We start from the raw sequence: 126,501 nt of genomic DNA on the forward strand, positions 1-126,501 counted from the left end.
GCTCTACCATTGAACTACAACCCCAGCCCTAAAAATTGCAGCTTTTTAAGCTATACTTTACATACAAATCATTTATCTATTTAAAGCCAACAATTCAGTGACTTTTAGTATATTCACAAATTGTACCGCCATCACCACATTTTAGAATATTTTCATTGGTTCCAAAAGAAACCCAATACATTAGTGGTCCTACCCATCTTCTTCCAATCCCTTCCACCCAAGGCATCCAGTAAGCCATATAAACGGAATCATGTAACACGTGGTCCTTTGGGACCAGCTATGCCCAGTCCCAATGTGTTCAAGATTCATCTGTTTTGTAGCATGTATCAGCTATTCATATATTTTTATGGCTGATACTATTCCATTGTATGACTGGACCCCATTTTGTCTACCCACTGATCAGTTGATGGATATCTGGGTCATTTTATCTTTTATTTTGGCTACACGATTGATGCTGCTGTGAACTTAGTGTACAAGTTTTACTGTGGGCTTCCTGATCATTACAGCAGCTCTTTAAGATTTCAAAACCTGGTTCCGAGATGGTAGGGCAGAATTCTGGATAGGCTGTTGGCTCCTGAGCCCAGCATTCTGTAATCCACGTGGGCAGAGCTGAAACAGTCGCTACGCCAGGACCCGCCATGGGCGTGCAAAGGAGCTGCCACCGTCGATGACTGACTTTGCGCGGTGAAACCTGGACCCTCTCCTCAACCCCTCCCTTCTCTTCGCCTTTTTCCTCTGTCCCACTCGGTGGTCAGGACAGACGTTACTCGTTGACAGTCTGTGGGAGCGGAACGCGGCGAATCTGACGCTTGAGGGAGCTGCGGGCGGAGGAGGTGCGGAGTACCTCTTGTTTAGCCCCGCGTCCTGCAGCCGGGGACATTCGGGCCTGCACGTGGGCGAGCAGGGCTACAGCCCTGCGGTTGGCCACGCGTGCTGCCGATCGGGTGACAGGCCGCTGGCAGGTGGCGGCCAGGGCCCTCGGGCGCGCACGCGCAGGACCTGGGACCCCGCCCCTTGGCGTTCCGACCCAAGCCCCGCCTCCAAGGGTGGTCCTCCAGAGCCAGCGAATCAGAGAGGCCCACACGGAGCGCGGCCGGGCCCCCGGCAGCCAATCGCGACGCGCGTGAGAGGCCGCTGCCTCCCGGCGCGCGCTGGGGCGACGACCTCGGGAGTCGCTGCTGAGGCGGCCGCGGTGCGGGTCGCGGCGGCACGTCTCCCGGGGCCGGCCCGGGTTGGCGGCGGCGGCGGCGGCGGCGGCGCTCGGCGGCGAGGGCGGGCTCCCGGGCCGACGCGATGGAGCCCACCTAAGGCGGTGGGGGAGGTGTCTGGGCTCAGCATGCCGGCGCGGTGGCGCGGCGGCTCCTCGCTGGTCGCAGGTAAGGGGGCTGCTGCTGCCGCCCGCCGCCCGCCGCGCCCCGGCCTGCCCCGGCCTGCCCCGATCTGCGCTGCCCTGCGCTGCCCTCCCTGCCTGCCCTTTTCCCCTCCTTCTCTTCCCCTGCCCTCCCCAAGCGCCGCGGCGTCCCAGCCCCGCATCCCTTCGGGGCTTCTCGCGTCCGCGCCCCGCAGGGAGCCGCGTTTGCGCGCCCCTCGCCGGGCTTCGCTGCCGCCGCCCTGCTCCCGTCCGTCCCGGCCTTCCTGCCGCGCCCCCTTGCATTTCAGTCGTCCCACCCCCACCCTAGCCTTCCCGCGAAGCTCCTCTGCCTTTCAGTCATCCCAGCACCGAGCTCCCTTTGCATTTGAGTCAGCCTCTTCCCCACACGCCCCATCCTAGCCTTCCTGCCTGCCCCTGCGTTTCAGCCGTACTCACCCAGGGCCCCATCCCTAGCCTTCATGTGTGCCTTCTGTCCCCTTCGTGTTTCAGTGGCTCCCACTCCATGCCTAGCCTTTATATCTTACACCTTTGCATTTCAGTCTCCCCGCGACCTAGTGTGTGTGTGGGTGCATTTCAGTTGCTGGTCCCCCACAAGGTGCTCCTGGGTCTTGCCTTTTGGCTCCCAGATGCCTTCCTTTTCCAACTTATCATCCACGTTTCTAACTTCTTCCTTCCTTTCCACTTAAATCACTTTCCTACTCTTCTCAGCATGCCAGATCCATAGACTCAGCAGGCAATTCGTCATTAAATTACCTGCACCCAGAATATGTAAGGTGCCCAGCTCTGGGCCTGCCACACAGTAAGTTTGGCACACGATGAATGTTCACACCATCAGCCTCTGCCTCTTTCTAGGCCTTTTTGTGCTCTCCGGATAGTGCCAGAAATCCAGTAACCAGAGGGATTTTTGACTCTTCTACCATAAGAGAGGTATGGGAGATGGAAGGATGAATGAAGGGATTTCACTGTCAACTACATACTGCATTTTATTATTCAAAACAAACTCAGTTCTGCTATCTTTGTGGCTTATATTATTTTATGTTAATTCCCTTTGTAAAAAATTCTTAGATTGCTGTTCAGGGAGCTTTGTGATATAATTCCATCCTCCCCCCTCATCTAAACAGTTTAGCAAACCTTTGTTTTAGGGAAGAAAGAGCCCCTACCTCCTGGCTGAAGCAGTATTTTTCTGTAATCCTGTTGACTTGTTTATTTATTAGTTGGCTAATTCAGGGAGCTGCAGTGAATTTTCACCCCTTAAAAGCCAGAGGAGGAATGGTAGTAGAATGAATCAGACATCAGTACCCTGTGTGCATGTATGATTACATGACCTATGTAACTAGATGAACAACCAGATGAATGAGAAGTTATACTCAATTTATGTATGAAGTGTCAAAATGCATTCTACCGTCATGTATAACAATTGAAACAAATTTTTAAAAAGCCAGATGAACTCAGGCTTGGAATCAGCTGCTGAAGGGATCAGATAGGCTTAAGAGTGAAAGTTGTCACAAGTTCTGTAAGGGTTAAGAGGAACCTTCCAGGTGTCTCTCTCCTACTTTCCCAATACTGTCTGTCGGAGAATAACAGTTTTTCAAAAGAGCAAAATAAATTTGACTTTAAAATTATCAAAGCATTGTTTTGGGCCTTGTGCTGTTCTCACCACATTTGCTGTGATGGTGTCAAGCCTGAATCAACTTTTCCTGCTTCTGGGCTCCCCAGGGTAGACTGGAGAAAATCATGTAACAGTGCTCTAGGTGCCGATCTAAACTTCCCAATCCAACTTCACTTGCACTGGAGACCCTTTGAATCATCTCTTGGGTCCCTCTGATGTACTAAAGCCTGCATTGCTACTCTTCTCTCACCCTTGCTTTCTTACTGCTTGTTTGACCTTCTGCTTCATGGAAGAGGTAGTGGGTATTAGTCTGGCCTCTCAAGGATCTGTTGGTGCCTGTACTCATCTCATTTCTGTTCTATTTTCTTCAAGGCTGATCTCTTTGGTCTTTGCCCATGTAGTCCTTTTTCTCAGCATGTATACATGCTCAGGTTTCCACCTTCCAAAACAAAACAAACCTTCCCTTGCTGCTTCCCTCTTTTTGTCTTCTTCCTTTCTTCGTCGTCCTCCTCCTCCTCCTCTTCTTCTTCTTCTTCCTCCTCCCCTTCTCCTCATCTTCCTCCTCCTTCTTCTTGTCCTTCTTCCAACTCCTCCTTCCTCCTCCTCCTCCTCCTTCCTCCTCCTCCTCTTCCTTCCTACTCCTCCTCCTCTTCCTTCCTTCTCCTCCTCCTCCCTCCTCCTTCTCCTCCTCCTCCTCTTCTTCTTCCTCCTCCTCCTCTTCCTCCTCCTACCTCCTCTTCCTTCCTTCTCCTCCTCCTACCTCCTCTTCCTTCCTTCTCCTCCTCCTTCCTCCTCCTCCTCCTCCTTTCTTCTCCTCCTCCTCCTTCCTCCTCCTCCTCCTCTTCCTTCCTCCTCCTCCTCTTCCTTCCTCCTCCTCCTCCTTCCTCCTCCTCCTCCCTCTCTTCCTCCCTCCTCCTCTTTCTCCTCCTTCTTCTTCCTCCTCCTCCTCTTTCTCCTCCTCCTTCCTCCTCCTCCTCCTTCCTCCTCCTCCTCCTCCTCCTTCCTCCTCCTCCTCCCTCTCTTCCTCTTCCTTCCTCCTCTTCCTCCTCCCTCCTCTTCCTCCTCCTCCTCTCTCTCTTTTTTTTTGGTACTGGGGATTGAACTCAGGGGCACTCGACCAGTGAGCCCCATCCCCAGCCCTATTTTGTATTTTATTTAGAGACAGGGTCTCACTGAGTTGCTCAGTGCCTCGATTTTGCTGAGGCTGGCTTTGAACTTGTGATCCTCCTACCTCATGGCTAGTGTTTCATTTTTGCCCATTTCTGTTTTCTCTGGCTTCCTTGTGAGATCACACATTTGTGACTTTAAATTGCACTTGTGTTTAAGGTTTTAAAAGATATTTGTGCAGTCCCCATTTTCCTTGAAGTTCAGGGCCCAGTTTTCATCCCTCTACTGGATCGCCATACATGGATGATTGGTTTTTCATACATGGTCATCTTTTCCTTCCTTAACTCTACCCATGGGCCTCTTAAGCACACACCGAAGCTTTCCTCCTGTTTAAGGCCTTCATCTTGTAATCTCATGGCCATCCTCCATACTCCGAAGGTTATGTCTGTCCTACTTCCTCTTGCTGCTACCTTACATCGTTCTCTCATTGGCAGAGATTAGTTCAGGTCTTGGTTATATGCTTCCTGAGCAGTTAGCTGCTGGGTCCTGAACTCTGGTTCATCCTTCACACTACTCTTAGGACTTGTTCCATTTTTAAAGAGTGATCTGATTGTGCTGCTCGTTTTTATTTTATTTTTAGTTGTAGATGGACACAATACCTTTATTCATTCATTTATTTATTTTTTAAAAATATTTATTTTTTAGTTGTAGTTGGACATAGTATCTTTATTTATTTATTTATATGTGGTGTTGAGGATCAAACCCAGGGCCTTGCACGTGCTAGGCAAGTGCTCTACTGCTGAGCCACAACTCCAGCCCTATTTATTTATCTTTATGTGGTGCTGAGGAACTCAGTGTCTCACAAGTGCTTGGCAAGTGCTCTGCCACTGAACCACAACCCAGCCCCTCAATTTCTTTTTCTTTCTTTCTTTTTTTTTTTTTGGTGGTACTGGGAATTGGACCCAGGGATACTTAACCTCAGCCTCCTGAGCTGCTGGGATTGATTATAGGCATGTGTTATTGCGCCTGGCAAATATACCATATACTTCTTAACCATCATCTTCAGTGCTCCCACCCATCTCTTCTGTCCTTAGGAAATCACTAATCTATTTTATGTCTCTTTAGATTTATATTATAGAATAGAAATAACTAAGGCTGGGGATATAGCTCAGTTGGTAGAGTGCTTGCCTTATGTGCCCAAGGCCCTGGGTTCAATCCCCAGCAACACACACACACACACACACACACACACACACGAGAAAAAAAAAAAAGAAAAATAACTATTCTGGATATGTCATTAATGGAATCATACAATGTGTTGTCTTTTGTTACTGGCTTCTTTCACTCAGCATAATGTCTACAACTTTCTTCCCTAGCGTAGCATATGTCAGTATTTAATTTCTTTCTCCCTAAATCAAGAAATCTATTTAGGCACTATGATTGATGAGACAGTGGTGAAAAGGAAAAGTTACTTGCTCATATGTAAGAGAAAAGCATTGCAGGTAAGCCCTCTGATAAAAATAGACACTTTTTCTCCTTGGTGCTGAAGATCAAACCCAGGACCTCCCTAATGCTAGTCACATCTCTACCACTGAGCCAAACCTTCATCCTCCCTCTCAGAGAAAAAAATAGAACAGTTGATAAGTGATTGGCTAAATAGTTTGGATAGACGACTGGGGAGACTTGTTTTGAGAGGTGACACATGGTTGAAGATCAGAAAGACACGAAAGAGCGAGCCATACAGTGATGAATCAGCTAGAAGAGTTTTTCAAGCAGAAAGAATAGTGCAGAGAGTCAGGAACAAGCCTCATGTTTACAAGAACATCAGAACATCAGTGCTGGAAAAGAATAGGAAAAGAACCAGAAGAGCAGAAGTATTTATCAGCGAATAACAGAACAGTTTGTGGATAGGCTGCATTTTGTTTATCCATTAATCAGTTGCTGGGTATTTGGTTTTTTCCCACTCTGCTGTGGAGAGCGCTGCTGTGAATGCACATGCCCAAGTCTTTCTGTGGGTGTGCTTTCTGCAGTAGCCTCATTGTTGAGTCATGGGATGGCTCTAGAACCCAAAGGTTTACACTGGGAGGGACTGCAGGTCAGCGTGACTAGACTATTTCACATTTCCACTAACAGTGTATGAGGGTCCATTTTCTCCACTACTCACCAAAGCTTATTACTATCTGGCATTTTGATTCTAGCCATCCTTGTGGGTGTGAAGCTGAATCTTATTGTGGTTTTGATTTGAACATCCCAGATGGCTAATGTTTGAGCAAATTTTCATGTGTTTTTTGACCATTTGTTTATTTTCTCTGGAGAACTGTTCCGATATTAAGATTTCGTTGTCTTTATATTGTAATATATTCATATGCAATTATAATATATACATATATAAGACTATGCAATCTCTGTACTTTTAAAAAATTTCTTTGTAGTTATAGATGGGCACAATACCTTTATTTATTTATTTTTATGTGGGGCTGAGAATTGAACCCAGAGCCACACATTTGCCAGGCAAATGCTCTCCCAATGAGTCACAACTGCAGCCCCTCTGATCATACTTCTTCATTCCAAACTGAGTGCCTTTTAATTTATTTTTCATGCCTTTTTGCCCTGGCTAGAACCTCCTATGCAATGTTGAATAGCAGAGTTGTGAATGGATATTTTCTCTTGTTCCAGGGAGGTCATTAAGTGTGAAATTACTATGTACTTTTTTTTTTTTTTTGGTACCAAGGATTGAACCCAGAGGCACTTAACTACTGAGCCACATCCCCTGCCCCCCTTTTTATTTTGAGACAGGTCTCCCTAAGGCTTAGGGCCTTGCTAAGTTGCTGAGTCTGGCTTTGAACTTGGGGTCCTCCTGCCTCAGCAGGAGGGATTACAGACGTGAACCACTACACCCAGCTTGTGCACTTTCTTAAATGTCCATTTTACTAGGCTGATGAGGTTTTCTTCTGTTTCTATTTTACTCCATGTTTATTATGAAAGGGTGTGTTGAATTTTATCAAGTGCCTTTTCTGTGCCTGTAGGTAGGATCATGTGTTTTCTGTCAATGTGTATTTTGTTGGTTTTCTTACGTTGGACCAACCTTGCATTTTCAGGATAAAACACCCTCATGATATGTAATGTTTATATATGTTGTTAGGGCAGTTTGCTGATATTTAATTGAGGATTTTTCATTTATTTTTTATAAATATTGGTCTGGGGGTCTTTGGGGTCATGGCTCAGCAGTAGAGCGCTCACCTAGCACATGTAAGAGCCCTAGGTTTAATCCTCAGCACCACATGGAAATAAATAAAGGTACACTACAACTAAAAAATAAATATTAAAAAAATACTGGTCTGTAGTTTATTTTGGTACTGGGGATTGAACTCAGGAGCATTCAACCACTGAGCCACATCCTCTAAATAAATTTGTCATTTATTTAGGGACAGGGTCTCACTGAGTTGCTTAGTGCCTCACTTTTGCTGAGGCTGACTTTGAAATTGCAATCCTCCTGCCTCAGCCTCCTGAGCCACTGGAATTGCAGGCATGTGTCACTGCACCCAGCATGTAGTTTAGTTTTTGTAGTGTTTGTTTAGTTTTGAAATCAGGGTAAAATAGTCCTCATATAATGAGTTCAGAAGTGTTTCTTCCTCTTCTGTATTTTTTTTTTTTTAATATTTGTTTTTTAGGTGTAGATGGACACAACATAGTGCCTTTTATTTTTATGTGTTGCTGAGGACAGAACCCGGGTCCTGCCCTTGCTAGGCAAGCATTCTACCGCTGAGCCACAATCCCAGTCCCCCTCTAATGTATTTTAGCAGAGCTCTTTTTTTTTTTTTTTTTAAAAAAAAGGTTTTTAAAGTAGCTTTTTTTTTTTTTTTTTTTTTTTTAAGTTAACATTTGTATTACAGGAAAAAAAAAAAAAAAAAAAAAAACCAAGTCATCTAGTCATGAGCAGCTTAATTGGATGTGTCCCTGCAGGTCTAGAAGAGCTTGTTAAGAATTTGTGTTGGGGGTGCTGGGGTTGTGGCTCAGCAGTAGACTTGCCTGACATGTGTGAGGCACTTGGGTGGATCCTCAGTACCACATATAAATAAATGAATAAAATAAAGGTCTATCAACAACTAAAAAAAATATTAAAAAAGAATTAGTGTTAATTCCTTACCATTGGGAATTCAGCAGTGGAGCCTTCCGTTCTGGGCTTTTCTTTGTGGGAAGGTTTTTTGTTTGTTTGTTTGTTTGGCACCAGGTATTGGCTTTGGTTTGGTTCAGGGTCTCACTAAGTTGCTGAGGCTGGCTTTGAACTCAAAATCCTCCTGCCTCAGCCTCCCAAGTTGCTGGGTTTACAGGTGTGTGCCAATATGCCCAGCTGTGGGAAGCTTTTAATTACTTAATTCTTTCTCTTCTTATAGGTATATTCATATTTTTAAAAATTTCTTTGCGACTTGATTTCGGTAGTTTGTGTCTTTTAGGAATTTGTCCATTTCATCTAGTTTATGTCACTTGTTGAATTACAATTGTTTTTCATCATTTTTATTTCTGTTAAGATTGATAGTGTTTTAGTCAGCTTTTTCACTGCTGTGACTAAATGACCCGACCGGCACAACTGTAAAGGAGGAAGAGTTTATTTGGGGGCTCACAGTTTCAGAGGTCTTAATCCACAGACAGTTCCTTGCCGCAGTCTGGCTGGGCACAAATCACGAGCCACTTACAGCTTTGTAGATTCAAACAGCAATTCTTTTTTCCGGATCTCACACCGGCCTTCTATAAACACGTTCTGGGGAAATCCACGTTCTCTGCCCAAATCCACACCCACTGGGCTTCTGTCTCCCAAATATACTGTCTGACCCTAAGAACTCAAGAGGAACTCAGGCAGCAGGATACGCCCTATTCTAAACGGGGACCGCCCTAAACTCAGATTATGCTAAACTGGGAACACCCTAAACACGCATCCGCCCTGGTCCTTGAGCAAGGTCACCTTACATGCAATGTCGCTGCAAAATGTCCTATTTCCACGAGTCCTTCCACTAAAGAAACATGGGGGTACGCTGGCAAGGAAATTGTCATACCTACTTGGCTGATGGCTCCCAGCATCTCCCCCCTTCTGATTAATTAAACAACAAGTAATGTGGCTTAAGGACCGTGCCTGGTAGGTTGTCCAATTCAACATATGGTTCTTACCCGTCATCGGAAAACTGACCTTTAGGCGTCAGCCTCCTGTCTTAGGTTGATACCACTGCAATTGGATCATACCCGTCACTGACTACCGGTCCAGCATATAGCCATTGGCCCCCAAATTTTAGACCATCACTAGCAGAAGGGAGGAGGATACAGAAATGCCACAACACCAAGCCAATTGACAGCTCCTTTGGAAAAATTGCATCACTGGTGACACCATCAGCAAAGATATGCCAGCACTACCACAGTTCCTTTCCTTAGGGCTGGAGGTGAGACTGGAACAACATGGCAGCAGAGTGTGGCAGAGGGAAGCAGCTTCCGCAATCAGAAAGCATAGGGACTCCACAAATATATACCCAAAGCCTCGCCCCAGTTCCCCCCTCCTCCAGCCACACCCGTCATTTCATTACCACCTTGGTAATCCCTGTCAGGGGTTAAATCACTGATTGATCAAGGCTCTCACAACCCAATCATTTCTCCTCTGAACCTTCTTGGATTGTCTCACATGTGAGCTTTTGGGGGGTCACTGCACATCCAAACCATAACAGTTTTGTCTGCCTTTTATTTGTTACAGGTTTTAGTAATTTGAGTCTTCTCTCTCATTGTCATCAGTCTTGCTAAAGGATTGTCAATATTCCTGATCCTTTCAAAGAACCAACTTTTGTTTTGTTGATGTTCTCATGTTATATTCTGTGTTTCATTAATTTTACTTTAGTATTTATTATTTCCTTCCTTCTGGCTTTGGTTTGGTTTCTTCTTTTTCAGGTTTCCTAGGGGAATAATCATGTTGTTGGTTTGTGATCTTTTTTAGTATAAGTATTTACCACTGTAGATTTCACTCATAGCCCTGCTTTTGTTGCATCCTATAAGTTTTATAGGATGTCATTTCATTGTGTTTTGTAACTTTCTTATGTTATCTTTTAGGCTCAATGGTTGTTTTGGAAGGGTGATGTTTAATCCATATTTGTGAATTTTCTAAACTTTTTTGGGTAATGTTTTCTAATTTTCATAAAATAATACTTTGTATGATTTCTGTCATTTAAATACATTAAGAATTGTTGTAGTTGGCTTTTTGTTGCTGTCACTGAAAGATCTGAGAATAGTAATTTTAGAGGAGGAAAAGTTTATTTGGGGGCTCTGAAAGGAAAGTGACCACAACACTCGGAGCAACCAAAAGATCTTTATTGCAGCAGTGCAACAGAGAGAAAAGAAAGAAGGAAAGAGAGAGAGAGTGAGAAAGAGAGAGAGGAAGCACATGCAAGAGAGACAGAGAAAGCAAGAGAGAGAGCAAGAGAGAGGGAGCAAGAGAGAGAGAGAGAGAGAGAGAGAGCAAGAGAGAGAGCAAGAGAGAGGGGGGCCTGGCAGGAGGGAGTTTTTATAGCCCAAATCTAATGGGGCCTCTGGGTCTGCAAGCTGCCTTGTTGGCCCAAGGGGGTTGAGTGCTCAGCCTTGAGCGGGACTTGACACAAACAGGTGATGAAGGACCAGATAGAGGGGGGTTTGAGTGTGTGGGCTATCTTGCAGCCAACATCTGTTCAGCCTGCCCTGCAGACAACACAGTTCAGCCTGCTCTGCACCCAACAGGCTCAAAGTTTCAGAGGTCTCAGTCCTGTTGACGGCTTGCTCCATTCCTTGGGGCTTGAGGCAGGATATCATGGAAGAGAGTGTTGTGGAGGAGAGCAGCTCAGGACATCCACCACAGAGCAGAGAGACTCTACTCACCAGATACAGACTTTCTACCCCTAAAGGGTGCCTCCTGCGACCCACCTCCAGCCACATCCTACCTGCCTTCAGTTACCACTCAGTCACTTCCTGTTAGGGGATTAATTCACTGATTGGGTCAAGGCTCTCATAACCCAATTATTTTACCTCTAAGCCTTCTTGCACTGCTCACATGAGCTTTTGGGGGACACCTGGTATCCAAACCATAATAGACTCATTCTGTGCCTTCACACAGGATTTATCCTAGAAACATACATTTACAAGTAATGTACAGGCTGCACTTGTTGCCTGGAGGGTTTTATAGATGTTAGGTCTAGTTGCTTTGTAGCTGTTCATCTCTTCCATTTCTCAGTAATATTTTGTCTAGTTATTGAAGTGGAATATTGAAGTCTCTGACTATTAATGCTGAATTCTCTATTTCTCATTTCAATTATGTCAGTTTTCACAGTGCATTTTAGGGCTCTAATGTTAGTTGCATGCGTATTTATGATTATTTTGCGGTTTTGTCAGTTATTAGATTCACCTCTTATAAGATGTACCTTTTTAGTCTCTAGTGACAATTTTGTTTTCAAGTGTATCATATCCAGTGTGTTATAGACAGTGCAGGGTCTCTTGGTTGCGGTTTGCATGACATACCTTTGCCTCTCTGTGGCTTTCAGCCTGTCTGGTTTGGTCTTTGAGTCTAAAGTGTGTCTTGTAGAAAGCATATATTTGGATCATGTTTTTCATTTTTCGTTTTTGGCCCATTCTCAATCACTGCCTGTTGAAAGTTTTTAATCCATTTACATTTAATGTAATTACTAGTATATTAGGATTTGCATCTACTATTTTACTATTTGTTTTATTATATATGTTTGTTAGGTCTAGTTGTATGTTCTTTTTTGCTTTTCTTTTTCCATTACTATTGTTTGTATTAATTAATTTCCTGTATATGTTTTAGTTATCATTTCTTTTACTTGCAGTCATGTATTACTTAGAGACAAAGAATTTTTTTTTTTTTTTTTTTTTTTTTTTTTTTTTTTTTGGTACTGGGGATTTAACCCAGGGTTGTTTAACCACTGAGCCATGTCCCCAACCCTTTTAAAAAATGTATTATTTAGAGACAGGGTCTTGCTAAGTTCTTAGGGCCTCACTAACTTGCTGAGGCTGGTCTTGAATTTGCAATCCTCCTACCTCAGCCTCCTGTGTCACTGGGGTTACAGGCACGTGCCATCATGCTCTGTGACAAAGATATAGTCTGAGAAATGCTTCTTTAGGTGATTTTGTCCTTGTGCACATATCACAATGTATTTACACAGACAGGACATAATAGGGCAGTCACTCAATGTAGCCTGGTGTCGTGGTCAAGAGACATGGCAAGCATGGCATGCAGGAGGCTGTGCTGGTGTAACAGTGAGCACTGTTCTGAGGTACCTTATATTTTTAAGTTAATGTAGTTGTTATTGAATTTTGTGTATTGTACATAATTGTATATGCCATACTTTCACATTGACTGGCAATACGATAGGTCTCTTTACAGATGCCTCACGTCACACGCATGGGCAGTGCATTGAACCATATGCTGTGATGACTGTGGTGTCACTAGTGATGGGATCTTTCAGCTGCATTATAGTCTCATGGGGCCACTGTCGTCATTTGTGGCCTGCTGTTGACCAGAGTGGTTTTATGTGGCCCTTGACTGTACTTTTCAATTTTACTGGTGATTAGAATTGATAATCTAAAACAATATAGTTTGGAGTAATACCAACTTAATTTCAATAGTGTACAAAAAGTTGGCTTTAATAGAGCCCTGCTCATTTCTTTCTACTTCCTCTTTGAAATTACACCTTCTACATTATAAACTCGTCAACAGTTCTGTAACTATTGCTTTATACAGATTTCTTTTAATTCAGCTCAGAAGAATTATAAACAAAAATATACTTTACTATCTTTGGTGTTTTTCTGTGTAGTTACCTTGGTGCTGCTTATTTCTTAATGTGGATTTGAATTACTGTTTAGTGCTTTTTCATTTTAGCCCTGAAGACACCTTTTGTTATTTCTCATAGGCAGCTCTCCTTGTGACAAATCTCAGTTTTTGTTTACTTGGAATGTCTGATCCCTTTATTTTCAAAGGACAGTCTCATTGAACATATGGTTCTTGGTTGAGGGGCCTTTCTTCACTGGGAACACACCATGACACTACCTTCTGACCACTCTGATTGTGGATGAGCAGTCAGCTGTGTATCTTATTAGGAATTTTGTATGCTCGAGTTTCATTTCTCTTGCTCCTCACAGTTTTAGTATTGTGTGTCTAAGTGTAGATCACTTTGTCTTTCCTACTTAATATGTGGAGATGAGTGCTTATGTTGCATTTGGGATGTTTTCAGCCATTACTTCCACAACTCTTGTTGTTTCCTTCTCCTCTTCTGAAACTTCCTTTCTGCATGCATTGGCATGTGTGGTGTATTAGTTTTTCTTCATTCTTTTTCTTTCTCTTCTTCAGTGTGGATAATTGGTCTTTGTTTCCTGCCTCTTCCTCCTCCTAGCCTAAGTTTGTCGTTAAGACCCTTTAGTGAATTTTTCTCTTCTAGTTCTTTCAGTTTTGTTTAAAAAAATAATTTCTGTTTGTTTCGTAATTTCCTTTAATTCATTGTAAGTGGTCTCATTTAGTTCTTTGAATATATTTACAATGAAGTCTTTGTCCAGTAAACGCAGGGTTTGGGCTCCTCAGGGATAGATTCTATGTATTGCCTTCCTCTCTCCACTCCCCTGTACTTTCCTATCACTTTATGCGTCTAATCATTTTTTTTTTTTGTTGAAAGGCAAGTGTTTTAAATAGTATAAAATATGGGTACTTTGGAAATTAAACACTCACCCTCTCAGGATTTGTTTTTGCTCTTTGTTTTGTGACTTTCTGGGACAAATTCTGTAAAATCTGTGTTTTTTTCCCTGTGTAACTACTGAAGTCTCTGCTTTATTAGCCCAGTGGCCCACTGAAGTAGGACAGATTCCCTTACGTATCTGGAGACAGCAGGTCATGCGACCTTTGCTGAGTGTGCATGTGTAGAGTGGCTCCCTTACTGTACTGGCTCAGCCTTCATTTCTTGCTGGTTTAGAACGTGGATGTCAGCCAGTGGCAAGACAGGGCCTTTCCAAGTCTCTCCTGGGGACACGTATGCCTTCTAGATTCTCAGGAATATGTTGAGGTTTTCTCCACTGTCTGAACATCTTTTTCCCAAAATTCTCCTGTTAATTTAAAAATAATTTTTTTATTTTTAATTTACATCGTTTGCTCCATTTGTTACTGCTGCTGCCTGAGCTGTGAAGCTGAACAGTTGTCTCTGGTTGTTTTTAACAAATGCCCTGGGAATAGGACTGTTGCCATCTAGGGAGCTCTGAGCCTGTCAGATGGTCAAAGCCTGGAGTGTAGTCTTCTGGAGAGCGGCTGGGTAGGTTAGATAGTGACAGGTCTTGGGAATGCTTTTTGTGGAGTGCTCTTTTTTTTTTTTTTTCTGAGAGAGAGAGAGAGAGAGAGAGAGAGAGAGAGAGAGAATTTTTTTTTAATATTTATTTTTTAGTCTCAGCGTACACAACATCTTTGTTTGTATGTGGTGCTGAGGATTGAACTCGGGCCGCACGCATGCCAGGCGAGTGCGCTACCGCTTGAGCCACATCCCCAGCCCTGTGGAGTGCTCTTGATCTGTTCTGCCACCAAGCGTGGCCACTGGGCTGTGGTGTTCCTAAGGTGTTTGCAAGGTTGCTGGAAAGTTTTCAAGGCTTCTTCAGAGCTGAGGAGAGGAGTCCAAGGCAAATTAAAATGCCACAAACTCGCTCTGCTCACTAAGAGTCAGCCGCTTTCCTTGTATAAACATTCCTTGGATTCCTGTAAGCCTTCAATTTTCAGAGTTCTGACAAAGTTGGTCTTGACCGTTTTTGCCAGTGTTCTTGTTGCTCTATGGAGGAGTGACTTGTGGAAGTCCTTCCTTTGCATCCTGGAAGTGCCTTCCACTTTACTTACCTCTGTGTGGCTGAGGGGCTTCACACACAGCATTTTAGCCTGTTTATCGAAGGGTCACAGCTCTGAGGTCTGTGATTCTGCTTGTTTCTGTTTTGTTCTCTTACTTCCTACATCCAGAGTAAGCTATTACTTATTAGTTTTACTTAATATTTCCTCAGTGTGTGCTGTTCTCTTCCACTTTGAGAGTTCTTGTTACACTGTTTTTTTTTTAATTGTCCCTTTATTTTATTTAATTGTTCGAGGTGCTGAGGATTGAACCCAGTGCCTCACACATGCGAGGTGAGCGCTCTACCCTGAGCCCCAACCCCAGCCCGTTACACTGTTTTCTTTGCTCAAAACACTGCCCCCTGTGGTGGAACTGCTGCTCACTCTCATAGACTCATTCTGATCTGTGGCCATGCCCCTTCCTGGAGACCCCCCTGTGTCTTTGTGCATCCCTTTTGTTTGACCTTGTTTTTCCATCATGGCATGTGTGCATAGTGTGTTTTCTCTCCCTGCTGGTTTTTTGAAGTCAGATGATGAATCACACTTGTCTACATGCTCGGTAAGTGCTCAATTGAAATGTGGAGTAAGGCTACATAGGAGAACATTCCACACTCAGGTACTGTTGCCAGGGATTTCACCCAGTTCATTATTGAACCGAAGGAAGTTTCCACCTTAGAAAAGTTAAATGACAATATATGATTATATGCTAAATCCTCAGTAATGTGCAAGAAGGTAAAATAGTAAGGCAATTAGATTTTTCCCATAGAAATTACTATAGAGTGGTTTCTTTTTTTTTTCCTTTTAGTTGTACACTATCATGGTATCTTTATTTTTTTTATTTTTTAATGTGGTGCAAAGAATCGAACCCAGTGCCTCACACATGCTAGGCAAGTGATCTACCACTGAGTCCCAGCCCCCTATAATAGTGGTTTCTGATGAAAGACTTCCTGTTCAGTTTTTTATAGAAAAGGTCATAGAAGTTAAGCTATGAGTAATTTTGGGTCAGAGGTTTAATCTCCCACAACAGAAGTGGGAACCTCTTTACCTAGGAGTGAGTGGGCTCCAGTGAAACCACACTGATAAAAACACAAATTACAGAGCCACTTGTCTTCCGCTTAGACCTTTATCTCTTTTTCTATTTTGGTACCAGGGATTGAACTCAGGGGCACATGGCCACCAAGCCACATCCCCAGCCCTATTTCGATTTATTTATTTATTTATTTTAAATATTTTCTTTTTAGTTGTAGTTAGACACAATACATTTATTTATTTACTTATTTGGTGCTGAGGATGGAATCCAGCGCCTCACACGTGCTAGGCAAGTGCTGTACCACTGAGCCACAACCCCAGCCCCCCCCAGCCCTATTTTGTAAATACAAAAATTTAGAGATAGGGTCTCAGTGAGTTGCTTAGAGCCTCACTTTACTGAGGCTGACTATGAACTCACGGTCCTCCTGTCTCAGCCTCTGGGATTACAGGCGAAGGCCACCATGCCCAGCTAGTCCTTTATCTCTCTCTTTTTTAAAATTTATTTATTTTTTCAATTTTCACTTTTTAGTGGTACTGGAGATCGAACCCAGGGCTTTGTGCTTGTGAGGCAAGCACTACCAACTGAGCTACATCCCCAGCCTAGACCTTTATCTCTTAAGACCAAATCTTGCCCTCATTCTTGGTCTTATCCACATGAAGTGGTCAGAGACTTGCAGAAAGTATGCAGATATGCATGCTGCTTATTTATGGGAGTAAATCATTCTAATTAGGTGGTTATTATAGAGAAAATATCGTTCAAAAGCTGACATTTTTAACCCATATGCTAATAGTAGGTGGTCTCAAGTTTACCTCATTTGTATCCTGAGTGTTAACACACCTAGCTTTACATTCACCCCAAGCCTGATCTGGGGATCATCACTGTGTAGAGTCAGACATGGGCTCCTGCATGGCCAATAGTTTCCTAAGAATCAAACCAGTAAGCAAGTTGTTTATCCTCTTTGAGTTGTTTATTGCCTTTTCCTCATAGGTAAAGTTACTCTAGGACAGAAGGGCTCTTTTACTTTTTTTTTTTTTTTTTTAAAGAATTTTGTTTATTTATTTATTTATTTAAGTTTTTGGTGGGCACAACATCTTTGTATGTGGTGCTGAGAATTGAACCCAGGCCGCACGCATGCCAGGTGAGCGCGCTACCACTTGAGCCACATCCCCAGCAGGGCTCTTTTACTTATGTTTCTTACAGCAAGCCTAAGTGATTGCAAAAAAATAAGATTCTGATTCATTTATCATTGGACATCTGAATTGGTAGAGGCAGATGAAATTGACTGATAGAGTGCATTACAAGAATCATTTAAAGGTTTCCACTTTTAATCCAGAGGTCACAGTTTACTGGAAAAAATAGGTAAATTAACCATAAAATGTAAGAAGTAGCATGAAGCTGGGCATGGTAGTGCACACCTGTAATCCCAGTGACTTGGGAGATTGAGGAAGGAGGATCTCAAGTTTAAGGCAACATAGTGAAACCCTGTCTCGAAATAAAAAAGGGGTTGGAGATGTAGCTCAGTGTAAAGCACTCCTGGGTTCAATCCCTAGTTACTTCCCCCCCCAAAAAAAAAAACAAAGAAAAACTATAAATGAAGAGGATTGAAGAGGGATGAGTGGAGTGAAGGGAGGGGAGTGGGGCGAGGGCTACTGACTGGATGGAGCGGGTTGTGTTCCATGCTTTTATGATTATATATCCTGATGTTGTACATTCCTGAAAAGGAAAAAAGACTCCTGTGTCATATTGGGGGGAGAGGTGTTAGCAGGGCTTCCCAGAAGTGGTGGCAGAGATGGCAGACGTGCAGTGAGTGTGGAGATGCGGGCAGGTCAGGGAAGTTTCAGGTTGGTGAGGGAGCATCAGGTGAGAGTGGGAGGAAGAGGCTGGATCCTGAAGGGTCTTACAGGTTAGAGTGAGGATTTTTTGTTGTTTTTTCTGGGAGAAGTAGAAAGCTATTGAAGGCTTTTAAGCAGGGTATGGCCAAATTTATTTGCATTTTTGAAAGATCATAAATGAACTCAGATCACTTCTGAAACAGGGAAGTTAGACTCAGTTAGGGAGAGCAGTTGGGAGTCACACTTTGAGAATGCAGGAAGGTGAGGATTAATGCCATGCTGGTAGGGAAAGCAGGGAGGACTGAGGAGGCAGGGGGAGTGCAGCACTACTAGTTGACTATGCAGAGGGTTCAGGCTCTTAGCTTGGGAATTCAAGAGGAAGTGGTTCATTGACAGTGGAGGAAAGAGAAGAGCAGGAGAGACTTTGTAGGAAGGGATCTGCATTGTAGGGTTGGTTGAGGTTGACTTACCATAGAACTTGCAGGTAGAGTTGTTCCTTTGCCTCTGGTCAGGTCTGAGATTTGGGATAAGCAGTCTTGATTGCTGATGGATTTGAGGGTGGTCAGACAAGAGGGAGGTTGGCTGTAGATAAAGCAGGGTACTGTGGGTGTGTGGTGAGGGAATGTGGTACCATAATCTTTTGTCACTGTTTTGTGGTATTTGTTTTTGAAGCATTGTGACTTTGTATACATAATTGCATGTTTTTCTGGATTTTGTATTTTTTTTTCCACTGATTACTGTTAGCATCTCCACAGTTAAAATATTTTTGTAAAAACCTTATTATCTTTTGGACTTTTTTTCAAATACTTAGAGAAACTATTTCTCCCTGCTATGAATTTTATGATTATTTTGTTGATTCAAAACAAATTCTGTTGGGATAATGATTGGAATTGCAAAATGGTTTCATTGCTTCCAGATTACTATGCTTCTGCTTACTTTTGTAGTTCCTTGTTTCATTTTCAGTATTTATTTGTTGAGCATTTGCTTTGTTTCAGATGACTGTGTACGTATTTCAGGGAGGTTTAGGAAAAGGTTTCGCTGGTTATTCATCTGTAATTTCCTTGCTTTATATTTTATCCAGAATGCAGATATCCATTGCATAGGTGAGGAAAGGGTTTTAATTGGTGCTTTAAAGGGTCTTGTAGTCTGTGGAGTAAACTAGTAAGGTGGGTGAATGTGCCACGAAAATGTTGTTACCAAGTGACTGTAGGTTACAGAAGAGGGAGCAACTGATGGCAGCGAAAGGAAAGGCGGGGCAGGGGGCAGGAAGAGGGAGCAGGACTGGAGCCCTGGGGAGACCTGTGTGGAGGGGAGAAAGGGTGTGGCACTGGAGCAGCAGAGGCGGGCCGGGCGCCTGGTGTGGGTGCAGTGGTCCTGAAGAGGGCAGGCCACTTGTGCAAGTGCTGGGTGACCAGAAAAAGGAGAAGGAGCCATAGCTCCATCCTTTACAGGTCCTTCTCATGTGACCCACATCATTGTCATGCAGTGAAAAAGGACTTGCAGGTTTTCCTTTTCCTTTTGTAACATCCCCTAGTCTGTCTTCTTCCTCTTGTGATTTATGTTCTAATTACTTGTAAAAGAGTTTGATTATTATCTAACCCATTTGTCAGCTTTTTGTCACTGTGACAAATACCTGAGAAAAACAACTTTTTAAAGGAGGAAAGAATTATTTTGGTTCATGAGATTTTAGTCCATGGTCAGTTGGCTTCAAAGCAGAATCATCACGGTGAAAGGGTGACAGAGGAATGCTGTTCAGTTCAAGCATCTGGGGAGCAGAGGGTCAGCGAGGGGCCGGCAACAAGAAATACCCTTCCAGTGCACATCCCCAGTGACCTGCTTCTTCCAGCCGTGTCCCACCTCAAGCAGTTTCCACCCTCGCCCCTGTAGTTCCTCAGCTGTCAGTGGATTAACCCACTGGTGGGGTCCAAGCTCTCATGATCAGTCACTTTCCGAAGGCCCCACCTCTGAACATGCTGCCCTGAGACCAAGCCTTCACACAGGAGACCTGGAGGACAGTCCAGATCCAGCTGTAGCAAGGATGCTGCTCGACACTTTATGTAATGTGCCTGTGACTAAGAAAAACCTGCATCCAGCCCAGAACTCAGGTCTTACTCTAGTAGGTTTCTTTTAAGTTAATTCAATGCCATCTTTTTTCCCTTTTCTAGTTGCTTTTGATTCTCAAAGGAAGTTGGTAGAGAAATGGCATAAACTTGAGTTACTGAAGGAGATTATAATTTGAGTAGTTAGCGTTCTTTGTATTCTTTGTCATGGGCAGTTTAAAACAAATGATAAATATGAGCTTGGAGAATCTACAAGAGGAACAGAGTGGCCAACCATGATCTTATTTACAGGCTTAGAACTTATTTTTAAGTTATAATAATATAATTATAACTTATTATTATAAGTTAAAATAAACTCTGATAATAATCAAACTCTTTTACAGGCTTATAACTTATTATTACTTAGAACTTAGTAACTTAAACGTCTTGTTTTGTTGTATTTTAACTATTTATTATGAAAAAATTGAAATGTTTCCACAAACAGATGGTGCTGTTGAGCACTTCAGCTTTTGTCATCTAGCTTCCAAGTTGACTCGGCAGTCTCGTCTTACAGAACCTCCCCCTCACTCCTGCCCTCTGATCATGTTGAAGCAATCCAGTTATTATTTCATTTAACTTAAACTTCTAAAACTCTTATATTGAGTTCATCCTGTGCCCTATTTGTTTCCTAGACATTAGGTCCTCCTAGAAGTAGTATTCCACTAGGTCTTCCTTGCCCAGTGAAGTTTATTGACAGGTTCTTTTCCTCTAGGAAGATGAGTCCAGATGACTTTCAGAGAGTGTCAGTGTGTAGATCGTGTTCTTCTTGCCATTTACCACTTCTCGGCAGTGGCTCCAGCTCCAGTCCCAGCCCCTAGAGTGCTGGGGAAAAGTGCCCCGTGTTGGTGCTATGATCCTGAGCAGACTATGGAGAGACCTTGCAACATGGGTTCATTTGTCTCAGGTTTGGTGTCTGCTGAATGGCATAGTTGTCACTCCAAATTAACCTGTGGGTACTCACGGGCAGGCTCAGTTGTGATGCATTTATTTTTACTTTTATTTACAAGCTAGAAGTAGAGGGACAAACCAGCAACAGACTGGACTTTAGACAAAGCCAAAGCTGATGCCATATTGATTGGCATCATGAATAGGCACAAGAAGCTCACGATTGCTGTGGGAAGTAGCTAATCATCAACCAGGAAAGAATGGCTGTGGGCCACTGCATTTTGTAATTTGTCTTTTTTGGGGACATTTCCCCAGCATCTTTTTGTACCTGGAATAGGCAGCCAGCAGGGTGAAGTAAGTGTGCTCATGAGTCCATGTGTCTGGGCCAAGATGTATAGGGGGTATTGGGTCTTGCTGACCACTGACCTCTGTATCCCTGTATTTGTTTACCAATGCTAGTGTTCTCTCTCTCTCTCTCTCTCTCTCTCTCTCTCTCTCTCTCCTTCTCATTACTGGGGATTGATCCCAAGGGTGAGCTATTTCCCAGCCCTTTTTATTTTTTACTTTTTATTTTAGGATGGGATCTTGCAAAGTTGCCCCTGGCCTCAAATTTATGATCCTCCTATCTCAGCTTCCTCAATAGCTGCAATTACAAGTTTGTACCATGACACCTGGCCCAATGGTATTTTACAGTTGCAATCTACTTTATAAAAATTATAAAGATTGAGGGGTTAGGATTGTAGCTTAGTGGTAGAGTGCTCGCCTAACATGCTGGGGCACTGAGTTCGATCCTCAGTACCACATAAAGCAAAATATAGACATTGTGTCCACCTATAACTAAAAAGTAAATATTTTTTAAAAATTACAAAGATTGGGATCTGGAGGTGTAATTCAGTGGTGGAGTTCTTGCTTAGTATTTGTGAGACCTTGGGTTCAATCTTCAGTACTGCAGTGAATGAATGAATAGAAAAAGAAAAATGTTTGTAATGATCTAAGTATAGAAATATAATGTCAGCACTCTCCTCTAAAGCATTGTTTTTGGGTGTCTATTTCATGTGGCCTCCTGGGAAAGAGCAGTCCTATTAATAGTGATTTCTCAGATTGTTTGTTATGATTTCAAATCCTTTTTCTTTCCCCTAAAAATAGAAATGAAACCAAACATTCTGTTGTTCTTCTCTAGCTCAGCCTCAACCCTGTGAATATTCCAGGAGGGAAACGATTGGTACTGCTTGTCTGGAAATACAGTGAGAGACACTTACATGCACACAGTGGTTGAATGAGTAAAGGTTTGACTTTCTTCTTGAATCAAAGGGCTTCTTAAATCATGGACGTGGTGGTACATGGCTATAATCCCAGTGACTCAAGAGGTTGTTGTAGGCCAGCCTCAGCAACTTAGACTCTGTTTCAAAATAAAAATTAAAAGGGGGTTGGACGTGGCTCTGTGCATGCCTAGCATTTGTGAGGACCTGGGTTCAATCCTTAGTACTGCTCAAAGGAAAAGGAAAAAGATCTGCTTTTTAAGAGTCTGAGAAGAGCCAGTAGGACAGTGTAAGCAGCTCTGCAGTGTCACCTGGAGAGAGAAGCTTTGCAGCCCCGTTGGCACTGTTGCCTCTAGGAGCTCGGTGTGCACACTGCTGGTGTCTGCTCATCGTGCCTGGTGGAGGTAGACCAGGTTTCTGTGTTTCAGGCACCTAGAACCCTCGTGGCCTGCGTCCCATCTGTAGGACAGAGTCTACGTGGCATGTTTATTGCTCAAGTTGGTTTTTATGCATTGATTGGAGTAAGTAAAATACATGAGATAAAATAAAAAGTGACCTTTGACAAACAGGTAAGGTTTAGAAAAGAGGTGAAGAAAACTTGTTGGGTCTCAGCTTATACATCTGAAAATGAGAGCACTGACTCTGGATGACGTGAGGCCTCTTTTAGCACTGGTGCCACATGCTTCTGTGATTCTCCAAGTCCAAGAATCGTCCAAAGCAAGACAATCGGGCTCCATGAACTTAGTGTAAGTAATGGGAATGTTTTGGGGAAAGCAGAGTCCTCCTCTGTTCCTTTTCGGTATCCCTTACAAAGCCTTTTGAAGGGATATAGAACACACCCCCTAATATTATAGGGGAGACAGTATTTGTTTGTTTAATGCCACAGAAATAAAAACTTGATGTGTCACTTGACAGCTGCACATGGGCTGGAAACATGACAGCATTTTCTTTTCCCTATATTATTCCTTAGATACGATGGAATTGCCCTCATCTGAACCCTATGAAAACTTCCAAGGTTAGGAGTGCATCCTCAGTTACTTCACTGTGAACAAGAAACTGCCAGCTTGGGTGATGACCTGTCAACCTGATCTCAGTCAGTCCTGCTTTGTAGATGCCTATAGATAGGTAGATAGGGATTTCTTATTTCCTTCCTCCCTCCCTCCCATCCTTCCTTTCTTTCCCATACTGAGTACTCGGTCATATCCCTGGCCCTAGGGATTTCTTGACAGGTGGAGAAACAACACAGATTTAGTGTTGCATGTCTTTGAATAAATAATCCTTTTAAAGACTATTTTCAAGAAAGAGCCCCCCCCTCCCAGGCTTTGAGCTGATGATTGACATAATCCTTATGTTTTAAAAGGATTCCTCTGGCTGTGGAGTTGAGAATAGGCTGTAAGGGATAGGAGTAGAGTGGAGGATACCTGCTGGTGGTCCTGGTTGAAGACACCAAATTCTGATGGATTTTGAAGGAAAAACCAATAGCATTTTTTTTTTTTTGGGGGGTGTCAGATTTGGATGAGGAAGATGACTCAAATATGTATTGAGTGCTTTAAAATCTATATATTCCCACCCTCCTTGACCCAGCAGTTCCTTTTCTAAAATTTTAAGAAAATAATTCTGTATGAAAGTTCTTTGTATATACAAGAATATTTATCAAAGTATAATTTAGAGTAATGCATTCTTTTTTCAGTTTTGATGTTTTAAAGAAAATGTCCAATGATTTTTTTAATCCATAATCCCTCCAGTGCCTTTAGGACTTGAGAAAATTTCCATTCTGCTTCTTTGCTTTGCTTGTTGTTTCTATCTCATCAGCTTTCTCCATGGCCTTCACTGTTCACTTAAAAAAATATATATATATGATTATTAACCCATATTAGTTGTACAAGTTACCAGGTCTCATTGTGACATTTCCACACTCTCATATGTCATCCTGCCTCCCTGCTATCCTTGCTCTTCTCTTAGTGCCCTTTTCCTGGTAGGTCCTCTAGTACTTTCTGATTGTCTTTTTAAAATTATTTTAAGTTCAAGATTCCACAAATGAGAGAAAATGTGATATTTGTTCATGTCTGGCTTATTTTACTGACACGATGATCCCTAGTCCCATCCATGAGATGACATGATTTTATTTTTTATGGCTGAATAATGCTCCGTTGTGTATATAATATGTACAATATATATACACACACATATATTTTTTAATTCATCTGTTTGACACGTATTGTTACCAAACCCACATTTGGAGGCTTATCCCATAAAAAACCCTGTGTCTGAGATTCAAGTGTTGGGGAGAAAGAAAGGCTTTTTTCAGGGGTTGAAGCATAGAGAGAGCAACTTTCTTGCAAACCAGCTTGTCCACTCCAGTGGGTTGAGGGGTACAGATAGAAGAGAAGAGCTATGTGGAAGAGAGAGGTATAGAAAAGGAATGTCCCTGTCTCTTCTGGAAACAGGCAGAGCTCCTCCCAGGACTTGGGTACCATCTCTTCACTCTTCTCTGGTCTCGTGCCTCCAGTCATGGTGCCTGGGAGGAAGGAGGCATGGTTAGCCTTAAGGGAGGGGTGGGAGAGATCATGCAAGTCCAGGTCAAGCTATCCCTATATTATAGTTGTGGACAAAACATTTCTCAAGCGTGCAGAGCTGAGTAGAATCTGACCCTGAAGTTAATACAACAAAGAAGACCCAACAGGAAGACAGGGATACCAAGCCTTTCCCCTCATTCTGGTCACCCATGGGACATCGCAGGCCCAAGTGAAGAGTTGGTGTTTTCAACAAAATTGGCTTTCAGATCCCTGATACCTAGACAACTGCTGTCGACATAACCCACACATCAGAGGCGTTACCCTTAGCAAAGCTAGTGGGAAGCTGCTGATCTGTTGCCCAGCTCTGTGGTCACTGCTTTGTAAGTCAGTTAACAACAGGTGATGCTGGAGGGTTTGCTTGGTGTTTCTGGGCCATAGTTCCCCCCTTATCTTTGTTCATTGCTCCTCCTGAGGGGGTAAGGTCTATTAGACGTGGTTCAGGAGGCCACCCTGGACCCCACTGATTTTAGCTGGTCTGTTCTAAGGGGCTGTTAATCTTTAAACCCTCTGTCCTTGGGGATGAGCAGAATTAGAGGTTATTCAGGCAAGTTCAGTAAGGTAATATGGCAGTGCCGTTGGTTAATGAGTTCCCCTTTTTTTCCTTTTGCTTCTCCTTTTTAGCGGGTGCTGATGGGCAAAAGTCCATTTATCCTCTATAACTTCTTCCAGCTGAATTTGGGTATCATTAAGGGGCCTGATAGAGCAGTGAAATGTCCCTCTTGTTAACTTAAGTAGGTCTAGTTAGTGCCTAGTTGTAGGCCTGTTTATAACATGGAGTGACTACCATTTGTGATTTCATGGCTTTCAATCTTCAGCTACAGATGAAACCAGACAGTCGAGAATGCATAGCCAAAAAAGTAGGGTAGCTGTCCAGGGGCCCCGGAGACAGAAACCAGGCGATGTCTGGTACCATGTTTTGAACATCCTGGGCCAAGCTGTCTATAAGAGCCTGTGTTTCCCAGTATCACAGGAGTTTACATAAAACAGTAGGATGTGTTGGATGTACGTCCTGCTGCCTGGGCAGTCCAAACAGATGTTAAGTATCACCTTATGCCAGGTACTTAAGCCTAAAAGTAAAAGAACCATGTGAACTGTGAGAACACAAGGGAAGTCAAAGCCAGAGAGTATCCAATTGGACCCCTTGCATAGGGGCTTTTTTCTCTTTTAAGTGGTTCCACAGGCATGGGCCACTGGAGAAAACCATACCTGGGCTCAGTGAACGCAGTCATTTTCTTGTCTTGACCTGAACAGAGATCCCTTTTCAGAGCTGTGAACTCTGTCTTCACTGTGGAGGTGCCTAATGTTGAAAGGCTTCTGTTTTTCATCTCCTTTTTTCCTGGGTTACCATCACATACCCAGATTTGTGGTGTTCTTGGTCCATAAAACTATTTCCATATGTGTACATCCCAAGGTCTGAATTTTCCAGTAGTAGGTCTGTTAGATGAGGCTCAGACAGACAGTTCTGGCAGAGCCTTTTGTGATGGTTCTTATCAGGCTCCTTTTTTACCTCCTGGCTTTATATACCTTTTGGTGGGACTGACCCAAGTGACTCCCTCTTGATTCTGATCTTTTATATTCCCTCTTGTCTTTGTGAGAGTTTCCTTGAAGATAATGCTAATCAGCCATCCTGTTTGTCCCTTTGTTGGTCTAATCTGGTCCTATGTTAGAGGATAATGATTGACAATTGGGAGTCAGTGTCACAACCCTTTTAGCTACATTTGAACAGTGGAGTTGAGGAGGAGTGGCTTGTAGGCCAAGCTTGCCTGGATTCCATTAAGTTTAATTTTATTCTTGTAGGCAGTGGCTTCCATTTCACAACACTGGGAAAGATCATTGTTAGAAGCAGTACTTCTGCATAATTTTTAAAAGACACTAATTACAGAGTTTTAAAGGAAAACATAAAACAGAACCAAAAGAACAAAACAAATTCAGTTGTGTAGTGGTTTTGAACCACTACAGAATGAAGAGAATCAAAGGAAAACCAATTTGTATAGTAATTTAAATTTTTTTTAAATTTTTTTTTTTTTTGAGAGAGAGAGAGAGAGAATTTTAATATTTATTTTTTAGTTTTCGGCAGACACAACATCTTTTGTTTGTATGTGGTGCTGAGGATCGAACCCGGGCCGCACGCATGCCAGGCGAGCGCGCTACCGCTTGAGCCACATCCCCAGCCCAGTAATTTAAATTTCTATCAGAAAGCTATATTTAAGAGTACTTGTTAGAGGCTGTTCCATGAATCTGGTAAATGCTTTGGAGAAGAATCAAAACTGTAGCTCATTGGTAGAGTGCTTGTCTCACATGTGTGAGGCACTGGGTTCCATCCTTGGCACCACATAAAAATAAAGGAATAAATAAAGATATTGTGTCCATATATATTTTTAAAAAATAACTGGGTGATACAGAGTTGGAGGAGTTGTGGCTACAATTTGACCAGCGCTTAGCAATTGACAAGACAATTCAGTTATTTCATGCACAGCATTTTAAAATTACAATCATGACTAATGCCAGGACCATCAGACTTCTAAAGTTTATATAATAAGGGCTGGGGGTATAGCTCAGTGGCAAAGCGCTTGCCTTGCACATGTGAGGCACTGGGTTTGATCCTAAGCATCACATAAAAATAAACAAATATAATAAAGACATGCTCTCCATCTACAACTACAAAAAAAAAAAAAACTTAAAAAAGATTATATAATAGCTTTAGAATATTGACATAAAATTCATACCATATATCACATATATTGTAAAATAATAGGTGTGTGTTCAGAGTTATAAACCATATTTAGCCAGAGTTTAAAGTGACAATTCAGAAGATTAAAAAACAGATGTTTAAATAAACCTTAATTCTTTTAAATTTTCAGTTTTCCTAGCAATCAGAAACCTAATAAGGATTGGAAAAAAAAAACAAAACACCCATAGTTATCTTGAAAAAAACCAAATTTTGTTTCCTAGGCCAGTTCTGTAAAATTTTACTAAAAACAGCTCAAAACTTAAGAAAACTCTATTGCTTTAAACATAGGGATTTTTATGAGAGCTGGATAGTTATGCACAATAGTAGGCAAACTCACACGCGCCTGGAATTTGGTTGTGGCTCTTGATTCTCCTTTCCCCTCATCTTTTCACCCTCCCCCGTTCTCCTTCCTCCTCTCTGCCAGGCTTCCTTTTTTTACATTTGCCTGGTTCGTTTTACTTATGCCAAAGGTGACATTCCCTGTGGTACATTTACATACATGTATTTTTAAAATACATCTGCGTGGCTTCCTCTTCCTGTCTCTTCACTCTGCTTCTAGATCTCCTTCTGCATTACCATCTTCCCATTATTATACCCTCTTCTTCTCTCCCCCTTTCTTTTATTTTACTCTAGCTTCTGCATATAATGGAAAACCTTCAACCTTTGAATTTCTGAGTTTGGCTGTTTTCACTTAGAATGATGTTCTCCACTTACTGGCAGATGCCATGATTTGATTCTTCTTTATGACTGAGTAAAATTCCATTGTGTATGTATGCCACAGTTTCTTAATCCACTCATCTATTGGTGAACACCTGGGTTGATTCCATAATTTAGCTACTGTGAATTGTGCTCCTGTAAACATTGAGGTGGCTGAATCACTATATTATGCTGATTTTAAGTCTTTTGGGAAAAAACTAAGAAATAGGGTAATTGGTTCATGTGGTGGTTCCATCCCTAGTTTTTTGAGGAATCTCCATACTGCTTTCCGTTGTGTGATTAAACTAGTCTTTAGTCCCTCCAGTAAAGTTCAAGTGTACCTTTTCCCCCACATCCTTGCCAGCATTTATTTTTTGCTTCGTTTCCTTCCTTAAATTTGCATTTTGAAACAGATTCATAAAAAATTTCTGAATTTGTGCTCTCCTTTAGCTTTCCCACCCCTGTTGGAGTCTCAGCCTCAGTGCCACCTTAAGAAGACTTTCCTATTGATTGATCACTTTTAAAAAAAAATTTTTTTTTAGATGTATGGACCTTTATTTTATTCATTTATTTATATATGGTGCTGAGAATCAAACCCAGTGCCTCACACAGGCTAAGCAAGTGCTCAACCATTGAGCCACCGCCTCAGCCCCTTGATTGATCACTTTTGAAAAATAGACATGTATGCTCTGTGTGTGTGTGCTGTGTATGTGTGGGTGTGTGTGCATCTGCGTGCCATGTATGCATGAGTATGTGCATGCATGTATGTGTGTGCATGCGTGTGCAGTGTGTGTGCCATGTGCATGAGTGGGTGCATGTGCTGTGTGCGTGTCTGTTGTGTGCGTGCGTATGCTGTGTGTGCGTGTGCGTGTGTGTGTGTGTGTGTGTGTGTGTGTGAGAGAGAGAGAGAATCGGAAGAGGAGGGACAGCTTGGTCCTTGTTTTCTGTTTGGGAGCCTGCATAATCATTTCCTACATACTTAAACTTGGTAGGATAGGTCCTGATGGGATTTGTTGTCATTTGTTTTGCTTGAAATGTAGACCCTTCCTTGCCTCTAGAGACAGTTGTCTTTTTGTAGTTCAGGAAGGTTTTATTTTTGAACTTGTAATGTAGTTTTAGTTTCTTCAACCAAAATGTTGTTATTATAGTGTTGAATTTTAATTCTCCTTTTTGTATATTACTCTCTTTTTTTGCCATTCTCTTTTCTTCCCACATATTTCGTTTTACATTGAACACTGGGAAAGCACCTTAATTGTATATCCATGTCATGGAAGTTTTCTGTGTAGACATTTCAGTGCTTATCTTAATTAATGCTTCTTCCTTTGCAGTTTTTTCTTAATTAAGCCAGCCTTTTAATCTCTACCTATTTGTGGTTCTTTGTTGAAGCTTTATGCTTGGCACAATAATGTGTCATAGACATATCTCAGGTGGATTGAATACTTGCATAAACAAAAACCAGATCTTGGTTGATGTGTGCAACTGAGAGTGTTAAAATGTTTTTCTATTAATGTGTTCTTTTTTAAAAGAAAGCTATATTGAGATGCAGGTGTATATACCACAAAACTCATCCATTGTGAGAGTATAGTACCATGATTTTTAGGTTTCATAGAGTTGTATAACTGTGATAATATCCTGCTTTTAGAATATTCCAGTTCTTACAAGGCGTCCCTTCGTGCCTGTTTGTAGTTAAGTCCTTGCTTCTGTACTCTGTCTGTAAATCTGCCTCATGTGGATGTTTGTATAGATGCATGCAAAGTTACTGCTCATTTACACACAGATACACTTTTGCAGTTGTTTATATGTAAACAGCTGTTAAGTAAGGTGTGTAATGGACACACACACATACATACACTGTGTGGTTGCTTTCATCTCCACGTGTGGCTTTCTGGGGTCGCCTGCTTTCCAAGTGGTTCTGTGGGCTTGAACCAATTTATCGAACATTTGCTGAAAATTTATAATGCTGTGAGGCTAAAGAAATACTATAACGAAATATTTCCCCCAAGCACTGTGATGAATCCCATAGCACTGGATTCCAAATTAAATTGTTAATAACTCTGACTCTGGTGTGGGGTCCAGAAGCTGCATTTTAAAGAATTGTATTACTTTAAAAAAATTTTTTTTGTTGCCAATGGACTATTTATTTATTTATTTTTATTTACATGGTGCTGAGATCAAACCCAGAGCTTCACACATGCTAGGCAAGAGCTCTGCCACTGAGCCACAGCCCCACCCCAGAAGCTGCAGTTTTTAAAGGAAATAAGAATGGATGTGGACCCGAGCGTCTCCAGCAGCCAGGCTTTGGTCCCCTGTCAGTAGCAGCGTGTGGGGCAGGAGCAGCTGTACACATGGCCCTGGCTTGTGCTTTGGCAGCGTACTTTCATGACTCCCCTGATGTCCACATGCAGGCTTGGGTTGACCCACCTGCCCTGACTCTGGCTGAGCCTCAGCCTGCCACAGTGCCATCCTCTTGCTCACTGACCACCTGGTCCACCACTTATGTGACGGTGCACCTGAACATGTGTATTACTTACCACTCCAAATGCGGCACCCACTCCAGCAATAAAGCGGCCGCTCCTCCTGGCTTGCCCTGCCTGCCCTGCTCTGCAGAGCCTCTGTGCCTACTAAGCAGCAAGGAGCTTTACCCAGCATTCACAGTTCAAACATAAATGTTTTTTAGGTTGTTGTACCCTTTGATTGATTTCCAGAGCACCAAATGTTTTATTTTTTGTTTGTGGGGATTTTTTTGTTTTTGTTTTGTTCCTGGATAAGTCTCATCCAGCTTTTCCCTTGGTTTGGGTAGAAGAATTGCTGGAAGTGCTCCTTTCAGAGTGTATTCTTTTTCTAGAGTAGTCATTTCCCCAGTCACACTTACTGTGTTAATCAGGGTCAGAGAAGCAGAACTAAGAGAATCTGTGGGGGGATGCAGACACGGACAGAATAGATGGTTTTTTGTTTGTTTGTTTGTTTTAGGTATTTTGTTTTTATTTATAGGTGGACACAATATCTTTATTTTTATGTGGTGCTGAGGATTGAACCCAGTGCCTTATGCATGATAGGCAAGTGCTCTACCTCTGCGCCACATCCCCAGCCCAGAAGAGATGAATTTTAAGGAATCAGCTGATGCTGTCATGGGGCTGGCAGGTCTGCAATCCACAGGGCAGTCTGGCAGGTGTAGCAGTCTGGAAGCTCTGGCAGTGGTTCTGTGCTGTTTTGGGATTTTCTACTTTTTTGAAAAAAAATTGTCTGTTAAAGTCTTTAACAGTTAAGGCCCTCCTGTGTTGTGGAGAGTGACTTACTTGACTCAGAATCTGTCAATTTAAATGTTAGTCACATCTGAAAATTCTTCCAACAACATTTTTGTTGGTGTTTGACCAAACAGATGCTCACCGTGGCCTGGCCAGGTTGACACGTGGAACTAACGTCATGCTGTCCTCTGAAGATGCAGGTCCTTGTCTTAGTGCGAGTGTGGTCTGATTGCTCTCTGCTTCTCAGGGTGGACCCTTGCTCCCACTGGACCGGCAGTTCTAGCTGTTTACATATTTGACCACGGGGCACCTGCAGCTTTGGAGTGCCCTGCGTCCAAACCTCACCCCTTCCTCCAGGGCTCAGTCACAGGCCTGTGTGCCAGCAAGCATGTGAACACTAGCTCTCCTTAAGGGGTTGTGTCCTGTCAAGCCCTTGGGCTCTGCCTGCACAGTCTTTTCAGTTGGCCTGTGTGCCCCTTTTCCTATTGCTGCCTTATCCCTCTGTGCATTTCTTTGAGTGCTGATCACATTTTATTGTCACTGTTTGCATATCTGTTTGAAGACTTTGTCTTCTGAGAGCAAAGCTCCTACACTGCCCTCCTTCTCATGGTCTATCCTGGTCAGATGTGGACTTCTGGTCTGCATTGCCTGAATGAACACTGAAACTCTGTTGAGGATTTGGAAGCTACATTCATACTTCTTTTATAATAGTTTCTCATCATTCTGGAATGTGGAGATGGTGACTATTTGGGGATGAAGCAAACTTGAGTGCAAGTTGTCAGCCTTGGGTCAGATGCCAGGCATGCTTGGGTGTCTTTAATACTTGCTTGACTCCTTGGTGCAGACGCTTTTATTTTTTCTCCTGTCCTATGCCTGCTATGTAGACGTTTTGAAGCAGAATTTACTGCTGGCATGTCAGACCTGTTCCACTAAGAAAAGTTCTTTCTGATAATTTATTTATTCACGCATGTTGTTTTGAGGATCAAAAAAGGGCCTCATGCATGCTGGGCAAGTGCTGGACCACTGAGCGAAGCCCAGCGAGGAGTTCCTGCTCACTTTTGTATTTACTGTGTTCTGAGAATGCCAGGGATGCTTTGGCTTCTTCACACCTGGAACTCAGTGGTTGGTAGCTGGTGACTGTAAACAATCAAATAATGTGATGATAAATAAACTTTTTCCTTGTCTTACCAGATATTAATCATCTTTCTGAAGTAGAATCTCCATGGCCTGAACATTTTTTGAAAATCATTTTGAGCAAAGTACTTGTTTAATAACAAGATAGCCACATCAAGATGGTTGGAAAACTGAAGCAGAATTTACTATTGGCGTGCCTGGTGATCAGTTCTGTGACAGTATTTTACTTGGGCCAGCATGCCATGGAATGCCACCACCGAATAGAGGAACGTAGCCAGCCAGCCAAATTGGAGAGCACAAAAGCCACCGTGCGAACCAGCCTGGACCCTAAAGCCAATAAAACCTTTGCCTATCACAAAGATATGCCTTTGATATTCATTGGCGGTGTGCCTCGGAGTGGGACCACACTCATGAGGGCCATGCTGGACGCACACCCTGACATTCGCTGTGGAGAGGAGACCAGGGTCATTCCTCGGATCCTGGCCCTGAAGCAGATGTGGTCGCGGTCCAGTAAAGAGAAGATCCGCTTGGACGAGGCTGGTGTCACTGATGAAGTGCTGGACTCTGCCATGCAAGCCTTCTTACTAGAAATCATTGTGAAGCATGGGGAGCCAGCCCCATACTTATGTAACAAAGATCCCTTTGCCCTGAAATCCTTAACTTACCTTGCCAGGTTGTTCCCCAATGCCAAATTTCTCCTGATGGTTCGAGATGGCCGGGCATCAGTGCATTCAATGATTTCTCGGAAAGTTACTATAGCTGGGTTTGACCTGAACAGCTACAGGGACTGTTTGGCCAAGTGGAATCGTGCCATAGAGACGATGTACAATCAGTGCATGGAGGTCGGTTACAAGAAGTGCATGTTGGTTCATTACGAGCAGCTCGTCCTCCATCCTGAGCGGTGGATGAGGACCCTGTTGAAGTTTCTCCACGTCCCATGGAACTACTCAGTGCTGCACCATGAGGAGATGATCGGGAAGGCCGGGGGAGTGTCGCTGTCAAAGTGAGTCCAGGGCACGCTCTTCCTTCTCACCCCATATCCCCCTGATGAGTTTGTGTGTGTGTGCGCACAGATGTGGGAGTGGGCATGTATGCATGTTTGTGGGTGTGCGTGTTTGTGGGGGTATGTGTGCATATGTGCGTATGTTTGTGGGAGGGTTGCGCACAGATGTGTGTGCATGTGTACATGTGTACATGTTTGTGGGTATGTGCGTGCGTGGATGTGGGTGTGAGCATGTGGGGAGGGTATGTGTGCACATATGGGTGTGGGTGTGCGTGGGTGTGTGTGCGTGTGAGAATATGTGCACATGTGGGTATGGGTTGCACATGTGTGGGTGTGGGGTTACGTGTGGGTGCATGTGTGGGCGTGGATATAGTTAATCTCTGTGCATTTATAGTATCATGGTCTTTTGTGTCTGTGTGCTGGATGCCAACCAGCTAACAGGCAATGAAGGGCCTTTCCACTGACCTCAGCCTCAGAGTCTGGGTTCAGTGTTACTGGCTTGTGACTTCTGACTTCTAGGTGTGCTTGTAAACGGCAGTTTGGCTTCTAGGTAGAGTTAGGGTAATACAGGGAATGCATCTACTATGTTAGTGAGCACTTAGGGAATGTCAAGCATTTTAAAATTTTAGTTATAACAATAATGAAGGCACTATGACCTTTTACAGATAAGACAAAGTCATGGAAAGGTTAAGGGGAGTGCTCATATTGAGATGCAAAGCTGTCATTCAGAATGTGCCAGATCCACTGAGCTCTGCTGTTTTCTAGCATCTTGCCACAGGCAGCGCCCTGTCGTCAGGCGGTAGATCCCCTTCTGGCTGTTTCCAGAAGGCGAGAGCCACCGTGGTTGGAAAGCCTCATCCACACAGAGGTCCTTAGGGGTGAGCGCTTAGAACAGCGACTAAGCCTCTTGCTGACTCTTGCACTCTGCCGCCTTTCCATGAAGGGGTGTCTGCAGTGGACCAGTTGGTGTGTGGCCTGAGCAGTAACTGTGTGCGGAGAATGAGATGACAGTGGAAAGTGCTGTTAAATTCAGGTGGTGCCTTCTCATTGAAGAGAATTTGGGTAAAATTTTATTTTATTTTTTTGGTCTTTTTTCATTTATCAAAGTAATGTATATCCCTGTAAAAAAGAGAAAGCAGTGTGCAGCGTGAACCACTCCTTCCACTGAGCATGTCTCCTCATTTTCCCATGTCTGTGACTTTCCATGCAGACTATCTCCGAGGAATGTCTGCCTGCCGGCGCCTCGCTCTCAGTTACTGGTGGTTTACACATTATCAGCCATCACCATCACAGCAACTGTAGATCATTTGTATTGATTGAAAGAAAATTACAGTCCTAGTCACTGTCACTGCACTTTATTGTTCTTTCCAGATAATAATCTATAGTTGATTTTTAATGACCTGTATTCCTAGGTAAGTACAGCAGGAGTTCTGCCTCTGAATTCAGCCAATCATGCATCAAAAGTATTTGCAAGAAATTGCACTGAAGATGTATATACTCCCCTCATCATCATTCTTACACATGCAGCATGACAACTGTCTATACAGCTTTGGCCCTGTTGTAGGTCTCAAAAGTGATCTAGAGGTGATGTTAGCTATAAGGGAGGGTGTGAGCAGGTTGTGTGCAGGTGCTGCTCCATTTGTGTGAGGCTCTTGAGCATTTACACAGTTTGCATCTCTGGGGTTCTGGAGTCCGTCCCCTGCTGATACCAAGGGCTGTGGTGTACACTGGCCGGGAGACTCTGGTGCTAGTTCTGCTTGTCAGTGCAAAGAAGCTGACGACACCTCCAGACTCTCCCAGTGGGGACTGAAGAGATATGTGAAGTTAAATCCTGAGGATAGGAAGGGAGAGACCGTTCTGCATGTGTACCTGCTGTGCTTAAGGGACACAGATGGAGGCCATCCATAGAATCTTTGAGTCAGTGGATTTCATCAGGGAACAAGCCTTGGCATCTAGTCTGTTGGTTGGAGACCCAGCCGAGCTCTGGGCTTTGTCACAGACCCTTGGCCACGTTGCAGGTGTCTGTGTGAGATGCTCAGTGTTCTGCTGGGTGAGCGCTTAGTTCATGTGCATGCCTATATTCACCACCCACACCAAGGAATAGGGAACCCTAGCAGCATCCAGGAGGCTGTGCTTGCTCCTTCCTGTCAGTGCTCCACCACCCAGAGCTGCCCCTGTGCCACCCCAGTTTCCACAGGTTGTCTTGCTTGTTTTTAAACTTTATTTACATGCAGTTGTGCATATTTTTTGTGGTTGGCTTCTCTTATTCAGTGTTGTGTTTGAAATTCATTCATACAGTTGTAAATAGCAGTGGTTGCTCCATTGTTATTCCTGTGAAGTGTGCCACAGTTGATCCGTTCTTCTATGGACAGACAATTTGAGTTGTTTCTGATTTGGGGCCATTGTGGATAAAGTTGCCAAGAACATGCTTGTATGATAGTTTTGTGGAACATGAGCATTCTTTTTGAGTGTATTTCTTTCTTTTTGAGTATATACCAATGAGAATTTTTGGATCATACCCATGTGCTTGTAGACACATGCGCGCGCGCACACACACACACACACACACACACACACACATACTATAAAATATATACTTCCTTAAGATTTTCTAAACTGTATTATTTGTGGGTGTTTATACTGTAATTGTCTCTCATCTTTGCCAGCACTTGAACCTTTTAATTTTAAACTTTCTGATAGGGTACATGTGTTTTTTGTAAATTTAAAGACAAAATTAAAAAATGGCATATGAACCTCTTTTTGAAACAATCTTACCCAGAATTCCAATATAAAGCCAAAAACCACGAATTCAGGGATAGGGCAGAAGCAGTTATTCCTTTAGGACCAAGTTGTAAATTTTTGGTGTTCATTGTTATGTCGATTTATACCTCAGAGTCAGTCATCCGGTGTGCCTATTCCTGTGTACAAACATTGCTTTCTTTTGGAAAAATTGTTTAAAATCAGTTTCTTTTTTTTAATTTAATTTTTAGCTTTAGGTGGGCACAATATCTTTATTTTATTTTTATGTGGTGCTGAGGATTGAACCCAGTGCCTCACGCATGCCAGATGAGCACGCTACCCCCTGAGCCACATCCCCAGTCCCTAAAATCAGTTTCTTAATACTTGTTTTAATGTTATGTAGTATGACAGTACTTAAAAATATTTGGGAAGCCTGAAGGTTTGCAGATGTCACCAGGTAGCCCAGGAACCTAGGACCTGGCTGTTGAAGACTTTGATGTGGGACAGGCTCACAGCTCTGCCTGCCTTCGCTCGTCAACTGTGAAGGTTAGCTTTGCCTCTGCTGGGGCTGGCGTGGAGATGCCCCACTTTTTCCAGTCAGGGTGGTGCCTCTTCCTTCCTCTGGTCAGTTCCAGTCTCAGAGACAGAGCAGGTGGGGGTGAAGCCCAGTGGTGAAGCACTTGCCTGTTACGTGAAGCCTGGCTTGGGTCCCAGCACTTGGGGGGCAGTTGACCACTGAGCCTCATCCCCAGCCCTATTTTGTATTTTATTTAGAGACGGGGGTCTTACTGAGTTGCTTAGCACCTTGATTTTACTGAGGCTGGCTCCTGCCTCAGCCTCCTGAGCCGCTGAGATTATAGGCGTGTGCCACTGTGCCCAGCTTACAGGTCTATCTTTTTTTTTTTTTTTTTTTTTTTAGTTGTAGATGGTCACAATAACTTTATTTTTTTAAGTGCCTCACACATGCTAGGCAAGCACTTTACCACTGAGCTACAACCCAGCCCTGAGTCTTATCTTTTTTTTTTTTTTTTTTTACTTGTTCTCTTCAGTTATACATGACAGTAAAATGTATTTTGGCATATCATGTAAACATGGAGCATAACTTCTCATTCTTGTGGTTGTACAGGATGTGGAGTTACACTGGTTGTGTATTCATATATGAACATAGAAAAGTTATGTCCGATTCATTCTACTATCTTTCCCATTCTCATTCCTGCCCCCGCCCCCAATCTGGTGAAACTCCATTCCCCCTAACCCCCATTGAGAGTAAGCATCTGCATGTCAGAGAGAACATTCAGCCTTTGGTTTTTTGGGACTGGCTTTTTTCAATTACCATGATAGTCTCTAGATCTATCCATTTACCAGCAAACACTATAATTCCATTTTTCTTTATGGCTGAGTAATATCCCATTGTATGTATATATCACATTTTCTTTATCCGTACTTCTGTTGAAGAGCACCTAGGTTTGTTCCATAGCTTAGCTATTGTGAATTGAGCTGCTATGGACATTGATGGCCACTATAGTATGCTGATTTTTAAGTCCTTTAGGTATATACCAAGGAGTGGGATAACTGGGTCAAATGTTGGTTCCATTCCAAGTTTTCTGAGAAATCTCCATACTGCTTTGCAGAGTGGTTGCACCAACTTGCATTCCCATCAGCAATGTATGAATGTACCTTTCCCCCACATCTTTGCCAACATTTGTTGTTATTTGTATTATTGATAATTGCCATTCTGACTGGAGTGAGAGATGAAATCTCAGTTTAGTTTTAATTTGCATTTCTCTAATTGCTAGAGATGTTGAATATTTTTTCATCCATCTGTTGACTGTTTCTTCTTATGTGAAGTGCCTTTTCAGTTCCTTTGCCCATTTATTGATTGGGTTGTTGTTGTTGTTGTTGTTATTATTATTATTATTATTTTGGTGTTAAGTTTTTTGAGTTCTTGAGGAATAGTTGGCAAAGATTTCCTCCCATTCTGTAGGCTCTCTCTTCACGTTCTTGATTGTTTCTTTTTCTGTAAAGCTTTTTAATTTGATACCACCCCATTTATTGATTCCTGATTTTACTTTTTGTGCTTTAAGAGTCTTGTTGAAGAAGTTGGTTCCTAAGTTGACAGGATGGAGAGCGGGGCCTACTTTTTCATGTCTGTTTTGGTGCCAGTTCTATGCTGTTTGTATTACTATAGCTTTGTAGTATACTTTAAGGTCTGGTATTCTGAGGCCTCCTGCTTTACTTTTCTCACTGAGAATTGCTTTGGCTATTCTGGGCCTCTTATTTTTCCAAATGATTTTCATGACTGCTTTTTCTATTTTTTTTTTTAATATTTATTTTTTGGTTGGACATGATGTCTTTATTTATTTATTTTTATATGGTGTTGAGAATCGAACCCAGGGCCTCGCACGTGCTAGGTAAGTGGTCAACCCATAAGCCACAACCCCATCCCTGCTTTTTCTATTTCTATGAAGAACATAATTGGAAACCTCAGTAAGAATTGCATTAAATCTGGGGCTGTGGCTGTGGCTCAGTGATAGCGCACTTGCCTGGCATGTGTGAGGCACTGGGTTCGATTCTCAGCACCGCGTATAAATAAACAAAATAATTAAAAGTCTATCAACAACTAAAAAAGTTTAAAAAAAAATCTGTATAGTACTTTTGGTTGTATGGCCATTTTGACAATGTTAATTCTGCCTATTCAAGAACATGTGAGGTCTTTGCATCTTTGAGGTCTTCTTCAATTTCTTTCTTTAGAGTTCTGTAGTTTTCATTGTAGAAGCCTTTCCACCTGTCTTGTTAGATTTATTCTCAAATATTTTATTTGGCTATTGTGAATGGGATAGTTTTCCTAATATCTCTTTCCATTGTTTCCTCACTGATATATAGGAATTTTTTTGATTTATGGGTGTTGATTTTATATCCTGCTGCTTTGTTGAATTCATTTATGCAGGAAATAGAAGTAAGTTTGGTCTATTGACAGTGCCCTCTTCTTATGCCTTGTGGTTATTGTTTCCATCAGAAAACTCAGGAAGTTCCTGGAGTGTGGAGGTGTTTCTGCTGTTCAGCTCATTATAGTAGTAGAAAATGACCTGGGATAAATAGGTCAAAGGGCAAAACTAGAAAAGAAGAATAATGCAATAAAACAAGTATGGGAATCACAGCTACAATTCAGAGAAGAGTGGCTGTCAGCTCTTGGAGCAGAAAAGGATACAGCAAAATTTAAGCCAAATAAGTTTAGACTGAAAAGATAGAGCAGTGGTAAGAACAAGAGACGGATCAAGGACAGGACAACTGACACCCTATTGCTTCTAGGATGAAAGGCAGAGAAAAAACTAGGAATCCAACCTGGGGCAAAGAAAGTCTGCCCTTGCCTAGCATCTCCGAGATTGGGCTTAGCATAAAAACCAGGTGTAGCAGCACCCCTGGTTTGGCTTCCACTGGACAGGTGCTAGTAGCTCACACTGCCTTGCCCCAATCACACAGCCCAATGTGCCCCTGGGGGTCAAAACACTGCCCTAGGCCCAATTGAGAGCAGTGACCTAAAGGAAGGAGAGTTCAATAGATGAAAGAAGAGCATCTGGCTTCGACTTGGGGAATGTTGTGCTCCTTCATTGACCGGGCACAGGTGCTGTAACTCCTTCCCGACTTCCAGGATGTGTTTCCCTTTCCTTAGTCAAAAAGCTGTGCTGGAGATGTTACTTGCTGGAGATGTTACTCCTGGCAGCTGCCTGTGTATCTAACTCTGTTCTGCCATGTTCCAAAGGAAGAAGTGAGTTGGGGACTTCTGTGGCCCGACTCCTGGGCCAGCCTCTGTCCAGACCTACCTATGGAACAGCTGCGCCTAGCTGTGCCTGATGGTGCTCTGCAGGGGAGCCACCCAAGCATAGTCCCACCGGGGCCCAGAATGCGGCACTCCTTTCTCATAGGTTAAAATGAATTTTAAAAAATTGGTACAAACTAAGCCAAACAATTCTAATTGGGAAACTACAGTATGGCCAGATTAATGAAGATGAGGAATGATGTGGTGTTTTGAGGAAAAAGAGGAGAGTTCATTTCCAGGCAGGAAGCAGAGGGAAATAAGACTTAAGTTGATGGAGTCCAGCTTTGGGGGGCCTTAACCTCTATGCTAAAGATCTTGAATTTTTTCCTATAAATCGTTTGCTTTCAAACTTCTTTTTTCAGCAGGTCAAATGAAATATCATAAGGAATCTTGGTACATAAAGTATTTAAAACAAAGTAGCTCTGGTTGATGCAAAATTTAATTTTGCTTGGATTTAATTGCAAAGCTTCAATTTTATTTTCAAAAGAAAAATAGATTATAATGTTTTATAAAATTTATAAAATGATAAAAATTAAAGACCTTGGGACTGTAGTGGTTTCTAAAAGCAATCTTAATAGGCACAAGAATTTGAGGGTATATCTTAGTTCATTCAGGCTGCAATTGCCAAGTAACATAAACTGAGTATGCACAGTGGAGGATTGACTTCCCAGTTTTGGAGGCTGGGAAGTCTAAGATCAGGCACTGGCTGTTGAGTGTCTCGGGAGGGCCTGCTGTCTGCTTCATAGATGGTACCTTCTTGTGCCCTCACGGATGGCAAAATTCACAGAGAACTTTCAAACTTTGGTTCTTTAGGATTGGCTTATTTTGCTTAGCATAATAGTCTCCAGATTCATCCATTTTTCAGCAAATGCCATAAAGTCATTCTTTTTATGGCTAAGTAATATTCCATTGTGTATATATACCACACTTTCTTTTTTAAAAAATTTTTTTGTAGATGGACATAATACCTTTATTTATGTGTTTATTTTTACAAGGTGCTGAGGAACGAACCCAGTACCTCACGCATGCTAGGCAAGTGCTCTACCACTGAGCCACAACCCCAGCCCCACAATTTTCTATCCATTCATCTGTTAAAAGGCACCTTATTGGTGCCATAGCTTAGCTATTTTGAATTGATCTGCTATAAACATTGATGTGGCTGTGTCAGTGTAATATGCTGATTTTAAGTCCTTTGGGTATAAATCCACTGGTTGAATGACTCAGTCAAATGGTGGTTCCATTCCAAGTTTTCTGAGGAATCTTTCTACTGTTTTCCAGAGTGACTGCACCAATTTGCAGAATCAAGTAACAATGAGTATTGGCAAGGACGTAGGGAAAATCGGATACTTATACATTGCTGGTGGGGCTGCAGATCGGTGCAGCTACTCTGGGCTTTGTTTTATAGAGCAGGATGAGGTTTACAGCAAAATTCAGCAGAAAGTAAGTTCTTGCCTCAGACCTGCAGAGCCTACCCTGATACCAAAACTCAGACCAAACAGGTGCACTTCTTAAAATCAGTGAGCCTGTGATGTACCACCATCATCCCTGAAGTTCGTAGTTTACCTTAGGGTTCACGTGTGGTATTGTGCATTCCATGGGTGTTGCCAGGTGTGTGTGGACATGTATCCACAATTGCAGTTCCGTGCAGAGAGTTTTAACTAGCTAAAACCCCTGTGTGCTCACCAGATCGCCCTCTCCCCTCTGTGCTCATCTGCTTACCCTCTCCCCTCTGTGCTCACCTGATCACCCCCTCCCCTCCGTGCTCACCAGCTCACCCTCTTCCCTCTGTGCTCACCTGATTGCCCTCTTCCCTCTGTGCTCACCTGATTGCCCCCTTCCCTCCGCACTCACCTGCTCACCCTCTCCCCTGTGTGCTCACCTGCTCAGCCTCTCCCTTGCTCACCTTCTCCCCTCCGTGCTCACCTGCTCACCCTCTCCTCTCCGTGCTCACCTGCTCACCCTCTCCCCTCCGTGCTCCCCTGCTCACCCTCTCCCCTCTGTGCTCACCTGCTCACTCTCTCCTCCTGATCTCTGGTGACCACTGTTTTTACTATAGCCGTAGGTTTTCCAGAGCATTGTAGAGTCAGACTCTCATGGTGTGTAGCATTTTAGCTTGGCCTTTTCACTTAATAATATGCACTTAAGATTCCTCTTTGTCTTTTCAAGGCCTGGTGGGGTTTTTTTTCTTTTGAGGCATTGTATGATATTCCATCTCTTTATGCATTTCAATTTTATTTATCCATTCCTCCACTGAAGGACATCTTGGATGCTTCTGAAATTTGGTAGTTATGAATAAATTGTTAAAATATCCATTCAGGGGTGTATGTGTGTCAATTCCAAGGAAGATGACTGGCGGATCCTGTGGTAAGGGTATGTTTAGTAAGCAGCTGCCCGGCCATCTCCAGGAACACCTGTATTGTGTGCTTCCCACTCACCGTGGTGAAGCCCTTGCCCCCAGGTCCTGGTCAGCATTTGCTCTTGTTGGTGTTTGGATTTTGGCTATTTTTATAGGTGTATGGTGGTTTCTCCTTGTTTTAATTTGCATTTCCTTGATGACGTGTGATATAGAGTAGCTCTTCGTGGGCTTGTCACCGTCTGTATATTCTGCATCCATGTCCTCCAGGGATATTGGTCTGTGGTTTTCTTTTCCTGACATGCCCTTATCTGGTTGGTTGGTTGGTTGGTTGGTTAAGTTGCAGATGGACACAACACCTTTGGTTTTTTATTTTTCTGTGGTGTTGAGGATCCCACAGTGCCTCGCACATGCTAGCAAGCGCTCCGCCACTGAGCCCCAGCCCGGGACCTCTTGTCTGGTTTTAGTATCAGGGTGATACTGCCTTTACAGACGAAACTGTTCCATGGGATAGTTTGAGGAGGAGTGGCATTAGTCCTCCTTAGAGTTCCAGGGAGCTCCCTGGGCATCCGTCTGCTGTGAGTTTTTCTTTGCTGGAGCTTTTTACCCCTGCTTCAGTTTCACTGCCTGTTACTGGCCTGTGTAGGGCTTCTGTGTCCTTTTGGTTTGATTTTGGAAGGTCATATATGTCTAGAAATTTGTTCATTTCTTCTAGATTTTCCAATTTATTGGAATGTAAATTTTCAAAACAGGCACGAATGATCTCTGGATACCAGTAATATCTGTGGTTATTTTCCTTCTTTTTATATATAATTTTTTTTTAAATTTACTTTTTAGGTGTAGATGGACACAACACAATGCCTTTATTTTTATGTGGTGCTGAGGATCCAACCCGGGTCCCGCCCGTGCAAGGCGAGCGCTCTACCGCTGAGCCACAATCTCAGCCCTTATTTTCCTTCTTTTGCATCTCTAATTTTATTAATTTGGTCTTATCTCTCTTTCTTTTGACTTATCAGTCATGTTTATCTTTTCAAAGAACCAAATCTATTTCATTGATCCTTGTCTTGTTTTTTATTCTCAATTTCATTGATTTTTGGCTCTGATTTTAATTATTCTAAAACCCTCCTTTTGCTGGCTTTGGAATTGGTTCATTTTTCTCCAGGGCCTTGAGAGGCATCTTGTCTGTTTGGGATCTTTCTGGCTTTTCTGTGCAGGAATCACAGCTGTGACTCCTACAATGGCCTTCGCAGTGTCCCAGAGTGTCTGGTGTGCCGGCTTACTAGTCTCATAAGAATCTTTCACTTTCTCTTCCAATTTCTTCTATTACCCAATCATAATTCAAAAGTGTGTTGTTCAGTCTCCAACTGTTTCTGTAATTTTTCTTGCTATTGATTTATAATTTCATCCCATTATGATCTGATAGGATGCAAGGAATTGTGTTCTAAGTCCTGAAAGGCCTTGTGGTTTTCTCCTGAAAGCCAGAGCTGATGTACTGGGGAGAGGAGAGTCTGCAGTCCTGTGAGGAGGCTCAGCCTCCTGGTGAGTCGGGCCTCTAGGCTGTGAGGAGGCTCAGCCTCCTGGTGAGCTGGGTGCTCCACAGACAGCTTTCCAGCACCTCCCCCTTCAGGGACAGATGCTGCTGGACTTGAGGCGCTCCCATCCCCTAACTTGGTGAGGCTCTGATAAAGCTGCAGTTGGTAGGCAGTCTTCTTCTTTTAGGTTGCTTGTTGATTTATGGTGTGGGCTGGACCCCAGGTCTCCTGCCTGCTGGACATGTACTCTGCTGCTGAGCCCTGCTGGTGGCTTCTGAGAGCAGGCCTTGGCAGGAGCAGAGTGCTCTTCAGGGTGTTTCTAAGTGTCATGTTCCCTGTCCTACCAGAAGCACGTGATTGCATTTGGTCATCAGGGAGGACCGGTAACTTCCACCAGGGCAGGCTCTCCTTTTCCTCAGGCATTGTCCTTAGGGGGTGATGGCCAGTATGACATTTCTCTGTGGAGGAAGCACAAGTCAGGAGGAGGTCTTGGAAGACCCGTGATCTTTGTTAAATGGGGTGAAGGGAAAAGGAGTGAGGCTCCAGTTCAGGGCTCAGGGAAGGTCTCTGAAGAGAGGGCATCTGCGTGGGTTCAAGGCTCTTCTGGTGGTGGCAGGATTCAGGAGTGGATCGAGTCTGTGCATGGGGGAAGGCAGGCTCCCCTTGCCCTCTTCTCCCCGTCCCAAAGCTGGGCCTTCTGTCTCTCGGCTGTGGTCCCTCTCCTGCCCCGTGTGCCCAGGTTTCTGCCCCCGCCTCTGTCCTACTGGTGCTGCTCCTCAGTGCACAGCCCTGGTGTAGGCAGGAGAAGACCCCGGCGTCTTTGCTCTAAGCAGTCGCCTGCATCAGGACCATCCCAGGCACATGTTAAAACTGCAGCCTCTGTGTGTCTGTGCTGAGGACCCTGCAGTGGCCCCCTGGGCTGAGTACACATAGTGACCGTGGGGCGGCCGTCAGCCGGGTGCCATGGCCCACGCCTGCCATCCCAGCAACTCAGGAGGCTAAGGCAGGAGGATCACAAGTTCCAGGCCGGACTGGGCGACTTAACAAGGCCCTGCTCAAAATAAAAAATGAAAAGGGCCAGACGTGGTGGCGCACACCTGTCATCCCAATGGCTTGGGAGACTGAGGCAGAAGGATGGAGGGTTCAAAGCCAGCCTCAGCAACTCAGTGAGATGCTGAACAACTCGGGGAGATGCTTTCTCTAAATAAAATATAACAAGGGCTGGGAATGTAGTCAGTGGCAGAGTGCCCTGGGTTTATTTCACAGTATCTTTCCCCACCAAAAAAAAATTATTTTGGGCTTAAACTCTTTAGTGGCCATTTGCCTTAACTTTTGTAACAGACCTAACATTTCCATGATTAATAGACAAATTTCTCAGAATGTGTCACTTAGCTTAGCAGATCTTTAGCCTCCACCCATCCTAAAGCAAAGAGTGACCTCTGGGCCTAGGGAGATTTCCCACTCTGCTGTAACCTGCCTGCCTGCCTTATGTGCCCACGAGTGTACTTGGCAAATATGACGATTTGTGACTGTTTTTTGTTCTGTGACTATAAAAGTTTATGTAAACTCTTCCACAGTGGAACATTTCTCTCAGGGCAAGTTGAATGGTCACTTATTTTTGACTTACAATATAATATTTTCTTATTTCTTTTAAAAAATGCAGCCTCTGGGGCTGGGGTTGTAGCTCAGCAGTAGAATGCTCGCCTAGCATGTGTAAGGCCCTGGGTTCGATCCTCAGCACCACAAAATAATAAATAAATGGTCCATTAGCAGCTTAAATTTTTTTTAAAAAGTAATATAATTTTTTAAAATGCAGTTTCTGGACCCCACACCAGTGTCACAGTTATTAACAATTTAATCTGGAATCCAGTGCTGTTGGGTTCATCACAGTGCTTGGGGGAAATATTTCATCACAGTATTTCTTTAGCCTCACAGAATTATAAATTTTCAGCAAATGTTTGATTAATTGGTTTACTGGGGAGCTGGGAGAGAGGGATTTTCAAGTGGTTTAAAAAGTTTTGCAATTTGGGAGTGCCATCCATAAAAATGATGCAGGAAAGAACTGGCAAAAACTGTTCAAATTCACTTTTTCAGAACTGCAGAAGTCTTGAAGCAATTAGCCAAGTGAATGCTGAGTCTCAGTGAGAGCAGTGAGTGTGGAGGCACTGTTGCTTCCCCAGCCCCTTGCCCATGGCCATGGGAGCAGACAGTACTGTGCTGCTGATGCTGCAGGGAGAAGGCAGACTTGGTTCTCAAGAGAACTCCAGTGCCGCACTGGCAGCTCTGCAAAGGCTGGTTCAAGTCCATGTCCTTATTTCTCCTGACTCTCCTGGCCCAGACCGACCTGCTGGGAGTGGAGGGCTGCAGTTCAAATCTTTATACAGAAACGATTCTGTCCTTGCTACCTGAGGCGTATGTGACAGTTGGCCAGAGTAGGCTAACTGAAAAGCCTAGTGGCACTGTCTGGGAGCACAGCACTGGCCAGGACTGCTGTAGTCCATCCCTGTGCCTGGGCAGGACGGCATGCGTGCTCAAGGAAGGCTTCAGGCCCATCTCCAGGCTCCACAGAGGCAGGACTGGAACTTACCCCAGACCTCCACAGCCCTTGTGGAAAGACTGAGTTTTTTCAAATTCAGACATTTGAGGAAATCTGTCCAGCCACTAGCTGGCCTCGATCTAGCAGAACAGAGACTTAAGTCCCCACACACAACAGACTGAGTATCGAAGAGTCTCTAGACAGACAAACTGCTTCACTGAGCAGCAATAGACGGAGAGGGGAGAGAGTCTGGTTCCCAGAGGTGCTTCTTCATGGTATCTAATATGCCCGTTTACAACAGAACATTATTAGGCATGGAATGAAATGAGAGAAAAAGAAAAGTCACCTGTAAAGATTGTCCCTGAAGAAGTCCAGAGACTGAACCTGCTTAGAGAAGGGTTTTATTAAATTTTAAATTTTTTTGGTTGTAGATGAACATAGTATCTTTATTTTATTTATTTATTTTTATGTGGTCCTGAGGATGGAATCCAGTGCCCCATGCATGCTAGGCAAGTGCTCTACCACAGAGCCACAACCCCAGCCCCTTAGAGAAGGACTTTAGATCTACTATTCTGATCAGTTCTTCAGAGAGCTAACCATGTCTAAAGAACTAAGAGAAAGTAGGAGAACCATGTCTTGCCACAGAGACAATGTTTATGAAACTGAACATGATAGAGGTTCCAAAGTCATAGACAGTTAAACCAGATGGAAGATTCATTCCACAGGAGACTGAGGAGGAGGAAGAAGAAAGAATAGGTTAATTTGAAGATAACGTCAGTTAGCTTTATCCAGTCTGAGCAGCAGAAAAAAATAATTAAGAAAAATGAACAGCCCAAGAGACCTGTGAGCCACCCTCCAGTGCCCCAACATGCACATCAGGGAAGCTCCAAGTTGAAGGTCAGCCTCAGCAACTTGGAGGAGCCGGAGAAGGGAAGTGCTTGAAGAAACAGTGCAGAACCCAAATTTGATTAAATGTCTATCTGCACAGCCTTGAAGCTCAATGAACTCCTCGTGCAATAGAACCAAAGCAATGCTCCCACAGGCCTCTTGGTGAAGCCATTGGAAGAGAATCTTTAAAGCAGCCAGAGAAAAGCAGCACCACATATAGGAGTTCTTCAAAAACCTACAGCTGACCTGTCACCAGAAACTATGGTCCAGAGGGCAGCAGGACAATGCTCACACTGTTGAGGGAACTCAGCTGGACCTTCTGGGTCTGGCCAATTCCTTTTCGGGAAAGAAGGAGAAACCATATGGAGGGCTTACGAAAGTGGCCTCGAACAAACACTAAGGGGGTCCTTGTGGCTGACATGGAGGGGCATCAGGTGCTGACTCAACCCAGACAGAAGGACAGAGGACAGGGCTGGCGATGACTCCTGAGGCCTGGAGCAGCAGGGTAGAGCACACTGCTCTCTCCGCCTCAGGAAACTGCTCCCTCCTCACGCCACATGTAGTCTTTGAATAAATTAGTGAGGCCAGGTCTTCTCACCATTGCTTTTTTCAAAAAGTAGGTTTAATATTATTAGTTAACATGGAATGCAGTCAGATGCCCACAGTCAGATGCCCCTATGTGTGCACTGGAAGGGTCCATATTAAAGGAATGGAAGCCCAGTGCTGGCAAGCCTGGGTGGGATGTGGGCTGCTAGGCCACTAAGCACACTGCCTACGCGCAGCAGGCCCACTCACCACGTCTTCCCAGTGTGAAGCTGGTTCACACTTTAAAAATCACATTGATCTGTGGCAGCACTGTGCATTGTGACAGCCAAAAGCCGGAAATGAACCCAAGTACCTAGCAATGTGGGAGTGTATAAATAAAACCTGATATAGCCACTGGGCATTGTGGTGCACGCTGCCATAATCCCAGCTGCTAGGGAGCTGAGGCAGAAGGATTCCAAGTTCAAGGTCAGCCTCAGCAACTTGGTGAGGTCCTGTCTCAGAAAATAAAAAGGGCTGGGGTATGGCTCAGTGGTCACGCACCCCAGGTTTAATCCCCAGTACAAAAAAAAAAAAAAAAAAGTATTAACAAAGTGAGATGTTACTGAGCAATAAAAGGAGAAGCTCCGCAATGTGTGAGCCTGGTTCATTCAGTCTCATAGATACAGAGTATGAAAAGCCATCGTGCACCACAATTTCCACTTATGTGACGCTTAAAAACAGGTTAAGCATTCTTTGTGGTAGAATAGTTAACTCTAGAGAGTCCTGACGGGCAGGTTATACAAAGGAGACTACTGGGCTGGAACCTTCTCTGCGTTTGGTGGTTATGTGGCAGTATATACCAAAAAGTTTGAGTTAACACTGTTTAAAAAGTAACTTTTCTTTATCATGTGTGTTCTCCATATTGAGAAAGATCATTTAAAATCTTTTTAAAAATCTTGATGGCTCTGTCAGTGTTGTTCAAATCAGGGATATGTAATATAAAATTCATGATGATTAAAGAAGACTCAATTATATTTTCATTATTTATAACTACTGAAAGCCTTAATTAAATTACAAACATGGGAACTAATTCAATTTTGAGATAAGTACATAATCCTAAGTCTAATAATGAGTCTATTGATCACCTATTGGGTTTTAGCCATACTTTAAATATTTGGTCACATTTCTTACTCTTGAAACCCAGAACAGGCTTAGGGTAATTACTGACAGTGTTTAACAAGATTGGGTCTGTCATTTCATGTCACAAGACCAAAGCAGGAGTGTAGGGAACTTCTGAGAAATGAAATACCAGTATTTTTACAGCTACTTGTAGGCCATAAAAAAAGAAATCAGATTTGTTCTTTTCAAAAAATGCAGGACTGGCCACCCATCAAGATATTGCTACACTGAGAAAATAAAGCCACCAGAGACAAACCACACCACCACTGAAGAACAAAGTCAGAGACCAGGAAACGGGTTTGGTGGGGTGGTAAGCAAAGGAAGAGAGACTTTTTCCCCTTGACTTTGCCTTCATTAATCTAAACCCAGGGTGCTGATTTTTTGAATAGTCAGGAGAAGACCTCCCTGGTTCCCCCTGTTATTCAGTAGATGTGTGTCAGCCCTCGTTGGGTACCTTGTGCCATTCTAGGCACCTGAAATGGTGAATAGGACACAGGCTGTAGTCTTCAGGGGACTTACACTGTGGCAGGTGTCCCCCCACGAGAGTGGCAGGCCGGATGGGAGGGGCTGATGAGGAGCAGTTTCCTCTGGACCTGCTGATGGGAGCCCTGCTGTGCGCTGCCCCTGAGGTCCCCGTGGCCTTCCTAAGGAAGCCCCAGGCTTAGTCATCAAGTCTCCCTGGCCCTGGCTCAAGACCATGTCTGTCTTCATCAGTGGCAGAGAACAAAGAAGAAGTAGATACAAATCAGAGAATTCAAGACAGTGGCACGATACCTCAGACAAAGGGTTTGAGGTATTGAGTCCTGAAGTCAGTGTTTAAAAGCTGATATTAATAACATGGAGACAAATAGAAAGGATAATTAAAAAACAGAATTGATTCTGATAACAGCAAAAAAAGTAAACCCTTTGCAATATTGATAAAGATAGAGACTGAGGTCCGGGTGTGACTCCTTGGTAGAGGGCTCAGCTAGCATGTCTAAGGCACCACATAAAAATAAATAAATAAAATATTTATTTTATTATGTAATGTGTCCATCTACAACTAAAAAATATATTTAAAAAAGATAAAGAGACTGAACATATAAAAGATAAGGAAAGATACTCATAGATAAAAGAAATGTAAAAGAATTGAAAAATACTACATGAAGTATATTTGTAATAAATTTGAGTGTCTAGAGGCAAAAACTAATTTTGCAAAATAGATGGAGAATTTAAATAGGTTGATTAGCATCAAAGAGATTAAAAGGTGAAGAGATAATGTTTAAAAGGAATAGATTGATTATTCACAAGTGAATTATCTCTAACCTTTAAATAATACATTATCCCAGGTTTACTTAAACTATTTTGGATCCTAGAAAAAGATGGAAACCCGCCAGCTGTTTATGAAGCCATGATTTAATGACAGAACCCAATAGAAATTACAGTAAAGAAAATTGCAGATCAATTTTCTTATACATTTTAGGTGGCAAAATCGTAAGTAAAATACTAGTAGATAAGATTCAGCGGTGTATCAAAGATCATAAGCTATTTTGACCAAACAGCTTTTATTTTAGAAAAGAAAGAATGGTTTACTATTAGAAAAATCTGTCAACAAACTAAAAGAGAAAACCAGATGATCCTTCTGGGCACATGGCTCATGCTTGTGATCCCAGCTCCTTGGGAAACTGAGGCAGGATTGTGTGCTCCAGGCCAGCTTGGATCCCCTCTTGGGAAAAAAGAAAGAAAGAAAACTGCATGATCATATAATTCAGTGCTAGAAGGACTCTTAGTTAAAATTCAGGTGTCACTCCTGCTGAAAGCTCTTCAGGAGAAATAGAAACTTAACTTTGATTCAGACTGTTTGTTCACGAAGCACATTTTTATTGAGCACTCCATCACATGCCGGCAGTGTTCTCCCTGTGGGGTGAAAGCAGTTCACTAAGCAGACAGAAGAAACCCTGTGCTTCGTGGAATTTCCATTAGCATCTGGGTGTCTTCCCATTATAGAAGACAGTGAAATGTCTGGCTAGTCCAATGGTAGTGGCTATGATGAAGTAAGAAATAGAGGGGTACCACGTAGACACAAATAAATAAATAAATAAAATGAGAGTGTTGTGTCCATCTACAACTAAAATATTTAAAGAGACAGAGAGAGAGAGAGAGAAAGAAAGAACAGGCATTAGGAAGTTGCCAGGAGGGTGGGAATAGGATTGCCTGTGCGACCTTGAGGGACTTTGGATGGCAGGAGAGAAAAACAGACAGAAATTCTTTTCCTCCCCGGAGGAGACAAGAAAACAAACCACATAATATGACAAACATATAATACATTGGGGGATTTAATGAAAAAAGAAACCAAGGGGAATAAAGGGTTAGTACCCAGGGAATTAGGAGGTTTGGATTGTTCCCATCTACTCTCCTTCCTTGAGAAGGTGGGGTCTGAGAGTCTCTAGCAGGTGAGGGTTACCCAAGTGGGTATCCAGGTAAGAATGCTCTGGACATAAGGAGGTCACTGTGAAGATGACGGCGGGGATAGGGGACCAGTCTGGCCTAGTCAAGGAACTGCAGAGACAGCCTGGTGGGACTGGAACAGTGAATGGAGGTGAAGGTCTTATGGATTGACTGTGGCTTATTGGCTTGCCTTCTGCCTTGTCGATCCCTGTAAGGACGGACTACTTCAATTAGCTTAATGAATCTTGTTGAGGCAGATGCCTCTGTCACTCCCACCCATGTCAAGACAGAATTGGACTGGCTAATGTGGAAGCCTTCCTATGAACCTATTCCCAACTAAATCCCCTGTGCTCTGTCCTGGCTCTCTTAGAAACCATTTATATGTCTCTTTATCATTTTATCACCCAAATGTGCATCCCTAGATGCTCTAGTTTAGTCTTACCCATTAAAAACAATTTGGCATGTCTTATAAATTTGTATCTTTGAATCCCAAAGTTTCCAAATTTCCTCCCACCAGTGCTGGTGACTGAATCCAGGGCATTGCTTATACTAGGGAAGTGCTCAACCACAGGGTCTTGCTATACTGCCCAAGCTGGCCTTAACCTTCCAAACCTCTTGCCTCAGCCTTTCAAGTTGCTGGGATTACAAGGGTGCAACACTGTGCCTGACTCTCTGTTCCTTTCTTTAGCATATATTTTATTTTTGAAGAATTCAGGCCAAATAGCCAGTAATGTTATTCATAAATTAAGTCTTATTGATTGCAGTTTTGCAAATGAACTGCTGACTGTCCAACAGGTTCTTCATACTGATTGGCAGTTGAATCCAGAGGCTGTCAGACTCAGGATCTGATTGGGCAGTATTATCCATTATGTGTGGTTGTCTATCTCCATGTGATTTTTTAGCAGCCATTGATCCTTGGTACCAGAGTCATCAGTTTCTTGGATCTTGCAAAATTTTAATATTCTAATTCTCTTCTCTTGTGCAGATAATGGAAAATTTTTCTGAAGAGATGCATCATTACACCTACTATGTTGTTACCCAGTGTAACAGTTCGTATAGGAAAGATGTGATAAATACTTCTCTTAATTTGCCAGTTTTCAAGTTAATGTATTAGTTATTTATCACTTTCCCAAGAGACCAATTTAATAGATTTCTAAATTTGTATGTGTTCATGTGGTGCTGGGGATGAACCCAGGGCCTTGTGCATGCAAGGCAAGCACTCTACCAACTGAGCTAAATACCCAGCCCTCTGGTTAGTTTTATCATCTGGCCACTCACAGCCTTTCCTGGTTGGTTCCTGAGTACTTCTGCCATGACCCTAGTGGTATCTGAAAGCACCTTGCTGTTTAGTTCTTCCAAATGCCCTCATTTCTTTTAATGGATGATGATACTTCAGTACCATTGTCTGGACAGAATTGATGCCAGTGAGCTCCACTGGCAATCCACAGAATCTGTCTCATATTCTCCTTTTAAATCCACTCCATGGGGCTGGGGATGTGGTTCAAGCGGTAGCGCGCTTGCCTGGCATGCGTTCGGCCCGGGTTCGATCCTCAGCACCACATGCAAACAAAGATGTTGTGTCCACCAAAAACTAAATAAATAAATAAATAAATATTTTTTAAAATAAATAAATAAATCCACTCCGTGGGCACAGCTGGGTGTGGGTGTCTGTGAACATGAACATGCCTCTTCAGTTCATACTGAGTCAGAAGCATCATTGAACATTGGATCTTTATCACCACCTTCACGTTGAGGCTCTGCTGGAAAGGCACAGGAAGACAGACCTAACTGTATGCAACTGGTCACTTGTCGCAGCCATCATTGAGAGTGGTGAGAACAGCCACAGAAAGACACTTCTGTATGTGCTGCCTCCTGGGTTTTTAACATCAGTCTGTACAGCCCACAAGTTTATCACTTCTTCTAACTCCCTTAGTCTTGGTCTTTATGGAGAGTTACTCCTGCAGCTTGGATGTGCTTGTCCCCCAGGGGCTCACAAGGCATTGGGGTGTGTCCTTGGAAGGGACTTGGGTCATTTTCTTGGGATCCCTGAGTTGGTTCCCTTAGAAGGCTGTTCTACAAGGGCAAGACTGGCCTCTCCCAGCCTCTCTGGCTTCCTGTCTGATGATGTGACCTCTGCTTTCACAAATTCGCTCTTACCACTGTGATGCCATCAGTCCTTACCAGAGGCCAGCTGGTGCCAGAATCACAGTCCTTATTTTCCCCCGAGATAAAGTAAATTACAGGACAATATGCCTGTTGAATATAGGTTAAAAAAAAAAAAAAACTCTCAACAAAATATTAGCAAGCTGAATTTTAGGAACATTCTACATCATGGTCAAGTGGAACTTCTCTCTGGGGTGCGTGGGTTGGTCAACATGAAGATCAGCATAATATGCCCCAGTAGCAGGATGATGGGCAAGAGAAACAGATGATGCAGCTGACGCAGATAGGGTTTAAGAAGGCCCAGCAGCCTTGCAGGATGAGAGCAGAAGTACACTCGGCATAGCAAGGCCTGGGTAACAGGCCGCCTGACGTCATGTTCAGGGTTGGAGAGCCCAGCCTTCTTCCACCTCCAGGAGCAGACAAGCACTAGTGCTCACCACTTTCTATCTAACACAGTCCTGTTCAGAGGAACTGGGCAAGAGAAGGAGATGGAAGGCATCCAGATTGGAAGACATTGAAGTATGTTTGCTGACAATATGCTGCTAAGCATAGAAAACCCTACCTTCCAGGCAAAAACTGTTAAAACTAGTAAATGAATTCAGTGACGTTTTAGGATATAAAATTAGCATACAAAAATCAGTCACGTTTCTATGTACTAACAACCTATCCAAAAAAATAAATGAAGCAAACTATCATTTTTTAAGATGATAGTTTAAGACAGAATCCCAAAACTTAGGAATAGTTTTAACAAAAGAGTTAAAAGATTTATACATTAGAAACTATAGAGCACTGATGAAAGAAATTGAAGAAGACAAATAAATAGAAAGATCTGATGTTCATTAATTGAAAAAAGGAATAGTTAAAATGTCCATATGACTAAAACTGATCTGCAAATTCAACATAATGCCTATCAAAATTCCAGTGAGCCGAGCACGGGGGTGCACTCCTATAATCCCAGTGGCTTGGGCTGAGGCAGGGGGATCTCTCAAGTTCAAAGGCAGGCGCAGCAAAAGAAAGGCCCTAAGCAACTCAGTGAGACCCTTTCTCTAAATAAAATATAAAATAGGGCTGGGTATGTGGCTCAGTGGTTGAATGCCACTGGGTGCCAGGTTTCTGTTCTCGAGACTAAAAGGCTCAGGGGTCACTCCAGTTGAACTGAGCTAACTGGGCTGTGCAAAATAACCACACAAGAGACACAAATACCTTTTTCTTTGGGGTACCTGTGACAGCTCCTCTGACCTTAAGGGTCCGCTGAAAGAGAGCGAGAGCACGCGCTGACCCTTTTATTGAGGAGAAGTTATTTAAATGAGGCAAGGAGTCAGGTTTCAGGGGACTGAGTCTATCTTCATGATGTCCACTGTCAGCAGGTTGACTGACACCTGGGTAGGCCACACCCAAGGGCACAGTAAGAGAAGGGGACACACACAAGGCACTTCCATGGAAGATTCTATCCTAAACAGGGCAAGGGGTTATATTACAAAGGAACAGGTGAGCATAGCTTTACCCATGGGGCTGTAGCAAGACACACCCATGCATGAGACACTGACCCTCAAACCCAAGAAGGGTGGGGAAATTCTGCCACATTTCTGTGACTGAGCACCTCAGCACCCAGCCAGGGAGTGTGACCCAGTCACGTGCAAGGTTGGTCTCCCACATATTCCCCCTTTCTTAATATATTTTTTAAAAAAATGTAACTGGGATATTTTATCTTTCAGTCACTTGACTCTTGGTCCAAGGTCATCACGATCTGCTATTGAAACAAAAAAAGAATTAGTAGAAAACATATCATCTTCATAATACAATCAACTTGGAAGATCCAGGTTATTATTATTATTTCGCCAAACACTCATCAGAAGATTTTTAATCTTTTCCCAATTTTATTGGGAGGTATTGTGTTTGACCATAGTAATATGGACATTTTCATTGCCATGGCATTTAGGCCTCTCCATAAACCATAGAGCAAAGGGCTCACTCACATTATTTATTTGCCTCTCCCAAAACCATAGAGCAAAGGGCTCACTCGCATTATTTATTTGCCTCTCCACAAACCATAGAGTAAAGACCTCACTCACATTATTTATTACATTGTCTTCTAGAGCATCATTACTTAGTTCTCATCCTTCCATCAGCACTTATCTGACCATGAAGGATTTTGGAATTAATTTAAGCATTAAGAAAATCCATACATTGTAAGTTTTAAGACATAGCCACAAAGGCTGTAATTGAATAAGCAAGGAATAATATTTAAAGTAGTCACTTTAGGGATTATGAGATCAGGAGTTCGCCTAGGTCTGGTTAATTAATTGACATACACCTGTTTCAAAGCCTGAATATTAACTTCAGCATATTATAGCTCTGAAATATTAGCTGGCAATAACTAATGATACAATAAGTTGTATTCTTACAGGCTACAGGATATTTATCATCCTTTCTCTTAACTCTCAAATTTAGGGAGTTAATTAGGTCTGTTAGTAATATAAATACTCTTGGAAAAAACTATTTTAATAATATTTCCAACAATTGTCCATATAGGTAAATGTAGTCTTAGTCACTAAGTCCAGCATAATTGGCTGGCTTGGGTTTCTCATCTGCTGTCTCGCATATGTTCCTGTCACTGGTGTGTTCAATTAGTTGTTCAGCTACCTCAGTCACAGGAGCTGGTGATAACTAGCTGGTGACAAACCTCAAGTTGACGTCCAGTAGCTCGGTTTCTTTTTGGAATGCACACAACTGTTATAGGGTTTGAGTGGGGCATGCCCGTCAATCATACATAAGCAAGATAATATCCCTAAGCCAATCATTTTCTGCCTAATGAAACCACATTGTGAGGAAACACTAAATGGTCGTAGCTGTTGCAACTAAAGGCTATTCCAACATGTCCTCCCCTTTTATTAAATTTGTTTCCAAAGGAGAACCATGATGAGAGAAGAAAGGAAAAAGGGAAAAGCATAGAAAGAAAAGTAGAAGAACCAAGAAAGAGAAAAGCCTTCAGACGTGGCCCATTCCTGTAGCTGCAGTTGTTTCCTGCTGTGTAAGCAAGCAGTCGCTGTTGACTAGGTCTCTGTCACTTGGGTTCTGATCAGAGCTGGATGTGGGGAGTAAAGCAGCCATGGGGCAGGAGACCTCTCTCAGAAGGGGAGAAGAATTAAGACTTTGCACAGGTGGGAGAGGTGAGATTCTGTGCCTCACCTCTGTTGGCCCCCAAGTTTTCTGATTGTAACTGTGCCTGTCTTAGGTTGTCCGTCCTTGAGGAATCTTACCCGTCATTGACTAACCAGCCATCCTCCGGGGCCAAACAGGGTGATGTGGAGTGTGCAAGGCATTGTCCCTGAGAGGGCTCTCTGTCTCCTTGGTAGATAATGCCACCGTGGCCTCCACACCAGCATTTACCTTAGGATCAGCAAACTCAGGTTTCTTCTCCATGGAGGGCCAGCTCACAGCACTGGGCTGGTGAGGCTGGGTTCAGGAAGGAAGGAGAAAGGCCACAGACAAACAGTAATATTGTGACAAAGCCAAGAGAGACAGATAGATGAAGAGGAGAGCAGTGCTAAGACTCAACACAGATCCCTCATACAGAACTGGCCCTTAGTTGGTGTTACTTACATCTGGTCCATAGCCGCCATCCATACGGATGCAGAACAATCCGTTATTTCAACACTTTTTCTCAAAAGATAATTCAGACAGTCTGTTTACCACAGAATCAATATATAGGTAAACTGACCATTACAGTCAGGATAATTAATCTAGTTTCATGGGTGGACTTTCCAGTTTACACAGCAAGCCACATTAAAGGTGGACCTGGGTATTGGGTCCATACAAGTCTTTTCATAATTTTTACTTACTTGACAAGCTCATGAAGCTGCATGGCTGTAAACTCTGTAGCTGGAAATCAACCTTCCTGTGCCAAGTTTCTCAGTCATTATCATGATGACTTGTTTAAACTCTCCTTTGATATCTGATTTAATTCACTGAATCATGTTCAGTAACATTAAGACTCTCGATATTACAATTTAAGAAAAAACTTTAAAATATTTGTGAAATCTAGTGTGCATCTCTGGGATCCTGTAATCCCCCTTTTTTTAATTTAATAAAATTGAGTAAAGGCTTGGCATAAGTCATAGTATCATTAGTTTAAGTTATAGATAGTAGTACAAGTATTTAAATGATAAGAATAGATGTACCTTTTATTGAAATTGAAACATTTCTTTCCAGGTAAACATCACAACATTTTAGTCTCCCTTTTGTCACTCTCCTAGTGCAAACTTGTAAAACATAAAGGCCAAAAAAATTTTTTTATATTTATTTTTTAGGTGTAGTTGTATAACCCAATGCCTTTATTTTTATGTGGCGCTGAGGATCCAATCCCGGTCCCGCCCGCCCTAGGCGAGCACTCTACCACTGAGCCACAATCCCAGCCCCCAAAAAATCTTTTATAAAGATTTATAAAAACAAATTTTAAAAATCCACAAAAGTGCTCTTTCCATGGAGAGGACTTAACAACACAGCCCACTAATCATCTATTTTTATTTAGAATCTTTAGATTATACCCCAATATTAAAAATTTTAACGTCACAGATTTTCCTTACTTTCTACAATTCACTCCACAATACTCTGCAGTCCTAAGCATACTTAACTTCTGGAGAGAATTACCAAACTCACTAACTTTCTTTAATATTTAAATTGGAGTTCCCTTAGGAGCCAGCATTTGTCACTTTTGTCCCCAGGGCTTAAAGACTCAGATCTTTTGCCCCATGTTGGGCGCCAATTTCCGGGTTTCTGTTCTCACGCCTAAAAGGCTCAGGGGTCACCCCAGTTGAACTGGGCTAACTGGGCTGCGCAAAATAACCACACAAGAGACACAAATACCTTTTTCTTTGGGGTAGCTGTGACGGCTCCTCTGACCTTAAGGGTCCGCTGAAAGAGAGAAAGTGAGAGCACGCGCTGACCCCTTTTATCGAGGAGAAGATATTCAAATGAGGCAAGGGGTCAGGTTTCAGGGGGCTGAGTCTAACTTCATGATGTCCACTGTCAGCAGGTTGACTGACACCTGGGTAGGCCACACCCAGGGGCATAGGAAGAGAAGGGGACACATACACAAGGCACTTCCATGGAAGATTCTATCCTAAACAGGCAAGGGGTTATATTACAAAGGAACAGGTGAGCATAGCTTTACCCATGGGGCTGTAGCAAGACACACCCATGCACGAGACACTGACCCTCAAACCCAAGAAGGGTGGGGAAAGCTCTGCCACATTTCTGTGACTGAGCACCTCAGCACCCAGCCAGGGAGTGTGACCCAGTCACATGCAAGGTTGAATTGCACTGGAAGCTGGGTGTTGGTGGCACATGCCTATAGTTCCAGTGCTCCCCCTGCTGAGCGGGGCTGGGGCAGGAAGACTGCACAGATTTGACAACTTAATGAGACTCTGTCTCAAATGAAAAATTACAGGGGCTGGGGATGTGGCTCGATGGTAGAGCACCCCTGGGTTCAATCTCCACGTACAAAAATGAACACACCAATAAAAACTCAAAAGCAGTCCAAAAACTCATGTGGAACCACAAAGACTAAATAAAGACAGCAATCATGAGCACCAGCTAACATCAGCATGTTCTGCAAAGCTCAGGTAGCCAGGACAGAATAGGCTGGCATAAAAACAGACACACTGCCAGCAGGATGGGGCGGGCATCCAGATGTAGACCTTGTATTATGTCAGTGGATCTTCAGCACAGGTGCAAAGAGCCACACTGGGGACAGGACAGTCTCTTGAACAACTGTCACTGGCAAACCTGGATTCTTAGCTGCACAGGATGAAATCAGACTGGTGCCTCATGCCATGCACCAAGGGCAACTCGAAACAGAGAAAGATCCAAGGTAGGAACTGAAACTGTGGAGTTGCCGAAAGGGAACGGGAACATTTCATGCTGTTGGTCTGCTTTACGACTTTTTGAATTTGACACCAGATTCACAGGTAGCAAAAGCAAAAACTGGTCAGTGGGTGACTTGAAACCTAAGAGGTTAGGAAACAAAGCCACATGTAGCCACTGCCCTGTCAGCAGTCTGTGGTTCTGTGCGCACATGCAGTGCATGTGTAACACGTTCTTTTTTTTTTATTTTTTAACACGTTCTTATAAAGTGGAAGTGCCATCACATTTTAAAGTCCTGTTTCCCGGGACAGAGTCTGAGCGTTTTCCAAGGTGGGAGCTCTGCAGAGGAGACTTTGGAGAGCCTTCCTCCTGAGCGTCGCTGGGCTGGGCTCGCCATGCCTCATGCCTCGTGCATTCCTTCTCATTCCTGTTGCTTTTCCGTCCCTGTGGATGCTTTAGTGCAGAGGATGTGGTTTCCTGTGGTGGTTTCTGTGTGGTTTGACTCACACCTGTGGTTCGGCAGAGAGCCTGGCTATCATGTTCAATTATGCTTAAAGTAAATGTCATGGAGGATGTGGTCACCATGGCTATTCTAGGCCATGGCACTGTCCCTGATCCTTGTGGGAGAGCAGCAGAGCCTGGACACCTGCAGTGGGAGACCTGCTGAGTCAGATGCCTGGCCGTGCTGGATGGGGCCCTGGTTTTGAAGTACACCAGTCACTCACAGTGATGTGAGGCTCCAGGGAAGTGGAGGGTGCCAGAATCCTAACTAGTTCATCTCTAGGGCACTTGAGGCCTAAGGATTGGTTCATTTCTGGAAGGGCTGAAGGAGCTGAGGAGATCTGATGAGCTCTGTTTGCAGATCATTGTCTAGAGAAGCAAATTATGATGTCTGAAACCAGGACCCTTCTCCTCTGATAACTGTTTTCTTCTGAACAAGGTGGACACCCTGGCCTATAAAGGGCCAGGTGCTCTTGGCTTTTCAGCCGTATAATTTCCCATGATCTATTGTAGAGCAGGCTCTTCCATAGACAGTGCAGACACAAACAGACTGCCTATTGTGGTAGAATTTCACCTACACAGTGTTGGCAGAAGGACAGACTTGGGGCTTAGTTAGTTTATCCTGCTTTTGAAAATTTTTTGAAACTGTCCCTGTTAGTGATCTTTATCCCCAATCTCTGAGGATCAGTGTTTCTTAGGTAACAAAGCTGGATTCTACAGGTCCAATTTCTAGGTCTGCACTCTACTCACTACACTTTGAAAAAAGTAAACTAAGTACCTAGAACTTGTGAAAAGATAAGCAGGGTTAGTCCAGAGATCAGATATAGACAAAAAAGCCACTCTTAAAGTTTTTTGTTTTTGGTTTGGTTTTGGTTTTGGTGTTGAGGATTTTAAACCCAGGGCTGCTTAACCACTGAGCCACATCCCCAGTCCTTTTTATTTTATTTTATTTTTTAATTTTTTTAAGTTGTCAATGGACCTTTATTTTATTTATTTATATGCAGTCCTCCACACTGGCCAGGTTCTTCCCAGAGAGTTGATGTGAGCCTTGTGCCAAGAATACACCCCCACATAGAAACCCTGAATTCCCTTGTGATGCAGCTTTAGATCAGGGTGGACAAAACTGTCTGTAGTGGGCTAGTCAGTATTTCAGATTTGTACACTGTGTGGTCTTCACCTCAGCTACTCAGCTCTGCCCTTGCCTCAGAAGAGCACCATAGACAATATGTAAATGGCAGGTCTTGCTGTGTTGTAATGAAATTTTACAAGTGTTAAAATTGGAATTCCATGAGATTGTCATGTGTTATGAAATAGTACCTTGATTTTTAAAAAACTGTTTAGAATATAAATGTCATCCTCAGCCTGCAGGCCATGGAACTGGGTTTGGCCCAGGACCTGGCCTGCTAGTCGCACCTTAGCTGTTGGGGGCTTGCCTGACTGAAGCAGAAGGCCTGTCCCACAGGCTGCACTTTGATCTTGTGTGCTTGGTAGTCTCTCTGGATTCTGAGCTGCTGCTTTTTGATTCTGAGCTTCTTGAGAGGAGGCCCATGGGCTGCAGTCATCTTTGGGTGCTTATTACCTTAACATCCAGACACACGATGAGTCTTCAGAACATGCTGGGCTTGATTCATGCTTAGAAATGTGCACTGCCATTTCTGCTGCTCCAATGACAGGCAGCAGGTCTTGCCTTGTGCCTCCCGGGGGCGTTCACAGTGGCACCTTTCCTGACTCGGTGCTATGTAGCAGAAGCCTTTCCAGGGTCACTCATTCTGATGTCCTGTGTGTCTCAGACAAGGGGGCTGGGCTTCGACATCTGATCTGCAGAGTGAGCCGTGCTGCGTTGGTGTGGAGTTGTAGCAGGTGGTGTTTGCTGGGCCCGTGCTGCTGCGTTCCAGGCAACTCCAGTTTTCCCCAGACTTCTGGTAACTTTCTGGTCATTTTCTTTGTTCTGTATAGCTCAAACAGAATGAAGCAGCAACATAAAAACACTCCTGTGCTTTCCTCCACAAGCTCTGTCCTAATGCCCATCAACACCGTCCACCCAGGCCTCCAGGCCAGAAAGCAAGCTCACCAGAGCCTCCTCTTTGCACTGCCATATCCACTTGGTGGCTAAGGCTTATCAGTTTTTAAAATAATCTTTGGAATTTAATTTCTATTTCTTTTGGTCTGGTGGAAGCCTTAAGTGTTTCTTGACTCTTTCCAAATATAAATGAATCAGACACAGCATTGTTACCGTTTTCCTGAACCGGCCGGCCTCCTCCTTCAGTCTTCTTGCAGTTGTCTGCCGCAGTCTGGCTGGGCACAATTCAGGAGCCATTTGTCAAAAGAAACTAACTTTATTTTTAGAACCACACAAGCCAAACAAAGCAGCTCCTCAGGAAAAAACCCTCAGAGCCCAACTGCTACCACCGGCTTCCCACAAGCCACACTCCCCCACCACCAGCCTCCACACCTCCCACAATCCTCTTCCTCTTGAGGCCGATTGGCTGGGTCGCATGGGTGGAGCCAAAAAGTCCCCCAATGAGCAGCTCCGTGGCCTGAAAGGGCAGGGAAACAGCCCAATGAGCTTCACCGCAGAGGAGCCAATCAGCTAGATGTTGCTGGGGACGCTGTGAGCCAATCATCAGCTGGCAGTCTGAAAGTTTGCTGGGGCCCCTTCAGCTCATCAGCTGGCAGTCTGAAAGTTTGCTGGGGCCCCTTTGGCTGTGGCTCTCAACAGTTGTCAGCGCTGAATGGTGATCGATCGTCATCATGCAATCAGACCCGCCCTCAGTTAGGACCCTCGGTTTTCCCACCATTGTCTAGGTACAGCCACCTTCCAGTCAAGGCACACCAGACTGTGTGGGACCTTGGTGCCTTCATAGATGCATCTCAGACTTCAGAAGTTGTTTGGATCTTAAAAGGTATATGTAATACATCATCCACTTACCATGCCAGCCCTCCATGGCAAACACATCCCAGGGTGTGTGTGTCCAGTGGAACAGACTGTGATCCTTTTGGTTTGTTTACATTTTGCTGTCAAACGAGTTATAGGAAGATGTTTTCGGAGCTTTTTGGATTCAGAGTTTGGACTCAAGAGATTGTGGCCTTAGCTATCCAAGGGTCTACCTGATGGAGATCAGCTCTTCCCAGTTCTGAGGCCCATTTTGTACATCTCTTACCAGTTCTGCAGTGAGCAAGGTCATATTAGCAGCTGACATCAGTCATGGTAGGAATTACCCGTGGACCTCAGTAAATGCCCCACGACATGCTTTGGTGAGTGTGTTGTCAAACCTCCAGTGCAGCGCTGTATGTACCTGTTGTATCTACAGTGCACTGGAATGGTCAAGCCCTGTCTATCTGTGCTGCATCAGGTGGAGGGCAGGGCTTTCAGGAAGGCACAGGAGGTGAGCGTGCAAGTGATGAGGAGGTGGCAGTGAGAGACACTGGAGAGGCAGACACTGTGGGCTCACCCAGCTCCTTTATTCCCAGAGCAGGTGACCCTGGGCAAATCACTTGCTTACCCATTGAAAAGTAAAGATTGGTCACCTCCCTCTCCTGGGTGGTTGTAAGGATTAAATTAGATATATACCCCATGCCTGACTTAGATGGACAGAAAATGTCACTCTTTGTGTCCTACAAGCCTTTCTTTTCCTTCTGGAGTATTTTTGTTTGTTTGTTCTTTAAGTCTCTGCAGACATGACCCCCTTTCTCTAAAGCCCATGTGCACACAGAGGTCAGCACTGGATGCTCTTAGTGTCTCTCTTACTCATCCTTAGCCGTGGTCTTACCAAGGCGTGATACTTGAATCTCTTGTGCCCATTTGTATAAGCTGCTATAACATGCTTTTTTCTATGAAAAGCTTCAGTCATTTACTTACCAAGGCGTGATACTTGAATCTCTTGTGCCCATTTGTATAAGCTGCTATAACATGCTTTTTTCTATGAAAAGCTTCAGTCATTTACTTGATACAGATTTATTGAACAGCCATCATATGTTAATGTGCTAGGTGTGGGTGATGGTGAGATTACTAAGACACAGACCCTCCTGTATCCTGTGGGGTGATGGATAAATGTGGGAGACCAACCTTGCACATGACTGAGTCACACTCCCCGGCTGGGTGCTGAGGCGCTCAGTCACAGAAATGTGTTAGAGCTTTCCCCACTCTTTTTGGGTTCAAGGGTCAGTGTCTCGTGCATGCGTGTGTCTTGCTACAGCCCCATGGGTGAAGCTATGCTCACCTGTTTCTTTGTAATATAAACCCTGCCCTGTTTAGGATAGAATCTTCCATGGAAGTGCCTGTGTGTGTCCCCTTCTCTTACTGTGCCCTTGGGTGTGGCCTACCCAGGTGTCAGTCAACCTGCTGACAGTGGACATCATGAAGATAGACTCAGCCCCCTGAAACCTGACCCCTTGCCTCATTTGAATAGCTTCTCCTTGATAAAAGGGGTCAGCGCATGCTCTCACTCTCTCTCTTTCAGCGGACCCTTAAGGTCAGAGGAGCCGTCACAGCTACCCCAAAGAAAAAGGTATTTGTGTCTCTTGTGTGGTTATTTTGCGCAGCCCAGTTAGCCCAGTTTACCTGGAGTGACCCCTGAGCCCTTTTGAGAGAACAGAAACCCGGCAGATAAGCCAAAAGGAAACTACTATTGATGTGCAAGCAGAGGGCTTTTTCAGTGGTAGAGGGGAACTCAGGTCATGGCAGCAGGCAGGAGAAAGTGGTCCTCTCCATGAGGAGGGTACGGCATGTGAACTGGAGGTAGTTGGGGAGTGGCCCTGCTCTCCTCATCCCATCGCAGTCTCTGGTGTGGTTGTTTATCAAGACTGAACCGGCCTGCTGCTGAGCCACAGGAAGCCCACATGGGCAGGACAGTATACTTTACCACAGTGCTGCTCATGATGAGGCTGGGCAGTTGTTACCAATTGCATCTGTCCTGGAAAACCAGGTACTCTTTACCTGGGTTAAGAATGTCCAGTAATGATGATACTGTGGGGGGCGGGGGGCGGGGGCGTGTACAGAGTGAAAGTGCGTAAGTTGAATCCTTGAGAAAACTTGAGGAGAAAGAATGTGGTGTAGAGGCAGCAGGCAAGTTTGAGTGGTGGTGCCAGACCCCCAGGGAGGAGCCACCCTGCTGCACATCTGTCCTGAGCAGAGCCTTTGAAAGACCCTCATCCAGTGATGAGCTCTGCAGTGAGGAGTCAGATGCCTCAAGGAAAAGAGCGTTTACCTTTGCAAGATTTGAGTGGCTTCTGTGTGTTAGGGTATAAAACTCCTGAGCACTTCCGTAGGACCCCAGATGTCATTTCATTTATGTCATATCTTTTTTTTCTTAAATATTTATTTATTTATTTATTTTTTAGTTTTTTTAGGTGGACACAATATCTTTATTTTTATGTGGTGTTGAGGATCGAACCCAGCACCCGCGCATGCCAGGCGAGCGCACTACCGCTTGAGCCACATCCCCAGCCCCTATGTCATATCTTAAGGTCATTAGGCATTTGGTCAAAGGTGGCATAATCTCCAGGTTGAGATTCAGAACACATTGTCCTGTAGTCTTAATTCTGTGATACTGAAAATCATAAGCAGCACTTTTTCTGTAGAAAATAGATGTCTTTGGGAAGTCAACAGAAAGATAGAACAAGTGGGTATTTAGAGTTCTTAATGGTTTATGCTTCATGGTCCCCCCCTCCCAGTGTTCTATTAAGAAAATTTCAGACATGCAGAAGAAATCAAAAGAATCATGCCCACCAGCAATTTTCTACAGTTAACGTTTTACTGTTTGCTTTATTACATACCATCTCTGTCCCTCTCTCTAGTCGTCCATCAGTCCCATTTTTTAATGCATTTCAAGTAAGTTGACAGTTTTTCTGAGAGGACTTACCTTTGTTACCCCCCCCCCATGCTGTGATCAATGTGTCAACACATTTTATACAGATATTTTCAGCCTGACCCTTTTCCCTGCTTCTAGAAAACTGAGGTTGCCAGTAATCACTGTCCAACTTAAATTATTTTTTAAAAAGTCTGGTAAATAGGTTTAAACCTTATTAGTGCCCTCCTTTGCAATTGCTTTATAATCCATTTATAATTTTTATCAAAAATAATTCAGAGTTTTAAGTTATAAGTCATCAAAAATAATTTAGTGTTTTTTAACATTTTAAAAATTTAAAGCAAGTATTTATTGCATTGTTTTCAGAGTGGAGAGATCTACAGACCAAGTCATCAAGCCAGTCAATGTGGGAGCTCTGTCAAAATGGGTGGGGAAGATCCCTCCAGATGTCTTACAAGACATGGCAGCGATTGCACCCATGCTTGCCAAACTGGGGTATGACCCTTACGCCAACCCGCCCAACTACGGGAAGCCGGACCCCCGGATCCTCGAGAACACCAGAAGGGTGAGTGAGTGCCCCAGGGCAACTGGACACGCAGTCGGACTCCAAGTGGCTTTTTCCTTATTTTAGTTCTAGCTTTTTTATGATCAAAAAAATTGTTCTAAATTAGAGTGATTCTGCGCATGAGTGTTTTAATATCAGAAGTCTGCATTTTAAAGACAATTGCGGCTGTTCCTGTGAACCATGGGGACAGCTCTTCAATGAGTGCCGCCCCCTTCTAGGAGTAGTGCTCACATTGGAGAGATTCATCCATAGCTAGTTCCCACAACTTTGCATAAAACCAGAATCTGTAAGACTTACTTTTCAAGCCTTTTTTCTCTAAATCTAGTGGATACGTTCCTCTTAAGTGTTTGTATAGAGGAGGCACCACCTCTCGGGACCCAGTATGTGGGAAGAGTGGCTGAACAGGCGGACACACCAGCCTTCCAGCTCAGGGACGGCTGCTGCCGCGGGCAGTTAGCTGTTCTTTGTACAGGTCAGGTTGGTGTTTTTACAAGCACTCTTCCAGAAAGGGCTCGTCTGGGTGAATGCTGCTGCCATCTCGAGGCAGACCTTCCGCATTCTTTCCAACAGCTGTTGTAGACATCCCTGACTTCACTGTGCCATTTCAGCTATCTTCCAGGGTGTGGTGCCACAGCACTGAGCCCCTCACGCTGGTTCCTGTCACCATCCACCTCCAGAGCTTTTTCCATGTTCTCTTGTGTGTGTCGGTGTCCTCCCCCATAGCCTTGTGATAGGTCATCTCTTTATTCTCTTCCTTTTGGTACTCTTAGTTGGAAACCTGGTGACAGTGAAGTGTGTTTCCTGAGGCCATTCACGTGTGGATCCCCTGCTCTTAGTCACTTTCAGTTCCTCCTTCGGTTCTTCACTTGTGGCAATGTGGGAAGGGCTGTCTATTGTAAACCATTGAATATGAAAATAAGCTTATTTTTAAGTAATCTTTATCCTTTTTATACTTACATATAAACATTTTTAATATAAAAATTTAAGTTCAAACTGGCAGTGGTGGCACATGCTTGTAATCCCAACTACCCAGGAGACTGAGGCAGGAAGATTGCAATTTTGAGGCAGACCTGGGCAACTTAGTAAGACCCTCTCTCAAAAAATAAAACAGGGCTGGTGATATGGTGTGGCTGTGAGGTGTCCCCCAAAAGCTCACGTGTGAGACAATGTAAGAAGGTGCAGGGGAGAAATGACAGGGTCAGTGAATTAACCTCTGATGGGATGAACTGGGTGGTAGCTGAAGGCAGATGGGGTGTGGCTGGAGGAGGTGGCTCACTGGGAGCATGGCTGTGGGGTAGATATTTTGTATCTAGAAAGTGGAGTCTCTCTCTCTGCTTCCTGATCACATTGTGAGCTGCTTCCCTCTTGCCATGCTCTCCCACCATGATGGTCAGCCTCACCTTGGGCCCTGAGGAGATAGAGTGAACTTCCATGGACCAAGACCTCTGATACCATGAACCTGCAGTTGTTCTGCTCAGATATTTTAGTCACAGCAGTGAAATAGCTGACTAAAACAGCTGGGGTTGTGGCTCAGTGGTAAAGTGCCCCTGACTCAATCCCCAGTACCTCCCTAAGTATATATATTTATAATAAAAAGTATTTTTTCCTATATAAAATTAAAATGGTAGAAGAATGAAAAATATTTATAATATTACCTAGATACATACAATTCTTAATATTTTAGTATATTCCCTGCCCTCTGCATTTTATTAAACAAAGGTAAGATCATAAGTTATATTTCTTCCTTTATGTATGCAGTTTCTGTCTGACCTTTTCCTATTAGTACTGATGAACATTTCCCATCGTGTGCCTGCTTTTTTATGCATAATACAGTATACCATCACAGGAGCCATCACCAGTCCTTCCTGAAACATAGCAGTGAATGAATGAATAGATGAGCAAACAGAATACATCTCCCTAGTAAATGCCCCTAGTCCATCTTGCCGTTTTTCTCTTGTGTTTCTCTTTGACAGACGATGCTGTATAAAACATCTTTGAAATACTAAATTTTAGGTTTTTATTTACATTTAGACGAATAAAAGTGGGAGTAAGCCAGGTCCAACAATCTGGGATTTTTTTAAGATGCTCAATATATCTTGATAAGATTTTTTTAAAATATTTATTTTTTTGTTATAGTTGGGCACACACCTTTATTTTATTTATTTATTTTAACGTGGTGCTGAGGATCAAATCCAGGGCCTCGCATGTGCTAGGCAAGTGCTCTACTGCTGAGCCACAACCCCAGCCCAAGATTTTTTTTAAAAAATACTTTCAAGCTGGAGTTGTGGCTCAGTGTTACAGCGTGTGGTACCTGGCATGTGTGAGACCCTGGGTTCAATCCTCAGCACTTCATATTAATAAATAAAATAAAAAGATTCATTGACAACTAAAAAATATTTTTTAAAAAAATACTTTCAAATTACCAGCATAATAGAAGTGATTCCATTTTCGATTTTTGCTAATTTTAATAGGTTCCATTGACTAACATAATTGAACATTTTCCAGTTATTAGCTCTGTGTATATATTCTTTCATGTACCGCCTCTTGACTTTTAAAATGCTTTATGTGATTTAAAGTTTTGTGAACTACAGCTTGCTAAAAATGAAGCAGAAATCAGTCTAGCATCCTGCCTTTGTAGTCTTGATTGCCTTTCTGTAACTGGTAATTTATAGCTTTCCTCTGCTGGGGGACTTTATGAACCAGGATACATGACTACATGGCATTGCAAAGGTTTCCCAGAGCAGTAGCCAGTGTGGGTTCCCCACTACCATTGGCTTGGCGATGCTGCTTTCCGTGCTCCTAAGGGGCAGGTCAGGAAGCTGTTCTGGTTTGAGTCTGTGTGACTAAAGAATGGGTTTCACATTGGTGACTGGAAGGGTTTCAGAGCACACTGCAATACAGCTTTTCTTTCCTTCTTTTTTGTCTTTGCCTATCTCTTAACTGACAGTAATTTTGAGGAAGAAAAGATAAAATGTGAACTATAATTGCATTTTGAGTCCTTTGTAATGATGCGCAACAGAGGCCATTGTGTGTCTTGAAATTGGGTTTCATAGATGTTCTTATGTGATAGCTCATGGAATGGAATTACAAAAATTGGTAAGAAACCAGTGCCTGGGGAAGGGGTTAGTTTGCTCCCCTCTCTTTCTTTCTTTTTCCTAATTAACCATGGGTTCCTACTTTTTGGATTGTAAATTACTGCCCCAGGAGTCTGACCACTCCCTCTTGAAGTGTAACACCTGTGAACAGAGTTACCTGTTTCTGTGAGCATGCTTCATGTTAGAGACTCTGCATAAGGCCCTCAGCCACATAGGTTAGGAATTTTTTTTAAAAAGATGGAAAAGCCCTAATGTTAGAATAGGTCTAAGATGATGCCAAATAACCTGTAAATATTATGAGAAACTGTAGATCAGGGCTCAGAATTTGGAGTGTTTGTTTTCCTCTGTCCCCACCCCTGCATGTCCTCCTTGTGGTGTCCCCACCTCCCCACCCTCCACGTAAACTAAAGCTTGGAGCTCTCCTCCTGCCCCAGAGTGCTGCTTGCCGCCTCTCCAAGTCTGTTTTTTTTTTTTAATTGTTTTTGTAAATCTTTTTTTTTTTTTTATTGGTTGTTCAAAACATTACAAAGCTCATGACATATCATCTTTCATACATTTGATTCAAGTGGGTTATGAACTCCCATTTTTGCTGCAACATTTACAGTTAGGCATCACCTGTATCACTCAAGTCTAGACTCTTCAGAGCTTTCTTCTGCCTGTGGTAACTCAAATGCTAATGTAGCCAGCATTGGTGGCCCTGGGTTTCAGCAAGTCCTGCTTGCAAAGAGACTTAATTGTCAGAGGTGGGCTCCAGAAAAGGAAGGTGGCTGGGGAAATGGTCCCTGATTTATGGGGTGAGGGGAGGAGAAAACTCACATTTGGATTAGGAATACAGAATCTCAGTCTCTAGGTTACAAAGACGGTTTTCATACCATTGTGGGGAGTCCAACAGTAATAATGTCTGAGTTAGCTCATTTCAGGGACAATTTGCCCAGTTTTGAATGGAAAGTCATGTGTTTTGTGGCTGCGTGACTCACATGGCAAGCTGGAAGTGAGCTGCTAACATGTTCCGAGCCCTTTCCCACTGTGGTCTAATTCCAGAGTTGCTGCACAGTTAAATACATAGTGCCCTCTAGGTTCTCCTCAGCCTCTCCCTCCTCCATTGGTTCTTAAGCTTTTTAGATTTAGGAATTTATTTTAGAACCTAATGAAACCTGTGAATGCCTACCTCAAAAATGCAGACACATCCTGCACAGAATTTTACCTATGGTTCCAGTGGATTCATAGATGCCCCAGAAGCCCATCAGGTTAGGACTTCTGCATTGTGTCGTCTCCTGAATCCCTCTTATCTACTCTGTGGCTCTTATCACTGTGATGGGGACTCTGTTTCCTATTAGGCCCCAGGTTCACATTCCAGCTGCTTCTGTGAAACTTCCTGGATTTTCTAAGGGGCCTCATGTGAGATTCACTGTCCCAGATCAAACTTACTGTTCAGACTTGTTCCCTCACAGGCACAGCTAGATGGAATTGTCTTTGTGTGCACGTGAATGGCCTATTTCCCCAGTAAGCCTTCATATTTCAGGTGTGTTGCTGATACACTGGTAACCCTGGTATTGTTAAATTAGTTTCACAGCCTGCATTTTAAGTGGAGTATGGAATCCCTTACACTTAATGTCATCACTCAACTGGCTGGGCCTGAACTGCCACTTGCTATTTGTTTTGTTTTTTAAAATATTTATTTTTATTTTGACACAATATCATCTTTATTTTATTTATTTTTGTATGTGGTGCTCACACGCTAGGTGAGCGCTCTACCGCTGAGCCACAACCTCAGCCCTGCTATTTGTTTTTAATTGGGACCATTTGTCTTTGTTCCTTTGTTCTCTTTTCCTGAATTCTGTTGGGTTAATCTAAGATTTTTTAGATTATTTCCTTTTATCTTTTCTTGGATATTATCTCCTTCTTTTAGCTGTAATTTCTTGTTTTAATTAAGGTTGCTGTAGAACAAAACAACTGCAAATCTTTCTATAAAAAGCCAGATAGTATCTTATGCTTTGTGGGCCACAATTTGTCTCTGTTCTTTTCTGAAGATGCAGATTTCACCTGGGACATTTCCTCTTTGGCCTGATAACTTCCTTGAGCATACTCACAGTGAGCATATGAAGGCTAGTAACTCTTTGGGGTGTTTTTTTGGTTTTGTTTTTTTAAAGCTGAAAATGCCTTTTTTCTTCATTATTTGAGAATATCTTTGCTGGACATAGAATTCTATGTAGACAGGGTTTTTTTTATTATTATTATTTTACTTGTAACATTTGTTATTTTATTGTCTTCCACAATGTTTTTGATGGGAGGTCAGCTGACATTCTTATGAATGAAGAGTTGTTTTGCTTTGCTTTGCTTTGCTTTGCTTTGACTGCTATCTTTCGCTTGGGATAAGAATGTCCCCCAAAGCCTTATGTGTTGCAGGCTTGGTCCCCAGGGCAGCAAGTGTTCAGAGCTGGGGCTCCTGGGAGTGAGAGTACTAACCTCATCAAGGGGTTGATCTATCAGTGAACTGATAGCTGGATGGACTGTTGGGAGGTGTTCCTAGTTGAAGGGAGTGAGTCCTTGGGGTTGTATCTCGTTCCTGGCCCCCTTCTCTTTCCCCAGTCCTTCCTGGGTGCCGTGAGCCAAGCAGCTTTCCCCTGCATGCTCTGCCATGATGCTTCTGCCTTGCTGCAGGTCTAAAAGCAGTGGAGCCAGCTGACTCTGGACTACTAAGACTTCTGAAACCACGAGCAGAACAGGTCCTTCCTCCTCCATGTGGATTTTCTCAGGTGTTTTGTCCTGCAACAAAAAGCTGCCAAACACATACTGTAAGATTTTCCCTTTATATTTGGTTTCCAGCAGTTTAACAGTAATGTACCAATTTGACTGATTCTTGCTTCTTCTGTTTCAGGTCAGGCCATCAGCTTTGATTAGTTCTTAATTAACCTGTCTTTGAATTCCCTGGGTCTGCCTTCTGTGTCTAGTCTGCTGTTCATCTCCTCTGGTGACTTCTTCATTTCAGATTATTTTCCTGTCTCTTCCCTCATTCTTTCTTCTTCCTGCATTCTTTAACATAGTCATGAAAACAGTCTTAGAGTCTTCATGCATGGCTCTCTGCTGATTTTTCCCTTAGTTATGGGTTTTACTTACTTGCTTCTTCATGTCTTAGAAGTTTTGCTTTCATGCTGGACTTTTTGTTTTAAATAGATAGCAAATGAACTAAACAATATTGTTTGTTTTATTTTCCCCAGAGAGCATGTTCTTCCCTCCTTCATGCAGCTAGGTGAGGAAGGGAATCTGGCAGTTAGCTGAGCAGGAGCTGAACAACACCCTTAGCTTCAGTTTACCTCTGAATTCAAATGAGATTGTGGAGATTTGACCTTCAGTCCAATCCCTAGATTCCTGTGTGCTATAGGCAAGGGTCTCATTTCTTGATTTTCATCAAGATTTCAGCTGGGAGGAAGCTGGATTAGATCTTAAGTTGTTTCATCTCTCCAGTACAGCTGCAGCAGGACCCTGGACCCAAGCCATACCAGACTGGGAGATCCTCTGTGTCCAGCTTTGGTCTCACCAGCCGTACTCAGTAGAGTCCCCCAGATACAGTGGTCAGGCCCTGAGATTTAGTTTTACATCTGGAGCTCCTCCAGATTCCAGATTCTAATCTACGTAGCAGTTCACACTGTTGCTAAAGCTTGGCTTATTTCTTTTTGTCTAAGCAAAATGTTTTTATCTCTAAATTTGCCTCTCTGCCCACCTGTGCCCAGCCTGGCCATTCATGGTAGAAAGATACTTTGCTCAGTATTCCTAAGAAGAACTCGTCCTTCTCTGGAATTTGATTCATTTAGACTTCTTTGCATCCCTGCTCCTTGATGGCTCTAAGGAAAAATACGCAGTGGACTTCATCCAGTGTTTCCTCCTTCTTCTGATGAAAGCAGTGTCTGTTGAGGCCTGTGCTCCGCCCAGAACAGAGCTCCTTGGAGTGCATTCGATTTTTTTAAAAGAGACCCTGTGGTCTCTTGTCCCTGGGTCACTGAGAGCCTCCTGCTGAGTTGCCTGCACTGTGTCCTAGGTAGGAACCCTTACCAACAGACTTTTTAAAAAATACCTTTATTTTATTTATATTTATCTTTATGTGCTGCTGCGGGTCGAACCCAGTGCCTCATACATGCTAGGCAAGTTCTCCACCGCTGAACCCCTGCCCAGCCCCTCAACAGACTCTTCTGCATATCCCTTGGTCACAAGTTTTCCAGCCTTATTCCTCTTAAGTTTTTTTTACTTTTCCAGCTGAACCATTAGCTACTGCCTCTTTTGTCACCTGTGTGTCACAAAGTGGCTACAACAGGGCCAGTACAATTAGTGTATACCCATAGCTCCAGCCATTTCTTCTTCCAGGCCAAACATGCAGTCACATGTTGCTGGACTTCTGTGCCAAGCAGCAGAGGGCTCAGTGACCTCTGGGAGGCGCCCAGAAGGACAGTGATCTATAGGATTGGGTGGTGCTATACACTCCAGCCCCAGGGTCTCCTGAACAGCCTCGGAGGCACAGCAGCAGCAAGGCAGCTGATCGCTTGCATAGTCTCCTCTTGTTCTGAACCTTCTCAGAATGTCACCCTTAGGACCGCTTGGCGAATGAGCTATCTGTTGTTTCCAAAACCCCAAGCAGCGCACTAGGTTTCACTGGTGCAAAATTCTCAGCAAAATTTAAAGACTCGAGATTATGAGCTTAATTAACTTTAATATGAGAGGCTGCATGGCTGTGAATTCCATTAGTGTTGTATTGAACCACCTGTAGGATCACACTTTGGGCTTATTTTTCAGAACTCTTGATCCAGTGGCTGTATGCTATAGGGGTCTGTTCAGGGCATTCCTAGAAGCTTCCTGGTACCGCGTCTTCGACCTGAGGTAGCGGTTGAAATTGTGCAGTCCCCACTTCTTTTCCCTGTTCTGCAGGACACACAGAAGCAAGGCCACAGCCCAGGGTTCTCTCCTGCTGTTTCCACTGTGCGCTTCCAGTGCTGTTACTTGTTTACTCACAGCCTGTCTTTTGTGGGCATGTGACTGCACGTAATAAATTAAGAAGCTGTTTTACCATGAACTGCTTTTACTTATTTAGTTAGTTACTTGTTGTTTTCATGGTGCTGGGGATCAAACCCAGGGCCTGCTCGGCAAGCTCTCTACCACTGAGTCAGCCCAACACCCATTTTCCACTTCTCCATTCCACCAGATCAACTCGTTCGTTTCTGGCCGTGGGGAAGCTGCTGTTTGCCTTGGTCCTCCAAGAGCAGTGGCCTGATTTCTGCCATTGCCATCTCACATAGGTCTCTTTCAGTGAGAAACCCCTCCTGGCATTGTGTGTGGGGGGGATTCATGCCAGCCTTGGACAGAAGTGGTGGTGGGAGTTGTCATTCATCCAGCACAGTGACTCTGCCCTCTAAAGAGTCCTCCCAGACTGGTCTTGGGACCCTTTCCTGGGTTTCAGAAGTGGAATGAAGAGAAGAAACATTGTCCCCCTGGCCAGGGCCCCAGGGCGTGAGGCACAGCAGGTATGAGAAGAAGGAAGCTCAACCATCAGCTGCACTTCCTAGGACTCCCTGCAGACGATGGCCATGGACCAGTTTCTTCTGGCCATGTTTATGTGAGGAGGTGTTTGTTAGCAGTTCTCTGACCCAACTGTTGCGGATAAGAGTCGTATGAAGAAAGTTTACCCATTTTTTCCTGCTTCTGAACATTGCTATGAAAGGACATTGAACTGGCCCTGTTGCAGCCACTTTGTAACACACTGGAGATGACAGAAAGAAGAAAACAGAAATCAAGGGCCTTGAACCTAGCTTCAGCCTGACCTCCACCTCCTCTCTAGACTTCCTGTGTTTTTGAGGTACTTTAACGAGGCATTCTGTTCCTCAAGTAAAACCAGCCCCTCAAAAGAAGAGAACCAGGTGTCAAGAGGGATCTCACTTTCAAGTCCTGGTTCCCAGCTTCGCCCTGGCCATGGATGTGACACGTCTCAGTGGGCTCCTGATAGGTCCCCCCACTTTTTTTTCTTTTTTTTTTTAAGAGAGAGAGAGTTTTTTTTAATGTTTATTTTTCAGTTTTTGGTGGACACAACATCTTTATTTTTATGTGGTGCGGAGGATCGAACCTAGCGCCCCGCGTATACCAGGCGAGCATGTGACCGCTTGAGCCACATCCCTAGCCTGGTCCCCCTTTTCTTAATATTTATTTTTTCAGTTGTAGTTAGACACAATACCTTTATTTTATTTATTTATTTTCATGTGGTGCTGAGGATCGAACCCAGGGCCTCATATGTGCTAGGCAATCATTCTGCCACTGAGCCACAGCTCAGCCCCAAGGTAGGTGCCTTTTTGACTCTGTTGTCTCAGTTGGGTTCCTGTGCCATGGTAGGACTGTTCCAACTACCACTGGATTTGAGGTATGATTTACCTTTAGTTTCTCATTTCTTTTATTTGTGCGCTCAGACGTGACAAGCTTTGTATTCTAGTGGTTGTAGTTAGAGAAATTCACATTCCATTGTCTTAACATTTGTTGCCCCTTCAAACAGCCACCACAGAGCTGGGTGCTCTCCCAGCATGACAGTTCTCTTCCTCTCCTGTGTTTCGCTTTATTTCGAAAGCAGATGCCAGTGCTTCTGCAGCATCCTGTGAAGTTTGGTGTGGGACATCTTATACCACAGTGCTCTGGTCTGTCAGGATGGTCACTGCAGGGCTCTGGGCATTGGATGGGTAGTCACAGAAGCACAATGCCTTCTTGGTGCCCAGGAAGTGCAGACCTGGCTTGTTTTCATGAGGAAAGCACCAGTGACTGGAAAGAGAGGTCTGTCCACTGTGCTGGCAGTTTACTTGTTGAGACATCCCCTAACCATGCTGCCCAGGCTGGGCTCAAAAATCCTGGGCTCCAGCGACCCCTCCACCTCAGCCTCCCCTCCACCACAGCCTCCCCTAGCTTCTGGTTCTGTGTCTGCAACATGCAGAGGCCTTGTCACATCAAGGCCAGACAGAGACACGTGGCTAGTTTCTATTTCTTCATCTGTCTTCAGTCTATAAAATTTCATTGCTCATTCATCTATGGTTTCCACATTTTCCCTTATATGTTATACCTTCATTAAAATCACCTAAAATTAGAAAAAGTTATCTGGATTCAGTTTTTAAATGCTGGAGTAAGAACCATTTTCTTGCTGGGTGCAGTGATGCATGCCTGTAATCACAGTGGCTTGGGGGCTGAGATAGGAGGATAGTGAGTTCAAAGCCAGCCTCAGCAATAGTGAGGCACTAAGCAACTCAGTGAGACCTTATCGCTAAATAAAATACAAAATAGGGCTGGGGGTGTGGCTCAGTGGTGAGTGCCCCTGAGTTCAATCCCCAGTATGGGGTGGGGGAGAACCACCCCCCTCCTTGATATTTCTTGATCATGGAAATATCTAAAACAACAACAAAAAGCAGAAACCTAGATTTTGTGTCTGACCCATAACAAGATGCTGAGAAAGAATAGACAAATTCAGTGAAAATCAAACAAAAAATGAGAGAACTGCCTGAGCGAGGTCCTTGAGGACCACCAGCAGGGTGGCAGCAGCGGTGATGGAGCAAAGGTGAGAACCCTGTGCAGGTGCAGGCCCAAGCACAGATGTGGGCAAGGTCCCGCAGGCAGCTCCAGAGGTGAGTGTGCCAGGCCCATCAGGACACAGGGAGGCTGGGCAGAACACAGACCCAAGCCACGCTGTAACAAGTTTTCTTTCTTTTTTTAATATTTATTTTTTAGTTGTAGATGGACACAAAACCTTTATTTCACTTATTTATTTTTATGTGGTGCTGAGGATCAAACCCAGGGCCTCTCACATTCTAGGCGAGCGCTCTACCACTGAGCCCAGCCCCAGCTTTTGTAATAAGTTTTTTGCTATGAAGCAGGTTAAAGGAGACCCACGAGACATCCATATGATGGCTCTCATCAGTGTGGGGATGTGGGCCTGACCACTCAGTCCTTGCCTCTCTGTGCCACCTTCTTCCACTCAGGACTGCAGCCTCCAGTGCCATCCGTGCTGTTGCAGGTAATGGGGTTTCTTCCTCGCGGCTTGACAGTGTCTCTTGGTGGGGGGTGCTGCAGTGAACACGGGGGTGGGGGGGTGGTGCTGCAGTGAAGGCTGGCGGGTTCTCTTTCCTCTGGGTGAGCACCCAGTCGTGCTTCGTCAAGTGGCGGCTCCGAGGAGAGCCTTGCTTAGCTAGCCTGGAGCCCCAGAAGCTTCGGTCTTTGAGGGCTCTCCATGTCTCTCCATAATGGTGCTCCGAAGCGACATTCCCACCAGCAGCAAACAGGGTGCCCACTTCTGTACACCCTTGCCCAGCCTTGTTGCTTCCTTCTGGAGAGGCCGTGTGGGTAGTTTTGATTTGAGCTTCCCTGGTAGCTAGTGATGTTGAGCGGTTTTGTATGTGTTTCTGTGTTGCCGTTCATATGTCTTCTTTTCAGAAGTGTCTAGATATGTCTAATGCCCAGACTTCCCTAGAAAATCCAAGTCTCAATGCTGTATTTCCTGTAGTATATACTGCTTTCTGCAGTAAGGAGAGGTTTCTGTTTTGCAGTTGCTGCACATTTCCAGTTAAATTCACATTTCAGGCCATTTTGTCCAACTTCACCCAAAAGTCATCATACTGAAACATTTCCTTTTCTTTAAAATGTTTTGGAGTAGAATCTTATGCTTCTGAGGGCTGGGGTTGTAGCTCAGTGGTAGAGCGCTTGCCTAGCATGTGTGAGGCCCTGGGTTCGGTTCTCAGCACCACATATAAATAAAAAATAATAATAAAGGTACATTGACTACTAAAGAATATTTTTTAAAAAAAGAATCGTATGCTTTAGGGCTGATAATTTGTTTTCTTCTTGATATAAGAAGTATTAACAACATTTATCCTGTTGTTTCCAGATAGGATGAGACTGTTGCACTTCTCAGGGCCAAGTCTGAGATTTGCAAAGGTGCCAAAATAATTCCAGAAAAATGAGAATATGTAAACAAGCATGCTATCAGCTGTTTTACAGTATGTGTGTTTTGGAGATCATGAGTCTGTGAGCCTGGAGGGATTAAAGATATAAATTTCAAACTCTGGATCCCTTCCTGCATTAGAATATCTGGCTGCAGTTGCAACATGTTTTCTCTGCTTGTGAAACTAGCAAGTGTAATTCCTCAAGGGGGAATGTTCATTACATTCCTAAAAATAATGAATTATATTACTAAATAAATAACAGCAGGCTATGCATGGAGTTAGGATGAAAGTGTGCCAGGAACCAAGAATTACGACTAATCCAATTCCTTCCTCTTACACAGTGAGCTGCAGCCTGAGTCCACTTAGTCCACCCCACGCACAAACAATGTGTCCTGTAGGCCACCCCTCGTGAGCCTTGTGTGGGCAGCGTCTATGTGCTGAGCTTTGATCTCCCGACTTCTCCATATTTTCACATGAGGTACTGATGCGTGGCACAGTGGGCACACATCTCTCCTGATCCCGCTGTATTGTTGCTGTAGCGTGGCCCATTGGCTTGTTGCTCCCTGGTGCCCACAGGAGGTGTCTGGTGTTGCCTTGTGTCGTACTACTATGTTTTAGTTCCTGGACAGTTGCGGTGTCAGGGTCCTTCTGCACTTCTGTCTCTGAGACTGTGGGAAGCCCCCAGTTACCCGCTCCATTGAGATCTAAAGACGCGTGTGCCCTTCGCTTGCCTGAGTCACTGTTGATGAGCTGCAGGGGTCTAGGCATGCTGTTGCTGCCTGCTGCTTGCATGTGGTGGGCCACACAGTGGCCTGCAGATCCCACCTCCTCATCCTTAGGTGGGACCTGTTTGCTCGCCTGGCAGAGCACTCCCCACCAGGAATGAGGAATCTAAGACATGCCATGATCCTGTCACTTGGTGCATGGAGAGGCCACAAGGCCAAGTGTGGGAAGCGCACTGAGGAGGCAGCAGACGTGGCACAGGGTGCTGCCTCACTGCTCCACCAGCACTGCAAGGGGCCCTGGGTGTTCCGAGCCTCCACCGCCTGGCTCATTTTCCTCCCTCTGGTCTCCTCTGTTGGCCTCCCTTTCTCCTCTTGCCATTCACTGTGCATATTAGAGGAAGCCACCCTCAGCACATGACAGGGAAACCTCCCTGGCCTGGCCAGCTGCTTTGTGAGCCAGGCTTTGACGTCTTACCAGTGTACACAGGTAGAGTGGCTGGAGTATGGGCTGCTGCTTGACAAGGACCCCCACCCCGTTTCTAGTCAGATGTCCCAGTGTTCTCCTTAAGCCCAGCTGCCACCCACGGCCCCCAGAGCCCTCCTTCGGCTCTGCCTTTGTCCTGTGACTGCCTTCCTGACACCTGGAGGTCCCTGTCTGTCTGCTGGAGCACAGCAGACCACCTCAGAACCACAGGTGTGTCACTTCACAGTTTCTGTGACCAGGAGTCCAGGCACAGCTCTGCTGGCCGCCTGGCTCAGGGCCCTTGGTGCAGCTGCAGTGTCTCAGGGATCAGCACTGCAGTAGTGCCGTCAGCCCGCTTCGAGTCCTCGCTGCCTGTGGATGTCAGCTGGAGGCTGTGCAGGCTCTGCTGCTGGCTTCCTACCTGGGGTGGCCGCATCCTAGAGGGAGCACCACCTTGCCATGCCCTAGTTGTGTGGACACAGCCACCGGACACACAGAGCCACGAATGCCAAAGACGGGATCTCAGTGTGCAAAACTTCCTCTTGGGTTTTCAGCTCTAGACTGAAGTCATCTTCAGCTGAAGACCATCCTTCAGTGCAGTTAATTACCCCTGATTTCAGCCCACAGGCCCCAAACAGGAACACTGCTCACTTTGTTGTTTGAGTCATTTCTTTGGCAGTGATCTGTTGCCAGCCAAATCCTGTTATGTGGAAGTTACTGTCATTGGCAAAAGTAAAAGCTAAAGATCAGTGTCAAATATGTGGAGCTCATATTTTTATGCATTTATTTTAATTCTTATGTGTGTTGCTCTGTAAGATAATTGACGGAATTGTGGTAACCTCTGTAACTCATTATATAGAAGACTGGGAGCCCTTCTAGAGAGCTGGACAGACACACAGAGCTGGAAGGTGGCAGCTAAGGTGAAGTAGCACCCTGACTTTCATTCTGGAGGCATACCTCTGTGCATGGTGTTCTGTCTGTAGAAAGAGGAAAGAGTAGAAAGAGGAAAGCAGTTCCTGGGATATTCAGGCTTAGAGAAATTCCTTCAGACTCACAGAATAGGAGCGCTTGGGGCAGAGAAAGGGGCATAAAAACCCTAGTTCACTTCACCAGCTCCCCTCTCTTACATATAATTAACAGTGAAGCTAAACATCATGAGAATTATATGCCTTACTTAATGGTCCTTTCTCTCACATGACATGGAATTTCTTTCCTAGGAGCAATGTGTTCTTCCACTTAGCAGTGCTGTGTATGGTGGTCTCCGGCCTCTGCAGACCCTTGAACCCCATCCACAGATCACTTGCCTGGACCTCAGAGACCGGACATACTGTTTGAGTACACTAACAACACAGTTCCGGAAGACTGAGTATTACTGTAGCACTCCTCCTTGTTCATCTTGACCTATAGAAATAGAAAGCTATTGTAGGAGTGTTAAATGACTTAGCAGAGTGGAAGATAGCCAGACTTAAATACCTAGAAGAAAAGGGGGTGGGGGATACAAGCAAGCAAAGAGGTAAGAAGTAATCCAGTTCATAATCCAGTTCATCCTCAACCCCACAGATTCTCAGGAATTAGAAGCACCAGGCATTGCAAATTGGTGGGGAGAGAGAGGAGGTCTGATACTAAAAGTAGGAAGAGTCAAAAGTTTGCACGGGAATAGAATCTCACCCAAGCACCCCAACACACCATACAGAGGAGGGGACCGACAGAACACCATGCACAGAGGTACGCCTCCAGAATGAAAGCCAGGGTGCTACTTCACCTTAGCTGCCACCCTCCAGCTCTGTGTGTCTGCCCAGCTCCAGAATGCTGGCATCAAGCTTCCTACCTGCAGCCACCTCCTGCAGATGGGAAATAAGGCACCTTCTCTGGGGGCTTGATGACCCCAAAGAAATGAACTGCCACAGGGTACTCAGAATCCTGAGCAAAACACCAGCTCAGGAAGCACCCCATGGACTCGACCCTCCCTTGAATGTAGGCTCCAGTGAGCTTGAGCGCCTCATAGCCTAGATCTCCAGACTTAGCAGAGCACCCCTGGGGAGAGAGAGGCCCTCAGAGGAAGCACAGAGTGCATGAGCAAAAGAAAACTTCAACTGAACAAGCTGTTACTTTCAAAAATAAAAACAGAGATCCAGGGCTGGGGGTATAGCTCAGTTAGTAGAGTGCTTGCCCCACATGCATAAGGCCCTGGGTTCCATCCCCGGCACCACCAAAAAATTGAAATTTAAATAAATAAATAAATAGAAACACAGAACCAAAAAAGCTGGGAAACTGAAAATATGAGTGCTAAATTAAAATTAGTAAAAGAATTGGAAAAATAAAGTTGAGGAAATGTCTTAGAAGATACCACAAAAATAGCTTATGGTAGAGCAGTTGCCTAGATAGTGGAATAAAAAAGATGAAGAGATGACTTAGAAAGAATTTTTAGAAATTAATTTTTAGAAACTTAAATTTTTAGAAACTTAATTCAGAATTTTTAGAAACTTAATTCAGATGGTCCATTGTTTGACTGACTAGAGTTTCAGAAAAATGGTGGGCAAGAAATTATCAAAGTAATGAAAGAAGTCCATGGGGCTGGGATAGTGGCCCAGCGAGCACTTGCTTAGTATGTATGAGACCCTGATTGTCTGATCCCCAGGACCACACACACACAAAAAAAAAAAAAAGAGAGAGAGAAAGAAAAGAAGAAAGGACAGACATCTTCAGTACTACTGAGAGAAGAAAATAAGCCCAGATTCAAGGCACATGAAATTGTAGAATACTAGGATAAAGAGAAAGAAAGTTTTACAAACTGAAAATCAGGTCTTATATCACTCAGAATTGAGGCCACAGGTCAAACTGCTGCCCCAAAATTCAAGGGAAAGGTGTATATTGAGAATCACAAATTACTTGTAAGAGACCCTCATCTTCTTTGAGTAAAGATCTGGGAAAATGTCTCCTAGTGCTTCTGACAGGGAGAGGGGGAAAGTGGACATTTTGATATAAGCTCAGAGCACTCCTCAACAGTGGACTGCCCTGGGGGTGGGTCCTTCCATAGGCTGGGCTTAGGCTTTACCAGAGCCTAGTGGACCTGGGGGACATAGACACCCAACTCCAGCCCCCTCGAGCCTTCCTGTCTCACCCGAGGAGGTGGTAGGGAGCCCAGGCAGCCCTGGTGAAGGTCACAGCCCAGCCAGAGAGTCATTAAGAGACCTGTGCTACATTCCCACGTTATAGAACACTCCTCCACCCCACATATTATACAGCACACCCATCAGGCTCTCATAATAACAGTAAGTCGCTGACAGACCTGCAATTTCTACACCCTAGTTTAAGGAGGAGTCTCTAGGGAAACTCTGAAACAACAGAGCTACAAAGCAGGCACACTAAAGAAAATTTTAGCATCTGATACCTTCAGTAGAGTAAATACATCCTAGTTCCAAAATTAATGATAGACATCAACCTACAGATCCTATAGTTTAGAGGATGCCAAACAGGATAACCAAAAAATTTTTCACCTCAGCATATCATATGAGAAACTGCAGACAATCAAAGACAACTGTGCCCACCTATAATCCCAGTGACTCAAAAACCTGAGGTGGGAGGATCACAAGTCAGAGGCCAGCCTCAGAAACTTAGTGAGGTGCTAAGCAACTTAGCAAGACTGTGACTCAAAATAAATAGGGCTGGGGTTGTGTGGTAAAGCACCTCTGGGTTCAAGCCCTAGTACAAAAAAAGAAAAAGAAAGAAAGAAAAGAAAGACAATCTTGAAAGAACCTAGAAGTTTAAAAAAAAAAAAAAAGGAGGAGGAGGAGAATTTCATAGAATACATGCAAGCAAAAAGAAGAAGTGGGGGTGCTGGGGTTGTGGCTCAGTGGTAGAGCGTTTGCCTAGCATGCATGAGGCACTGGGTTTGATCCTCAGCACCACATAAAAATAAAAGATATTGTGTCCACCTAAAAAATAAAAAAAGGGAGAGAGAGGGGCTAGGGATGTGGCTCAAGTGGTAGCGCGCTTGCCTAGCATGTGTGAGGCACTGGGTTCAATTCTCAGCACCACGTAAAAATAAAATAAAGACATTGTGTCTTCCTAAAACTAAAAATAAATATTTTTTTAAAAAGAGAGAGAGCAGTGGGGTCAAATAGCTAAAGTCCTAAAGCAGAAAATCCATCAACCCAAAATTCAGTATCCAGCAAAGTTATCTTTCATAACTGAAGAAGGGCTTGCTCAGGCGAATAATGGAGGGATGTCATCACCAATAGACCTCCTTGAGAGACATGTCACAAGAAGTTCCTTAGAAAAGCTGGGAATGGAACCACCATTTGACTCAGCTATTGCCCTTCTCGGACTATTCCCTGAAGACCTTAAAAGAGCGTACTACAGGGATACTGCCACATCGATGTTCATAGCAGCACAATTCACAATAGCTAGACTGTGGAACCAACCCCGATGCCCCTCAATAGATGAATGGATAAAAAAAATATGGCATTTATACACAATGGAGTACTATGCAGCACTAAGAAATGACAAAATCATTGAATTTGCAGGGAAATGGATGGCATTAGAGCAGATTATGCTAAGTGAAGCTAGCCAATCCCTAAAAAACAAATGCCAAATGTCTTCTTTGATATAATGAGAGCAACTAAGAACAGAGCAGGGAGGAAGAACAGGAGGAAAAGATTAACATTAAACAGAGTCATGAGGTTGGAGGGAAAGGGAGAGAAAAGGGAAATTCCATGGAAATGGAAGGAGACCCTCATTGTTATACAAAATTACATATAAGAGGTTGTGAGGGGAATGGGAAAAAAATAAGGAGAGAAATGAATTACAGTAGATGGGGTAGAGAGAGAAGATGGGAGGGGAGGGGAAGGGGGATAGTAGAGGATAGGAAAGATAGCAGAATACAACAGTTACTATTATGGCATTATGTAAAAATGTGGATGTGTAACCGATGTGATTCTGCAATCTTTGTAATGTTTTGAATAACCAATAAAAAAATTAAATAAATAAATAAAGAAGTTCCTTAGAGAGGAGGAAGGTAATGTACCTAAACAGAGGAAGAGCTCTAGTGAAGGAATGAGAGTAAACTTCTTAGCTATCTGACAGACAACAGCTTATTCAGAACTGTAGTAGCTGCCATGTATTTGGTGATTGTAGCTCATGAATCAGTGAGTGAGTGACAGCAGTATTGTGAACGCAGGGAGTGCTGGGCAGTGAGAGGATCTCACCACCCGCAGGCAGTGCAGCGTCGTTTGGAAATGGGCAAAGATGAGTTGTAAATATGTATTGCAAATTCAAGGGCAGAGACTCAGAATTTTTTGAAGAGCAGCATACTTAATATGCTTAACGAGGAGAGAAAATGAAATCATGAAACGCTCCAGTAAAACTGAAGAAGACAGTAAAAGAGAAGAAGAAAGAAAAAGTCACCAATGGAAAATAATTATAAATATGATAAGATAGTCATCCATTATCAGCAATCATTGAAAAAGTGAATGGCCTAAGCTTACCAGTGGATAGACTGTCAGGGTGGATTAAAACTCAAAACCCATTTATATGTTGTTTACAAGAAACTCATTTTAAATATAAATTTTAAACTATGGGATCATACTAATAGAAGAAAATTAAAGAATCTTTGTTAATTTCAGAAAAAGCAAACAAGATGGAGAGAATGAAAGGACAAACTGCAGACTGAGAAGCAATTTTGCAAGTACACCAGTGATAAAGGCCTGTCATCTAGAATACACACAGAGCTCTTGAGGCTCAGAGATAGTTAGGGCTGGGGCTCCGTGGGAGAGCACTCACCTAGCACATGTGAGGCACTGGGTTCAATCCTTAGCACTACATAAAGATAAACAAAGGCATTGTGTCCATCTACCAATACAATAATAATAATAATAATAATAGCACCTCAAGAGATAATAAGACAGCCCCATTAAACAACAACCAGAAAATCTGAGGAGTTCTGCCAGAGATGCCCAGATGGAAGCTAAGCACACAACAGTCTGCTGGGCACACGCGGATAGGGAACTGCAGACTAACAGTCCTGAGGCACCACCACCAGTTAGCATGGTCCAGATCCAGAGCACTCACTGCAGTGCCAGGTACCATTGGATGTGGCAGAAGATGGACTCACCATTGGTTGCTCCTGGAATGAAAGTAGTACAGCCTCTTGGAAGTGAATATGGTAGTTTCTTGCAAAACTAAATACTCTTATCATGGATCCAGCAGTCACACTCCTTGGTGTTGACCCCAAGGAGCTGAAAGCACATGTTCACATGAAACCTAGGCACAGAAGCTTATGACAGCTTCATCCATAATTACCAAAGCTTGGAAGCAGGGAATCGATGATCAAACAGTGGGGGTTGGGGCTGGGGCTCAGTGGTAAAGCACTTGCCTTGCATGTGTGAGGCATTTATAAAGATATTGTATGTTCATCTACAACTAAATAAATATAAATAAAATTTTTTCAAACAGTGGTACATCCAGATACTTGGAATAGTATTCAGGAAGGAAGAAAGCTGTCAAGTCACAAAAAGACAAGAACTTCAGATGCATAGTGCTAAGGGAAAGAAGGCAATCTGAAAAGCTACATACTATCTAAATCCAATTCTTTGATACTCCGGAAAGGGCAAAGCTAGGGAAATAATAAAAAGATCAGTGGTTAAGTGCTCTCAGGGTTCAGTCCCCAGTACCAAACAAAAAACAAATGATGAGATAGATGTATGGCAACATAAACAGCAAGCCCTGTTGTAAACTGTTGTAAACTTTAGTTGATAACATTATTTCCACACTGCTCCATTAATTGTAACAAATATACGCAGTAGCATAAGATGTTAAAAATAGGGAAAGTAGGGAAAGGGCAGGAAGTATATGAGGACTCTGTGCTTTGTACTCAATTTTTCTGTAAATAGAAAATTGCTCTAAATAATAAAACTAAGTCTTAGAGATACTTCTATGCTGTAGAGCTGGAGGTGGGAGTCTAGGGGGCGCTGCTGTGCTACAGTGCTGAAGGTGGGAATCTAGGGGGTGCTGCTCTTCTGCAGAGCTGGAGGTCAAAGTCTTAGGGGCACTGCTGTGCTGCAGTGCTGGAGGTCGGAGCCTTAGGGGTGCTACTGTGCTACAGTGCTGGAGGTGGGAGTCTAGGGGGCACTGCTGTACTGCAGTGCTGGAGGTGGGAATCTAGGGGGTGCTGCTCTTCTGCAGAGCTGGAGGTCAAAGTCTTAGGGGCGCTGCTGTGCTGCAGTGCTGGAGGTGGGAGTCTAGGGGGCACTGCTGTGCTACAGAGCTGGAGGTTGGACCCAGGAGCCTATTAATGTAATATAGCCACAGGAGGCAGCTGTCAGCTCCAATCAGACACCACCACAAGCTGGGTGTACAGGGAGGAATTGTGGCAGTGGCATGCCCCACAGGTGAGGGTGCAGCTACACAAGGGGCTCTCCAGTGACCGTGCTGCTGCTGCCCACTGTGGACCCCTGCGGGGGGTCTGCATCCCTGGCCTCCTGCCTTCAGCAGAGCACTCTGAAGGCTGGTGGGAGCAGAATGTCCAAGGCATGTTCTTTTCCCCAGGGAAATCCATAGCTGGCTTTGCTCTGCAAGCAGAGTGGCCGCTGCCTTCCTGAACTAGGGAGGAGCTTTTGGTCAGAGGAAAGGGCTTTCTCCAGTGTCAGCCTTTGTTCCCTACATGATGCTGAAAGGAGAAAACCTCAGGCATCTTCCCCTTTAAAAAAATTCACACATTTTTTATTTATAATTCTGCGTAATGCTGGGGTCACTGGCATGCATTGGCACACATACATGTACATGTGGCCATGTGACTTGGCCAGTTTCCCTCCCCAGTGCTCCTATCCTGTTCCCCTTTCCTACTGGTCTCCCTTCTGTTTTCACAAGATTCCCTGTTCTTTGTTTTTCCTTTTTCCTCTCTAGCTTCCACCTAGGAGAGAAAACTCTGTGCCACCCTTGACTTTCTGAGTTCAACTTATTTCACTTAACATAATGCTCCAGCCATTGCCACTTTTTAAAAAATTTTTATATATATACTTTTTTAGTTGTCAATGAATCTTTTATTTATTTATATGCAGTGCTGAGGATCAAACCCAGGATCTCACACATGCCCAGTAAGTGCTCTACACTGAGCCACAACTCCAGCCCATTCTCGCTTAATTTTTTTTTTAAGAGAGAGTGAGAGAGGAGAGAGAGAGAGAGAGAGAATTTTTTTTGATATTTATTTATTTTTTTTTAGTTCTCGGCGGACACAACATCTTTGTTTGTACGTGGTGCTGAGAATCGAACCCGGGCCGCACGCATGCCAGGCAAGCGCGCTGCCGCTTGAGCCACATCCCCAGCCCTTGCTTAATTTTTTTAAAAAAATTTTTCCTTAGTTGTTGATAGATCTTTATTTTATTTATTTATATGTGGTGCTGAGAATCAAACTCAGTGCCTCACACATGCCAGGCAAGTGCACTACCGCTGAGCCACAGTTCCAGCCCTCCTGCTTACTTTTTTCTTTTTTTAATATCTATTTTTTAGTTGTAGATGGACACAATACCTTTATTTCACTTACTTATTTTTATGTGGTGCTGAGGATTGAACCCGGGGCCTCGCACCCAGGGCCTCACATGTGCTAGATGAGTGCTCTACCACTGAGCCACAACCTCAGCCCCCTCCTGCTTACTTTTTAATTGAGCTTTTAGTTGATAGCTTCCGCGGCCCCTTTTGGATTTGTTTGTATTTGTGACTTAACATTTTTTTTCATCCCTCCGTAGAAGCCTTACTTCTGAAACCCACGCGTGCAGCCAACCTGAAAATCTCGTGGGGAGAGGTGGGGAGGGAGGCCTTCAAGGGTAGGGGCTTTCTACATCCTGAGGTACACGGCCTGTGAGACTGCGTGGATTACAGTCACTGGAGGGGAGGTGAAGGTACACTTTCCTGCATGTATGTTGCACTTCAGTAACTAAATTCAGAAGGCAACCAAGTTGCCTGAACCCTTGGTGGCCCAGCAGCAGTCCTGTCTGTGCTGTTGCCTGTGGCTGTAGGCACCACTGTGGCAGCAGCACCCCTTGCACATCGCCGGCTCTGCACAAGGGGCCTCCTGGCTCCCGGTTCTGCTTCGCACCTAACTGCGGTGGTCATGGCTATTCAGTGAGTTTAGCTTGCGTGGGTGACTAATGTGACCTGGGCATGGCTGAGTACTAAGTCTTGGCGTCTGTTACCATAAGCCCTCCTGCTTTGTCCTTCCTTTAAGGTGTTCTTGAACACTTGGGACCTGTACACTTCCAGTGACTTTCACTGCCTGCTTGAAGTCTCAAAGAAAAAACATGTCTCTCTCCCCTCAAAGAAAAAACATGCTAGAATCTACCTGGAAATAACTGAAGGCGTGAATGTCACTACTGTTGGAACCTTCCTGTCCCTGAAAGTGTGTGCCCTGCCACTTGAGTAACTTTTTAGTTTCTCTCAGTGTTTTATAGTTTGCTATATAAAGGTCTTACACATCTATTATTATGTTCAACCCTAGGGCAGGGTTGAGGCTATTGTGAATGGTAGTGTTTTTTAAAATTACTTTTTAACTATTTGTTGCTCTAGAAACGTTTTTATATATTGAAAATACTTATTGATTAGAATAATAAGTTTTTATGAAATTAAAGTATATATCACTTTTAAGAATCATTCAGTGTTCATATCATGGTGGGAATAATGTATAAACTGAGGAACATAAAGTTGGATTATCTTCAGAGTTTCAAGGAAAAGCTTATTCTTAAGCAGGTGGGTCCTGTGAGCCTTGCTGGGGCCTGCTGCCTCTCAGCTGGTGTTTCTGGAAGCTTGGACACTGAGCCTGCCCAGCCAGCCCACCAGGGGCACTGATGCAGCCCTGGAGCAGCTCGGCCATGGTCCTACCCTGTGCTGCTCTGAACCCTCCAAGAGGGAAGATAGTCAGTGCTGCAGATGTCCTGAGGGGATGGGCCAGGGTGGCTTCCTTCAACTCTCACATGCTCTGTTTTCTCAGGTCTACAAAGGAGAATTCCAGCTACCTGACTTTCTGAAGGAAAAACCCCAGGTACTGTACACTGTATCTGCTTCCTCCTGCTGTATAAGAGATGGGCTCTTGCATCAAACTAATCTTTCTAAAGACATCCTGAAATTAGTCAAAATTAGGAAAACAAAAGAGAAAAATAGGAAAGAGATCATGATATGTGCTGGTGGTGGGAGGATTGGCATCAGTGCCTGGCAGTTTTAACAATCTTGATTTCAGGGAGCTCAGTAGCTTCCAAAACTAGATAAATTCCTATTGATAGCTGAAACCAAGGCCACATAGTGTTTCCCACCTAGGAGAGTGCTGTGGTGAGTCTGCCCCACTCCAGATCAGCAGAGTGCAGGCCACCCTCTCTGTTCTCACTACACTCCCCCCATGGCCCTCCGGTTTCCTCACTTAGCACCTACAGGACCCAGCCGTTAGCCCTCAGGAAGAGTGGCCAGAGTTTGAAGCTTGTTAACTTTTCCTTTCAAACAAGAATTGTTCCTGATAACTTCACACCCACTTGCTTTCCACCATGGCTTCCTGATACCCAGGGAACAAGGAGCATGATGGCTGACGGGCCAGGAGTAGCTCCTCTGGGCATCCCCAGTCACCACAGGCAGGGGTTGGAAGGAACAAGGGCCACTGCTGGAGGGCAGCGGCTACCTGCCATCTCCCGATGCTGCTGTCAGTGCTCAGCTTCTTGGTCGGAGTGAGACTCAGCCCTGAACTCAGTTCCAGGCTCTTCTAGATGCCACCACACGCAGACTTGTGAAGTATGCGTGAAGCAAGCCTGGAGCAGACGGCTGCCCACTGAGAAAGGCCCATCTCACACCAGAGAGGTCACAGGACAGCCGCCAATCCCTGATACCTGTTGCTTGAGAATTTCAGAGTTCTTTTGAGGCTTTATATTTTTTAAAATATTTTTAGTTGTGCATGGACACAATAACTGTATTTTGTTTATTTATGTGGTGCCAAGGGTCAAATCCATTGTCTCACAAGTGCTAGGCAAGTGCTGTGATACTGACCCAGAATCCCAGATCCTAATCCCATATATTTAATGAAATTCATCAATCCAGTCATTTCATTTACTCAGCAGATGTTTGCTGGGTATCTATAATACATGAGAAATTGGAATTCATCCTTAGGAGTTTGAGGAAAAAGAAAGATCTTCCCAAGAGACTCACGATTTATCTGAAAAAACTTTGATCAACTTACAGATAGAGGTGTGCAAGGCTGTGGGCCTGACGTCCCAGAAATCTGAGTGGGTCATAAGTGGACTCTCACACAGAGGGCTGCAGTCATCCAAGCCAGAGAACGGTCCAAGAGGCAGTCTTGAAGGGACGTCAGGTCCAAGGCTGGTTTGGATGAATGTGGAGGACGCAGAAAAGGGAATTGAGACTGAAACTAAGGGGACAGCCCTGGCCCATGGCACATGAAAGTCATTTGCAGTGGATTGTAGACCTAACTGGGAAAGGCAGAATAATGAGGTTGTTAGAAGACCATGCAGGAGAATATCTTCATGACCTTAAGAGGAAAAGACTTCTTAAACAAGTCCTAAAAGCACTGATCATGGGTCTGGGGCTGTGGCTCAGCGGTGGAGCACTCACCTTGCCCGTGTGAGGCCCTGGGTGCCATCCTCAGCACCACATAAAATAAATCAGATAAAGGTATTGTGTCCACCTACAACTGAAAAGTGTTTTTTTTTTTTTTTAAAGCACTGATTATTTAAAGATGGACAATTTGAACTATTAGAATTGAGAATATGTACTTATTGAAAATCATGAAGAATAATAAGCCTTAAGTAGGAAAAATGTTTGAAACAAAGGACTCACTTGTAGAATATAGATAATTACTACAAATCAATATAAAAAGGTTTTTAAAAATTGGGCAAAAGACTTGCAGCCATGTCGGAGCCCTGTGGTTAATGTGGTTCAGCTCACACATAAACTTCACTTGGGAGACTTCAAGGGTTCAGTCTCCCTCTCTGGAACCCGGGAAGCCAGTCAGAGGCTTCATTGTACAGCAGCTGTAGACTGTGTTTATTGGGAAGTCAGGGCTCAGCGCTTGCAGACCCTGCCCGATGTCTCAGTGGAACAGACACACTGGACTTTAAAGCATCTTTTCTTCCCTCAACAGACAGAGCCTATGGAGTAGCAGGGCCTGGAACCTCCTTCACACCTCGAGGTGAGAGTTGGGCTTCACTCCTGGGTTCTGGGGTGTCCCCCTGGGCTCTCACAGAAGGCCACATCACCAGGTGGAGAGCACAGCTTTGGAGTCAGATGCCTGGGTTGGAATCCTTCCTCGGTCACTTGCTGTATGGCATTGAGCAAATTACTTAACCTCACTGTGTCCTAGTTTCTTCATCTGTAAAACAAAGGGCTGAAGATACAGCTCAGTGGTAAAAGTGCTTGCCCAGCATGCATGAGGCCCTGGGTTCAATCCCAGCACCACCAAAAAAACAAAGAGTGCCACCTGTAAGATGAAGAGGTCACTGGTAGCACTTAACACCCTTACGTCTTCAGGGACACACAAATAGAGTTAGGTGTTACCTTGGTGATGAAGCGGTCTGACATCATGACTATGGAGAGGAACTGTAGACAGACAAGCCCACTCACCTTTTGCTGATGAGGAAACTGATCTCAGAGGGAGCAAGATATTAGGTCATCTCATGGAGCAAGAGGGAGCCCGGAGCTAAAGAGCATCTTCTCTTGACTTGTCACCAGGCTCTCCCCACTGCCCCTGCTGCTTGCTCTTTCTGCTGGACTTGGACGAGTATGTGTGTATGAGATTTTTTTCTTCTGTTTTGTTTTTCAAGATTGCCCTTACACTTTTATTTATTTATTTATTTATTTATTTATTTATTTATTTATTTATTTATTTGAGACAGGATCTCACTGCTAAGTGCTGAGGCTGGCAATCCTCCTCCCCATCCTCCCCTGTAGCTGGGATTGCAGGCGTGGGCCACTGTGCCTGGCCCTTGCTCTACTTAGTGTATCATGCTGTCTGAGATGGCTTGTAAGGGCTGAGTGTGAGTGGCCAGCACGCCTTCCCAGTCCCCTGGGGACTGGGTGCATGTGCATCCTCAGGTCAATTGTGGTGAAGCTGGTTCTGAACCCAGGTCTCCTGGCAGAGCTGCTCCCAAGTGCTCACACCCCAGGTCATTTGGAGCCCAGACAGTGTCTCTAAACACATGATCGTGATTTTTTTCTTTAGTTTGCTTGCTGATTTTCTGTTTGGTTAGTTGGGTTTTGGTGCTGCATATTGAACCCAGAGCACTTAACCACTGAGCCACATCCCCAGCCCTTTTTCTATATTTGATAAGAGCAGGGTCTTGCTGATTTGCTAAGTGCCTTAGCTAAGTTGCTGAGGCTGGCTTTGAATTTACAATCCTCCTCCCTCAGCCTCCTGAGTTGCTGGGATTACAGACATGCACCACTGCACCTGGCTTGATTTTTGCTTTTATTTTTACTTTATGTAATAACCATGTACTGAGTGCATTCTTCAAACCAGGCATAAGCCCCACAAGTGCACTCTGTTTTTATTTATCTATTAATTATGTTCACATAATATATAGTTACATATATATAATTTCATTCAGTTCTCAAAGCATTCTGGCAAGTAAATTCTATTATTCCTGTTTTCTTAACTTATTTTTTAATTTTAATTTGTTATATATGACAGCAGAATGCATTACAATTCATAGTACACACATAGAGCACAATTGTTCATGTCTCTGGTGGTATACAAAGTAGAGTCACACCGTCCGTGTCTTCATACATGTACTTCAGGTAATGATGTCCTTCTCATTCCACTGTCTTTCCTACCCCATGTTATTCCTGTTGTTGTAGATGAGAAAACTGAAGTTAAGTAAGAGAGATTGAGTGGGAGATCTTTGTGGTTCGCTGTGTTTATGGAGCGCTGCTGTGTCACTGAGTTAATAGGTTTTAGAATCACAGTTGCCTTTTTTCCAAGGTGCAGATGCTACGTGTCCCTACCATGTCCTCTGCACACCCTTTGCATGCCCTCTTGCATACAGACTTGCATGTCCAACCGCTGTCCTACATCCTGGATGATTTTGTTCACCCAGGTGGCCTCAGCATCTGCAGGTGGTACCCCAGCCCTGCCGACACACAGGGGCCTCCTTGACCCACTGGCTGGTCCATGAGATAAGGCGTTGCCTGTTGACCCGGCCCTGGGGCGCCCAGGGCAGCGTTCCACCTTGGCCTGCTGACTGAGCCTGTGGGTGCCCAGCCCTCAGGGAAGCTGGGGGCTGCCGCGCATCCTGGGACATGCCCGTCCCTGGTTTCTTGGGTCCCTCTACATCTCAGTGCGGCCCATGCTCTCTGGCACTTTCTCTGCAGGGTCTCGGTGTGCACCTGTTCAGATGGCCAGGGCATCAAGGTGACTGCTGCACCCTGGATGTGGTACCCTCAGTGACTTCACTGAGCCGTGCCCAGGGTAGGGCTGCCTCTGCGCTTTGCACAGAAGTCACTTGCAGGTGCGCGGAGCAGTCCTTCAGTGCCTGCAGGGATGGAGGCGGAGGCAGGGAGTCCTAATGCTCTGTCTGTCTGCCCCAGGGAGCTGCGGAGCCCAGCGGAGCCCAGCGGAGCCCAGGCAGCCGGCCGTCTCCTGTGCACTCCAGCCCCTCCTGCCAAGGGCGGGTGTCCGCTCCTGTGGATAAGGAGCCAGGGGACAGTGCCCTCAGTTAGCCCTACTCTTGTCCTCATCTTTTCTTAACAGATTCCAAGCTTTGTTTTCAAGGGGAGGGTTTAAAAATGGTATTCTGTAAGCAAAATGGGCAGTTTCATTTTGGGATAGGTTGTCTGTACTTGGTCCAATGTTTCGTAGAACACTTGTGCCTGTTTAAATGTATTGATGTGGATAATATTAAATATCTTAATTATTTAAGTAATTCATTGTATTGTTTCTGAGAAGTTGGGAAATTACCGTATACATTTACAACTTAATGACTTTTGTATTTTATTTTTCAAAATAAAAGCTTTGAATGTGGAGCATTTCTGCAGTTGCGTATTTTCATTGGTGATTTCAGAGAAGCACAGACCTGGTTCTTTTAAGCTGGACCCTGCAGACCTTCCCCTCAGGCGTCCTCACCTCCCGATGAAGTCCTGCATGATTCATAGAGACGTGCTGCAGCCCGTGGTCCAAATCCTGTTCTGCTCCTCGCTGGCCGCTGTGTTCAGAGTGGAGGAGTCGGTGTTCCCAGCCTGTTCTGGAGGCCATTGTCATGGAACAGAGAGACTGTGTCAGAGTACCCACGTGGCCAGGTGTCTTCTCATCCTGCCCGACCCCTGTCCACCTCCTGTCGATCCACATCAGGAATTGCAGTCTTTTCCCCTGCCACTCAGGCCGAAACCCCGGGTCCTACCTGACTCCCACCGTCTTTCCCACCCAACTTCAGAGGACCCCTAGAACCTACCCCCTTCCCTCCACCTCCTCACCCACCTCAGCCTGGCTCTCCCAGTGGGCCCCAGCACCCCTCCTGCTCACCCCTTGCCCTGCCCCTCAGTTTGAAGTGACATGTGTAATGCCAGATTCGTGGGACCCCAGTAGACCTCCAGGAGCCAAATCCGATGCAATCACACAAGAGTCTTTATTGCAAGCTCAAGCCTGGACTCACAATCGTTCCCTACGCAACTGTCCCAGGGAGTGAGTCCCGGTCCTTTGTTCAGTGAGATTTTATAGGTTTTGGGGGGATACTCTATGGTCACAACATCACACAGCAAATCATTCCACACTGCTGGAAAGTCAGACAACAACTCTTAACATTGATTAGCATATTCACTGGCGGGAACAAGTTGGGTAGGAGTGATTGATTAGTACAAGAGGGGGATTCCTTTGAACTGATTGATTTAGGCCACGAGGCGTGTACGTGCTAAACTACATGATTTCCCAACATGTTATCACCACCATAAACTACTGGGGGGTCATCTGGCATCCCAGGTATTTTCCCTGACTCATGCTGATTGGAGGTTGCTATGGGTCCTCACCTAGCCTGAGTTATTTGCAGACAAACAACTCAGCAGGATGGGTATGTGCTTAGGAGTGCCCTGTGGGTTTTTCCAAGGACAAGGGTCACACCCCCTTTCTTAGGCCTTGAGGTAGAAGCTGCTGTTATTTATTTATTTTCAAAAATGGAGTCACATCAGTTTGTCACACAGCTGCCAGGTCCTCAATCGGGCGCTGGTTTATGTTAGTCCCTTGCTCCCAAGCCCTCTTTGATTCTCTGATGCCTGACACTCGGTGCCTCAAGACGTCGTGACTCTCCCACCACCAAGGCAGAGTCTCGCGCCCCCTCTGCCTTTCCCTCTGCTCCTTCAGCCCCTCCTGGGCGCCTGCCCAGCTTCACCAGGGCTCAGTGCCCTGAGTCTCACTTCCTCAGATGTCCTAGTCATCTCTGCGAATTCCAAACACTGTAAAGATACAGACACAGACACTTCTCAGCTCTGTCCACCCCTGGGGAAGAGGCCACGTCCCTGGAGAGCCTGCCACAGGCTCATTCCTGAGGGACATCTGGAGTGTGTGTGCCCCACACTGCCCACCCTGGAGAACCCACTGTCAGTGGACAGGAGAGTGCTAGAGGAGACCACAGAGAAGCAGGGACATGACTCCACAGCCCTGCCACTCCCTGCTGTCCTCCAGAGTGGACGCCATGCTCCCGTGCCCACTGAGTCGCCTGAATGCACACAGCCTCATTTCTTCTGGTCTGAACACACTTGTGGGAGCCCTGGGAGGAAAGCACTGCTGTTACCAGGGGTACACGAGATCAGCTTCAGCCTTGTCCAAGGGCAACGTGACATCCGGGAGGTCACAGCTCTTGGTGGGGCCCAGTGGAGCCCTGCACAAGGAGGGTAAAGGGCAAATGTGGGCCTATAATTTCAGAGAGCCTATGGGGCAGGGCGGCCACCACACACAGTGGCAGGGGACCTGGGAGGATGGAGGCTGCAGTCCTCAGTGACTGTGGAGGCATGAAGAACAGCAGCCTCAAGAGTCAGAACTTAGGGAGGACCTCAGCACCATCCCCTCAGCAGCCACCCTAGAACCAGCTACCGAGTGCCCCTCAGGCCTAGGCCCCTGCACCTGCCCACAGCACCATTAGCGTGTTTTGATTCTTCCAAGGACTCTTCTTGGGTAAGTACTCTCACTACATAGCAGAAGTGGTCATTGGCTCAGGAAGTAAAGTGCTTTGCTGGTAAGTGATGGGGTCCGGATACAGTCCCAGGCAGCCTGGCTCCAGAGTCTGGGCCTTAACCATTACTGTCCCCCTCGGTGATCATCTTACAAAGAATAGAAACCGTCATTAGTGCTGAATGACAACTTGCTAAGTACCCACCTTGGACTTAGTAATTTGGTGGGCATAATTGTGTGTGCCAAGAAGTGTAGGCAGGTCACTGCCCTCAGGACTTCATGATCTCAGTGAGAGTTGAGAAAGATGCATGTAGAACCCCTGTTTGCAGCACCATCTAATAAAACGCATGGTATTGCCTACCAGAAAGGCTGGTGGGTGACAGATGGGACACGCTAGATGCCTGCTGGGGTAGAGCGCCTGCTAGCACTGTCAGGGCCCTGGGCTGCTCCCCAGCTCCACAGAGAAAAAAGAAATGGCAACACCCTGTTCAGCTTTGCCTCGAAATTTTCATTCCTGAGGAGCTGTGAATCCTAGGCAGTCTAGACTCCTGCTGTGGTACCACCTGTATCCTCAGGTTGAGTCTGCTTTCCTGCTGCATTGTCACTGGCCCCCTGCCACCCCCACAGAGACTTTGTCACCCTGCATGAAGCAGAGTGCTCCTTCAGTTATTCTGAATTGGGGTCAGGCCATTTCATTCCTTTGTTAAGTCTTCACAGTTTACTACTTTGAATGTTGGGGGTGTGTGTGTTTGATCTTGATAGAAAAATTAATAACTTTTATTATCCCTTTGGAGTTTGTGGATAATTACTGAAGATTCAAAATGGGATAATTTTCACAGTACAAGTACTATAGAAAAACAGCCTCCTGGCCTTGCTCTGAGCAGGAAAGCCCACCACGCCCTCTGCTGGCCCAACTTGGGACGACTGCAGAACCTGAGAAGGTTGAAAGGTGAGAGGGAGGAAGGGTCTTGAGTACACACCATGCTGTGCAGTGCCTGAAAAGAGAAAGTCTGGAACAACCAAACCATGGAGGTGAGTGGTCGGATGCATTATGATACCCACATGATGGACTATCACTCAGCTACTAAATGTGAAGACATAAAAAGAAACACTAATTCTACCCATAAAAATAAATAATAAATGATGATGTACAAAATTACTTAGCAGAGAAATGTTCATTCTAAATTAAGTGATAATTTGAAGTCACAAAGTTGTTCAATACAAACTACAAAGTACTTTCGTTCTATGTTGGGTTTTTTGTTGTTTTTTTTTTTTTTAGGCAGGGATTTGCTTAGTGGCCCAGGCTAGCCTCAGATTCTCTGTCCTCCTGCCTCAGCCTCCCCAGTCACTGGGACTACAGACATGTGACATCATGTTCAGCTCTGAACTCATTTTTACTTCAAAAGAACAGACAGAAAAGCCAGGCATGGTGGTACACGTCTGTAATCCTGGCAGTTTGAGAGGCTGAGGCAGGATGATCGTGAGTTCAAAGCCAGCCTCAGCAAAAGCGAGGTGCTATGCAACTTAGTGAGACCTTATCTCTAAATAAAATACAAAAAAGGGATGGGGATGTGGCTCAGTGGTCAAGTGTCCCTGAGTTCAATCCCCAGTACAAAAAAAAAAAAAAAGAAAACAGAAAAATAAGTAGGATGCTAAACTGACATCCCACTGACAATGCACATCCCAAAACACTGGTGATGGCCCCTCTCCATGGGTACAGTGGGCATCTTTGTTTTCTTTTGATTACCTCTTTTTTTAAATGTGTTATGATTGACAAATACTTTTGGAAAAAAAAGTAAAAAGAAATGAGGGAGTTTTTTAGATAATCCCGAGATTGAACCATCTACTCTTACAGATATAAAAGTGGTTTTGAGTAATACTGTCACTTACCAAGGCTACACATCTAGCTAGACCAACATTAACTTTCAACTTATTGATTTTCTAAGGACTCTCATTATTTAGTCTACCTTTTTGATGAAAAATTAGTAACATTCATAATCTCAGAATTTGGTTCTTCACTGAGCATAGTGGCTCACGCCTGGAACCCCTGTGGCTGGGAAGCTGAGGATCCCAGTGGTGGAGCACCCTGGGTTCCATCCCCAGGACCAAAAAAAAAAAAAAAAAAGCCTTGGCCTTGGTTGTTCTTATGGAACTCAGTCAGGGAGGAAGCAGAGCATCCACTCTCAGGGCACACGGGGACCTCAGCTGGAAAGACCACCCTGAGGTCAAGACTTGATCTCCTGCTGGGGCCAGAGCCCAGCCTGCCACACCTGCTCAGTTCCACCCCCATCTGTGGTTTGTGTCCTGCTGTCAGGAAGGGTCCAGGGGGTTCAGGGGTTGCGGCTGAGGGGTGGGGGTGGGGTGGGGGGTGTCAGGGGTCAGGACAGAAGCCACACAGCCTGGGAGCTTGAAGTGCGGCCACCCAGCCCTCTGCTCTCAGGGGTCATTTCAATCTCTCCAGGAGCCGTCAGCTGCATGCCAGACAAATGTCAGGGCTCCTGGAAGCCCCCAGGTAGCCCCCATTTTTGTGTTGCCTCTGAAAGAAGCAGCCCCCCAGCCTCAAGTCCAGGATGGTGTCTAAGCAGATGGTGATGCCTACCAGGAGAAGGGCCCTGGGGTCGCGTCAAGGCCCCAGAGATGAGGACTAGGGGACTGCGTCTGAGCCCCACTCTCTCCTCTCTCCATTCGGTGGGATCTTACCGCAGTCACAGACACTTCAGCCACCTGAGCTGGCACAGAGGAAATGCTGCAGGGCAGGCATGGACAAGGGAGCACTGGGAAGAGCTCCAGGACGCTGGCCATCCAGGAGGGCTCCACCAGGTGTCAGCAGGGACCTGAAAGCAGCAGGCAGCCTCAGGACAGTTGGGGACCCTAACCCACAGCCACGCGGTCCCTGTCCATGGGCTTCTGGAGAGTGGTTTCCACATCATAGTTTATGCTACTTTTGTTTTATTTTAATTAAATAATGAAGGAAAATATAATACAACAATCATAAAAGTCCACATATGGGCTGGGCTGGGCTGGGGCTCAGTGGTAGAGCACTTGCCTAGAACGTGTGAGGCCCTGGGTTCCATCCTCAGCACCACACAGAAATAAATAAATAAATAAAGGTATTGTGTCCAACTACTACTAAAAAAAAAAAAAAAAAAAAAAATTTAAAGTCTACATATAGGGAGCACTTAGGGGCCCGTGTCGTCTAGCACAAGGAAGATATCTGAGGTTCAGGCGCAATGGTGCATACCTGTAATCCTAGTGACTCAGGAGACTGAGGCAGAAGGATTGCAAGTTTGAGGCCAGCCTCAGCAACTTAGAGACCCTGTCTCAAAAATTCCAAAAAAAAAGAAAAAAAGAAAAGAAATTTAAAGGCCAGGATGTGGCTCAGTGGTAGAGCACCCGTGGGTTCCATCCCCAGGACTCTCCCAAATAAATGAAGAAGATAATGAAGATATCATGTAACCAGTGTGCACCCCATATCAAAGGGCTCTCCTTGAATATTCTGCTCTGGATTAGACCCCAGGACCTATCACAACTGGGAGGAGTCCTTTTCCACCAGTCAGCCTGTGGCATCAACACCAAGGCCTGTGTCTCTATGCTGACAGTGCCATAAAATAGAGGAGAAAAATCTGTGCAGGGAGGCAATTATTTAAATTTGATCTGGCACAAAAACTTGTCTATTCATGGAGTTTCTGCCATGTGTTGGGCATCATGCTGGACTCTGGAGATAGTCCAGAGGTCATGAAAGAGCAGAATGAATCCCTCCATCCTGCCTGCTGACATCCAGGAAGCTAGAGAGACAAACAGTGGGAACGATGCTAGAGCCACAGCAAAAAAGAAAAGTTTTAGCCCTTGGACGACCAGGATTGCCAGTGGAAGGAGCAAGAAGCCCCATCTCAACTCCATAGAATATATTTTGATATTTGCCCTCCAAATCTCACAGGCACCCATCTGCTTTGGAAGGTCAGTCAAACAAGGAACAGGACCCAAGGCATTCTGGCATTGTGTGTGCCACTCAGAGTGGGTCAGAGACAAGAGAGCAGCACCTCTGAGCTGCCAGCTCTTGATGCCACGCAGACAGCGGAAGAATGAGCTGCAGAGCACCTGGGATAGGTGGGTGCAGCAGCCGGGAGTTGAGCTCAGCCATGCTCCACACCTCTCTCCAAGACCTGGAGCACACAGAAAGGCCGACACACTGGGCCCACCGTCCCAGTCTCCCCTAGACCTGTAGCTCACAGGAAGACCTACCCTCCAAAGCCACCTTCCCAATCTCTACTAGACCTGGAGCTCAGAGGAAGACCAACCCACTGGCCTCACCTCTTCAGTCTTTCCTAGACCTGGAGCTCACAGGAAGGCTGACCCTCCAGTGCCACCTCCCCAGTTTCTTTTAGACCTAGAGCTCACAGGAAGGCCGACCCTCCCTCCCCAGCTTCCCAGTCTCTCCTAGACCTGGAGCACCCAGGAAGTCCAACCCTCTGAAACCACCTCCCCAGTCTCACCTAGACCTGGAGCTCACAGGAAGGCTGACTCTCTGGCCCCACCTCCCCAGTCTCTACTAGACCTGGAGCGCACAGAAAGGCTGACCCTCCAGCCCTATCTCCTCAATCTCTCCTAGACCCGGAGATCACTGGAAGGCCGAACCTCCAGCCCCACCTCCCCAGTCTTTTCTAGACCTAGAGCTAAATGAAGACCAACCCTCCAACACCACCTCCCCAGGCTCTCCTAGACCTAGATCTCACAGGAATATCAAGCCTCCAACCCTAGCTCCCCACTCTCTCCTGGACCTGGAGCACCCAGGAAGACTGACTCTCCAACACCACCTCCCCAGTCTGTCCGAGACCTGGAGACCACAGGAAGACCAACCCTCGGGCCCCCCATCTCCAGTCTCTCCTAGACCTGGCGCTCACAGGAGGGCCGAACCTCTGGCCCCACCTCCCCAGTCTCTCCTAGACCTGGAGCATCCAGGAAGACCAAACCTCAGCCCCAACTCCCCAGTCTCTCCTAGACCTGGAGCGCACAGGAAACCAGACCCTCCAACCCCACCTCCCCAGTCTCTCCTAGACCTGCAGCTCACAGGAAGGCTGACCCTCCTACTCTACCTCCCCAGTCTCTTTTAGACCTAGAGCTCACAGGAAGGCCGAACCTCTGGCCCCAACTTCCCAGTCTCTCGTAGACCTGGAACGGACAGTAAGACCAACCTTCTGGCCCCACCTCCACAGTCTCTCCTAGAACTAGAGCTAACAGGAAGGCCAACCCTAATACTCCACCTCAACAGTCTCTCCTAGACCAGAGCTCATAGGAAGGCTGACCCTCTGGCGCCACCTTCCCAGTCTCTCCTTGACCTGGAGCTCTCAGGAAGGCCGACCTTCCAACGCCAACTTCCCAATCTCTCCTAGACCTGAGGCTCACAGGAAGGCCAACACTCCAACACCAACTTCCCAGTCTCTCCTTGACCTGGAGCTCACAGAAAGGCAGACCCTCCAACGCCACCTCCCCAGTGTCTCCTAGACCTGGAGCTCATAGGAAGGGCAACCCTCTAGCGCCACCTTCCCAGTCTCTCCTTGATGGGGAGTGCACAGGAAGGCCGACTCCCCAATGCCACCTTCCCAATCTCTTCCAGACCTGGAGCTCACAGGAAGGCCAACGCTCCAACACCACCTTCTCAGTCTCTCCTAGACCTGGAGCTCACAGGAAGGCCGACCTTCCAACAGCACCTCCCCAGTTTCTCTTAGACCTGGAGCTCACAGGAAGGCTGACCCTCGGGCCCACCTCCCCAGTCTCTCCTAGACCAGAGCTCACAGGGAGGCCGACCCTCCAATGCCACCTTCCCAGTCTCTCCTAGATCTGGAGCACAGAGGAAGGCTGACCCTCAGGCCCCACCTTCCCAGCCTCTCCTAGACCTGGAGCTCACAGGAAGGCCGACCCCCCTACTCCACCTCCTCAGTCAGTCTCCGTGCTTCTCCTTCTGTCCCCGTGGATGAAGGAGAAGACAGAGAATCTGAGGGAGACTCCTTAGGGAGACATATGGTGGGAAAATGATGTGTCACATTTTGGCTGTGGAGTTTTGCGCTGTCAGTAGTATGTGGGACCAGGAGGAAATCTGGCCATCTCTAATGTACACATGGCAGTTGGAATTGTGGATGCAGATGAGGCACCAAGGGCACTTGCCAAGGACTGACTCCAGGGTCCAACTCCCACAGAGAACAGGAGAGAGGGGATGCGATGTCCAAGGGGATGGGAAAGTGCCAAACAGGGTCGTGGACTTCAACAGAGAAGGGATTCCAAGAGACATGCTTCAGAGAGTGCGGGCTGCACAGTAGTTGGGTCTGGCATCAGAAAGCCACTCCGAACTTCAGTGAAGTGGCAGTCAAAGCCCAGCCTCCGTGGGAGGCAGTGAGTAGGAGACCATGGTGAACTGTGACGATTCCTACTTCACCAGGCAGCGCTCTACCTGCAGGAGGCTGCAGATCCAAGAAGGCTTTGCTTTTTAAAGGAACAAGTGGCCCATGAGTGAAATAGGCCTTAGCCACAGCAGCCAAAAGGGACAGAAGACTCGACTTTCAGAGGAAAGGAGGGTCAATGCATGAAGCAGTTTCCATCCTGGAAAAGCAAGCAAGAGCCTCCAGTGAGAGGAATTAGCCTCAAACCCAGCACAGAGCACCTCTTCCTCCAGACGGAGGGTCGTGCAGACAGACTGAGAGCAAGCAAGAGCCTCCAGTGAGGGAATTAGCCAAGTTACCATTTCCCAGGGGAGGGGGCTCCTGGAACGAGGAAGGGTCCTGAAGAGAGGGGTTAGGTTGGAAATAGGAAGCGGAGCTTATGAGAACACCATGAGGGCACCAGGGGCCAGCAGTGCATGTGCAGGGCCAGCAGTTGACCAGCTCACAGGGCCATGGGTGCTGGAGAAGGCAGGGGAGAAGTCTGAAGGTGTCCCAGAGAGGGCTGGGTCTCAGGTGGAAGGGGGGGGCAGGCGCATGGTGTGACCCTGAGCCTCTACAGGGGCAGCAAGGCAGAGCTGCCCAGGCCGATGGGGTTGGGGAAGGACAGAAGGATAGTCTAGTGGCCTCAGTCAAACTTGAGGTGCTAGCAGAGCGCCCACACCTCACTGGGGCACATGTTCTTCTTCCCCTCTTCAGAAGGAGGCCCTGGCGGGCTGTACAGAGTGGACAGCCAGGCCCAGCCCAGCGACTCTGGCGTGATTGCCAGGATGTGAGGAAGGAGTCCCCATGGGGCCTCCAGTGGCGGAGTGACAAGAGCTGACGTGACACCAAGTCCGCAGCAGAGCTGTCACAGAACAGCCCTGGAGAGTGGTTCTTCCTTGCCGCGGCCAAAGGACAGCTTTCCACTCATTGCACATCCCCAAACAGCCAGGATCAGCTGCACTGCTCAAGTGGGAACTTGATGATTCAGCTTGGGAAACAGAAATGACTGTCAGGAGCGAGTACGTGGTGCCCACTGGACGAGGAGGCAGATCCTCTGCCAGGGCCAGTGCCACAGGGGTGGAGGCTGCGGGGGCCGTAGGGGGTGTCTTCTTTACAGTTTCCCTCTAACCAGTGGGGTTTTGCACTTTTTGGTGCCGTGTCGTCCAGCTCAACACAGTATGCATGCCATGGTAGCCTCTGTGGGATGCCCTGGAGGAGTTCCTGCTGATGGTGGGAGCCAGGTGCCTTTCATGGGCTGGGGTCGGGTGGTCCATGGGTTTGAACTTACTATATGATTGACCATAAGCATTCATATGTCTAAAATATCTACATCAAATTTACAATAAAGACAAGGTAAGAGGAAGAATGAGTGTTTTTTTTCTGTTTTTGTTTCTTGTTAAAATATTCATTGAATTAAAATTAGGACAGAAAACCAGAAGCTGAATCAGCACTTCAAAGACTTGTCAACATACAAAAACTGTTTACTAAAGGAAAGACAGAAAGTGCTTTCCTTGGGGGCCACGGCAGAAAGCAGACACGAAATCCAGTTGCCCATCACAAGACTGGCTGACTGTGGGCCAGTCCTGTGGCTGGATTTTGGAGAAGTAGTCCCAGGGCTATACCTGCCTGGGATCTCAGAGCTTCAGCCTCTGCATGGGCAGGGACTACCAGGCCTCCTTCAAGGCTCCCTGGTCCCTGTTGTGATCTGGCTTGGAAATCCTTGCTGCCAGCAAACTGCCCTGTCTTGCCAGAAAGCCTGCCATAATCCCACTCACCCTGTAAGCCCTCACCCCAGCTGCTGACCTTGGATTTCCCCAGAACTAGTAAACAAAACCAAATGGGAAACTTCATTCCTAACAGAAATCTTCAGCAGACATGGAAACAAACATTTCAGCCACATAAAGCTGACTGCACACAGATTTCCCCTCCTCCCACTCTGAGCTTGTCCCTGCAGCCTTGCCTTCAGAGTGTTCGAAGAAACATCTCCCTTGTTCGAAGAAACAACTCCCTGAGTTCTGTGGTCTTTATATGTATCTCATACATATGATCCATTAGGGTGGGACAGGACTGTGAATAGAGGTTTTTCTGGGACTTATTGTATTGGGGTCAGCTGGCCCATTAGATGGGGGGTCAAGTGCCAGTTAGGTGCAAGAAGGCAGATGGGGGAAGAGCTTCAGATAGGAAAAATGTCCTTGTGCAGTGCCCAAGCTGCATCCTCTAGCCTTGGGGCCGCGTCCCAACCGCCCGGTGATCCTTCAATATCCTTAGAAATATAGATACACAGACAGAGTTGTGGATGGACAGTACCTTTATTTTTATGTGGCGCTGAGGATTGAACCCAGTGTCTCACACACGCTGGGCAAGTACTTTGCCACTGGCCACAGCCCAGCCCAGTTCTGTGGTCTTCTCCCATGGATTCCTGAGGGGGAGGCCACTTGGCAGAGTGGATGAACCAAGGAAGCTGGTTTAAGGCCCCTGTTGAGTTAGTTAAGGGACCACCCTAGATCTGCGCAGGCTTCTTGTTACATAAGATAATGACACTCTTACTTTCTACACCGCTTTTGGCTGAGATTTCTGCTACAAACTGAAACATCCTAATGGTAAGGGTGAAAAGAGAAAATTTTGTTATTGGTACTTCTGAAAAGGTTACAGCGAAATGGCAGATAAGAGGAAGCCTCGGGGGCCTTACTATGGGGCGGTGCTCTTGGAGGGGACGCGCCAGGCGGCAGGATCAGTGCTGGGGCGACACCGGGGCTGGCCTCTGCACCAGGCCCCTGCAGCGATTCTGACGCAGCTCTGGATTAGGGAGTTCCTACAACCGGAGTGCGACTGGCCCAGCGGTGGAAGTGCTGCTCCAGCCGCTTGTCGCTGACCTCCCTGACTCCGGTCCTCTCAGCTTCCTTTCCTTTCCTGCCAACTCCGGAGGATCACGTGAGGAACTGGATCTTCTGCCTCCACCCCTAGGAGGGTCTCGGAGGGCGACCCGGCCCAGACGGCTTCCCCGCCCACAACGCGGGTCACGCAACGAAACGCAAGGGCTCAGCTGGACGCCGACGGACTGTACCGCGCATCCACGCGGAGGGTCCGCGCGGTGCCCAAGCTGCATCCTCCATCCTCAGGCCGCGTCCTCTGGGGGAGCTGCCCCGCCCGCCCCGAGCACGCCCCCGCGAGCGCGCATCCGCGTCCGGAGCACCAATCGGAGCGGGGCAGGCAGGCAGGCCCGCTCCCATAGGCCGCGCCCGCGCAGGTCTCTCGCGCTGCCTCCACCACTGGGCAAGCTTGCTGCCAATCAGGGCGGAGTCGCAGCGGCCTCGACCAATGGCAGGAGGCGGCCGGGGATCGGCCTCCTGGGCCGCGCTGCTAGCCACTGCCTTCGGTCCGCGCAGGTTCCGCTGCTCCGCCCGCCCCGCAGCCGCGTCATGCCCCGCGCTGCCCGGCGCTAGAGCCCGCGGCCACCGCCCTCCCCGCCCGCAGCCGCGCCCACCGCCCAGAGCCAGAGGGATGGTGGTAGTCACGGGGCGGGAGCCAGACAGCCGTCGCCCTGACGGTGCCATGTCCAGCTCCGACGCCGAGGACGACTTTCTGGAGCCGGCCACGCCGACGGCCACGCAGGCGGGCCACGCGCTGCCACTGCTGCCACAAGAGGTAGCGGACCCGGGCGGGGCGGGGCAGTGGGACAGGTGAAGGCAGGACCGATCTGGAGCGGGGTGGGGCGGGGACAGGTGCAGAGAGGACCGACCTGGGGAGGGGACAGGTGCAGGTAGGACCAACCTGGAGAGGGGACAGGTTCACGCAGGACCGACCTGGGGAGGGAACAAGTGCAGTCAGGACCGACCTGGGGCCGGGCGGGGGAAGCAGGTGCAGAGGACCGGCCTGGGGAAGGGACGGGTGTAGGCAGGACCGACCTGGGGAGGGGACAGGTGCAGGCTGGACTGAAAGGGGGAAACAGGTGCAAGCAGGACCGACCTGGGGAGGTGACAGGTGCAGGCAGGACCGACCTGGGGAGGGGACAGATGCAGGCAATACTGAAAGGGGGGAAATTGCAGCAGGACCCACTTGGGTGGGCTGGGGCAGGGGTGGGGAACAGGTGCTGGCAGCCCCACCTGAGAGGGCAGGGGCAACTGGAGCTTCCCTGTTCTCCTGCAAAGCCCACTGGGTGTGGCAGGTCAGGTGTGTCCCTACCCCTCCTTCCAACACCAGCTGGCCAGAGTCCACAGAGGCCGGGAGGTTGCATCCTAAGTTTGTGTCTGGAGCGGGGTGGGTGAGCCCGCTCTTCCCGGGAGATGATGGGGTCTTCCAGAGAAGCCAGGGAGGCTGCCCAGGTGCAGGCAGGTCTACCTGCAGGTGAGGAGCAGATGCAGGAAGAGAAGTCTCCCCCAGCAGCTGCGGTGCCCCTGCACTGTTGCTTCACTGGTTCTAATTGTGTGTACCATACTATCACTAAAGAGACCCTCAGGGGAAAGGGTAAGGAGGGTGGACCCTGAAGTCAGAGGCTAGGAGTATTGCTGGGCACAGAGGGCTGGGCTGGGTGAGACCCTGGGCTACAAAGAGCATCTTAGAGCCCTGAATGCCTGGCATCTTGGAAACCTGTGAAGACAAGCAAAATTCTACACATACTCTCTGCAACTGGGAAAAATAGCCAGCAGAGACATAGTGTTGTGCACTGTCATTGAGGAAATGATGTGGCTTGAGGGAAAGGGCACAAGACCTACAGACTGGAGCGCCAGTGCTCCGAGTGAGCACCAAAACTGTGTTTTGATTACCTTTTTTTTTTTTTTTTTTTTGAGACAGGATTTCACTTAAGTTGTCCAGGCTGGTCTTGAACTTGTGATCCTCCTGACTCCTCCTCCCCAATAACTGGGATTACAGGTGTGTGCCACCACACCCGTCTACCTTTGTTTTGTTTTGCTTTGTGGTTCTGGGATTGAACCCAGGGTCTCACACATGCTAGGCAAGCGCTCTACTACTGAGCTGCATCCCAGCCCTCCATTACTGTTTTTCACGATGGTGCTGTAGCCCAGTGGTAGAGCATCTGCCTGGCAGGTGTAAAGCTCTGGGCTTGATTTCCCAGCACCCCCTACACACACACACACACACCTGGGGAGGAGACAGGTGCAGGCAAGACTTAGAGCCCTGAATGCCTGGCATCTTGGAAACCTGTGAAGACAAGCCAAATTCTACACATACTCTCTGCAGCTTTTTTTCATCTGTTTCAATTCTCATCCCTAACATGGAACAAATACATAGTTTGGTATCACATATCCTTAGAAAAGCTTAAAAGAGCTCCAGAAATATAAAGTATTATTATTCCAAAACAGTATTTGAGTCCTTGGTGTGCACATCCAATGGGTGAAGAAGGCTTGTAGAGGAAGCACCCTCTGGGTGCATGGGAGTCAGCACATACCTACAAAATCTGCTTGTTTCCTTCCTTCCTCCATTTGTAAACCTCAGGTCTTCACTGTGAGCCAGGCCTTAGGTGTGTATCACGTCACATCTTTACATCCAACCTTATGTGACTGCCTGAATAGATGCACAGAGACTTTGACTAGAGCCAGGGAGACGCCACTGCACTGCCGGGATAGAACTCTAGTTGACCTGGAGGAAGCCTTGGAGAAGTTAAAGGCCTGACTTCATCTCTTTGCAGTTTGGTGGGAGCCACAGCAATTGAAGGCCACCTGACGTTGTAGGGCTCTGAGTTTCCCAGAGCAAGTCTGTCTTTCTGTCCTCCCCAAGCCCTTGCCTCCCAGGCCTCAGGTGAACTGGGGACTGATCGTCTCTTTCTGCAGAGTGAGTGGGACAGGAATGGAGTAAGGGAGGGATGAGGACTGGCTGGACCCTCAGCAGACATCTGCTGATCTCTGCTGCTGGCAGGCTGTCCCCTTGGCAAGCCGAGGTCTGGTGGAGCAGGTCAGCAGCGTGTTGTGCTGGGTGCTGAGGCAGGACTGTGCGTGGAGTGGGGGTGAGTGTGCTGGGCAGAAGGGGCAGTGGAGCAGCCAGACCCACAGAGAAGGGACTTGGACAGGAGCCTTGAGAAGGACCTGCCTGGTGCCTAGAGTGGATCAGAAGAGGAGACCCACGGGTTGGCAGCTTGGCAGGTCACCTTCATCCAAGGTCCCCTCTGCAGTGCACAGCCTGCACCTCCAGCTGGGGTGATTTCATTGACTAGTGGACAGAGGAAGAGCGGTCACAGAAGGCAGTGCGAGCCAGGGCAGGAGGACAACAAGCTGAGGAAGTGCAGGGAGGACAGGGAGGGCTTGGACTCTGAGAGCAGAGGCCTGATTATGAGCTCCCGGGGTGGGATGCAGGACTTAGCAACTGGAAGATGGAGGAGGAGGGAGGGGAAAGAGAGGACCGTCCAGACCGGGGCTCGGCTTGCAGAGGCTGAGCGGACAGGTGGCAGCAGCAGACCGAGCAGACTGCAGGTGGGAAGCCCACTCGCCCCCTCTGCCTGAGGGCTCTGGTTGTTCCTTCCAGTTTCCTGAGGTTGTCCCCCTTAACATCGGAGGGGCTCACTTCACAACACGCCTGTCCACTCTGCGGCGTTACGAGGACACCATGCTGGCTGCCATGTTCAGCGGGCGACATTACATCCCCACAGACGCAGAGGGCCGGTACTTCATCGACCGAGATGGCACACACTTTGGGTACGTCTCCATCCACCGTCCACTTTGCAGTCCTGGCAAGTGAGTTACCTGGGCTCAGGTCTGGGGCCTCAGCATGGCACCAGGCACCTAGAGGGCAGGGGAGTAACGTGGGGTTGGTAAATGGGCTCATGCATTGGGGCAGAATTCTGAGTTGCTTTGCCAGTGGAGACAGGACAACCAGAGAGATCCCAGCATCACACACCAGCTGGATGGGATGAAACACGGAAGCCGGGCATCCAGGTGCACACCTGAGGTAGAGGATCGTGAGTTCAAGGTCAGCCTCAGCAACTCAGCGAGACCCTGCCTCTAAATAAAACATATAAAAGGACTGGGGATGTGGCTCAGTGGTTAAGCCCCTGGCTGCAACACCCAGACCAAAACCAAAACAAAACAAATCCCATCTAACCTGTGCAGTCTGACTCCTGGGTAGTAGTCACCTGCCTAGAGAGGCCAGGTGTGATCTCACCGAGCACTGGGATCCTGGGCTCAGCGTGGCCACGTCATAAGACAGAGACAGCTGAGGTGGGGCTGATTGGCATGCCATACCTGTTTGCCAAGAAAAGTCTTAAACAGACCAAACCTTTGTTCCTGTGATTTTAACACTAAAAGATGTGAACACTCAAGGGCAAAAAGAAAAGCACTTCTGAAGGAAAGGCTTCATAAAGATCCTAGGACTCTCTGCCTCAGTTTCTCTTGGTGACAGGAGGAGTTAGGGCTGCCTCATGGACTCTCAGGATCGAGGAGCTTTGGTGTGACCTCTGGCCAGGTGCTCTTCAGAGTATTTGGCTGGGATTTTTGTTCCTTCAGTGGAGTGGAGATGACTCAGAACCAGTGTGGTCCTTGACCTTGAAGCACGTGTCCAGGGAGGCAGACTGCAGCATGGCACCTCTGTGCTGCCCGCACTGGGGGAAGGATCACTTCTGTGCTCAGCAAGAAGCTTCTGGCCAATGATCTGCTTTGAAGCATCTGGGTGTCCCAGTGGGCTGTCAGCTGCCTCTGATGCTGAGAAAACAAAGTGTCACCTCACTCGTGGAACTATAAAAAGGTCTTTGTTTGCAGGTGGCACTCTCAGCTGGCCTTGCCCTGAGGTCTTGTTTCTCAGAGCGCCTGAAGGTTTGCTGAAGACCCCCGAAGACCAGCTTTATTTTATTTATTTATTTATTTTTAAGAGAGAGAGAGAGAGAGAGAGAGAGAGAGAGAATTTTTTTTAATATTTATTTTTTAGTTTTCAGCAGACACACATCTTTGTTTATATGTGGTGCTGAGGATCGAACCCGGGCCACACGCATTCCAGGCGAGCGAGCGCGCTACCACTTGAGCCACATCCCCAGCCCCTGAGGACCAGCTTTAGAAGGGGCTATGAGGAGGGGGTCAGGGTTCGACCCCAGGCCAAATGCCCACACCCAGGTGGCCATAGCTGGCATGTGCTAGACCCTGGCCAGGCCACAACAGGAGGCAAGAAGTGGCAGCATGCCTGGGTTGCGGGCCCCAGTGGCCAGTGGTGCACCCTAAGCAGAGGTTTGCAGCTCCTGTTCCAGGACCCACAGAGGCTGCGCTGGTGCCTCCTGGGGAAGTCCCCATTGTGGTCAGCACAGGGCGCTGTGGTCTGCATACCTCCAAGGCCTGGGCATTGTGGCTGTGGGCTGAGAGGCAGCCGGTCTGTGCCTCTGGTGGCTGGTCTCGTGCAGCAGAAGTTTCCGGGACCTCCCTGGACCCCCAGGTCCTTTAGAACAGAGGTGGAGAGCACCACGCTGAGGCTGCTGAGAGGACTGTGTGGGCAGCAGTGGGCAGCGGCTGGCACCGACAGGTCTCCAGTGCTCACCAGCAGGCTGCACTGAGCTGCAGGCCAGTTCCCGAGGTCACTGCTGGGTCCTGGGTTTGCCGGTCCCCTCCCATCCCATCAGCAGTGGAGCGGAACACTCAGCACTAACTCAAAGAATCTGAAAACAGAGTTAGAAGGATGGAATTTTTTTGACGAAAATATATGTGATTTTTTTCAGTCTTGAGACCAGTTGGTCCCAACGTTTTGTTTCCTTGATGGTGGGGATGGGCACCAGGTGGCATGTCCAGGCCAAGCTGGTGGGAGTGTGAAGTGCGGCAGCCCCTGGGTGCCCGCCACTTCCCACAGTGCCCAGGAGAAGTTAGCGCCTGTCACAGAGACCTCACCAGGAGGGTCTGTCATGTTCTGTGACAGCCAAAAGCTGGAGCTAGCCCCAGCGCCCATCACCGGAGGATGGATGAATGGAGAGTAGTCATCACCTTCAGTGATGTGCTACTTAAATGAGGAGTGAAAGGAGCAGTGAGCAGGAGCAGACCCTCTGGGCAGTGCAGGTACATCTGAGAGCCAGTATTTTGGAGGGGGAGTCGCTAGGAGAGCTGCAGCCTGCCCTGTGAGTCTCAGGCCCACCCAGCCGACCTTGTAGGTGGGACTGACCTGGAAGGGCAGGGAACCTTGGAGGTGAGTCATTCTGTACCTGGGTTTGGGTGGTGGTTGTGAGAATGTGTTACCTGCTTACACCGGTAACTGGATTTTATAATCGAGATGGGTGCATTTGGGTGGGGGCTGCAGCTGGATGGTAAGCCATCTTTCCTTCCTTCCTGCACCCGGGGACTTGCTTCAGTCATGACCTTCTGTGTGAAAGCGGTACATCTGTATGTGCATGTAAAGATCCTATCTTCTCACCGTACCTGTGAGCTCCTAATAAGGACAACAGTAATGACGACACTGACTAAGGCAACTAGTCACACCACTGGGAGTTTTCTGATGCTCTGGTGTCAGCCTGAGACGTTGTGAGGCGCTTTATTATTTTATTTTGTAAAAGTGGAGGTCAGGTTCACTTAACCACACGGTACTGCAGGCCTTGGTCCAGGCCCTGTGCTCCAGCCCAGCCTGGTGGGCTTCTGGCCAACCCTGTCCTCTCCCCACTTAGGGACGTGCTGAACTTCCTGCGCTCGGGAGACCTGCCGCCCCGGGAGCGCGTGCGCGCAGTGCACAAGGAGGCCCAGTACTACGCCATTGGGCCGTTGCTGGAGCAGCTGGAGAACGTGCAGCCGCTCAAGGGCGAGAAGGTGCGCCAGGCCTTCCTGGGGCTCATGCCCTACTACAAAGGTGAGGGTCAAGGGCCCTGTCGGTCTGGGGCGGCGGGGGGGGGGGGGGGGGTCACAGGGCGCGGGTCAGTGTCTGGGACTCCAGGGCCTGGGTTCCCGCCAGAGCAAGGGGGTCCAAGGTTCCATCCTCCCTGGGTGGTGCTGGAGACTCCTGCCCAGGCTGAAGGGGCCTCTGGCTTGCGGGGCAGCGTGTTCGGAGGGCAGCCTCCGCCGCTGGCCCCCTATTGCTCCAGGAGCCATGACCTTGTTCAGGCTTGTGCCAGTGGGCCCCCAGCCCCCCGCCCCAGCTCAGCCTCGGTCCCGAGGTCCCGCTGTCCGGGCACTCCCTCGGCCCCTGCCACCCTGCCCATGACTGGTACTGTGTTGCCCGTAGACCACCTGGAGCGGATCGTGGAGATAGCTCGGCTGCGGGCAGTGCAGCGCAAGGCGCGCTTTGCCAAGCTCAAGGTTTGCGTCTTCAAGGAGGAAATGCCCATCACGCCGTACGAGTGTCCACTGCTCAATTCCCTACGCTTCGAGCGGAGCGAGAGTGATGGTCAGCTCTTCGAGCACCACTGTGAGGTGGACGTGTCCTTTGGGCCCTGGGAGGCCGTGGCAGACGTCTACGACCTACTGCACTGCCTGGTCACTGACCTGGCGGCCCAGGGCCTGACGGTGGACCACCAGTGCATCGGGGTGTGCGACAAGCACCTGGTCAACCACTACTACTGCAAGCGCCCCATCTACGAGTTCAAGATCACCTGGTGGTGAGCAGCGAGGGAGGCCTGCCCCTCCTCGGTTGCTCTGCTGTCCCAGAATCCAGGGGCTGCGGCTGTCCCAGAACCCAGGGCAGGACCAAGTCCCAAGGCACAGCTTCTTGGGACAGGTGCAGCCTCAGGGCTAGTCTCAGGGCTTGTGGCCCTCAGGACAGGGACGGGTTTCCCACGCCTTTTCCTGGGCATGGCAGCCTGCACCTGTGGCTGGCGGGGTCCAGCCAGGGCTTCAGCAGGAGGCGGAGAGAGGTACCGGTGAGGCTGCTGCCCGAGAGGCCGCTGCATGGGCATGAGGGTGCCCTCCTGGGCCCAGGGCAGCCATGTGGACCGGGCGTGTGGGCTCTGCCCTGCGCCTGCCAGGGGGTGTGGAGACCTCCTCAGAACAGCTCCCCGCGCCTCTTGGAGATGTGGCCTTGATGCCAAAGCCACGTACCAGGACGGCCATAGGACACCACCATGTTTACAGCAGGGTGTCTTCTCAGTATCGCGGGAGTGCAGTGGTTGGGACGCCTGTCTTCTGCCAGCCAGAACACCCTGACACCCGTCCGGGTCCCTCACACTGAGCTGGAGGGGCCTTTCCAGACCCTATTGCTCTTCTTGCCGATGCCCTCCCCCAGGGTCTGCTCTGGAGAAGTGCCCAGGCCTGCCTCCCCTGTCGGCAGAGGATGGCCCTCGGTGGCCTCTGCCACTTGTTTCCATGTCACTCTGTCTGCAGCTTGGGGCCCTAGCTGGGCAGTGGGCTCTCATCCTCCAGGGAGAGCTGTGCAGCCCCCTGTAGGGCAGACATGTCCCCGCGTCGGGCTCCTTGCTGACAGTGGTGTCCTGGACGACTCGGGGTGACTCCAGAGGGAGAGATCTTATATGTGAAGAGTTGACGAGCCAGGATTGGGCTGCGCCTGTGGTCCCCGCTGCTCAGGAGGCTGGGGTGGGAGGAAGCGTGAGGCCCAAGTTCAGTACCAGCCTGGCAACAGAGCAAGACCCTGTCTCAAAAAAACCAAGGGAGAAAGCATCATTGAGCTCAGCCTCACTGCACTAAGTAGCCAATAAGAAGCTCAGGTGGAGGTGGCTACGTCCTACTGAGGAAGAGAGGGCCGTGTCAGGACCCTGTCTGAGTCCTTCATCCTGATCCCAGTGGGAGGAGAGTCCAGGGAGAGTCCAGGGAGTTCCCATCTCACTCCTGGGAGGGTGGGACGGTGGAGACTCGGTCTGAGAGGACAGGGCTGTCATTCCTGGTCCAAGACTCGAATTTCCTCTCATTCTCAAGAACACAGTTGTCTGTTCCAAAGCCGACATCCCTGCAATGACTGACCCTGCTCTGACAGGGAGGCCGTCCACTTGACGGGTCTTCCTGCTGCTCCTATGCTCCTCTCTGAGGGACTGTAGCAGATGCTTCCAGAGGAGTGCCTGGTCTCGTGCCCCCCCTGGGGCGCTTGGCTTCCTACCCAGCACCGCCATGAGCATCAGGGAGCTCGACTGTTGTCCTCCACACCTGCAGGATGGGAGAAAACTGGTCTGCCCAGGGTCACTCATGCCCAGGAGCAGGTCCTAAAGGTTGCTCGGGTTGTAGGTGCTGGCCAAGGACACTGTCCCTCTGGCTCCTGCTGGAGCTGCCCATTTCCCCATTCTTCATGCTGTCCTCAGTGATGAGTTCTCTGCCACTGTGGGGGGGGAGGAGACAAGGCTCGGGGGCAGGAAGACCGGCCGAGGGGACACTGGGCACCAGCCTGAGGCTTCTCCCTAGAAGTGGTCTCACCCTCCTGTTGAATCCAGCTGGCCTTGACCTCCTGGGCTCACACAATCCTGCCTCCTCAGCCCCCTGAGTGCTGGGACTTGCAGCAGTGCCCGTTGCACCTGCCCCCATCCTGCACAGTGTGTGGGGGAGTTGGCAAAGACTTGTCAGAAGCATGTGGGTTTCTTTTTCTACAAACAACAAAAAAATCCTTTGTTTTCTTTTAATTAGTGACCTTTCTACTTTTTTGTGGCACAAGAACTTTGTTCATGCTGAGGAGCATAATCATTGCAATTCTTCCCATGGCTAGCGGAGCAGGTGTACCTAGATGTCCTCCTGTGCCCTCCACACTCATGTCTGTCTACCTGCTCTGCCTCCTGGAGCACTTCCTAAGGCGAGTGAGGGAATCGGGGCCCAGCATGGCCTTCTCTTCTGAGAAGCTTGGGTCAGGTGACCATGCTGCTGGGTGGTGGTGTGCAGTGGCCATCTGTGAAGCCACGTCTCCCAGGCCATCCTTGTGACCTCAGGGGCCAGGAAGGGTGGGTAGGAGAGCTCCCAGGGCCACCCAAGGCCCTCCACTAGAAGGGATGCATGTCCATGACTGAGGGGGTGGCCAGCCAGTGCCTGCCAAGGAGCTGCCCTTCCCTTTCACTTGGCAGGTGGAGGACAGGACCTTGTGGGGCAGTGCTAGCCATGACAAAATTCAACAAAAATGACTAAAGCGAAGCCACATTGAAACACCCCCGCCCCTCAACTGGCCACCCGGTGCCATGGGCTGCTGAGGGCTACCCCTCAGGCTGCTGTGACCTTCCTGTTCTGACACTTGCTGGAGGACAGAGCATGGGGTGAGGTCAGTGTCATTTCAGGGGTTGAGACAAAGCAGCTTGCAGTGCCTCCTCCAGGGGGAGTTGAGATGCTGCCTGCTGTCCACATGATTCCGGTGTAAGTGACTAGGCCTCTGGGGCACTGTTTTGCTGTTGCTCTTGTGTGAAGATGAAGCGCATCTCGTGGTTCTTGAAAGAGAGAGGCTTTGCTGGGCGCAGTGGTGCACACCTGCCCCCCTAGCAACTCAGGGGGCTGAGGCAGGAAGATTCAAACTTAGAGGCCGGCTTCAGCAACTTACAAAGACCCTGTCTCAAAAAGTAAAAAGGGATGGGGGTGTTGCTCAGCGGTAGAGCACCCCTGGGTTCAGTCTCCAGTGCCAACAGGAAAAAGGCTGGGCTGGGAAGGGCATTTCTTGGAATTCTGGAAGAAACCTACTACAGGGTGGGGAAGGTGGGAATGGCAGTGACCTCAGGAGCATGGCAGTGACCTGGGTCCCTGTCTTCTGTACTGCGTTGGTGTCTGTGCCCCAAGGGGTGCTTCCGTGGGTGCTCATGGGCCTGCCTGAGTCTGTTTGTGCCTGGAGCCCCGGTACCCTCCAATGGCTCCGAGGTCGAGAACTAGGACAGGGTGCTGTGCCTGTTCTCAGAGACTCGCTCTCACCCTCCTCTGCCCCTCACTTGGCCAACAAATAAGGAGTTTCAGGTGCTGCACTAGGTGAACGGCTGAGCTCTGCCTGGTGGGAGGCTGGAGGCAGGAGGCAGGGCCTGTGGAGGCCCTGGGGTCTCTCCAGCCTCCTCCCCGTAGCACACAGCTCTGGGCTTTGGCAAGAACCCCGGGGAAGGTGTGCTCCAGGGTGCAGTCCTCCCAGCCCACAGTGCTCCTGAAGGACACTCCTCCTTGTGTCACCACACATATCCCCTGAGGGCAGAGCTGGGCACCTTCAGACCAGCATGCCCGTAAGGGTGCTCCTGGGGGTCACCCCCGGGGTCAGCTGCCATAGGTGAGGGCTGAGGTGCTGGGTGGCTCTGCCCCACAGCTGCGTTGCTGACCGCTCGGGTCATGGTGACTGGACAAGAGCCTGCATCACCCTTGCCACAGGCCCCTGGCCTGAGCCTTGGCACACAGAGCAAGCCTCCCCTGCGTGGGGGAGGCCTTGCACAGTGCCATCCCCAGGAGCGGAGCCCTCCCACGGCAGCACCTTGTCCCCCTGAGGCTCAGGGCCATGCCGTGTCTACCTGAGAGTCTGTAAAGGGCATGTGTTCCAGGGGACAGCGTTAGACAGCGCCCCTAGGCCTGGTGTGTGGCACACGCCTGTGGTCCCTGGTGCTGCGGGCTGAGGCAGGAGTCCAGGGCCTGCCCAGGCAACACAGCGAGACCTGACTGGAGCCCGAGGGGACAGAAGGTGCTGTGCAGCTGTACAGCAGCAGGCCCCACAGCGACATGCAGGCTGTCTGAGGGGAGGCCGCTGCCCTCCAACGGCCTCTTGAAGGTCTGCAGGTGGGGAGGAAGGCCTTGGCCTTCAGCCTGCTGCGCTGTGAGGGAAAGGGCAAGAGGAACCCAGCGGCCCAGGCGGACCCTGTCCATGGCCACCCCAAGTGCTGCCCTGAAGCCAGTCTCTGGAGCCCACCAAGGCTGCCCTCACATGTGAACAGGGGCATCTGGAGAGAAGGAAGGTGCCCATCCACAGGGCTGTGGTGAGAAACCAGCCTGCTCCAGCCCTGTGCTGGGTCACGTGCCCTGGAGTGTGGTTTTGTCCCTGTGAAGAGTAGGGTGTCATCAAGAGCCTGTTTATCTGCAAAGAGGGAGAAACTAGTCCCCAGCCTAAGCCTTTCGGGTGAGGGATGCATGTCCATTGGGAGGAGAAGGGCCCTGCCCTGGCCTTCAGACTCCCGCAGGCCCCTCCCCAGCTGGCTGCAGCCTGTGATTCGACTGGCCAGCTGCGGCGTGGCCTTGGCTTCCTCTACTACCCGAACTTTGTGTCCTCTCTTCCTCGCGGATACCTGGACTTGATTTCTGTTTTTAAACCATGACTTTCACCTTCACTTCTAAATGAAGTAGGTGTGTGAAGAGGAGGTGGCTCTTGCTCTGAGCAGGAATGATCTGTGCCTTTTTTCCTTCCTCATTCATCTCTACAATGATCTTTTTTCCTTTTTCTTTTTTTGTACTGAGGATTGAACCTGGGAGTGCTTAACCACTGAGCCACACCCAAGTCCCTTTTCATTTTTTAAATTTTGAGACAGGGTCTCCCTAAGTTGCAGAGGCTGGCCTTGAACTTGTGATCCTTCTGGCTCTGCCTCCCAAGCTGCTGGGACTAGAGGAGTGCACCACCCATAGTGCAGGGTCTACAGAGATCTTATTAGCTGTAAGCTTCAGTACCTCATCTGCATCTGTACCCTGAGTCCAAGGGAAAACTGACGTTGTCACCATAAAGTCCTCACATTTGGGTTCTCTAGTAGGTCCACATTTTACTTCCTCCTCGGAAGTGCTCACCCTCCCCAGCCCTGCACACAGTGGCAGTGAGGGCAGGGCTGGGAACGGGCAGCTTGACCACTGGACTAAGGACTCCTTCCTCGCGTTTGCTCTGAGGAGTGACTGTGGGAATCCGGGGACTCTCCTGTAATAAATAAGCCAGCTTTCCTGTGATGAAGGCTGAGATAATCGGTTCACATAGAAAAAGGTTTCAGTCTGACCTGTTGGTCCTGGGCAGCACACCATGGCTTGAGGACTTGATAGACTTCAGCTCATGCCTGGAAACAGAAGACAAGAAAGGACCAGGGTTCTGCAGTCACCCTGGGGGAAATGTCCCAAGGGCACACTTGTCACCGGCTCTTAGACTGCGTGCCAGCTTCCATAGTGCTAAGAGGGGCCCAGGAGACCCAGCCTCTGTCTCTGTCTTCCTCAGGTGGGCTCTGGGCTGGGCTTGACCCAGGGCTCCGGCATCCCCTCCAAGCCTCCCACCAGTCTGTGACCACAGGTATGCCGCCTTTCCCGTCTTTATTGGCATGTCATAGTTGTACACATGGTGAGATTCCTTGCCACATACTGGATGTGCCAGTGTGTATGGGGAACATTCATGGTCCATGCTGTAGTGCACCCCTGGCTGCTGCCCTCCATGTGGAAAGAGGAGCACTCCAGCCACTGCGGGGAGGACTTGGGCCACCTACAAGTCCTGCCTGTAGCAGGGGCCCACGAGCGGGTCGTGATTTGCCCTTCCAGAAAGCATAACTTCTAGAGAATTATCTGTGTATTATACCTGATTTTTTTTCTGCACTGTATGATCTTGGCAGGTTTCTTTGCCAAGTAGATTTGGGAACAGGGCATTCATACTTAATCATCACTAAAATCAAGAAATAGAGGGGCTGCGGTTATGGCTCAGCGGTAGAGCGCTTGCCTTGCAAGTGCAAGGCCCTGGGTTCAATCTTCAGCACCACATATAAATAAATAAAATAGGGCTGGGGATGTGGCTCAAGCGGTAGCGCGCTCGCCTGGCATGCGTGCGGCCCGGGTTCGATCCTCAGCACCACATACAAACAAAGATGTTATGTCCGCCAATAACTAAAAAATAAATATTAAAAAATTCTCTAAAATAAATAAATAAAATAAAATTTATTATGTACAACTACAACTACAAAAAGTACATACTAAAAAAAAAGAAATAGAACCTCGGGGCTGGGACTGCAGCTCAGTGGCACAGCGCCTGCCATGCACATGTGAGGCACTGGGTTTGATCCTCAGCACCTCAAAAAAATAAAGATATTGTGTCTATATGTAACTAAAAAAAAAAAAAAATTAGAAAGAAAGAAATAGAACCTCAAAGTACCACAAAAGGAGTTCGAGCCCCAGGAAAAGAAACAAGGTGAAGGCTGGGGTGTGCTCAGCGGTGGACTGGCCTGGCGTCCTTCCCCAGCACCACAAAAGAGAAAAGTAGAGAAGCAAGTTCAGAGTCCAGCAGGAGAAATGTCTGCCTTTGGCACTTTTGTAAAGGGGACGGGATGGAATCCTGATGAGATTTAAGTTCCTAGAAGGTGACAACCTCTGTAAATGCCTTTAGAGTTGAAGTCTCTTGATTTGACAACACTACCACCAACTGAGCCTCCACTGCTCTGCCCCAGGGCCTAGCCCTGAGTACCTGCCCACTGTCCCTGCCTCACCAGCCATCCCCACCTCCCCTCTGCTCACCATGGTGCCCGGGGTGCCTGCCCCTTCCTCAGGCAGCTGACCCTGTCTTTTCATATCTGGCTTGTTGGGGTTTGGAGAACATTTTCAGCCCTCTGGTCAGCTGCAGGAGGGGATCCTACAAAATCTGCATCCCTGCTCATTAGGGATCCTGTAAAGTCCTCTAAGCTCCATGTTTATCTCCACAGCAACGGGAGAGGCCAAGAGAAGCTAGCCACCCTCTCCCACCCACGAAGGGGTAGTGGATCTGAACATTTTACCTGGAAACCCAGTTCACCAAGAGCTCTGAACAGGAATGTGACGTCCCCGAGGAGCCCACCCCGGCACCACTGGCTGAAACAGGGGCCACCCTTTTACCCGATTGCCCAAGTTTATTCTGGAAAGTGCAGCTGTTTGGAAGTCTCCAGACAGGGAGGACAAGAAGTCCCTCCTCAGTGGTCCTCAGGAGTAGCCACACTGATGTGGGCTGCACCCTCACCCAGAAGCTGCCGCTGCCGCCTGACTGATCTTTGTCCTCTCCTGCCTGTTGTCTGAAAACAACCATTCCATGTGTTCCCAGGTTATTTTACTGTTGAAGTCAGGAGGATCAATCAAGTCCCTGTTCCTCTGTGAAGCCAGAAGTGGAAGTCAGCAATGCAGTTTTGTCATCACACTGTTAGTGTGGACACTTGTAGTGTGACATCTGTGAGCAGTCCCTGCCCTTCCTGTTGCAATGGTAATTCCAACCCTTGGTGGTGGCAGCACCCTGGGACAACCTGGACCTGAGGATTGAGACCCACAGGTGGAATTCCCAGACCGTCCATCCAAGGTGGCTGCGTGATAATGGGGGGACTGCGATGTGTGGGAGTGGTAGGCTGTCCCCACGGCTGGGCCCTGTCTTAGGAAAAGGTTTGGCAGCTTTCCTCCTGCCCCAGGCCCACGCCACTGTGACACCGTAGGGTCCCAAGGAGACACAGCCTGGACAGCCTCTTCCTGGCTGAGGACAGCAGGCACGAGGGGGTTTTGGGGACTGGAGCCCTCCTCTGAAGACGCCTCAGGGTCTTCCCAGGGCAGCTTGGAGCAAGGCCCGCAGTGGGGCTGGGCCGCACTTCCCCAGCATTCGGCTCCGGAAGGTGCTCCGCGGCGGCGCAGGACCCAGGACCTGGCCAGGCACTCCTGCTCCGACGCCCAGCTGCCTGGGGAGCGCCCCGCAGTGGCAGCCGTGCCAAGTATGGCCGCGGCCGGCCCGCAGCCAGCGCCCCAGAGGACGCCAGCGGCACTGCACCTGGGTCCCTTGAGGCAGCTGAACTCCGCGAGTGCGCCCTGCGCCGCCTCCTTCCACCTGTCCGAAACGGCGGGGGGCCTTCACCCAGCTCCTCATCCGCTCCTCCCGTGCAGTCTTGCCTTCACTGCACTTGGGGTCATTTGTATTATTCAGGAGAAAGGGCCGCGCAGTAACTTGAACAATTTACATCTTTAAAGAACTGTTAACTCTAGCAGAAATGGAGTAAGTGGAGTAACTATAAAGAATATAGGACGGGGGACCGGTGGTGCGCACCTGGGATTCCAGCATCTCAGAAGGCTGAGGCAGGAGGATTCCAAGTTAGAGGCCTGTGCTGGTGGTGCACACCTGTAATGCACACTAAACTTCCATCTCGATAAAGTCATTTGTATTACCTAGAATCCTAAACAACTGAAACCATAGGCATTGTGTTAGCCAGCTTTTCACCACTGTGACAAAACACCGGAGACTATCAACTTATAAAGAGGAAAGGTTTATTTGGCTAATGGTTCCTGAGGGTTCAGTGCATGGTCACCAGGCTCTGTGCTCTGAGCTGTGGCAGCACAACTCATTATAGAGGGACCACTTGGTGGAGGTCAGCTGGGAACAGAGGGGGGAGGGGCTCCCAACAGCCCCCTCCCAGGGGGCCTAACCTCCTTCCTCTAGGCTGCGCGCCCAGCGGAGCCTCAGGCTGGGACAGCCTTACTCGACGGGGCTTTGGGGCACCGCCAGCATGCAAGCTGAGATGCCAGCCCCGCGGTGGTCACACAGGGGCAGGGCGGCTCTCCCAGGCCTGCCCAGCCAGTCCCCTATCCCAGGCGCTCGGGCCGTCCACTGCATGCCTCACCCAGAAGGAGAAAGGCTGGGTCACGGTGGGGACATATTTCTGAGGGTTAAGAGGCTGCGCACTCTCGCGAGAGTTCTGGCCCTCTCCCTCCTGGCAAGCTGCGGGCAGGACCGGCTCCGCTCTGGCGGTTGGAGGAGGTGTGTAGTGTCATATTGTCATTAGTTTGCACTTGCACCCCACACACCCAAGTGGGCCAGGGAAGGGGCTCAGCGGTGCAGCTCTTGTCTAATGTGCAAGGTCCTGGGTTCGAGTCCCAACATAAAAAAATCTTTAAAAAATTGTGTTGTCTGTCCTATCAGTGAGTTATCAGAGGTTTTTATTTTTTTATTTTATTTTTTCACCAGGGATGGAACCCAAGGGAGCTTAACCACTGAACCACATCCCAAGCCCTTTTTATGTTTTTATTTTGAGACAGGGTCTTGCTAAGTTCCTCAGAGCCTCGCCAAGTTGCTGAAGCTAGCTTTGAACTTGAGATCCTCCTGCTTCAGCCTCCCAAGCCACAGACATAACAGGCAAGTGCCGCCATGCCCAGCTTATGTTTGTAATATGTAATGTGTTGGTTATGTTTTGCAAATGTTTCTTACCTTTTCATTTTGTGGGTTACAAAAATTTCTTTTTGCAGTGCTGGGGATCAATCCCAGGGCCTTGTGCATGCTAGGTAAATATTCTATCACTGAGCTACAAACTCACCCCATTTTAAAATTTCATTTTGAGATAGGGTCTAAGTTACCCAGCTGGGCTGGAACTTGTGATCCTCCTGTCTCAGCCTCCCGAGTATCTGGGAATATAGGAATGCACCACCTCACCTCACGAATTTTTTTAAATTCGCCCATTTGAAGTTTATAATTCAGTGATTTTTAAGTGAGTCTACAGAGCTGTGCAACCATCACTACATTCCAGTTTGGAACAATGCTGTCCCTCCCCCCAAGATGCCATATGTTCATTTGCAGTTATTATTTCTGCCTCTGGCCACAGGTAACCCCTGATTTCCTTTCTTCTTTGTAGATTTACCTCTTCAGGACAGTACATGTAAATGGGGTCACGTAATGAGAGGACCTTTGTGAGTGAGACTTTGTCATTTGGCACTGGGGATTGAACCTGGGGCATGTTACCACTGAGCTAAACCCCACTTCTCTTTTGAAAATTTGGAGACTGGGTCCTGCTAAGTTGCTGAGGCTGGCTGTGAACTTGTGATCCTCCTGCCTTGGCCTCCTGAGTCCCTGAGATTTCAGGTGTGCACCACTTCACCCATCGACTCAGGAGCATCAGCATCGTGTTCCAGAGATTGGTTCTTGTAATAGTTTGTTCCTTTCTTGTGTTCGTTTTTATCCATGGTGTGGCCGCACCTCATTTTCACCACCCATTCTGGCAGACATGTGGCTCCCTAAGCACAGCTTCTGGTGAGCTTGTTCAGCTCCTGGGGCAGACTCACCTCGCTCAGGCCTGCTGTAGATCGCTGGCTGCACCCCGGGGCCCGGCTCCCCTCGCTGGCGCTGGCACCCTCCTTACTACTCTTTGCCTTCCTTCCCCGATGCTGTCCTTCTTCTTTCTGAGCCCTTTGGTCCACTCCAGGATTAACTGAGCCCCCTTCTGTATTCACACTTACCACGGGACTGATTTTTACAAATTAATATACAACAAACACGTAAGTTGAAATACACAATATGATATGTCAACCTAGATGATAATCAACAGGGTATTCCTGGGCCGGGCTGTGGCTCAGTGGTAGAGCACATGCAAGGTACTGGGTTCAATCCTCACATAAAAATAAATAAAATAAGGTACAACTAAAAAAAAAAAAAAAAAAAAAAAAAAAAAAAGCAAAGGAAAAAAGAAAGATATTTCCAGTAGGAACATGCCTGCGCCTGCTGTATAAACTGAGCACAGCCAACAGCAGAGGCACAGGGGCTCTGAGGGTGAAATGAGGGCTGCATAAGCATTTTTGAAACAGTCCTCCCTGTGGCGAGGATTCACACAGGGGGGTGGGTGCCTGCTTTCTCTCTTTCCCTTTCTTTCTGCATTTAACTATTGAGCCACCTCCCCAGCCTTATTTATTGTTGTGACAGGGTCTCTTCAAGCTGCTAAAGCTGGTCTTGAACTTTTTTTTTAATAAATATTTTTACTTGTAGTTGTACACAAGACCTTTATTTTATTTCTCTTTATGTGGCGCTGAGGATCAAACCCAGTGCCTCACACGTGCTGGGCAAGTGCTTCCCCACTGAGCTCCCGCCTCAACCTTGAACTCTTGATCCTCCGGCCTCAGTCTCCCCAGATGCTGGGACTTTAGGCCTGTGCCAAGGCTCCTCCCTCCCTCTCTCTCTTCCTGCAGGGGATGGAACCCAGCCCTATGCACTCTCAGCAGGCACTTTACCACTGAGGTACGCGTACCCCCAGGCCAAGGCTGAACAGACAGCTGCCAAGCAGACGTCTGTGTGAGGTTTCCTAGGTAAGCTCCTGTGGGGGTTACCATCAGGCAGTTCGTGTTAGAGAACCTCCCCTTCCTGAGACTTGCAGTACCACTTCCAGCCGCCTGGCTCCTTCCCTCGGTGGTGCTTAGCATTCACACACAGGGACCATACCCACTCTCATGACTTCTAAGGAACACTAATGATCCCAGATCATTACCTTGAACCCAAAGCCCACCTCATATTCAATACCTTACAGGAGGCACCCTTGACCTTCTTACGCTGGTCTATACTCAGTACTCCATGCAGTTAAGTCAGATCATGTCGTTGGCTCAAAATTTTCTGATGAGCTCTTATCTCAGATTAAAAAAAAAAAAAAAACAGAGTCCTTCTAATGGGCAGAAGATCCAACATGATCTGATATTCCAGAACTCTACCACTTAGCTATTTCCCTGGCCCTTTTTTAGATGGGATCTCACTAAGTTGCCCAGAGTGGCTTGGCTCCGCCTCCTGAGTAGCTGATCTACAGATGTGTACCACAATGCCCAGCCCATTGCCTTTTTAATGTTTCAATCAGTTGAACTTTTTAAAAAATATTTTTAGTTGTAGATGGTCACAACACCTTTATTTTATTTCCTGGGGTATCAGAGATCAAACTCAGGAGCCACTAAGCCACATCCCCAGCCCTGTTTTGTATTTTATTTAGAGACAGGGTCTCATTGAGTTAGTGCCTTGCCTTTGCTGAGGCTGGCATTGAACTTGCAATCCTCCTGCCTCAGCCTCCTGAGCTGCTGGGATTACAGGCACATGCCACCATGCCCAGCTTATTTATTTTTATGTGGTGGTGAGGAATGAACCCAGTGCCTTATAAATGCTAGGCAAGCACTCTACCACAGAGCTACAACCCCAGCCACTCAGTCGAGCTTTTATACTGTTGGACCACAGTGAAATATTAGAGTTTTATGTAACCCAGTAGAGTAAGATCATGTCAGATAATGTTTTCAGCTTTACATTACTGGGGACCCATAGCATTTTCTCTCTTCATTTGCAATGTTGCCTCTGAAAACTTATTTGAGCTCAGTAATCAGATTTAAATGTACCTATATTATACGATGTTGTGTAATGTATTATTTTCTGTTCACCAAAGTGGACAGAAAATCTCCTTTTGACAACTCCCTTTGTGGGAAACCAGTTACTAATTAGCAAGTCTGCATGAGTTAGTAACTTTGTGAAATATATTGCATCCAAGTTCTTTCATGGCATATCCATAGTTGATTAATTTGGGAATACTCTTCTAGAAACATTGAGTATAATTTGAGTGGAAACATCACTCACTAAATGTCACATGTTTTTGCTGGGCAGAAGAGAGCACATTTATTCAAGAAAATTTAGTTACTTATTTCATACTGCACTGTGACCCAAACACTCATTGTTGCTTATAATTTGTCAAAATAACATCACCTGTGTCAAAAAGACAAAATTAAATTTAAAGATCTTAATTTTGTGAGTGTGTGTGTGTGAGAGAGATTCTAGAATTGAACAATACTTTATTCCTTGAACTACAATGAGCATTCTGATGGGGGGAGCAGAGCAAACCAGTTCTATGGACTGAAAAGGCTGAAGCAAAC

General features: G+C 46.5%; 2 protein-coding genes and 1 long non-coding RNA gene across 3 annotated transcripts; 2 read left to right on the top strand and 1 right to left on the bottom strand.

Annotated features, from left to right (window-relative positions):
* The first annotated feature begins 1,191 nt into the window (after positions 1-1,191).
* Tpst1 (tyrosylprotein sulfotransferase 1) lies at positions 1,192-94,573 on the top strand. Its single transcript, XM_076840110.2, has 6 exons — positions 1,192-1,376; positions 32,497-33,442; positions 66,141-66,339; positions 89,553-89,603; positions 91,701-91,748; positions 94,142-94,573. Exons 2-5 carry the CDS (start codon positions 32,598-32,600, stop codon positions 91,716-91,718), a joined length of 1,113 nt encoding a protein of 370 aa, XP_076696225.1. The 5' UTR covers positions 1,192-1,376; positions 32,497-32,597; the 3' UTR covers positions 91,719-91,748; positions 94,142-94,573.
* Positions 92,453-99,538, bottom strand: LOC143384943 (uncharacterized). Its single transcript, XR_013154579.1, has 3 exons — positions 99,411-99,538; positions 94,627-94,794; positions 92,453-93,400 (listed from the first exon to the last, which is right to left on the bottom strand). It is a non-coding gene; the product is annotated as an uncharacterized LOC143384943 (long non-coding RNA).
* Positions 99,539-106,426: 6,888 nt separating this feature from the next.
* Kctd7 (potassium channel tetramerization domain containing 7) lies at positions 106,427-118,669 on the top strand. Its single transcript, XM_076839837.2, has 4 exons — positions 106,427-106,771; positions 109,601-109,770; positions 112,701-112,879; positions 113,252-118,669. Exons 1-4 carry the CDS (start codon positions 106,445-106,447, stop codon positions 113,626-113,628), a joined length of 1,053 nt encoding a protein of 350 aa, XP_076695952.1. The 5' UTR covers positions 106,427-106,444; the 3' UTR covers positions 113,629-118,669.
* The last annotated feature ends 7,832 nt before the right edge of the window (positions 118,670-126,501 follow it).

Source organism: Callospermophilus lateralis, chromosome 19, assembly GCF_048772815.1.
Source record: "Callospermophilus lateralis isolate mCalLat2 chromosome 19, mCalLat2.hap1, whole genome shotgun sequence".
Classification (NCBI taxonomy): Eukaryota; Metazoa; Chordata; class Mammalia; order Rodentia; family Sciuridae; genus Callospermophilus; species Callospermophilus lateralis.

What these genes read in the sequence shown, in the direction of transcription:
- Tpst1 (XM_076840110.2), top strand. Translation starts at nt 32,598, where the DNA reads ATGGTTGGAAAACTGAAGCAGAATTTACTATTGGCGTGCCTGGTGATC. An exon ending in GGGGGAGTGTCGCTGTCAAA is followed by an intron (nt 33,443 to 66,140) that starts GTGAGTCCAGGG and finishes CATTGTTTTCAG; the next exon opens with AGTGGAGAGATCTACAGACC. An exon ending in TCCTCGAGAACACCAGAAGG is followed by an intron (nt 66,340 to 89,552) that starts GTGAGTGAGTGC and finishes CTGTTTTCTCAG; the next exon opens with GTCTACAAAGGAGAATTCCA.
- Kctd7 (XM_076839837.2), top strand. Translation starts at nt 106,445, where the DNA reads ATGGCAGGAGGCGGCCGGGGATCGGCCTCCTGGGCCGCGCTGCTAGCC. An exon ending in CGAGATGGCACACACTTTGG is followed by an intron (nt 109,771 to 112,700) that starts GTACGTCTCCAT and finishes CTCCCCACTTAG; the next exon opens with GGACGTGCTGAACTTCCTGC. An exon ending in GCTCATGCCCTACTACAAAG is followed by an intron (nt 112,880 to 113,251) that starts GTGAGGGTCAAG and finishes TGTTGCCCGTAG; the next exon opens with ACCACCTGGAGCGGATCGTG.